The sequence below is a fragment of the Acipenser ruthenus genome, chromosome 6 (genome assembly GCF_902713425.1).
Source record: "Acipenser ruthenus chromosome 6, fAciRut3.2 maternal haplotype, whole genome shotgun sequence".
NCBI lineage: Eukaryota > Metazoa > Chordata > Actinopteri > Acipenseriformes > Acipenseridae > Acipenser > Acipenser ruthenus.
Window position 1 is genome coordinate 22,033,977 of NC_081194.1, and position 131,586 is coordinate 22,165,562.

The 131,586-nt window shown below is 37.2% G+C and overlaps 2 protein-coding genes across 7 annotated transcripts; one reads left to right on the forward strand and one right to left on the reverse strand.

Moving 5' to 3' along the window:
• Nucleotides 1-39,051: 39,051 nt before the first annotated feature.
• Nucleotides 39,052-46,119, forward strand: LOC131737265 (endothelin-1-like). The gene is made up of 5 exons (XM_059025231.1): nt 39,052-39,354; nt 41,335-41,503; nt 43,201-43,329; nt 43,591-43,704; nt 44,254-46,119. The coding sequence occupies exons 1-5, from the start codon at nt 39,294-39,296 to the stop codon at nt 44,288-44,290; spliced, it is 510 nt and encodes a 169-aa protein (XP_058881214.1). The 5' UTR covers nt 39,052-39,293; the 3' UTR covers nt 44,291-46,119.
• A 23,169-nt stretch (nt 46,120-69,288) lies between these two features.
• On the reverse strand, nt 69,289-121,199 carry adgrg6 (adhesion G protein-coupled receptor G6). 6 transcript variants are annotated; one of them, XM_059025236.1, is made up of 27 exons: nt 120,901-121,199; nt 119,294-119,391; nt 108,729-109,076; nt 105,348-105,953; nt 103,007-103,051; nt 101,638-101,706; nt 98,650-98,718; nt 91,934-92,022; nt 91,792-91,844; nt 91,623-91,676; nt 90,131-90,270; nt 89,325-89,439; nt 88,093-88,184; nt 87,342-87,543; nt 87,067-87,232; nt 86,630-86,770; nt 86,233-86,352; nt 84,726-84,771; nt 83,984-84,090; nt 81,436-81,563; nt 80,937-81,205; nt 80,482-80,584; nt 79,961-80,244; nt 78,000-78,101; nt 77,620-77,775; nt 76,757-76,805; nt 72,583-72,719 (listed from the first exon to the last, which is right to left on the reverse strand). In XM_059025236.1, the coding sequence occupies exons 2-26, from the start codon at nt 119,388-119,390 to the stop codon at nt 76,792-76,794; spliced, it is 3,615 nt and encodes a 1,204-aa protein (XP_058881219.1). In that variant the 5' UTR covers nt 119,391; nt 120,901-121,199; the 3' UTR covers nt 72,583-72,719; nt 76,757-76,791. The 6 variants fall into 6 exon arrangements, with proteins under 6 accessions (XP_058881215.1, XP_058881220.1, XP_058881216.1 ...); XM_059025232.1 differs by lacking the exon at nt 76,757-76,805 and having other exon boundaries at nt 69,289-72,719; XM_059025237.1 differs by lacking the exons at nt 76,757-76,805; nt 108,729-109,076 and having other exon boundaries at nt 69,289-72,719.
• Between the last annotated feature and the right edge of the window lie 10,387 nt (nt 121,200-131,586).

Genomic DNA, 131,586 nt, shown 5'->3' on the forward strand with positions numbered 1-131,586 from the left:
CAGTTCACAGAAACCTCAGTTTTAGGACTCAAGTTTATTATGTTGGAGAAAGGGTGTGTTTGTACATGAGCTTGTAAGTTAGCTATAGTTACCCAATATTTATTGTGGAAAAAAAACATGTTGTCTTTTCTTTATTTTACAACTATCTTCCGTTATTCCTGTTTGAACATCATGTTTTATTTTTATTTTTGCATTTATTTTCAGATGCATTACAGTTACTGACCAAGAAACAACCCTACAAAGAGAGCAAAGAGGAAGGAGCTCCCAGACAAAGAGATGTGGTCAAAGTACCCAATCAGGGTATTTGTGTACACAGGTAATTCATATCAGTTTTAGGCTTAGGTGTGTGTAAATTTGCATGTAGTAATTTAAATATATACTTGGCTTCAAGAGTTATGTGGCCCCCTTTCCTTTTAATAATGACTTTGAAAATGTCAATTTTTATGTTTTGTACTATGTTGTGTCTTTTTATTGTGAATTGCTCTGAAAAATATGTACTGTTTGGCCTATTTTAGTACTGTATCTAATGTAATGAAAGTATAGGAAGAATGCTGGAACAACTGTATTGAATGTCACCATGCTTTGGATATGTATCAAATGTGCAATACACTTTGCATTTTGTTCTCAGAAACAATGACATTTATTTCTGTAGATGTACTTGGCATAATTATTTTTGACACAGGGCTAAGCACATTGGTAAAAATTATGCCCTGCATTAAGGTTGTGTACCCTATTGTGATGATATTGGTAATTTGGAACATGAGTTTAACAGATGTAATTTCTTTTTTTCATTTTGCACATTTTTGTATTTATAGAAACATATAATAAGGCTCTAAAACATGCTGATCGGGCAAAGGAGACTGCATGTTGAGACTGATACAGAAAATGATTGCGGATGGAGGCAGGTTGGCAAACCCTTGAGATATCGGCAGTCAGACAATGAAGGCACCGATGGTAAGTTTATATGCTGTTATATGCACTGATAGCAGTCAGTCGTACAGCAGGGTTTTACCAAGCACCATTTAGCAATAAATAAACACATACATTTTTAATACCTTAATCCATTTACAGCAGTCGGTAATTTGTGTCTGGCTTTCATTGATTTGAAATTGACATCAAATAAGAACCAGCTAGAACTATTCAGCAAAATACTTACATTTATCATTACAAATAAATAAATAAAAAATTGTATTTGACAGATGAAGAACCTTCAGTCCAAAATAACTGAAGAGGCTGTGTGAGCCACCTGCTGTCTTGCCTATGCCACCTTCTTTTCAGGCAACAACACTTTCACAAGTTGATCAAGCAGTTTTGAGCAGTAAGTATGGTAGCCGCACATGTACTATCACATCATTATAGTTTCATATGAATTTGAATGTGGGATTAAATAATTTGTAATAATATATTAACCAAATGATCTACTGCTGAATGCTATCCTTGTCTTGTTAGATCTTTTTTTAATACATATTTACATAATTAACACTAGACACGCCAAGCCGGTCAATTTGACCGTTTTGAATTTTAAAATTTATAAGACTCTGCGTTCAGAAATGTATTGTGCATGCCCGTTAGTGACTTTTCCTAATTATGTGTATTAGATAATTACCATTTTATCCAGTTATTTCAATACATATTTATTTATCAAATATAGCCTATAATCCTGCCTGTCCTTTTCAATACAATCACCTGTTCTTTTCAATAAAATGAGTCCTTTGATCAAGTGGTGTCTACCTGTCTACATTCTTTGAGTGCTTGAAAAACACGCCTCTCTGAGTCATAGGTACCCCCCTGTGTATAGCATCTCGTCGGTGGCCTGTGGCTGTATTTTATAACATTTTGGACCTGGCAGCCATCAATGCGTATGTTTTGTACAAGGAATGTACCGAGGAAAACTGCAACAGGAATGACTTAATCTTGCAGTTAGCCATGGAGCTTCGGCAAGCACATATGGATCAGAAAAGGGCAGAGACACATTCCCCTTCTGGCAGTGCTGCAACCACACGCAAAAGGAAACCATGCCAGGTCGCAAACATCGCAACGACAACAAAACTTTGGATGTCTGCGCCTGTTGTGGAAGGGCAGTGTGCAGTAAATGCTCAGGGAGAGTGGAGAAGCGTGTATTGTGTGTGGACTGTATAAGTTAGAAAGCTGCCAGGTAGGTAGGATAAATAAATATGTTTATGTAAGTAGTTTATTGTTTTATAGTTATTTATGTTTTGAAGTAGTGCATTATATACTATTTTCGAAAAAAAATACCTTTTGATATTATTTTTTACAAACAAATAAAATGTTTCTACAATTTCGTATGCACAGAGACATGTTATAAAATAGTTACTAGTGAAATGTTTATTTTATTCTGTTTTCTTGTTTTTCTTGTTTTGTACTGCTCCTTTTGGGAAAAAAAAGTTTTGCTTTCCATTTACATATTGTGTTTCTGCTATGCAAATGTTTGATTTGATGTTTATAAGTAAAACTTATGAATTTTATACGATCCTCTGTCTTTCGTTATCATATTACAGCTGTTGAAAAAGCTACCGGTTAAATTGACCGGGTTGGTGCTTGTAGGTAGTTTGAAATTTCAGCGCTTCTAGTGTTAACCAGTATTGCTTCATAAAGTCCAATATAACCTGCTGAATAATGTTATATTAACATATTGAATTACACACCGCTTTGTAGTTTTCCAGATACTGAATGAAAAACTGGCATTGAAAAATGTGACATTTCAAAATCTAACATGAAATACTGTACTTCTATCATGGCATCCGGTAGACTTTTGCTATATAATTTGGTAGTTTCTTTGATTAAATGGTGTTAAATAAAATATCCAAATTATGTTCATGTATATTTTTAATTCCCAATCCTAAAATGATATGGACAACTTTTGGCCATAGCTGTAGATTTGATTGACATATGATATGTGCCATTAAGTTTTAATTATGTGCCCAGACCTGGTAGAAATGTGCTGCGTTGACCACATAAATACCACCATGACTGAAAAAAGTATGTGCTAGCTCATAAAATTCGCTCAAAGTATTTCTATTGCATTGTGCACATCATTTATCGTACAGGATACATTTTTATCCATTCAATCTTTTTTTTTTTTTCCCTCACATGAATTTAACTGAATCTCACCTGTTTCCATCACAGTTATCAAGTAATTTTTTTATACGCATGAGTTTTAGCGCATAAGCAAAGTTTAATGGAAACATAGCTACATTTACATAATTTCACAATTATCAGAACATAAGTGGAATGTCGCAACATTATAGTAACATCCATGATTGGTTACAGAATAATTGGGGTTATGTTGCCACAACATTGTATTTGGCTGTGCACACCGTTGTACTGAAGTTTCTGGGAGTCCACAAATTTACGTAATTTCACAACGTTGTCAAAACATGAGTGGAATGTTGTGACAACATAGTAACAACGTTAAATTGTTAGCTGGGAAGTTAATGACTGATAGTTAAGAAGAGTGTAAGACCCTGTGAAATGATCGGGTAAACAGAAAGGCCTCTAGGAAGACTAAAATCCTATAGAAAAGCTAGTCCAATGACAAGTAGTAAAAAAAGGCAAAGGGTGTACAACCTTTGAACTAGAATGATAGCACAAATATACAAAGCAACAATTGAGTAGTTTGTTCAGTATTATGTTTATAAATATGGGGAAGACAGAGACCGAGAGACCACTGTTTGCTGGAGTGATTGTGTCACCAGGTGAAGAATCACTTTTAACTTTTATTTCTTTTCCTGGTCACTTGCGTTATATTTACTGTATTTTTTTTCTTTATTTTTTTTTATATACTCACCTTTGATGTATAAACGTTTTTGTTTTTTTTTCAAAGCACTGAATGATTTAAAACACAAAGTAGAGAAAAAAATGAAGAAAAATCCCCAAAAAATGGTTGCATACAAGCAATAATCGCAATACAGTCAAACATGTATTACGAGACCACTCAAGAGACAGTCTAATAGTGGCCTCTTAACACAGGTGGTTTGTTAAGAGGGCCCATAACTTATGAATTTTCTGTTTGTCTCTGACATGCTTTCCTGTAATTATGTATGTCTTACATACACTGTAAAAGCCGGAAGATGTAATATGAACAAAAGGATGTAAGTAATTTAATAACATTCATTTAGATAATGCATTTACAAAACAAATTATTTTGTAACAGTAATGAATGCTTGCCTGTCTCAGGGCACACAAAATGTTTTAAATCCTTTGCAAATTTCAATGTCTGTGTCTGCCTTTCATGTACGTGTTGATTCATTGCATCCTGAAACCAACGGCAGCATAAGCATAAGATCTTGATTACCGCGCACATTGTTTTCATACTCTTATAAGTATGGCTTGAATTTTTCGCTGTTTATTTCCCTTTTAACTGTTTGCCTTAAGCCGCTCTGCGTCTTTCTGGTGCCGAATTTTCCAGCAATTTTTCTGGCACTTACTGTCTTTACAAGTTTAATAACTTGAATTCTGTCATCTGGGGACGACCTTTTGTGTCTCCACACTTTCTCTCTTCCTTTGCATGAGCGTGCTTTTTCACGCTCATGCTTTCCTGTAAAAAAATGCTTTCCCTCCCGCACAGTCTCTGGTGCACTCTGGAACTGTCACTCTTCTGCTAACAAAGCTGATTTCATCTCTGCCTTTGCCTCCCACCTCTCTCTCAATTTCCTTGCTTTCACTGAAACCTGGCTGTCCCCTTATAACACTGTAACTCATGCTGCCCTATCCTCTCTCTAAGTCCTGTCCCATACCCCGTGTCTTACTGGACGGGGAGGTGGGACTGGTCTTCTCCTCTCTCCCTCCTTACTCTTTTCTGTCCCCTCCGATCTCTCCTCACTCTCTGTTAATACCTTTGAATTTCATGCAGTCCAACTAACCTCTCCCTGTCAACTCCTGCTAATTGTACTGTATTGTCCCCCTGGACCTCTCGCTCACTTTCTAGATGAACTTGACTATCTACTCTCCTCCGTCCCCTCTCTGTCTACCCCAGCTGTCCTGTTAGGTGACTTCAACATCCATCTCTCCAACCCCAGTCACTCTGCTGGATTCCTCCCTCTCCTTCACTCCTTTGACTTCTGTCTCTCTCCATCCCGTCCTACCCACAAAGCTGGCCGTCAACTGGACCTCACCTTCTCTAGGGCCTGCTGCCCCTCCACCCTCTCTGTAACCCCCCTGGACCTCTCTGATCACTATTTCATCTCTTTTTCTCTGTCTCTCCCCTCTCTCCCTGCTCCTCCTACCCCCACTGTCACCTCTCGCCGTAACCTCCGCTCTCTCTCCCCCTCTTCCCTTGCCTCCACTGCTCTCTCTCACCTCCCTCCTATCGACTCCTTTTCACAACTCTCCGTAGACTCTGCTACCTCTACCCTCTTCTCCTTCCTCCCTCGACTCCCTTTGTCCCCTCACCTCCCGACCTGCTCGCCCCTCCCCTCCCCAACCCTAGCTCTCCTCTGCACTCCGCTCAGCAAGAATCACACTGCGATCTGCTGAAAAGAAATGGAAGAGAACCAAACTCCCTGCTGCCCTAGACCTTTACCGCACTCTCCTCTCCTCCTTCTCCTCTACTCTCCTCTGCTAAATGTACTTATTTCCAATCTGTAATCCAAGCCTCCACTAACAAACCACGTAAGCTATTCTCTACCTTCTCCTCCCTCCTAAACCCTCCCCCTCCTCCTCCCTCTCCCCTGATGACTTTGCCTCCTTCTTCTCTTCTAAAATCTCAGATATCCGCAAACTCTTTAACACCTCTCCCTCCCCCGCACCCCCTCCTGCTCCAACCCCTACACCCACTGCATCCCCTACTAACTCACCCTCCTTCTCCACCTTCTCGCCCCTCTCAGACTCTGACCTCTCCTCCCTGCTCCAGGGTCACAAACCCACCACGTGTGCCCTGGACCTACCCTCCCCACTCACCTCTTTCAAGCTGCTGCTCCTGCTCTACTTCCCTTCATCTCCTCCCTTCTCAACACCTCTCTCCTTACTGGTCTCTTTCCCTCTGCCTTCAAAAAAGCCTCTATCACTCCCCTCCTCAAAAAACCTACCCTTGACCCCACCTCCCTCCAGAGCTACCGTCCCGTCTCCCTCCTACCCTTCCTCTCCAAAACCCTCAAGTGGACTGTACACCGCCAGCTCTCTGCTTTCCTGTCCAACCACTCTCTGCTCGACCCTCTCTAATCTGGCTTCCGCTCTGCTCACTCCACTGAAACCACCCTCCTGTCTGTCACCAACTCACTAAAGTCTGCCCTAGCTGCCTCTCTCTCCTCTGTCCTAATTCTCCTCGACCTCTCTGCTTCCTTTGACACTGTTGATCACTCTATTCTACTATCATCTCTCGCTGACCTGGGGATCTCTGGCACTGCTCTGGCCTGGTTCTCCTCCTACCTCTCCAACCGCACTTACCAGGTAACCTGGTGTGGAGCAACCTCCACACCTCACCCTCTCTTAACAGGAGTCCCCCAAGGGTCAGTCTTGGGTCTTCTCCTGTTCTCTCTCTACACCCGCTCCCTGGGCCACCTCATCACATCCTATGGTTTCTCATACCATTTCTATGCTGATGATGCTCAGATTTTCTTCTCCTTCCCCATCTCTGACTCCACCATCCCCTCCCGTATCTCTACCTGTCTGTCTGCTATTTCCTCCTGGATGCACTCGCATCATCTCCAACTCAACCTCTCTAAATCTGACCTCCTTTTCTTTCCATCCTCCTCCCCCTCCTCTGATCTATCTCTGTTCCTCTGGAATCTACCACACTCTCTCCCTCTTCCTCCGCTAAGAACCTCGGAGTCACCTTGGACCCCTGCCTCTCTTATTCCCAGCACATCTCCACTCTGGCACGTACTTGCCGATTCTTCCTGAGCAACATCCGAAGAATCCGACCCTTCCTCACCAACTACGCCACCCAGCTCCTGGTCCAGGCCTTGGTACTCTCCCGCCTAGACTACTGCAACTCCCTCCTGGCTGGCCTCCCTGCGTCCGCCACCCGTCCGCTCCAGCTCATCCAGAACTCCGCTGCCCGCCTGGTGTTCTCTCTGCCTCGCTTCTCCCACGCAACTCCACTACTCCGCTCACTCCACTGGTTCCCGATCACTGCTCGCATCCAGTTCAAGACTCTTGTACTAGCCTACAGATGCCTTGACCAGACTGCACCCAGCTACCTCCAGACCCTCATCTCTCCCTACACCCCCACTCGACCTCTCCGCTCCACCTGCACTAGAAGACTGGCTCTACCTCCTGTACGCTCCCCTGCATCCAGAGCCCGCTCCTTCTCCACCCTCGCTCCGCAGTGGTGGAATGACCTTCCTACAGATGTCAGGACTGCCCAGTCCCTGACCACATTCCGGCGCCTCCTTAAGACTCACCTCTTCAGACAGCACCTGTAGAACTCCTCTGTTTTTCCCCTGGGACACTTATCACCCTTCCTTAAATGCGCTTTACTTGCTCTTATCTGCCCCCTATTTTACTGCATTTAATCCTGTACTTCAGAGTACTGTAATCTGCCAAGTGTTTAATCTGTAGTATTTTGTATTTAATCATATCCTGATGTAACTATCACTGACACTGTTATCTGCTGTATTATTGAATTGTATTTTGTCACACTTGTACTTGCTTGAACCAAAGTCATTGTATTTATCTTGCTCTTAATTGTATTATTACTTGTACTGTGATACTTGAAATATATTTCCTTACGATTGTAAGTTGCCCTGGATAAGGGCGTCTGCTAAGAAATAAATAATAATAATAATTGGATACGGATAAGATGAAATGGTTACCGTATTCCTTTGAATTTAGGATGTACCATTTAAAACCATATTTCTTATAACAATAGTGTTACAATATTGTAAGGGTGCTTAATACAGGTTTGAGTCCATTGCTGGGTAAGAGAATTGTGGTCGCTGGTTGCGTTAGACAGGTGGTCGCTTAATACATTAAATAAAAGCACAAATATCATTGGGAGGAATTTAAAGTGGTCACTTAGATCAGGTGGTCATATGAGCAGGTTTGACTACATTATTTTTGTTGTGTTTTATTTTTTTAACAATTTTTTTTTATTTTTTATATTTTTCTGCAGTGTCTTTCTGCATGCAAATTTTACCATTGTTTTTAAAATTAAACTCCCTATTTTTATTTTTAATAACAATACAATTTTTAAATTATTTACCTGTGTTGTCTCTCCTGTTCAGTGCCTCAGGTGTGGACCAAGAGTAAAGAACCTGAAAAGAAAAAGCAAAGGTTAATGGTAAATGTTAGTGATTATAGAATATTTTATATTGAACTTGAGGTGTCTGGGAAGCATCTATCCCCCACATACTCTAACGGGACCTGGTGCCCGTAGTTTCTCCACCAGGTGGCGTAGTCTGGCTCAAAGTGGTGACAATTGTGTTAATGGAAAACTTTTTACAGACAGAGAAATGTTTATCTGTAACAAACTAAGATATGTAGGCACTGGGATATTTTATAAAAAAAAAAAAAACATTTTCGTGAATGAATGTTGTGTTAGTGTGTGAGCTTTATGCTTTTAAGACACCGATGCACTTAAAATTCACTTATAAATCACAGATACATATTTGGATAATCAGATTACATGAGTAATAGAGGGTGTATTATTGATTTGGCTAAAAGGACAGTGGAAAGCAGCCAAAAAGTGATGTTGCATTCTGACTGCCACAGTGTTTTTGCTACTGTTAATCTTTACCCCGTCTGCTTTCTCTCAAAGAAAGAGAGCGAGAGAGAGAGTGCACATTACACTCTAACTCTAAAACATAATTTATATATAAAAGTAATTCTGTTGAAAACTATTTAAGGACAACTTAAACGTGTTATTGAAGTGTACTGGCAATTCTGTAATTATTATAAGTGAAGCCAGACCTGATTTTATTTTATTTTTTGTAGCAAGAATTGGATAGTAAGTTTTAAATTACAAATTGGAGAAAATTAAAGAAAAGAAAATGATTGTGAAAGAGGGAAAGCGTTAAGTACCTGTCAAATGCAGCGTGGCCGGTCTTTACTAAGTAACCACAGGATATAATTAATTTCCAATGCAGCTAACAACCAATAATCATCTCGTCTGATAAACTGACATTTTGTGCAGCCTGTCAAATACTGATACAGTTCAGTTACAAAACACCAACGTCACCAAATACACACAAAAAGTATTGATATTTCTCATCAGTTGACAATTCATGCCTTTTTTAGCTAATGACACAAACTGTTTCATTCCAGTTAATGATACAAAATGTATTTGTCCTGTAGTAAACTATATGCATTTGTTTAAATGTAAAGAACAACTAAACGTACAATATTAAAACACTGCTTTAATTCACCGTTAGTTTTCTTCATTCTTTTTCACACTCAATGTGCTGTCATAGGCAAACATGAAACTTGGTTTATGTCATGACCCGCTTTATATACAAATTATGCCTGCATGGCAATCATGATATAAAGCGACTTCAACTGTACAAGTAAGCAAGCCATATTTTCCCCAAAAGGAAACAGCTAATGATGCTTAATGACTGTATCTTTCAACTCCCATTCCAGCCTACAGTTGCAAAATCTGCACATCATTATTTTGTCTCCGTCAGCTGCATACATCCCCTCATGCTCAAATTCTTTGCAACATTGTTTAATTGTTATGTGCGGTTTAGGCATTTTAGGTATAAAGAGGTCACAGGGCCCCGATGATTGAGACATCCGCTTGGCAGAGGTTGCACACACTTTCCATGGATCAGTTCAGGAAGCAATTGACACGGCCTTGCAGCCTGTGATTCAAAACATAACCGAAACAGCTACTGTCCTCAGCGCTCTTAAACAGGAAGTTGCTGATATTGCTTCCTCTTTGAGACATTAATCAATGCAATGCTTGTATTGGTGCTATACAGGATAAAATGGCTGACCTTGAGGACAGAAATCGTTGCTGTAATGTCAGTGGGGCTTCCTGAAGGGGCTGAAGGCGATGATCCCATCCACTTTCTTCCAAATTGTTATCCGACCAGGAAACCTTCCAATGATCACCCTTTTCTGGAGTTATATAGAGCACATTGAGTATACGCAGGTGGCCCTCGGGATTCCAGTAAACCTGCACCGTGATATTTCAATGCCTTTGTTATACTGATCGACAATGACTTCTCCAGGCTGCTCAAAAATACACTCCGATCATTGTGCAGGGACAAAACCTTACTTATCACCACTGCGAAGAGGAGGGCCTTTGGAGAAGTGAGACCTCGGCTCCGCTCCCAGGGAGTGGACAACTATTTGGTGTATCCAGCTGTCTTGAAAGTCAATCATGGAGGGGAGCATCTGTCTTTCACTACTCCTGAAGTTACGACGGGGTCTATTGATCCCTCTGCGCGCAGGGCCATGCACTTCTGTGAGGGTCTGGAACCAACTCCCCAGTAATGTTGTTGAAGCTGACACCCTGGAATCCTTCAAGAAGCTGCTTGATGAGATTCTGGGATCAATAAGCTAGTAACAACCAAACGAGCAAGATGGGCTGAATGGCCTCCTCTCGTTTGTAAACTTTATTATGTTCTTATGTTCTTATGTTATCATCCTTTGAGAACGTCTGTATCGATTAACTAACTTTTCTCCGGATTGCTACTTTTCGTACCTTCACGGAATGTATGTGGAAAGGGAGGGGAGATTCTGCTATGTAACTATGCTGTTGAATAACGTAGAGGTGTGTATTGCGTTCTCTATGCACCAAATATCTTAGACGCAGTTTTTCGACCAGATGAAACATACATTGGCCACATTGGGAATATCCCTGTTGTATTGGCAGGAGATTTCAATCAACTATTCAATCCAGTGTTAGACACATCTCACCCTTCAGCTTATGGGAAGCTGGAAAATGCTAATGAACATAAATCGTAAGTCACATGGTTTGGCCACCATATTCGATTGAAAAAAACATTTTGCCTAAATGTAATAATTTGTCTTTTCAAAACGACTTATTGCAGAGTGCTGAAAGTTGGTATAGTTGTTGAGGGATAGTCCAAGATTAACTGGTGTTCGTAAGAATCTGACAGGTTGTGTGGTATGGCGGCCATGCTGCATGACGTCAAAATCGCACGGTACAGACATCATATTCACAAACTACAAAGATCTTCTTCTCCCAAACTGCTAGTCCGATGAAACAAACCCAATGGCACATATGATCGTAGTGTAGTTGTCTTTAAAGGGAAGTTGCTACAATAAAAAACATGGCAGCCACTTTGGATGAGTTTAAAAAACTTCCTCTCTGAAACCGCTAGTCCAATTGAACCAAAAATTGGCACACATGATTCTCGTGTTGTTGTCTTTAAAGATTGTTCAAGGGAAGTTGCTACAATAAAAAAACATGGCGGCCACATTGGTACTGTTACTGGTTCTGGTACTGGAAGCCGTAAAGTTGCTGGCAACTCTTATTCTTATTATTCTTTCTGCCAAAAGTTGCTTGAACACTGACGAAATTCAGTAGGATGGTAGATGCTAATTGAACATATGTCGTAGGTCACATGGTTTGGCCACCATATTGGATTGAAAAAAACAAACATTTTGCCTAAATGTAAAAATTCATCTTTCGAAAACCACTCTTTGCAGGGTGCTGAAAGTTGGTATAGTTGTCGAGGGATAGTCCAAGATTAACTGGTGTTCGTAAGAAGCTGATAGGTTGTGTGGTATGGCGGCCATGCTGCACGATGTCATACTCACATGGTACAGACGTCATATTCACAAACTACAAAGATCTTCTCCCAAACTGCTAGTCTGATTGAAAGAAAACCCAATGGCACACGTGATCATAGTGTGGTTGTCTTTAAAGGGTGTTCAAGGGAAGTTGCTACAATAAAAAACATGGCGGCCACGTTGGATGACATCATCAACATACAAAACTGGCTTACAAAAACTTTGTCTCTGAAACCACTAGTCCGATTGAACGAAAAATTGGCACACATGATCCTAGTGTGGTTGTCTTTAAACATTGTTCAAGGGAAGTTGCTACAATAAAAAACATGGCAGCCACATTGAATGGCATCATTACAAAACTGGCTAATAACTCCTTGTAGAGTGCAGATAGGGCCATGGTTACTATGGAACACATATAGTAACCCATGTATGCTTTATCAAAAAATGTGACCTTTGACCTCTCCTAAAGGTAAAATGTAAAACTGGCTTATAACTCCTAAGAGAGTGCAGAAAGGGTTACTGTGGATCACATACAGTAACCTATGTATGCATTCTGCACTTGTTGCTAAAGTATTTGACACTGGTACTGTTACTGGTACTGGAAGCCGTAAAGTTGCTGGCAACTCTAGCTATTATTATTATTATTATTATTATTATTATTATTATTATTATTATTATTATTATTATGGCATTTCACCCTAGGACAACTATCATTTAATCAATTAAAAAATATTCTTTCCTTGTTATTTTAGTATATATAGTTTTTTTGTATATTGTTGTAATATTCTTGTTTTTGTCTAGATATTGTGTTGTATTCCTGTATTAATGTGACATTTTTTTAACGGTACTGTCTCCCCCATTTCCCTATTCCCAAAGGGTGTGAATAGAAAATAAAAATTATTCACAAAAAAAAAAAATCATATCTGGGACACGGATGGAAGAATGCTACTAACCAAACTAATTTTGAGTGCCTTTATTCAATTCAGTCAGTAAAACATGGCTAGTTTTATTGGATATAATACTTACTGTATTAATGCTATGTATACTAACTTAAATGCTGATACAAAATTGTGGTTAGCTGATGTCTCTAAATCTCTTTAAAGGGTCTTGACCCTGTTCCAGACACGCAGGCAACAATATAGGTAAGGATGGCCTTGCACACACAATAAGATGAAGCTTGTGAAAAAACAACTCCATGTATGGAACTAGGCATACTGTTATGTTGCAGGAAAGGTGGGGGTGTATTAACTGCTGTAGCTTGTAAGTTATATATATGGAACAGCAAAATGGAATAATATAGGTGAAATTGGTATGTATATTGGGTAAAATTCCACTCACAGTTGAAATTAGTTCATAAGTCTCATTTGCTTGGGGCCAGAGCTTGGATTGTGTTTTTCTACTTGCATAGCAGAGTGTTCTTGAACACTCTATTGAGTGCATAGAAGCTACTTGCATAGCAGTGCCCTTGAACATTCATATTAACAGATAATAAGTATGTAACCATTAGAGGAGCCTGGGGTGCAGGCTGTGTGCTAGTGGCTATAGATATCAATTGAAAAAGGTACTCCTTTGTAGTTCTCCGTACTTTAGAGGGCTACCCAATCCATATGATAGCAGAAGGACAAACCTGCGCTCTGGTCACCCTGTCCACACTGGCCAGGTCCCCTGTTGTTGTTTCTCTGGCCCTTTGAGATGACACCGAAGATGACCGCGTCCCCAACGACAAACAGAAGAGGAGCCAGTCGGATGTATCGAATGGACTGTTGGTGCCATTCTGAGGGGGAGGATATGTGACAGGGGATACCATGTCACTGGTTCTTGAGTGCATATGTGCCTTTATGGAAGCATCTGGGACGCATAACAGGAGACACGCTGCTAAGCAGCTAATTGAGCAGCTAGGCTGGTCTGGTGCTGAGTTGATTGGCTGGGGGGCGTGCCCAGAGAGCCTGCATGCAGCTCAAAAAGTGTCTGCACCACAGCTCGAGGCTACTGCACGGCCATAGCCATACACCGACCCTAAGCGAAAGCTTGCTGTGTTGACATCGAGGAGGAGAGCGTCCGCTCCATGGAGAGAACTACTACACAATACCCTTCCACTGCAAGTTGCTCGTGAAGGCATTGCCCAGCCGAGGCCATTTGAAAAGGCTGTTTGAAGAGGCTGGAGTCCCTGTGAGAATGTCGGGACTCCGGGATCCCAGAAGTAGGTCAGTTTAGGGGTTGTTGATCCCAAACAGTATAGAGAGGGTATGTGTAGTGTAGATGGTTCCTGGAGCTGGACGTACCTTTTAGTGGGACTAGTGCCTTCCTTGTGTGGCAAACTTATTTTTAGCTTTGTTTTGTTTTGTTTTATTTATTAAATCTGACACTAGAGCTACCATTGCTGGTACCCTAGTGGCAGCACCTGTGTTTTAATTAAATCTGCGCACCTGTGCGGCGTGTCAACACCCAATGCTCTGTGTCCGCCTCAGTACTATTCAGTGACGACCCACGTATGTAACATTGCCCTGTTACACCTCCCCACTTATTAAAGTCAGGAATCGCTACTGAACCATTGGTATTGCTTAACATTTCAACAATGATGGCCGTGTGAAAGATTAACTTTATTGTACTGTACATCTAACATCACATAGTAGTTACCTTAAGTTTGATGATATAAAAACAACAGCTGAGAAGTGCATTTATATTTAAATCAGAAGTAAACTTTGATCTTCACATGTTGAAATTGCACTAACCTCAACGTCATTGTGTAAAATGCTTTTTGAAAATAACTAGAAATTAACAGGCATCGAAGCCAAACTTTTTTGAGCTACAAAAAAAGTCAAACTTAAAAAAATGTTGTCTAACTAAAATAGTTTTTTTTAACCACTATTACTGTACACAAACTAATTTACGGTAAACATGATACTTACAATTGCGATACCAATTATAACACTGACAGAAACATACCACGGCCAACTAAGTTACTAAAGACTCAACTTGCGCTTTCTAAACAGCTCCAACTTCTCAAGAAACAGGTGGAGACTCCATTGTGATTTATTTCCATTGTGTAATGACTTCTGTTGTGTTGTGGGCTGTTTGTGTTTGTGTTTACTGGTTTTGTTTTTGTGTTTTCTACTTTTGTTTTTGTGTTTCGTGCTTTGTTTTTTTGTATGTGTGTTTTTTTATTTGTATTTTTTTATTTGTTCGTGTTTTTCGATTTGTATTTGTGTTTTTCAATTTGTATTTGTTATGTAAGGGCCTCCTTACATAACCCTTATTCCCTATCCTATTCATAAGTAAACATTATAATTGTGTAGCTTTGAAAGATTTGTTTCTTTTTCACTGGTATATGTAAAGTGTGACAAATTATTCTACCAAACAGAACAGTTTCTGGAATTAGCCATCATACAGTGAGGATTTTTTTTTTAGATTTTTAGGTTTGTTTTTAGATTTGTTCTGTGGGGTTTCAGGATTATAAAACAATAGGAGGGAGACAAGCAAGATCAGATGGCATTCAGTGGTCAGTAGGGTGCACAGTACATAACCGTTCTGTTCAGTTCTGGTCACAAACCTCAAGTAAATTAGGAGCTTTAGGCTGCCAAATAAAAGGTAATATGATACAAAAAAAAACATATTATGGACACATTTGAAGGCCAAGTGACTGCAGAGGAGGTGACAAAAAATAAGAAATATGACAATGCAGGAAAGGAAAGGAAAAGCTATTGATACATGTGTGTTTAGATAAAACTGAGCATATGGTGGAACATCTGTTCCTGATTGCATCACTGGACCCAGGCTATGCATTTGGCAAAAGTATCTAGTGATCAAGCTACTACTGGAGTGGTAGAAAATTCCTCTCCTACTGCCACACTGAGGAGGTAGACAATTAAATATGTTATGTTTCATTTATATAAATAGTATGTATCTGTCTGATTGTCTATCTGTATTCATAAGATATAACATAGTTTATTGAAAATGTGCACCTAGGAATACTTGCAGCTTATAGTGAAGCACATAGACTTCAACCCTAGATATAGGCTATATTTGAGCCATTTGAAAAAAAAGGCATAATACCACAGTAATGACGTCAAAAAGTGATAGCCCTCTAGAGGAAAATATACTGGGCAGCAGTGTGGAGTAGTGGTTAGGGCTCTGGACTCTTGACCGGAGGGTTGTGGGTTCAATCCCCAGTGGGGGACACTGCTGTTGTACCCTTGAGCAAGGTACTTTACCTAGATTGCTCCAGTAAAAACCCAACTGTATAAATGGGTAATTGTATGTAAAATAATGTGCTATCTGTATAATGTGAAATAATGTATAATGTGATATCTTGTAACAATTGTAAGTCGCCCTGGATAAGGGCGTCTGCTAAGAAATAAATAATAATAATAATAATAATACTTGAACTGTGACCCATCACTTTCAATTCAAACACAAAATGTCTCGTTTTCAATCAGTTGACAACACCCACAGTACAGAAATGTTCATTAATGATCAACAAAATGAGAATACGTCAAAAAATAAATGATGTAAAGCTGGTACTTTTGTACCTCAGAGAAACTGGAGAGGAACAGGGAATTAAAACAAGGTAAACTCAATCATCCAAATAAAGCTGAAGCACTAATGGATAACGACATAGAACGTCTGTACAGCACTGAAACACTACGTTTAAAAAAACCCAACTGTACTGCTGAACCTCGTCTTCTTTAATATTAGCATCACAAGGGTATCCATGTATTATAACAAATAACAGATGGGCCTCTTCAATGAGTTACAGGAAAACAATTCCATCTTGAATTTCTGTGAGTTTATAAATTACTCGTCCTTCGTTCTCGTAATTTATGACGTCACAGAAACCCTAGATAGGGCAGCAGTGCGGAGTAGTGGTTAGGGCTCTGGACTCTTGACCGGAGGGTTGTGGGTTCAATCCCAGGTGGGGGACACTGCTGCTGTACCCTTGAGCATGGTACTTTACCTAGATTGCTCCAGTAAAAACCCAACTGTATAAATGGGTAATTGTATGTAAAAATAATGTGTAAAAAATAATGTAATTGTATGTAAAAATAATGTGATATCTTGTAAGAATTGTAAGTCGCCCTGGATCAGGGCGTCTGCTAAGAAATAAATAAATAATAGATGGAATTATTTTCCTGTAACTCACTGAAGTCCATCTATTATTCTCTCTCTCTCTCTCTCTCTCTCTCTCTCTGTCTCGGGCTGATGCCTGCCCCAGTAAATAGTATGTTTTAGTTTGGGTTTATAAATAAAATATAGTTTAGTTTGGTTTACAAATAGAATGTATTAAAATTGTTTAATTTGGTAAACAAAGTGTGTACTAAATATGGCAGGGCTGGGAGGTTAGATTTAACCTCTCTGCCTAATTGAAGTTTAATGTGCAGCAGGTGACCAGGTGTTCATTGACTAATTGACTATCAATTAGCCCTGGTCACCTGTCTTTAAAAAGGGGCTGGAAAGCTAGTCCTTTGTTGTTGTTGTTGTTGTTGTTGTTGTTGTTGTTGTTGTTGTTGTTGTTGTTGTTGTTGTTGTTGTTGTTGTTGTTGTTGTTGTTGTTGTTGTTGTTGTTGTTGTTGTTGTTCTTCTTCTTCTTCTTCTTCTTCTTCTTCTTCTTCTTCTTCTTCTTCTTCTTCTTCTTCTTCTTCTTCTTCTTCTCTTTGATTTGTTACCAGCATGAGGATTCATGACTGCACGGATCGCCAGGGAGAGTGAACCAGATGGACCAACCAAGAACGCCCATGTGTATACCGAGCTTGTGTGTGTTTATGGTAGGGATTCATTTAGGGGATTTTAATCCCACAACAGTTTAATTTAGTTTGTATAGGAAGGAGGTTCCTGGTGCAGAACATCCCCTTTAGTGGGAGCAGTGTATGGCCTGAGCTCGGCCACCTTTTGCTTTTACCCACTGTGTTTTGTTTTGTATTTTTGTATAATGTACATGTGTGTGTATTTTCTTCTGCACTTAGAGACACCATTGCTGCTAGCCTAGTGGCAATAGCAACTGCCTGTAACTTTGCAAATAATAAAACCTGGACATCTGATCAGCGTTTCAACTGCAAACCCTCTGTGTGTCTTTCGTTTCTCATCGGATACCCACAGAGTAACAGAACTCCCCTGTTATCAGTGTCAAATTAATATTAAAACTTCACAGGGAAAAATTTTATTATAGTTCACTGCTGTTTGAAATTCTTACATTTGACCTACAAGTTTCTCACACATTGTGGTTTGCTTGTTTTATATAAAATTTGGTGAATTAATGTGATCATTTTATGATTATAATATCAAATGAATAGTGCTGTATAAAAAAAGTTACACAATTCTGTAATGCTGTGCAGGTGGAAAAAACTGAGACACTGTAAAAATCTCACTAAATGGGAAGTTGCCTTCACTCTCCCAGTTCGTCGTTTTCTTGACTTAAAACATCTTACAGGTGCTTCAAAATTGCATTTCTGGGTCCTGTACTCTGCAACCTGCAGTTGTTTGTAATTATCCAGTTATGTCTACCTTTTTGTCCAAAGTAAGTAAAAGGTACCTGACTATGCTCAGTCTAAGAATGGGTTTTTATTTAATATAACTTCAGACATCTTACTTTCACTTGCTGTGCCACTTCTAACACAGTCACTTTAAATTCCCTGGCCCCCAACACTGCAAATCTGTACCAACCACACAGAGTGTTATTTCTACGTAATGTTCAAAAACAAGTCTACAACTTAAGACTTACCACAGGATGTGGTACCTTCTGTAAATACTCTGTGAAATACTATTTTAAGGTTTTGAAAAAAAAAAAGTTTTAATTGTGTTATACAAACTGCTTCTGGTTTTGTGCCTGGCATTCATTCTACCATTAGCTTATGCAATTAACTTTAATTGAGCATCCGTCCATAAATTGAAAAACACACATTCACATATTACTGGGTAAAAGAAAGTAAGGGCTTGATTTGATTAACATATCCTGTTGAGACAAGCCTCAGTTGGGTTTTTGAGCATTGTATTTCATTGTATAAAAGAGCAGTATACAAATATATCTAAACTTGGTGATGCAGCCAAGTCGCATGATGTAACACGCTTTTTCCTGAGCTCCCAGCAACAGTTCATAAATGTATTAATTATTGAAAATCAATGTCACAAGTGGCGGTTTTTAATGTCTGTATTTTTGTTGTGTTTTTATTAGTGAATCTGTTGTTTTTAAACTACTGCTAGTTCTCCTGTGCACTGTGACCTGACGTTTGGGTAAAGCACTTTCCCCACAGTTAACAGGAAGTCCCGCCTTACCTGTCAGTCCAGCCAATGATAGTCATGGGCTGACTATAAAAAGGGAGGAATAGGGACGAGAGAGGGGAGGAGTGTTTTGGGAAGAAGCACACAATGTGTCTGGAAGAATAGCGAGGAGACAGCAGCATGGAGAACACTCTTGGGAACAGTCTAAGGTTGACTGCAGGAACAAACATTCCCCAGTAGAGTCAAAGTAGTGGTCCCGGGAGACGGCCAAGGGTCTGAGGACGTTAAGAGAACATTATTTTATTTGCACTTTAATCATTTCCAGAACTGCTCTAACTTTTTTTTATATTTTTGTACTTTGCACTTACCTATGCTGAGCGATCTCTGTAATCCTGCCAGGACACGCTCAAGGTCTGCCAGCGTTCTACTTACTGTTGTCCCAAGGTTCGAGGTCCAGCATCCAGGTCCAGAGATACTTACCAGTCAGCGCAGAGGGTCGAGGTCCAGCGCCGGTCTCCAGCGTGCCACGTCGGGGTTCCAGGAACGGCGGCGAGAGAGAAAGGAGACACGCGGGGTTTAAAGATAGGCTAAGGGGAAGTAACCAGAACCCCTGGGTAGGAGGTGGTAATTCTACTTACCTGAGTGTACGTTTCCTGACGGCCATTTTCTTTGCCCTGCTCCTTTCCAGGTTCATTGAAGGTGTTGGCCGGTTGGCGGTTGGAGGTCCGGGCGGTGGGCGTGGTGAGGTCCGCAGCGGGTTCGGGCTGCGAGGGAAATGGACGTTGGGGAGAGGGGTCTCTTGGGACCCCCCGGAGCTATCGGAGACTGATTCCTTCTTTTTGGCTTATCTGCCATTTTGGACAATAATCTTTCTGGTCATCAAGGTCCTTGTCCTTGCCAAACCCAAGGTGGTGTAGTCATTACAAATTCTACAAGCAGGTTTACTACGGTTAGCCCTGGTCACCCCATCCGTGACACCAACTCACCTTTTTTGCTGTTTTTTAAATGACATGGTGGGTGTGCGGCAGATAATACACATTTTTGATATGATACTCTTGTCTTGCTTTGGCCAGCACCTCATTAATTACTAAGCATTGGATCACATATGACTTTTTCCTTTTATATATTTATACAGTACATATGCTAGAAGAAGAATAATGTCTGAGCAACAGCAAACAAAAAAGATTTCAAAACTTTTTATTTAGAAAAATGCTTAAAAAGTGCACTTTGTCCATAAAATATTTAAACAATAACACTTTTTCAATATAAATAAATAAATACTGCATTATAATAACTAATTAACAGCTATACAAGTAATATACTACATTGGACCAAATTCATAAATAGCAAAATTAAAAAGGGTAACACTAACAACAGCAAAATTAACTGAGGTATTATTCTAAGTGTAATACACTAGTCTACACTAAACAATTGAACAATTTACTATTATTATTATTTATTTCTTAGCAGACACCCTTATCCAGGGCAACTTACAGTCATAAACAAAAATACATTATACACATTAGTATATTTATAACCAGGACATATTTCACATAATGAACATCTTTTGAAAACTAGACAAGCAAAACTGGAATGTTCCTAGGCTCATCTACTTCAGAATCTTCACTATCGCTATCGTTGTGAAGAAGGTCATAATCCAGGAGATATTCTTCTCCTTCTGGCATTCATTCCATCAACATCTTCTATAAAAATGATTATATTTCTTTTGGATCAGTAAGCGTTCTGGGTCTTGCGAAACGATTTAGAAACCTCCCTGTTAAAGTATTGCGCTTTGGTGCCACGGTCTATGGTAATCTCAAGTAAGCACTGCAACCATAGATACTGAAATGCTGCACCACATCTAAAAACAGATGGAAAAGGTTATACAGTGGCTAAACGGTAACTTTTTAAAACAATATTTACATTCCTTTTTTTGTAATTAAGTTTTTATTAAGCAAACATACCAACAAAAAAGTAATCCACAATACAAAATAATCAAGAACATTATATGAACTAGATAGAACCCCTCCCAACCTCCCCCCACCCTGAACTCCCCTCCCCCTCCCCCCTCCATTGTCTGGAAAGCAGGTGTGGGAACAATATTTACATTCCTATGACTACTGGGACTTCTGCTGCTGAATATCCGCCAACATTTGTTCGACCGTTAGTTCATAGTCGTGATTTTTAGAGCAACACATGCAGCACTCATGTCATCTGTCAGCCTGTTGCGCATGTCTGATTTTATTTTAATAAAGCTGCTCACAAAAATATGATGAGCCAAAAACGGTTACAAGTGAGTGAAATTCCAAGAGTTTTCATTGCTTTGAAAGAATTTGGCAAATAATTCCAGACTTTCAATGTGTCATGTTCTGCACTTTCTGCTTTCTTCCCCCATCTGCTCTGTCACACTTAATCTGCTCTAATGTTACATGCAGATCAGTGAATTATTTTTCACACAAGTCCCAGCCATTCCAACTGGGAAAGATTCAGCTGGTCAAACATGGCTGTGTCATGACTGCCCATGAAAGACAGTATTGCCTCCATGTTGCGGAACTGAATGAACCTGGCTTCAAATGCTTCCCTTGAAGCCCCCACGATATTGGAAAAATGATGGTAAACCTCCTGCAGATTACTGGAACTGTCTGCAAAGTGTGCAGATTTCTGCACATGAGTTTTCTTTTTTTTTTTTTTTTTTTTAATTTAGTCGTCGCCAATTATTTTTACCCCGGTTTTCACCCCAATTTAGCATGCTCGATTATTATCTTTATCCCCGGCTCACCGCTCGCAACCCCCCCGCCGACTCGGGAAACGGAGGCTGGAACACGCGTCCTCCGAAACGTGCTCCTTCCAAGCCGTCATTTTTCGCACTGCAGATCCACAGCAACGCCACCAGACCTATAGTGCCGGAGGACAACACAGATCTGGCGGCTCCGCTGCAGAGCCACAGGCGCCCTATCAGCCACAGGGGTCGCTGATGCGCGGTGAGCCGTGGATTCCCCTGCCGACCTAAGTCCTCCCTTCCCGGGCAGCGCTCAGCCAATTGTGCGCCGCCCCCTAGGAACTCTCGGTCACGGTCAGCTGTGACATAGCCTGGATTCGAACCTGCGATCTCCAGGCTATAGGGCACATCCTGCGAGGAGCGCCTTTACTGGATGCGCCACTCGGGAGCCGCACATGAGTTTTCAGGTTTTGGAAGTATTTGAGCTGCCCACAGTCAATGTCTCTTTCAAACACCTCTGACTTTCTTTCGAAAGCCCTGATATCACCAAACATGCTTTCAGCTGTTTTACCAAAACACTGTAATTTTTGATTCAGGTGATTAAAGTTCAGGTCATGTTTGGTGAAAGTCTTTTGATGTTTATACTTCGCTTGGCACAATGCTGGTCTCCTCTCATCTCCCATCATTTCCACACCTCCCTGAGACCTCGCAATCTATTCTAAGCAATTCCCTTACATTCCCCATTCCTTGTCCTTTAGTACACTGCCACATTCTAATCTACACTCACATGCTGTTCTTGCTGGAGTCAGCTGGAGACTGCGACTGGAGAGCATGGAGTGGTAGAAGGCAGTGGGAGACTACTACGTTGTGGAACAGTGACAGACAAAGTGAGGCAGCAAGACAAAAATGCAGGTTCTTTCCACCCATCACTCCATTTTTGCTCACAGATTAGATTATATTTTATTGTCAATTTACAGATATAAAAAAGCAATAGTGCTAGTACTCCTCACAGGGACACATCAACTTTTGCATATGTCCCTCTTTATTTTGGACAATCTTTAATCCTTATTCAAGTAAGATCAATCAATCTTAATTTTATACAGCGCCATTCATAGTGGAACACCAGCACTTCACAGCATAGTAAAAGAATAGCAGTGCATCATACAATAAGTATATTATATTGCTTAACTACAGTAAAATACATAAATCACATTTCATCACGCAGTAAGTTTGAGAATTCTAATGCTAAACTAAAGTAAACTAATCACATTGCCTCATGCATTAGTGTTTAAGAATTGTAATGCTAAACTACAGTAAAAAAACACTCACAATGCCTCATACAATAAATATAAGAAGTTTGCTCATTTGGCACGCGGCATCAGTAACCCTGACAATAATTGTTTTGTTTTTTTGTTTCCAGTTGCACACAGTGGCAGCCATTACCAGCCATTTTTTGCTATATTTACTTACATAAAACATATCTACTACTTTTACATTTTGTAAAATAACTATTTAAAAGACTAGTAGCAGCTAATATACTTTGTATGGCATTTTTTTTTCTTTTAGAAAAAAAGATTGCTGTGGTGCCAAACTACCTTGAAAAAAAGGAGTATCCACAAATGTACTATACATATCAGAGGTATAATTTATTTGTTTTTTTGAGAATTTACAACCTGCTTTTTTCCACTGTATGAAGAGGGGTAACATATTCTGACACCACAGTACGACCCATCAGAATTTAAACCTGCATTTCCCCATAGTTTGAAGATTAAAATACTATTAAAAAAATAGAGTGCATCAAACAAAGAATACATAGTTTGAGATACGAGTATGTGACAGTGAAATCAAAACAGAGTGGGATCTTTGCATTAAGTTCAATGCAAAAATTCACGTGTTGCCACCAGTGACACCTGCAGAAAGACCTTGCAGTCTCACTGCACATTCTGACACATGTGAACAGTTGTACATCTTTTTAGAAAAGACCTAAACTGAAAGGGCTCAGGATGATGTCATTCCGACCTATCTTAGGCTTACATACCCCTGACTCTGACCACAAAGTGTGAAGTATGAATGATTGTGGTCATTTCCCCATTTAGTACAGGAGATAATGGCCAGCAAAAAGCCACAAGCATCACGCAAGTGATCCCTTCCTCCCCGCATGTCCCGCTGACACATCCATAGCTGACCACAATTACATTTGATCCTCCATGGGACAGACTTTTGGGGTTTTGATCAGTTTCCTGGTCCCAGAGAGCCTTAATAAAGCAGCTCAGCAGCATAAACAGCCAACCATGAACAGGCAGATAATAACGGCTATAGTTAGCACTGCTGAATCACTTGGGGGCGGGGCTGTCCTTGCAAATCAAACTGACTGGCTTTCCAAAGTGCCACTCAGCTCTGTTAGGTGGTGGGCAAAAGAAAAAGCAGATAGCTGCTCACTAGGTGTGCCAACAAATACGACTGGGTACGCGTGCCATTGGTTCGCCATCGCTGGGTTAGGGGCTTTAGTGACATATATTTTGATTGGTTTGTTATACCTGAAGTTTGTCACACAGATATTTCAGTACAAAAAAGAACATGTTACAGTCCCATAGCAAAGTCCAAACAGACAATGGTAAAAATACAAAAACAAGCGTTCATCTGTTACATTGTCAAAGTTGTACAAAAAAACAGAGTTCACTTTACAAGAAAAAGTGTCTGACTGGTTGGCCGAAATCCAAAGTCCACTTTCAATTCAAACATTGAAGGAAATCTGGAATATAGTTTGTTTTTTTTTTCTCGCCAAAGAAAATAAAAAAAAATTCCTTCACTTCAATAACTAAACTCCATTTAAAATATAGTAGACAGAGTTGCAAGTTAAATAAAACAAAAAAGGCAAAAAGGGCAGACTCAAAACAAACAAAAAAATACGGTCATGCACTTTCATTCCCAGCAAACCTGTATACTGCAGAACTCTAGGCACCATCGGAGAATCTGTGCAATACTCAGCACAGGCAAAAGAATCCGCCCTACAGTCAGGAAAAACGTAGCTGTCTGGGGTGAGAAATGTAAAGCTCACAACTGATTTGCACACTCTACGTCCGATCCGCAAATAAATCAATCTATTGACAGATACAATTGTCACAAACCCAAGCCGTAGGAGCTTGCTATCCAAAATCTATTTCATAATATTGTCACTACATTGCCCCTCAAGACTGAGCAAGATTTAGAAACCAAGATCATTGATGATGATTGGAAGTCAATCTTGCTGCGGGTGCATTCTTCCTCTATTTATGCTAGGTATGGACTGATTCAATTTAAAGTTCTGCTTCGGCTACACCTGTCCAAAGTTAAGCTGTCTAAGATCTAATCCAATTGGCCACACATGCAGACAAGCCCCTGCATCAATTATATATATGTTTTGGTCTTGTGCCAGGTTGATCTCTTTCTGGTCATTTTTAAAACCATCTCTCAGATATTTGGACTAAACTTCAATCCCTCCCCTCTGCCTGCACTCTTTGGAATTACACCCAAAGATATTGTCAAAATTACAAGAGGGGAGGTGCTGGGAAAGACGGACCTGTTAACATCATTTGTAATTGTAATTGTTCTTAAATAATGGATGTTATGTCTACCGTGTTTGAAAAATCAATAAACAGAATTGAGAAAAAAAAAATAGTCTTATAGTACTGGTACAAGAGTAGCTACTGTACAACTAGACTATTAGCGCCCCATGAGAGCTTTTAAAATTGGTAGCCTAACTAATTTGCATAATAATTGACCCAAAATCTAGACCAACTTAGGGAACAGTGCAGGTGCTCTGTGCAAAATCATTAACTAAAGTGTTCTGAACCAGACCACTGAAAAAAGAGCAGTATAAAATATTTCCAAGTCTTACAGTACAAGTGTTGCTGCTTTTAACTACATAGAAAAACAGGACATTTCCAGTCCTGGTCTGTCATGTAGGCTTTGAGAGAATAAGTAGTTGGTGTCAAAGTTATTATGTCCATGAATATGAAGAAAAACTAATTCAGTTGCGAATCATGGCAAATTGCAAAAAAGATGATTTTATAGATATCACAAGAATTCGGATTACACAAGCGTACAAAGAATCATGGTGAACAGTATCACTCCCCAAGAAACAGAATAGGTCAATTTCCTAATTCTATTAAAACTCGTAGTGCAAACTTCCCTTTAGTGGGGCTGCAGCATTCAGTTTTAGTGATGCTTGTAGGAAAACCTTGGCTAGGAACCAAAATGTCACTTAATCCAAGATATGATATACAGAAATGAGAGGTTATGAAGCGTTTTTGTGGGTGTCATTTTGGATCACCTGCCAGAATATATGAAATGATCACTTACTCATTCACTCCAAATTCAACCACATAAACATGTATACAACACTGTGATACAAAATGGTGCCCAAGAGTAATAAAAAAAGGATAGCATATGGGGTGAAGTTTCCTAGTCTCCCCTTTAAATCACTAAATCTTATCTTAATATTGACATGTAAAACCAAGGTCCTATAGTAAGTGACTCTGCAGCAGCTGTTGTTGATGCATAGTTCACCCCTTCTGTAAGTCGTTTTGGATAACAGCTGTCTGCTAAATTTTTTAATTAATAATAATATTGCTCTCCCTGTTGCTTTGTTCAATATGCAGGAAGTGGAGGAGAGAGGATGTGCGCAATTCTTGAGTTCTTTTATTTATTGTCCCTGATGCACTGCTTTATTTTTTTAATAGGACCCTATAATACATATCTGCTGTATCTTTCTAACAAGGCATCTTTCTCTCACTATCCTTTCATACTTCCATTATGGCTTGTGATTGCACTAACAGTATATTATTAACATCAAAGAGTGACATCTAGTGGTCAAAATATTTATGCTACAATAAGAACATTACTGGAGGCATTTTTTGATGGGTTTCAGAGGCAGATTTTAAAGTGTTTTAAGCAGATGAATTGTTTATTTGTAACCTGATGTGAAATGCACTTTCCATTCTCAGCTAGGAGTACCCTGTGTGACCAGAGCTTAATGAGCTTAAAAAAAAAGATACATGATGGTTGGTCAGAACTTGAACTGGTTAGAGAGTTAGCATTGGTCAGCCAAGGTACACTGGATGTGACCGCAGTGAAGTGAGACATTTTCTAATTGTTTGAGTTTAGGTGGGTTGAGTCTTAGCTGGATTTATATATATTTTTGTATTTATCCCATTAGTTTTCACAAAGTAAAATAAATAAACACATAAATAATAATAATAATATCTCCTGTCCTCGCCTATACCCACATAATAAAAACAAATTGCCTTAACATACTGTGTAACACTGAACATATTTAGTGCATCTTGTGGGCACATCAACACTATTTTCACAAAATGTACACGTATGGATTGTTAGTTATTTGTTGTGTTAATAATGTTTCTTCCTTCTGTTTTCTCTACCTAATTGATGTTGTTGTACAGATAACCGATCTCATTGCCAGGTAACAAACACCCCTAATTGGAGGGGTGGAGTTGCTCAGATTCCCTCCTCGGGGTTTAAATTCTGCATACAACCATCAATTTCTATTTACATTACAACAGGTTGTTTGGGATGGTGAGAACAAAGCAGTCATTGTGCTTAGAGAGAGATCAGTTTGTTGAGAATCATTCTGCCATTTGAAATTTAAGTTTGATACTGCACGCTCTGTTACATACTTGTGCAGATGTGTAGATCAGTCATCTCCTGTCCTCCAGTCATCCTGAAGTATATGCTCTTCTGCTGTCCTGGTATATGGCTATTGTACAGCACTGACTGGCCACAAATACAGTTGATCATGATTGAGGTGAAATTCCTGATAACTCTACCCCCTTATCTTGTTATATTGCGCAGATATTACTAAAAACATATGTTTATAAAATCAAATACAGTTTATTATTAATTACAGTGACATAACGTTATTCACCCAGAATTACCAGACACATTTAGTATACAATTATCTTAGGAATATTTATTTCTAACATGTATTTTGTGTGTTCTGATTGCAAAAAAAAGTATTTAATTTGGCAAACTTATTTCACGTAAGTACCAGTATTTCCTTAACGGCTAATACACTGATACAATACAATTCATTGTCTCTTCGATTTCTGTTTTGCAGTTTCTGCAGGACTTATCACATTCAATGCACATCATAGCAGCCAGGTGGTGACATATTTCTTCTTTTATTTAACAAGAAGCCATGAAAGAAACTTTCAGTGAGAACAGAAAATACAGAAAATAAATAAATAAATAAATAAATAAATACATTTGCTAACTGTATCTGTCCTCTTAAGCGAAATAGTTTATTTTATATGAATAAGAATAAGGTTCTTCAAAAGCACCAATCAGGGTAGGATATAAGAACATTTCCAAGGCATTGAATATCCCACGGAGCACAGTACAGTCCATTATTAAGAAATGGAGAGAATATGGCACAACTGTGAATCTGTCTAGAACAGGCCGTCCTCAAAAACTGAGTATTTGGGCGAGAAGGGCACTAGTCAGGGAGGCCACCAAGAGGCCAAGAGGCATACGGCAACAATAGCCCGGGTGCTTCACAAAACTGGCCTTTATGGGAGAGTGGCAAAAAGAAAGCCATGTTGAAAAAAACTCACATCAAATCTCGGCTAGAAGGCATGTGGCAGACTCTGAGACCAAGTGGAAGAAGATTCTATGGTCTGATGAGACCAAAATAGAGCTTTTTGGCCTCAACGCTACACGCTATGTTTGGCGCAAGCCTAACACCACACATCATCCTGAGAACACCAGCCCTACCGTGAAGCATGGTGGTGGCAGCATCATGCTATGGGGATGCTTCTCTGCGTCAGGGCCTGGAAAGCTCGTGAAGATAGAGGGCAAAATGGATGCAACAAAGTACAGGGAAATCCTGGAGGAAAACCTGCTGAAGTCTGCAAGAGACCTGGGACTTGGGAGAAGATTCATCTTCCAGCAGGACAATGACCCCAAACCTACAGCCAAAGCCACACTGGAGTGGTTTAAAAATAAAAAGGTAAATGTCCTGGAGTGGCCCAGTCAAAGACCGGACCTCAATCCAATTGAGAATATGTGGAAAGAGTTGAAAATTGCTGTTCACCAAAGGTCCCCATCCAACTTGACGGAGCTTGAGCAATTTTGCTAAGAAGAATGGGCAAAAATTGCAGTGTCCAGATGTGCAAAGCTGGTAGAGACTTATCCAAATAGACTCATGGCTGTAATTGCTGCCAAAGGTGCCTCTACCAAATATTGACTCAAGGGGGTGAATACTTATGCAATCAATTATTTTCTGTTTTGTATTTGTAATTAATTTAGAACAATTTGTAGATTTTATTTTTCACTTTGACATTATGGACTTTTTTTGTGTTGGTCAGTGGCAAAAACTCCTAATTAAATCCATTTTGATTCCATGTTTTAACACAATAAAATGTGGAAAAGTCCAAGGGGGGTGAATACTTTTGAGAGCCACTGTAGTTCCACTGGCAAATGCTTGGCTTACATGCAGTTTAGAAACTCAGCATTCTCTCTTCATTGTCGTGAGAATGTGATGTAGCAGCACATATCATGCACATTCCTCACGCTATATATAGCCAGTATGCGGCAAAAACATAATACAGCTAAAAAGGCATGCACACTGACTAAAAACTACAATTTTTTTTCATGGCAACAAGTTCAAAAGCCATACCATATCTTCACGAGACTTTAGCAATGAAGATCCCGTTTGTGACGTAACTTCACACAATTTCCGGCTATAACTAAAAAGATGCTGAAAGTAGCCCTGGCAAGCTTCCTTGACCAAATTTAAGTTACAATACAGCACAAGGGTTTTAGAGACCTCTTCATTTAGTATGTTTTTTTTTAAAAATTTTGTCCTCCCTTTCCTTCACCCCAAAAATTACTTATCTTCGTGTGAGATTTTTCCATTTTTTTAAATCAATTGTTTAACTTTAATTTTTAAATCAGTACAGTGAAAAAATAATATTTTAACCAATGTGACTTGTCCAGTGGTCTTCCAATAGCAAATAATACCTCAATACATTAAAAAAGCTTCTACTTACACGGAGCTGTTCTTCTGTTCAGGTACCTTGTACACAAAAGCGAAAATGGTTTGTGAACTGTTTATAAAAATCAAGAAGAATAAAACTAATTAGTAACTTTTTTATTTTTTAATTTTGATTTGAGTGCAAGTTCGTGCATTTAAGTTACGTTAGGTCCTAACATGTATTATCAAAATATATCTATATTTTTAAAACATTTTAATAATTACAAATATTGAGTTGTCTACATGTGTTAATACAGATCTTGCTGTTTGTTTAGTAACTTGTTCACAGTGTGTTCATAAAGTTTATTCTAAGTCTCCTTCCAAGAGAGCACTGTCCTGTGTTGTTGCTGTGAGATGCTGAGATCACGTTGCTGAAAGCAATCAGACTGCAAACAGTTGTTTGATTTCCTCAATTCGTCATTTAAACTGGAGACTAGTTGTAATAACTCTATTGCCGCTGACAGCAAACACTATTCTCGATAAATAGATAAATTGAACATATATGACAGTGAGGAAGCAGAGTCTACATTGACAGACAACATTCCAGGGCATTGTGACGGGGTACACCCCGCCCCTGTGTTTATTTGTGTTATTTTTGGTATTATTTAAATTATTTAAAATAGGTCCTTGTGCCTTCGATGTCACCATTTCTCTTATATTGTATAGATTTTGTCTGAAAAATGTCTGTTTTACAGCGCAGCAGTAACATTGCAAAACACTCGCATTCGAGGCTATCGCATTGAAGAGAGCAAGGTGAGGAGAAATACGGCGGATTGGAGAGAAAAGAAACGCAGGGAGAGAGAGTGTGAGAGCGAGGAGGAGAATGCCAGCGGGAAGACTACAGAGCCAAGATGGCGATGAGGAGCTGCAGGCTCAAAAGAAAGATGGGGGCAGGACACATCATTGACACATCATCGCTAGCAACCAAAACAACATCGCACAAATTTGTGACGCCCATGCCGACTCTCAAAATGGCGGCGCCCATGCAGAACCATGAGGGATGTCAGACTCACTGCATAGGCTTTGACGGTAGGACCAATTGGCAAGATTATTTGCATTATTTTAATGGTCTAGCTAGGCTAGCTGGCTGGGACAATGAAGAGAAAGCAAAACACTCAATTACCAATGTGAAAGGGGAAGCATTGCAAAGGCTGCCAGAGCTGGAACCGGGACTGCTTTCAGATTACCAAGCCATAGTCCAATGGCTTGGGAAATGTTTTGATCGAGGAACTGTAAGGCCATCCACCACTGAATAAAAAATGACATAAATACTGTAATTCATGGTTTTTCATGACATATCTTGTTTATACCATAGATGCTTACATTAATAACAGCATACTGTATATACACATTTACTTATGTAAGCGACTGAATAGACTTATGAGTACATTGGTTACTTTATCTAGTTACTTATCCTATTTTATTTTAATGCTGTATTGTGCGTTATATAATATAAATTATAGTTTACAATATACCGGTGTACATCAAGTCGTTTCCTTCACTTTTCTTACCTGGGGCACTGTTATGAATTTGCAAAGGAGAGTTGGCTTTTAACTTGACATGCTGTAATGGTTTCCATCTTGCAGCCATCAAAGAATGACCTTCTTTCCAACATCTTGCTGTGTGAATTTCACACAACATATCTAAAACCTCCCATGTACAGTTATGGCCAAATGTTTTACATCACCTAGAATTTTAGGATTGAGACATAATTAAAAAAACAAAAACTATATGAACATAATTTAGATATTTTATTTAACATTATTTAATCAAAGAAACTACAAAATGATATTGCAAAAGTTTACCGGAGAGAAAAGTTTATAGCTGTAGACTCTGGTTGAGTCTTGTTAATTGGCTTGGGGAAAACATGATGGGAAATCATTAGATCAGAGTTAAGTGTATTGTCACTCCAGTACAGTATAACTGCACCTGAAAGAATAGCAATACATTAATTCAGATCTGAGGTCCTGCCACTGGTATGCTGTGCTGGCTTTCCAGATACCCACTGAACAGTGTTCAGCATGTGGAAAGATTTCAATGAGACACGTTTCCTTTGACGTTTCCATTTGACATGTCTACAAGTTATCTGCCGGAGAGAGTTTATTATGTCCTCATTGGACAGGAGACATATAATTCACAACCTGGCAAAAAGAGAGGCCTACAATTGGATGGCCTTGGAAACTGAATTGCTCCATCAGTCTCCAAAAAGTCTCTGAAACTACATAGAATATTGTATTGGGCACTTTAAGGTACACAGTGAGAGAGGTCTTATTAAACCCCCTATGCATAGCCATTGGTTTCCTACATTATGGGTCAGTTATTAGTGATGCCTCTAGCTACCAAGGTATGTTTGTGTTTAGGAAGTGCCAATGAGTGAACTTAAAGGTGAGTCGAGTCTGTGGTCTTATTTTTGTCAGCATTGTGACCAGCTCCATCAACCTCTACCTCCTCTAAGGGGTGAGTAAGCACCACAATAACGAAAATATCTCAAACATATTTCAGGTTAAAATTACATTTCCAACAAATGTATGATGCTTTACATACAGTAGATGATGGGTGACATTCTGAAGAAAAAAAACTTCTGAAAAAAAAAAACTGCACAGGATTCTCTGCTTTGGATCAGACAAACTGAACCAACACCTCTAAACAACCTTAAGTGCCTAATCTGCTGACCTTAATTGGCGTAATTATCTGCACTTTATCTTACCTGCCTCCTGACCTTAATTTACTTAATTTTCTACAGCTGTTTTAGGTTCTCCTTCTAAAGTAGCCTTCAAAAGCCTTGTTGTTTATAAATACTATAGAAGAAAAAGAAAGAAAAAATGAAAAACACATAAATAATCAACTGGTGAAACACATATGTGGTGTGAAAATCTATTACACCCCTTATAAAAGTTTACCACTGCAGTATGCATCATTTTGCTGTTTTCCCATGGTTATATTACACATTTACAATCATTTACCTTGGTTTTCCATGTTTTTAACATGGTTTATGTGACCTTTAAGGGCTTTACAGTTCTAACCTGTGCTTTACCATGTTTTCACTATGCTTTATAACATGTTGCTTTTAGTAAGGTAAACATTATCCTCAAAGGAAGAATCACATTCTACAGTCCCCCACGCTCTATTTAAAGTTTAACAAGTATAACTAAAATTGAAACCCAAATCAATATATTACTAACTACACTGTTACACTATCTACACTTAGAATAACGCATAATCATCAGGTTTTAAAATCATAATTGTGAATCAAGTGAACGGCTGTGTTGATCACACATCTTTTAGGTAATACTTGTACTTAACATTTTTTCTGTCATCTAACCAGAATCCTCATAATTTCTTATCCTGTTAGGAAACAAAGCAGTAATTTTCTTTAAAAAGGGAAGACAGGAAAACAGAAAGGTCATACACCTCACAGTTATGTTATACAGATGTGATTCTAGCTCTTTACTGGTCGTTTGCTACGGAAACTATCCTTAACTTTTACAATCATAAAAGTTTCAACTATTAAATATAGCTTTTGTAAATCTACACACTCTTATCACACAAAAAAATAGTCATTGTGGCAAAGTGGTTAACAGTGTGCAGGTGCAGGTGATCAATAATCAGACAAACAACGATAATCCAGGTGCAATGAAGGTTTAATTGTATAATCCAAAGCCTCATGGCTAACAGCAGTAAACAATAACAATGTTAATGAAGCAATACAGCGCTGTGTATTGCTTATTCATAATCCGCGGGTTGGCCCCGAAATAATAACAGTCCCGTTTCAGTTCACCCACACGTAACACAAACACAAACGCCAATTCAACAGTGTGTGCTCTAGTGCTCGTGGTGAATTCAGTTCTTTTGTGACAACAAAGTGCAGTGATGTTGATCCGGGTTTAGTGCTGGCCTTTGGCGACAGCTCCGGATCGTGTTAGCCGTCCAAATAATAATGCAACAGTATATTAGAAACGACAAACAAAACATTCATGTATCACAACACAGGTTCTCATTTTGGTTGTTTGATTTAACCATTCACAAAGGAACAGATCACCTCACTACATCCCCTTTATATAGCGTCAACCATGACCTCTTGGTTAATGAGCGCACCCACTCCTCCAATCCGCAGATGCCACACCGTTAACCTTCTGGGTCAATGATTTAGTGTACTGTAGCTCAGTCCCCTCTTTAGATGGTGAACTTCTGCCTAACCCTGGGAATGAACTGTCGGGCCATCTAGTCCACGGTACTCTGTTCCCTTTACACAGCACCCTCACAGGTCGGGAAGGAGATTTAACACCAAGAATCATTCGATCTCTGTCATAGTCATATATACAGTTTCATAAAGGAAGGGCCAAAAACAATTATGACAGACGATGCTCCCCATCTGTCTGTTATTTTATTTTTTTGGCATGTGAAGTCTCTTCAGTACAATATAATTAACAGAAATGTATCTTTTTAAGGTATCTGTAAGTACAACAGCCAAAACAAAACACAGGGATGTTTTTCCTGTATTTTGTTTAGTTTTTTTTTTTTTTCTGGCTACATTAACCAAACTAATTTTAAAGGATAGAAGGATTAAAATCTGAGTCAAAACATAATTCATTGTCTCTATTGATGCTCTAACTAATTCTACTGGATTGCATAGCCTGTTCTACGTTCTTGATTAATTGCAGTTAGCTTAATTATTATTATTATTATTATTATTATTATTATTATTATTATTATTATTATTATTATTATTATTATTTATTTCTTAGCAGGCGCCCTTATCCAGGGTGACTTACAGTCGTAAACAAATACATTTCAAGAATCACAGTACAAGTATTAATACAATTAAGAGCAAGATAAAATACAATGACTTCAGTTCTAGTAAGTACAATTATATTACAAAATAGGAATCAATATCAGAGCAGATAACAGTGTCAGTGATAGTTACATCAGGATACGATTAAATGCAAAATACTACAGATTGAATGACACTTGTGGCAGATTACAGTACAGTACTCTGTAAAGTACAGGATTAAATGCAGTAAAATAGGGAGCAGATAAGTGCAGTAAAGCGCATTAAGGAAGAGTGATAAAGTGTCCAGAGGGAAAAGAGGAGTTCTACAGGTGCTGTCTGAAAAGGTGAGTCTTGAGGAGGCACTGGAAGGTGGTCAGGGACTGGACAGGCCTGACATCTGTAGGAAGGTCATTCCACTACTGCGGGGTGAGGGTGGAGAAGGAGCAGGCTCTGGAGGCAGGGGAGCGTAGAGGAGGTACAGCCAGTCTTCTAGTGCAGGAGGAGCGGAGAGGTTGAGTGGGGGTGTAGGGAGAAATGAGGGTCTGGAGGTAGCTGGGTGCAGTTTGGTCAAGGCTGCACGGCAGTCTGGTCAAAATTAATGTTTCACTATCAAAGCCCAAATGGGAGGAGCACGAGCATCCAGCACCGAGACGGGGGGAGCACGAGCGTCCAGACGGGGGAGCACGAGTGTCCAGCGCCCAGACGGGGGGAGCACGAGCATCCAGCACCCAGACGGGGGGAGCAGAAGCGTCCAGACGAGGGGGCACGAGCGTCCAGCACCCAGACGGGGGAGCAGGAGCGTCCAGACGGGGGAGCACGAGTGTCCAGCACCCAGACGGGGGGAGCATGAGCGTCCAGACGGGGGAACACGAGCGTCCAGCACCCAGACGAGGGAGCACGAGCATCCAGCACCCAGACTGGGGGAGCACGAGTGTCCAGTACCCAGATGATGCCTGCCACGACTAGGGCTGCCAAGCCTGCCCCGCCTAGGACTGCCGAGCCTGTACCACCTAGGGCTGTCGAGCCACCATCGCTACCGTCTGGGGATGCCTGCAAGTCACTGCTTGGGGATGCCTCCAAGTCATCGCCCAGGGATACCTGCAAGTCACTGCCCAGGGATGCCTGCACGACACCGTTCAGCGATGCCTTCATATCACCGCCCGGGGATGCCTGCAAATCACCGCCCAGGGATGCCTACATGACACCGCCAGGGGATGTCTGCACGACACCGAATGTGATGGGGTGCCCACCCCTTGTGTGTATTTTATTTATGTGATGTTGTTGTTGTTGTTATTGTTGTTATTATTATCATTATTGTATGTATTGTGTTTGTGTGCAGCCGGAAGAGAGCTGTCCGTTAATATATATTCAAGACCGGCGAAACATGTGGTTGGCAGGAACGGGGTTGAATCCCCTTCCTGCATAGCTAGTGGGAATGTGTTTAAAAAGAAATTGCAACAATAATAATTAAACAGCAACAATGCGAGTGAGACTTTAAGAAAGAGACTATTTGAATGTCTATGTTAAAAACACATTTTTATGTCCATAAAAACTCCTTAAAAATGTATTCTACATTATTTAAATGTATTGTTTAACATAAATGTTTTCATTGTTATACATAATGATACATGTACCAATATTTATCTTATGCTCAATACGGCCATTAGTTTTAAAAAACGAAACCATCTTGTGTGCTGAATCATTAAAACATGTCAACAGAAGTACAAAGTGTGGTCCTGTTGCTGGGGATTTACAAGCCATGCATTCAAGGTAATTGCCAATGTGGAATGTTACAGGGAGATGTGACCTGCAGGTTTGGCAGATTACTAGCCCTGACCTCTCACCTAATGCTCCTACAATGTTAAAGAGATGAATTGAGTTAAGACTTACATTTACAAATGAAAGAACACCCTCCATCACAGATACATTACAGCCATACTGATACAAAATGCTTGTTTACAGAGCCATACTCAAACATCCTAACGCTATTTATTGAAGAAAGAGGTTTTTGAAGAAAGTGGTTTCTCTAAAATGTGGCCACAAAATAAATTTTCTTGGATTGCTGGTAGAAAATAGCCAATAATGTACAAGAAACTGGCAAGACAGTGAGTTTTTCCATGCTTTTAAATGGTTATACCATGCATTTACCGTACTTCACTATGCTTAATTACACTTTGGATTACTTTTACCATAGCAAACAGGAAGCTGTGACTAAGAATGGTGGCTAACAAAATACCACAAAATATTTGGACAGCACTTGCAATGGATTTTTTCACTAGAAATCCAGGATATGGCCATGTGCTTTTATACATCCACTGGTAATTGTAAAGGGGTTTCCTTGATTTTTTTACTGTATGGTAACTGAGAAAACATATTGAAAGACACCATCTTATTTGGAAACTCTGTAATAGAGAATTGTTCATACATAGTGTGGTTTCATAGTGAGTGTATTTCTTCTTCTTCTTCTTCTTCTTCTTCTTCTTCTTCTTCTTCTTCTTCTTCTTCTTCTTCAATTCCAACCTGATAATTTTGTGATAACATTTGGTAAAAAACTTTTTTTTTTTTTTTGTAGGTTTGTACTGCTACTGTACCAGATAATAATTTGTTTCAATTGCCCATGCTTCCTAATTTCTTGGAATTATATTGCCAGTGGAAATCTCTATAAAGGAAAACAATATATTGTTCTTATAGAAGCATTTAATTACATCCTCTAAAGCTTCAGCAAAACTAAATATGAACTAATGTGAAATTAAAAAGAAGTGAACTCAATGAGAACTGATGGGGACTAAAAACAAAGATTTATATTTATTTATGTATTTATTTTATTTATGTCCAGCTATTCTTTTTGTGTCCAGGTATGCTTTGTGGGAAAAAATATGCCCCATATTGTCAACTGTAAAAACACATTTAAATAACCAAATATGGTCAAAGAACAAACAGCGTGCAAGAAGAACATATAACCTTTTGAAGATAAGAAGATAAATCACAGAGTCTATAAAATATGTTATAAATAATTTAGAAAAGGTGCTTATGGGTTCTAGGGGTCCACAGAACTATTAAGGTTTACAAATATGTTCTTGAGTATAGTATGTGAAAATATAAAACAATCTGTACACAGCTTAATTACATACATAAATAACAATTTACATTATAAGTGATATCTTAGCAAACCTTCAGTTCACATTTGCAAACATTTTTAAATAACAGCCCTTTTTAAAAAAGTGAAGGGCCTATTTGAATTGCTCATGCAAACATTATCTTAGGCTTCTTTAGACGTTTTGAAACTTGGGTTGAAGTTCAGGGCAGGTCAAGAATCGATACACATAATTGTGTCAAAGTATGATTCCCTAATTATAAACAATAATTACACAGTTAACAGAAGCCTCTTTTCAGCCCAAATTATTTGTAATTAACAGCGAATTAGAGCGATTGATAATGTAATTATCTCCAATTTTCGCTGTTTCCCAGTAACAACTGATAATAATGAGGTTTCGGTTAGGATTGATTATAGATCTTGGGTAATAGAATTAATTAATAATAAAATTGCTTGGTAATATCATATGAGAATCATAGTTACAGTATGATGTGACATGTTACCGCTATATTTAACTACATTTGCTATATTTCTTTAAATATTTATACAGGAATTTAAATATATCAACAAGCAAATTGCTGAAAATTATTGTTAGCATAGAAATGTCATCTTGTCAACTTTAAAAACACTTAATGGTGGTATATGTATTTCTCAATGTCTTCAATGAAAAAAAAAAATATGTCAGACAAAACAAATACTGAGGTGGTTTGTAGGCCCAGCATTCGCATTTCATTGTTATCACCACCACAAAAAAAAAGGTATTCTAGGTATTGATATGTCTCTGAATCCTCTATTTGAGGGTCTTCAATAGTGAGGTTGAAATTTCTCCCTAACAAACAAGATTTTGAAAGCATATCATTTAAAATGACACTTTCAACTTCTGTTCCTCTATGTACTGTATATCATTATAATGAAGAATCCTCTTTCATTTTTTGTACCTGTCCCTGTCTCACTATCTTTAAACACATATGAATCAAATGTGATGCATCATTACTGTACATCTGTTTTTTGAATTTTGTGAAAACTGCAACTGCAAAGTCATCTGTGCGTTTTCTGGTTTAATAATGATTTGCTGCTTTGAATGAGGCATAATTTTCTTTCCAATCCATAAAGAGCCAACAATCTTATATCAAAGAAAATGAACACATAACTGAGTCAGACCCTGGAAACAGGCATCTTACAAAGGATAAATCTTTTAAACCAGTAACATTAAGCATACACATTGTTTAGTCCAATAAAATAATACCAAGCTGAAGGTAAGCAAATCAAGTGCCTTTTGAGCCCAGAAACAGAAAAGTGTGGTGCATTAACATCTTGGGTCACTCTAAACCTCTAAACTGCAAAACAATTCCAGAGCCACAAGTAAGAATCGGCTAGGCAAAGATGATATTCATATTTGCTTTTTCATGACAGCTATCTGCTTGACATGTGACTCTAGTGGCTTGTGGGGATACTGCTTTGATATGAAGTCCTTCGATGTGAATGCATTACTGTGCACGCATGTCATTTGTACATGGGTGTTTAGAAGCACAGAGGTATTCAGTTGGGGGAGGATGAGGCTCTGTTGTGAGAGCCAGGATTATATAGTGGAGGGTGTGGTGCTGACTGAGGTATCAGAGGTACTAAGTCTATTCAGTCTGAGTGACAAGACAGCAGCCTATAAAATGCAGTGAAGCCTTCCTGTGCCTCATTCACTTATCAGTGCTACTGGATGTAACAGATTGTATCTTCAGGAGCCTTCTATTTTCTTAACAAGGACAGTAACACCTGCCTGCTTAATCACCTCAGATTTGTTTTCACAATGGATCTCTCCACCTTTTATGTCTTGACAGCCACACTGGTTTTAATGTTTGAAAAAGAAGGTAAATTATTATTATTATTATTATTATTATTATTATTATTATTATTATTATTATTATTATTATTATTATTATTATCATTATTATTGGATTCATGCTTTTAAATGATTAAATTATGTGTCACGATTTGCATAACACATCTTTCAGTATAGTTTTTTTGTGACTGACAATGGATTAGTGTAAAGCAATTATTTTAATATAATAAACATAAACCCTAAATACTCTGCTGGTTTAAAAAGTTAATTTATGTATCTATTTTATTAATGCTTTAATAATTACATTAATTCACATTGTTATGATAGTTCAAGTATTAGTGGCATATTATATGAAACAGTCAAAATGTCGCCGGAGAAAGATGCATATTCTTAACAGCCCAGGGAACTGAATGCTAAATTCAAACAGCCAACATGCGCTTTATCAGAGATGAAAGTGAGGAGAAGTAAAAAAAAGCTGGAAAGTGGCAGGAATCTGGGATCCACGGCCGTGCTGGATTTTTTGCTCAGGAACCCAAATTGAATGAAGTTTTTTTGTTTGTTGTTTTGTCAAGTCAGAACAGTAAAATAGGGTCTGTGAAACTTGATGCAAGTATCCAGTCAAATAAAGTTGAGGTAAAATATATATTTAGTTTCAAGTGAAATCTATTTTTTCTTACCTGTGCACAAGAGCTGAAATAAATGTTGTACAGCATGTCTTTTCTTTTAATGTTCTTATTCCTTTGTATCTCAAATGCAACTTGTTTACATCAGAAAGTCACTCCGTTTTAATTGTTAAAGGTCAAAAAAGAACTATGTTCACTTTCAATTGTTCTTGTTAATTTCTATTTTTGAGGCACCTTCCTTTCCTTACTGTTTTTGAGCTTTATTAATAATAATAATAATAATAATAATAATAATAATAATAATAATAATAATAATAATAATAAACACTGAACCCACAAAAGAAGCCACACAAAATACTTTCAGTGCGGCACACACAAGGCTAGAGCTCTTGTGCTTGATCTAATCATCCACTAGTTTGGGCTTATTTGCAATACTACGCATTTAATATTGTAATTGTTGATTTTAAGCACAACTTTGACATTTTCTGCTTCATTTTATGTTACCATGGAACAAAAATGTAAGAAAATATAGTGCTATAAAAACAAACACTAGCTTATGTCATGTAAGTTTAATAAAAACAAAACAAAACAAAAAACAAACAAAAAAAACATTTATACATACAAGCTATATTCTTATGTTGCTCAACACATATATACCACAGTATAGGGACTATATGAAACCTAAAACAGTCTATAACTGTACACACTGTAGCTGATGTCTCTGTTTTGCTATCATTCTACCCGGCTGTCTGATCTACAATAGTTATCATAAGCTTTTTATCCATGTTTTTGTCTGTCATCTGCAACCTTTGAAACTTCGTTTTAAGGCCAACCAGAATCTTTCTGGGTCACATTACATAACTTAGACATCTGAAATTGGTTAGCGGTGTGAGATATCTATGTATGTTGCATGGCAACAAGTTAAAGACATTTTGAACTATCAAGAAGAGTTATGTTTCACACTGCAATCAGAATGAGGAATATCAAACATCAAACACTTATACATTTCAACCTCACTGCCTTAAATCAAATAGGCTACAATTTCTTAAGAATGACATCAGTTAGCGGTTGACATATTATGGATAATTAGATGCAGAAAAGCAATATATATATAGTTTTTAGGGCATAATTCAATTGGAGTTATTGCTTTATAAAATGTGTACACTTTTCTTTTTTTTTTAATGGCTAAAATAAAAAAATAATAATAATATTGCAACATACGTAATTTTTAAAAAATGTTCTTAGCATCACATTACACATTAACTAAATAATCTTCATTCACTAAGTTGGTTTACATTTCTTTTTTTTTTAGGCAGTCATAAAGAGGTGGGAACAATGGTAAACTACAGCATGCTCTTGATGGCTTTTTTTGTTTGGCTTTTCAGCTTCTTCTGTGTCCATTGGGGTTGCTTTGTCCAATTCTGAGGGGGTCCCGTTGACTGTACTCACTCACAAAGCTCCTCATCGGGAGAAACGCTGTTCCTGTGAAAACCTAAAGGACAAGGAATGTGTATATTTCTGCCACATTGGCATTGTATGGGTCAATACTCCAGGGTAAGGATGAAGTCTGTTTGTTTCTTATTGAAGGCCCTATACACTTTTGTAGAAATGTAATAGGCAAAGGCTGACCATGCTACAAGAGCCATGCTAATTCATATCAGTGTTTATAATGCATATTAACTCATCTCACCCGCAGGGTTCAGTATGCAACAGCAGTGTGTCACATATAGACACGGCACTACTCTGTTACACAAGATAAATGTAGGTAGTGTATTACACAACAGTATATTATTTTAATAGAATCAATGAAGTGTAAAAACAGTAGTAGTAGAGTAAATGCTGCTTCATACAATAACGTTAACCATATAGTTTGTTTGATCAGTGGTTGTGTATTATTATTTATTACATGCTTTTCTATAGAAAGAGGTACTGAAAAATACAGCACTTTTTTTTACAAACAACAAAAAAGCTTCATTTTAAGTAATGTCAAATAGATCATCCCCTGTTTAGCTTTATTAGACCAAACAAGTTCCAACTGTTATTAGATACCATCAGTGAAAAGTATTTTTCAATGAGTGAAACTAGGCTGGAGATGATAAGTGCTGAATGTGGACCAGTTAGGGTCCTAGAGGATTGTTGAGCAGGACTGTGGTGGTAGTTGCCACCATGGTTCTGCCAGAAGCAAGTGTCTCTCCTGTATTTTCAGCTTTAAATATTTGGAAGGTTATACCCTTGTGATGCCCTCGATGGCATATATATAAGACGTACTTCAAGTAGTCTATAAAAGCACCTTCATTTGCATTGGCCTTAATTATATCAACTAAAGTAAGTATGGCATACTGTATGTAAATGACTAAAATCTAAACTTTGGAATGTATAGTGTGGTATGGTTGAGTAATAACAAATGTTATGACTGCCTTTGCTGTTAGACAATTAGAAGCAAAGGGACTCAAATATGAGCCAGGAGAATTTGGGGTTATGCAATTTGTGTAAATGAGAAACTTAACCCACTACAACGAGAAGAAATATATTATATAATAGATTTGCTAATAAGCTAATATATAGTACAACTTTACATATAGCAATCGCAACAGCTAATGAAGTAGAACTTTCTTGTTGGTTCTTGACTCATAACTCTTATCCCTCACTTCCATCTGCACCATGAAACCTGTCTGTACAACAGCTTTTTTTTTATCATTGCTATTTATAAATTAATTAACCCACCTCCAGTATTTCCCTGACATTATAATATATTCACAGCCTTCATGTTCAGCCTACATATTTTTTTTCTGCTGTCAGAGATTTAAAACCTGCCTCTCATGTCCTTCCTAGTGGACCCTCATTAGGTAGCTTCCACCATCAGTGTGAGGGGCTGACAGAGTCCCAATTGATCATCTGCTGCTGATAAAAATTAACTAATTAGATTTCAGATCACTTTCAAGTCAGTCCCAGGGGCAGGTGGAAACAGTTCACTGTAAGGGCTGAATAACCCCTATTTAGGTATGGTTCAGAATTTAGGATTTGGCTTTGTGTGAACATTACTCTATGGCCTGGATTAAATCCAAATTATGTTGGCATAAAGTAGAGCTACATAGCTCATGGTCAAAGTTTCAACTGTCAAAATCAGTAAAGTGACTTTCCTTACCAATCATCACAGGTCCAACTTATCCAATGGGACAGAATATCATCAGGAACAATAGTGCTATACTACCCTTAACTTCTGTTTCTTATTTTATTTTATTATTTTTCAGACAGGTTGTTCCATATGGTGTGGGGAATTCCCCAATACGTCTTAAAAGAGATGCAGCAAGATGTCTTTGTGATGGCAATAGTGATACAACATGTCTGCATTTTTGTGTGATGCCCAGCCTGGTGCAAGAGTAAGTGTTCTTATTAAAATATAATAAATATACCAATACCATGAATACACTGAAATTAAAGTGTTCGTTTCATCACTGCTTTTGCCACATTCATAGAAAATCCGGTGAGTGGAAACCCGCGATTGACACAACCACATTTCTGTCTCTAGGGCCTGAAGAGATATATACAGTACAGTTTCAAATGACTTTGGAAATAAATCAAAAGTTAATTTACATAAGAAAATGAAGTGAATATGTTAATTTTATCTGTGCTTCTTATAGGCAAAACACCTCCAAAGACTCTGGACAGAACAAGAACAACATTTTCCAAAGCAATACTACACATAACAAAAGAGAACACAACCCAAAATACAGGCATGTGCTTAAAAAACTCAGGTACGCCACTTTGATTTGATTTGATATTTTAGGGGTGTTTGATTTTATATTGCTCTTTTGATTCCAATCGAACTAGAGTACTGGATATCTACTGTTCATATGCACAGCTATTCAAATATTATATCAACATTACTTTTTAAATCTATGTTTGCAAATGTACCTTTTTAGACTTTTCAGATGTAACCATTTTTTGAATTTTGTCCAGCATACTAGACAATCATTTAAGTTGACCAAACAGTGTTTTTTATGATTTGTTTGGGTTTGACTAATTTTGATCAGGTTTGCTGTTTACTTTATGTACACAACATATGGTTAATTTAGCGCAACCGGTTATATCATGATATTACAGATACAGGCCCTGTGTTCTTCTCTTTAAAATGTGCTACATAATTTTACTAGGAATCTCAAACAGTGGTTAGGGGCTTTCTGATTCATGGAAGTGTAAATGAAGCCACATGCCGCTAGGACCTGGGGTTGGAATAGATCTCCAGTTATTTTATTTTGTTATTTTTTAATTTTGTCTTTTTTTTTGTTTGTTTTTTTTTGCAGTCATGTTCCCAAAATACCTATTTTTTTAAGAAGATAAAAAAGAGTGAAAATCAGCATAACCCTGAGAACGCAATGCTTACAGAAGAAGAACTTAAGAAGAACATGAAAGGATGGGATACTAAATCATGTTATTCATGGAAATATTGTACTGGTGGAGGAAGTGTCTTTTGCATTGCCCCATGGGGCATAGTACAATTACATTGCACATAACTACTGGCCACAAAGCATGCTTCTGAGAGTGTACTGAAAAAAATGACAGTGGAAGTGTGTATAGTGATAACACAATTGTTTTCAATCTGCATCCCAACACATTTAAATTTTGTATTTATCAATACAAATTTGAAAAGGCTTTTATTCTGGTTGGTTCAAGATGCACACCTTTACTGTATTGGTATCTAATAGAAGCAGTCGCTACCTGCATTTGTTGTGTATGCTTTCAAATAGATGTGGCAATATAGTTGTCATTTAAGAAAATTGTGTTTTATTAAGTGGCGTCAACATTAAGTACATAGACATACAGGTATGTTTTGCATGTCCTAAAAAGTGAATTGGATACCCACAAGTGAAGGAACCCAGCTCAAACGGAATTATTATTCATTTTAATATTTTTTTGAAAACTTGAACAATTATCCTAAAACTGGGGTTGGTTAACTCCAATTGATACATTATAGTTCTAGTATTTTGGGCATTGTAATGACCCAACCGCATCTTGATACATCTGTTACATATGCAACAAATACTGTATGTATTCCAAAAATGTTAGAATGCTTTTATTTATAGCGGAACGGTGTAGCTGGCATTACACAGCAAAAAACCTGAACATACATAGCAATATTTTTGTAAAATACATACGTATGTTAAAAATCACACTTCCACTAAAGTATAAAATATTTGGTAAAGGATAAGTGTTTTGCCTTAAATCAAATCAATATTCTTATACATTATTTTTTAGATGATATTGTTATGTACTGTTACCTTTAAAGAGGTTTCACTCAAATTGCATTTCTTACCTGAAATCTGCTCCACTGATTATCTATGCACTTTTTTCAATCTTGGCTCTAAATGCATGTACTACCCTGCTCACTGCCAATGTCTAAGAGCCCTGTGCTTCTCTTTCCCAGAATCCTACTGGACAATGCTATTGCAATGCAGTCGGGAATTCAAATCTAAATGCTTTATGTGCATAATACAATCAATACCCCAAACGAAGAACGAACACTGATATTACACTAGACGAAACAAGTCAGATTGACCTCTGTTTCAGAGCCCCTGCAGCACAGCAGTCAGGACATGCAGATAGCTGTAAAATGTAAAGGCAGTTAGTCTTACAAAGCCCCCATGTGACTTCCCCTTGTGAGACTGAACAGTGTTAGCAAAAGAGGAAAAGGAGGTTGTATATCAATATAGAAAATATTGTAAGAGTGTCAGTGCATAACAGCCCAGATGATACTGAAACCCTTTTATGCAGAATCCTCTCCAAGCCCTAACTGGAATTTCTAAATGAAAAACTGGAAAATTGGCATCATTGTGAAAATGAATGACTTGCTGTACATCAAGGAGCAGCCCAAAGCCTCTCTTCCTTTCTGTTTTCTTTTTCATATGGTTCTTTATAAACATGCTTTAGCACCAAGAGCAATACAGCTCTACATTGTTATATTTACGCAATTAAAAACTAAATATGTATATATTATGCTATATAAGCTGAATTGTGCTGTTTTTCTATGAAATATATTTAATAAAATATTTAAATATGTATTGAATGATGTAAAAACAAACAGAAAACAAATGAAAAAGCAAAAATCAAAGTTGTGGTAAAGCTCTATACAATGTTGTATTGTTTTGCTGGCTGATAATCAGACCACTGTCATTGTGGATAAACAACATTTTCAGCAGGCATTCGTTTTATAATAAAAACACGTACTTATGAGAAAAAGTGTTTGTATCTGATCTTCCTGCCTTTTTTAGGTTGAACGTTTTTGTTTGTCTGTTTGTTTTACTGTAGTTAAACCTTTTGTTCTTATTACCCAGCTAATAATTGCACGAGTTATGCACCTGACGTCACATAACCAAATAAAAGGGCAATTAAATTGTACTTATGTTATTATGTTAATCATCTTAATGATTCTAGGGCAGCAGTCCCCAACTTTTGCTAGCCCATGGGCAACAACAATGAACAAGTAACATGCAACATCATACTTTGCTCTGCCTATCAGCCTGAATAAACATGTATTTGTGACAAGCACAATATAGGAAACAAAATGGTTCTTATTTGTGTAAAGTAAAATATAGGGCCTACATTGACCAACATCCTGTTTTCCAAAAGTCTGTAAAATGTTAGACGTAGGATTATAAGTGACAAAAAATACAAAACAAACAGTTTCTGTAACTCACATTAAAAGTACAGTAGTTTGAATTGTGTTTGTAGAAAGCACATCTTGATTATAGACCAGATTTACAAAGTTTTTGCTCTAGTCTACGTACAGTTTAACTTTTCATATTAAGCTGAAACAAACAGTAAAAGGACCTCTGTGCTTTTGTTAATTAATCATGATTTATTGCTTATTCAGAATTATTTTGGGTGTTAAATTACATCACGCAGACTCTCACATCTCTATTCGTATTTCTTTACTGAAATTTTATCAATGTTCCAAAAACTTTAGAGCACTTTTTGCAAAACATTTTTAAACTAATAAATAAAGAATTACCAGAATGAACATTATCGTAATAATATGTTACTTAAAAAATAATAACACTATACGTTCACAATAAACTTTAGTTCTTACCTGTAAACAACAGTAACATTCAAGCAAGGTTCAAGCAACATCTGCATATTTGAAGTGACTGGAAGCTGAAAGTACTTTCATCTTTTTTAATTGAATTTATCATATTTTTTCCACCATTAAGAAATTAGTATTTGAATATTTATCTTATGCAATACATTGGGTCTTGTACTTTAAGGTTGACATGCATTAAAGGGTTAAAGTAGTAAAAGTATGGTCAACTGTAAAATGATGGTGCAAAACTGACTATACTAGTCATAGTAACTACTAGTAGCAGTGTGGAGTAGTGGTTAGGGCTCTGGACTCTTGACCGGAGGGTCATGGGTTCAATCCCAAGTGGGGACACTGCTGCTGTACCCTTGAGCAAGGTACTTTACCTAGATTGTTCTAGTAAAAACCCAACTGTATTAATGGCTAATTGTATGTAAAAATAATGTGATATCTTGTAACAATTGTAAGTTGCCCTGGATAAGGGTGTCAGCTAAGAAATAAATAATTAATATACTAGTACTGTAAATATATTTGCTTTAAAATATTTCAAAAATACCCTAGAACAGTGGTGCCCAAACCTGGGCTCACTGGCAACACGTTTTGATGTTGCCGCAGCATATATACATTTATTTATGTATTTATTTATTTTTTAACATGACAAGCTTTAATATCCAGGGGCAGGTTACACTATTTCGTGATCGTAAAAAGTCTCTTCGGGTTCACTGCGTTATATAGCTTGCTGCAATCCTTTCGTTTTGCTTCAAATAAATGCACTGTGTAAAAAATAAACAACATGTAGTAATGTTGTTATGCTGAAGAGATTTGTTTTTAACCTTTTGACCTTCAAATATACTGATATCCATAACCTCACTGCAGCTTTCAGATTCTGTTCTTTTTACTTTTCAGACGTTATAATGCAAACAAAAATAAAAATAAAAAATTGAAGTCTGTGAATGTGGGGTACGTGAGTTAACAGCATCTTTCAACAGACCTGAATGCAAAATGCAAAAGTGTTGCAGCTGGACATTTTTAGACAGGACAAAGCTTAGTAACAACTAATTTTGGAGAAAACGTGGAATATTTAATCAAAACCATTTTTACACAGAAAAAGTAAAAAATTCTGCCAAAAGTCTGAATATTCTCATCCTTGTTATTTATATTCAACCTGGTTGCAGAAGGACTACAGTTCTTAAACTTTGAAAATTGCATTTACATTCAGACATAAACCCAATAGCAACCTTATATGTGGATTAATATGTCAATGCAAACATTTCAACACAAATGAACTGGTCTCATCAATTTTGAAAATCAGGTCTAAAGAAGGCCAATACGTCTGTCTGCAATGCCCTTATTAATATTTTGACAAAAAAGAAAAAAGAATGCACTTCATATTACTACTTATTTTGCTGTACTAAATCTACAACTATGACAAAGAGGCCTAAAATATGGTAATTATAAAAAGTCCTCCCTATCCAGGAAGATAATTTAAAACAGTTGCTAAAGGGGAGCATTTTCTTTAGGCTTTTTGAAAACCAGAAGCAAGACTTTTTAACAGCAGGATTTTATTAAAAGCGCATACTGTATACTGCTTTAGTGGAGTGTATACTGCTTCATTGGAAACAGCAGGTCCAGCTTATGGACAAAAGTCCTTTAAAAGTTATCAGTTTGTAAAAACTGCCAGCAGTCTGTTTCAGGTTCAAACCCATAGAATGCTAAAACAGAAGTTTATTACACATTTCATTTAAATATAAGCTTGCTGTAGTTCTAGGGGCGAGGCTCAGCTCGCTATGCTAAAGCTATCGATTCCCTAACTTATATAGTCCAGGCTCACCTTCCACTACTTGCTCTGCAGGTCTTTCTCCTCCACCTCCTTTGCAACTCTATCTCCCTTCTAGGTGTTGGTGGTCCTCTATCACCCGACATAGTGACAAACATCGGAGGTCACACCTCAAACAAGGGCGACTCTTATCAGTCCAGAAGGCGCGATCCTGGGCCAAACAGTCACTCATCCAACACTGCATTCTACATCTTACACTGAGCTTTGAGCTTTGAATCACATTAAATTGTGTAAGGATGAAAAAATAACAAGGAACTTGCTCTGGTTGATGGGGCCCTCTCTGATGCATGCTTTGCGTTTTTTGTTTATTAATGCGTGTTCTATTTCTTATTCCAGATGTGTGTATTTCTGTGATTTATGAGTGTCCCAAGTCCTAAGGATCAAGCATTTATGGTTTTAGTAAAGTGGTATTTTGTATCAGTAAGACAATCCTATAAATACAGTTAATCCTATGGGGTTAATTGCAGTTTTTTTTTTTTTACTTATGCAAATTATTTAGGGAAATGTATTTATGCATGAAAGTAAATACTAAGACTGAATTGCATACAAATCATTTTCAGTTTTCTTAAACCAAATTCACATGTATAATCAAATTTTCCTAGAACGACATTAACATTTATGAAGCAGCGTTAGGGGATAAACAAAATTGTTATTAGTCCTCATTATTTAATTCACATCAAATCAGAAATGCTAATTACACATTTCAGGTATATAAAGGCTTAATTTCTTAGCGTATCCATACTGAAGAAATCATGGCCAGTAGTCGTGTGCAAAATTATACAATGTACAAAAAACTATATAGAGGGTATAAAGAACTTTCTTGAAACTGTGGAAGATGGCCAAAAGGAGTCCACAGCAATTCTGCAGCGCACAAATGCATGCAATACACTTGTAAGCAGATTCAATGCTGCCTTCCCTAAGAAGTGGCCAGGTACAGCAGCTAATTAAAAGAAACTGTGGAAGAGTCTGAAAGTAGACACGCAATGCCAACAGCATTCGTCTGGAGAGCCTGCACAAACTCTACCAGAGGTTTACAGCCTAATAAAGTCAATGGTACCAAATCTGCTTGCAACAGTGGAAGATTTATATTTCATATTTGTTTAGAGTGCACTTACCTGGATGGAGCTTTTTAATGTAGTGCACAGGTGCACGAGAAGTACGGGACTCCTAGCCTACTTGCACGTCATATTTACGCATTTAGCTATACCGGTAAAGCAGTTTCCTGTCATGGATGAGACACTGAAATGGACACAGCAGATAGACAAAATAGTTGTTAGATGTAATGGAAGTGTATTGGGGAATGTATGGGGAGCAAGTATGATTTATAGAGCACTGATTAGGCCTATACTGGGATTATGGATGTATGATGTATGAGGAGGCGGTCAGTAAGGATTTGGAAAAACTGGATGTGGTACAAACTATGGCTCTTAGAGTATGTAGTGGAGCACAATGTTCATCTCCGGTTGCAGTGTTACAAATAGTTACTGGGGAAATGCCAATCTATTTAAGAAGGAAAATACTGAGAGTTTGGTACTGGGTTACGGCAATGAATGGAGGAGATGGAAATCCTGAGCCTTGTTGGGAATATGAGGTAATGAAGAGAACAAGGAATGTGTGTGATAAAACTATTGGGGTGAGAATTAAAAAAGATATTGAGGATCAGGAAACATTGAGATGCTGTTTAGGAAGGGTGAGATTGAAAAGAGTACATTCTAATATTAGTCCATGGTGTTTTAAAATTCCTCTGATTGATTTATCTTTGTTGAAGGTCAGAAGTCTATTTTGTAAACGGGCATCGAGATGGGTAAATAATGATTGGGAGAATTATTGTTTTTTAAGTTAAGTTTTTAAGTGAATTAAGTTTTTTACAGATGGGTAAAAAAATACAGATAATGGCAAGGTTGCAGCAGCTTATTATATACCAGAATTTGAGGTGTCAAATGATGTGTCAATTATGACAGCAGAATTGATAGGGTTTATATTGGCAATGCAATGGATTGTAGATGTGGTTAAGGTGAATAGATTCCTTAATCGGGTTTACAGGCAATTCAAAATGGAGGGGAGGGTGATAGAAGAGATTTAGTGCAGGAAATAATGTACTTATTTACGGAATGCTGTTATTTAGGTGTTGTATGTAATTTTAGTATGGATTCAGGCTCATATAGGAATAGATGAGAATGAGAGGGTGGATAAGCTAAAATAGCAGTGAAGAAAGATAAAGTGTATATGGATATGCAGTATGGCTTAAATGAATATTATAAAATAATTGAGAAACATAATTTATGTATGGCAGAATATATGGGATAAAGGAAAAAAAAGGTAATACGTTTTATAAGGCTTAAAGTAAGGTTAAAATTAGGGAAGGATGGTATGAGTGGAATAGAAAGGAGGAGGTAGCATTAATATGACTTCTGCTACTGCTTCATCTTTCGATCTTTTACTTTCGCCAGTGAGTTCAAATTTATCGTCAAATATTATAATGGTCCGCTTTTATACGAGATGTCTTTAAGATCTTCTCACGTTAACAATAAATGACGTGCACTGGATTGCAAAAGCCTCATGCAAAGCTCCATGAAGCAAGAAAAGAGGTTCAAGTTGTATCTCCAGCTACCTCTGTGACTATGAAGGGGAGTTATTACATTTGTGTTGATGTATTTATTTAATTTAATTTAATTTAATTAATTTATTTATTTTTTAATTAGACATTGCTAGACTGAATTTGAAACTGTTTCAGTTAGCATGTGCTACTTCTTGTCTGTCGTTATTTTTATGTGGTGCATAATGTGTTTATAACTAAGTTGGCAATCTCCAGGCCATTAAACACTCTCCCGCAGGCAATCAAAGACTAAAACCATATTAAATTGGCATTTCAGCATACTTAATTATGCATTTGTTGAACTTGTATTTGTGCTGTGTTTTAATATGCAATCTGCTGTGATTGTGTAGGAGTGTGTTTTATATTGTAAAGCACTTTGAGATGTGCTATGTAAATTGTGCTATATAAAATAAAGATTATTATTATTATTATTATTATTATTATTATTATTATTATTATTATTATTATTATTATTATAAAAGTACTCTTCAAACTCATCGAATTCCTTTTTCTGTTAGTGTCAAACAAAGACGAGGTGACAGCAGAAATCAGGATAAGGGCTCACTGTTTTAAATCCTTGAAGAAGAATGAGAAGCCACACAGTTTAATAATTGGGTGTAATGTTCAGGGTTCCAGTTCTTGTAGCTTGCAAATCTGTTTTGTATAGAATAACAATGAATACAAGATTGTACAGTTTCATGACATTATCATTAAAAAAATCTACTATGAGTATTTGTAAATATTTGCATGCTATTCATTTAAATAGCTAACGCCCGGTACACAAATGTGTGCATATATACATACTTGATCAAGAACGTGCACTACATTATATAAATGTATAAATTCTAAATTAATACAAAATAGTTTTTGCTTACATTAAGTGAATAATACTAACTGTGTGTACAATCGGATGGACTCGTTGGAGCCTGCAAACCTTTGGAGACCAAAACTTTGACTCAGGGCTGTTTTTTCTAGCTTGAGCTTTAAAGCCTTGATCTCATTTGACAACTCCTAATTTTTAGAAATGGATAAATCAAGGGCTGATGGCTCGGGCTTCGAACAATAATCGTGACACTGTAGAAGTACAGTCCATTTCTTTTTCTGGGCTCTGTACTGGCTTTTCTCTTCGGTCCCACACACCGAGCCTTGGGCCAGCAAGAAATACTGATTCCAGTCAAACAGAACTGGAACAGTGCCTTGATGCAGCCTCCGATGGCCTTCTGGTGTTGTTTCAATTAGGTTTTTCTTAACAAAATGCCGACTGCAAACTTTGGTGTGTTTAGTGGCTGAATTTCTTTCTTCAAATATTTGTAATCCACATTTTTCTCATCTCTTCATGCACGGGAAATGCATGCATGAGAACTGATGAATTGTACCGTGCTGAAGCAGAGCATAGCGGAACACAGCAGTGATCACTACCATTTCCCTCTCATTGCTGATAATTAAAGGTTTTCACAGTTGTGCCTGAGAAGCAGATTTGGAATGACTCGAGTCAGTGACTCATTCGACTTGAGTCATTGTCATCAAATGACTCGACTCGAGTCCCTGTAAGAAAAGACTTGACTCAACTCGAGTCTCTGCTTAAAAGTCTTCACTCGGGTGCTGGCTCAAAAGTCTCCACTTGACTCGAGTCCTAGGCTTTATGATAAAATAAATTACACAATCAGTTTTCTTCGCTTTCAATTCGAAGATGACTGCCAATGATACTTTTGGGATATGCCTCCTCTGTCCCGCCTCACCGAGCTAAGTCAGTCTCTTTTGCCTTTCACAGACAGGTAGGTAAGGTAGGTGAGTATAACCCTAACCTTTTCCAGTTGTGATCGACTCTTTAGAGTTCTGAGTTTTTTGTGAGTTCCCTTGCAATTAATTGCTGGAAGTAGGCTTCCCACTTCCCCGGAATCAGAAACTCAGCAACTAAAGGCTGAGCTAACGCTTTTTGCAGCTAAAAAAAAAAGAGAAGGGAGAACACGACCCTCCAGTGAGTCCAGCCTCGCTGTGCAGCCGCTGTCGACTGGAGGGCTCTGGGCGACCTCGGTACGCCCACTCGGTGTGCGTGGCCTATGGCCCCTACAGGTTGTCAATTACTATTGTTTTTTACTACTTAACAGTAAAAAAAAAAAAAAAAACCACTCCAGCATGCTGTCGAGTGTCTCTGTCTGCCTTGCAGTTTAAAAATAAAATAAATAAACGACAACCGCCTCAGCCCTTTTGTTGAGCAGACCGCTTGCATTACCACTTACCCATAAAGCGGTGTGTTTGTGTGTACAAAAACTAAAACAAAAAAAGAACAACAGATGTGTTTTCTTTCTTTTTCTATCTGTTATTCTCCCTTCTCCAGGTCCATGACAGTACTACCCCACTGCAAGCTACGCGCTGGACCGATTGAGGGCTCCATGCGGTCCAGACGCCATCTTGGGTGCTCCACTCCACTGCCATGGCGTTCGACGCCTCAAGGCTTTTCAAGCCCCACTCTTCGGCACCCTCAGTGCCCTTGGTGCCCCGACGCTCCACAACCTCAGTGCCTCTGTGCTTCGGCATCCTCGGTACCTCGAGAGCTACATGCCTCTGTGTTTTGACGCCTCAAGGTTTTTAGAATCCTGTGCAGCGTGTGTTCACTGCCGCACTAGCCTATGACCTCGGTACCTTGGTGCTTCAACACCCTCGGTACCTCGAGGATGATACACCCCAGCGCTTCGTGTCTGGCAAACACAAGAAGCCTCTTAACAGCCTACTTGGATGCAATGCTGTGCTCTGTAACCCTCCCCAAGCCGCTCAGTCCTGGGAACATTGTTACAAATCTCAGGCTTCCAAGGGAAAGCCCTAGGCAGAAGCCTAGCGAGCTTGGTGGTGGCACGCAGACTGCTCAGGCTGTCCCCTCTACGTTGAAAGTGTACCTAGCAGCCATATCTGCTTGCCATGTTCCCATCGACACAGTATCCCTGGGTGCTCATATACTGGCGACCCATTTTCTAAAGGGTGCTTGGCGGTTACATCCTCCTATAAAGGACGTCCTCCCCAAATGGAGTCTAGACGTGGTATTGGAAGCTCTCACTAAGGCCACATTTGAGCCCATAGAGCTGAAATACCTCTCTATGAAGACAGCCTTTCTGTTCGCTATCAGCTCCACTAAGCGGGTCAGTGAGCTACAGGTAATGTCTGTGCACAGTTCCTGTATGTGCGTTTGGGACGATGGAAACAAGGTATCGTTGCGCATGAACTCTGTTTTCCTCCCTAAGGTGATTACAGCGTTTCACTTGAACCAATCAGTGGAACTAGAGGCTTTACATCCCCTTCCTTCGCGGAGGAGTCGGATAGGAGATTAAATTCCCTCTGCCCAGTTCAGGCATTGAGATGCTATGTGAATAGAACAAGAGCGCTGCGTCAGTCTGACCAGCTCTTTGTTTGCCATGGCGAACGGACCCGAGATCAAGCCCTCTCTAAGGAGTGACTGTCCCATTGGATTGTGAACACGGTTTCGACTGTGATTACTAATAACCCTCGTGGAAGGGTGGCCTTAGCAGCTTTGCATACAAAGTTGGAATTCCTGCCTACGTACCTGCCAAAATGAATCAGCTCTAGACGTGTTTGATTAATTTAATACATCAGGATTAGCATCCTGGATAGATTTTTTAGAGTTAGTTTGGTTAAAAAACGTTTTGCTTTTTTAATATTTTCAGAAAAACAAAAATGGGCAGATCAGACAACAGCAGCATGATTTTGGGAATAGGCAAAATCAACATTGCCAGACAAACAGAGGTTGAGGACAGAACTATTGTTTTCATTGAATTTTTAAGAAGTGGTCTATGGATTTTGTCATAGTGGGTGAACAGACCCACTATTTTATTTTGCCCTTCACGATTTGGATACATGGATAATATTTATTGGTCCTTGTTCTGTTGTTTGACCCTCTTACAGTAACAGTGGCCAAACTTTGACCAAACTTTGACCAATTTTACTTGGCTGAGGACCTTACAAGTAGGCGACTTGGCACTGGACTGACAACTCAACAGGATCTGAGTTGGGTGGGACTGTTGGGTTTGATCTTGGAACTGCGAGACTTGGAGCCTTTTCATCTGGAATACACTAGTGTTTTCTTGTACCCTGGTATCCTAAACTGTCTGACTAACTACTATTTGAGAATCAGTACAATTCATTGTTGATGTGGTGTTTTGCCATATTTTCTATGTGTTCTACTGTAAGCAAAATAAAACTTGTTATTTTGTATAGCCTTGGTGTTCCTTCCTCTGTATTGACAGGGTCTGACATCGGACCGGAAAGGAAAAATTGTAATGTCGAACCTGGTCCGACATAGGACCGCAAAGGGTTAAATCTCACTGTTAATTTTAATTAACATTCAAATATCCGTGGGAACATCGAACACAAAATGATGTAATGGATCACAGACATAAAAAAGCTTCAGTCCCAGGCAGTAAAGTACAGAAGCATTAGCAAGTGCATAATATAACATTCACTGAGGTTAATGGGACAGTGGTTTTGTTAGTTTCCCAGAAAGTCCAGCAGCTAGTATATGCAATAACAGCAGAATTATATAGTAAAACAAAAACAATGTATTTTTTTCCAAAACCTGTTAGTAGATTCCTTCTTTGGAACAGACCAGTAGTAGCATTGCATTCAATAGAACAAAAAAATGTAGTGGGAATAACTTTTCTGTCCTTCTTTTTTTTGTAGCGACAGAAACAGTATGGACTTAAACTATTTTTGCCAGCTGCAGACATCCACATTTGAATTTCCTTCAGCCTCCTGCATTGTACACGTTTACCTTTACCCGCCTTTTTATCTAAAATTCCAACCCCCAAATGAAAAAGGAAAGTTTCTAAAATGTAATGAATTAATGTGTAAATTTTAGCCTGATTCATACATTTGATCCTGCAGACTGATGCTTCTGACGTAGTAGGACTAGGGACGGACCTCTACCAGGAGGCAGAGTATGTGGGAAATTTGGTATTGTACATTAGCAGGAAGCTGCTTGCATGAGAGACTCAGAGACTAGGTATGCTGTAATCGAGAAAGAAATGCCTAGCCATCTAAGGCTGGGGTGATGCCTAATTTCTCACTATTGATATATCGTAATCCAAAAAAGCAGATGCATGATTTATCGACATTACGAAAGGGTAAAAACATTGCTAGTAAAGCTTTAAAAACTATTATGCATATTAAATTGCTTACATCTGTTTATGCATTGTGACAGAAATACAATGATTCTTGGTTGTAAATCTCCCTCCCAACCTGTGAGGGTGCTAAGCAGCGAGAACAGAGTTCTTTGGACGGGCTGGTCTGACCGGTCTTTCCTAGGGTCGGGAAGTCGGACAGTCTGGATGAAGGCGAGACTCTGTTGCAAGAACGCATTGACCCGGAAGGGAAACGACGTGGCAGCCGCAGATTGGAGAGGCGGTTGCACTTGTTTACCAAGGGGTCATGTGTGACAGCATAAAAGGGTGCGGAGAATCGCAACCTGTTCCTTAGTATTGGTTTTGTATTTTAACCTAGAAGGACTTTGAGAGATCCCAGAGAACGTAACAGTTTAGTGAGTGTTTTGTTTGTTTTTGTGTCTGTTAGTAATTGTCTTGTTTGTGAATCACCAGACAGCTAACATATTTCCGGAGCTGTCACCTTGGGCCAGCACAAAGCTGGAACAACACTTCACCACTGTCACGAAATAAACTGTATCACCCACCACAAGCACTACTGCACGCACCCAGGACTGGTGACCGTGTTTGTATTATTGTGGGGTGGATATTATTGTTTAGTATTTGGGACTGCAATCCCCTTGTTATTTACCCTGTGCAGTACACTTTGGTGTGTATTACCGGGGGATTATTGTTTGGTCGCCAGACCTGGAAAACAAAATAAAACTCCTTTCCAAACAGGATTATAATCTCTGTCTGTTTCATTTACGCACTGCATCCCTCCTGCACCTGTACCCAATCAACCAGTTTGCCACAGCATATAGTAATTAATATGCATATATATATATATATATATATATATATATATATATATATATATATATATATATATATATATATATATATATATATTGTAAGACAGCAGGGAGGGGGGTGTGCAGGCACCTTTTTTGTTAGTTTGCTTTATTGTTTGATTGTTTTATTATTTTTGATTTGTTAATTGTTTTATTATTAATCATCCCCTGCACCTGGTGCTTATTATTAAATTAGAGCCAGGTGCAGGGTATAAAAAGAGAAGAGACAGTTTGTTCAAGGCTGCTAAGGAGAAAGAGGCAGAAGGGGTGCTCTGCTTCCAGGGCAAAATGTAAGTTTATAGTACGGAGTGTTTTGATGTTTATAGCAGGTAAACGGCTTAGCCGTCCAGTGGTTCAGTTCAGGTTCCCGTGTGTTTAGTCAGTGCTCAAAAAGGAGCTTGGTGTTTATTTTGTGTTTTGTTTGTTTTATTAAAAGTGCGCGTAAGCGCTGAACCTCTAATTTCTGTGTGTTGGGTCAGTTTTTAAAGGGGCTAGAACCGTGAGCTGGTGCGAATCTTTTTACAATATATATACTGTATATATAATATATATTGTGAAAGATTTCACTTGTTTTCACTTGCCAACACACTTTACAAGGTTCGTTGCCCCTTTAAAACACTTGACACAGGAAATGAAAGTTCAGCGCTGGTGCGCACTTTTATTTTTCAAATCAAAATAAACAAACAAAAATCTAGCTCTGTTTGAGCACTAACTAAAACATACATGAACGCCCTTCCTAGCACGGGATGGATATGACGGATACCCCGTTTACCCATAACAAACAAAACACACGCTTTACAAAGCTAAACACAGCACAGTACTTATAATGTGACTGCTCGGACACAGAATACTCCTTTCCATGTCCTTCTACTCAGCAGCCCCGCCTAGACTGACTGCTGCCTTTTTATTTCTGTCAGCTGGCTTCAATTTACAATAATTGCCAGCTGAAATTAATTAACAAATAATAAAACAATTAACACATACTGGTTTTTAGCAGGGAGGATTTTTAACCCCCTCCCTGCTGTGTTACTATATATATATATATATATATATATATATATATATAACCTTGTTCATGTTGATTTGTACCAGTTGGGGGTCAAAGGAAAATCCAAAAAAAAAAAAATTGTTTGAATCCATAACAAGGTCAAAGTAACAACCAATCAAGAGAAAAAAAAAAAAAAAACTAATTAAAAAAAAAGTTCTCACTGTCCACTGCAGTTTAATAACATGAGTGTTGTCCGTGGCTTATATTTTATGTTTTAATTTAAGCGATGACTGGCACTTGCTTACAGTCTGCCCAGCATTAGTGAATACCAGCTCACTAGGGACTAACGTTGCTGGGAATGCTTAATACTTCTGACCAAAGATACAACTTTTGGAACGATCTTGGTTGTTTTTCTTCATTTTTTACTCTGGGGTAGTTCAAATTACAGAGTATATCGCTCCAGAACGAAGGTTCACATAGCATAGCTCTCGCAGGGAGCTCACACAGGGTAGTGCTGCGTGAGCAGCTCGTAATTTAGAGTTAGGGTTAGGTATTGGGTTAGGGTTAAGTTTTATGGCTGGAGTTGGTCTTTGTACATTTAGTTAGTTTACTGAGTAAATGATCTGTAAAATTTATATTTTCTTTTTTATCTTTCTGTCACTTTATTAAGGGAGATAGTTGTTACAGGGGGTATGTTAATAGAGCGCTTTTTAAATCAAGGTGATATTAGCACATAATCTTGCACTGAGATGGTCTAATTATGTATTAATCCATTCATAATTTGTATTAGAATTATTAACATTAAGGCTATATAAACATGTCCCATTAAGAACTTAACTCGGTAACAACTGTGAGAGCTACGCTGTGTGAGTCTGCGTTCTGCAGCAATACCCCTCGTATAAATGCTTATTTTGTTTAAAGTTTTGTAGGGTGCCATCTCATTAAATGGTCACACAGATTAGTTGTGTTACCAGATTATCCCAAACATTACTTTCTTTACTTTACTTTCTTACTTTAGAAAATAATTGGCCAACACTAGAAGGCATTGTATTTGTAGCTCGGTCGATACAGTATTTGTAATTCTAGCACAACGCTCTTAACTTGCTCTGTTACTTTGAAGGCTCCTGCACAGATCCAGTCCAATCAGTAAACACTCATAGGGAGTGAGGCAGGGTGGAGAAGGTGAGCTCACATGCAGATTCAGTGAGTCAGATAAATCGATGCATCACCTAAGCCTTATAGCTGTCATAAAAGAACAAAATGAACTGAAAGTAAGCTTATATGCACATCTCTTCCTCTGGGTGGGCCTGTCTGCACACATGCAGTTTTTTTCAAATGTCCCAAACAAACGGCGACCTTGCAGGGGCCCCAATTCTGCTGGGGGCCCTACGCTATAGAGTAATTTGCGTATAGGTTAATCCGGCCCTTTGTTCTGGTGTACTATTTAAAAGCTCTTGCATACATTGATGTAGCTAAATCTACATTATTTAGTGGCCTTTCTGTAACCTTTCCGTGAATTCATGTTTTTTCCGCAACTCGCCCGTGAAATTTACAAAAAATCACTGTACCAAAATGGTATCCTTAGTCATTGTACAGTAAGAGGAATTCACCAATCATGAAGCCGGTATTTCTTGTTTGACCCTGTTGCCATAGTAACCAAATGCATGGCATTCATGCCGGACCGTGTACAGCTACTGTAACGCTGCTTCTACTTGATAAAAGTATGAAATAAACAGGGGAGGTGAAGAGTATAGTAATGTAAAATACTCTAATGAAAATAAAATCCATATTTTTCACTCTCCAAATTCACCAGTTGAAGCCTATCCTCACATTTGACCAGCCTTTATGGCGGAAGGCCCAGTTAATCATTGCCTATTATTATTATTATTTATTTATTAGCAGACACCCTTATCCAGGGCAACTTACAATTGTTACAAGATATCACATTATATTTTACATACAAAGACATTATTTTTTTACACATTATTTTTACATACAATTACCCATTTATACAGTTTTTTTTACTGGAGCACCTTGCTGAAAGGTACAGCAGCAGTGTCCCCCACCTGGGATTGAACCTACAACCCTCCGGTCAAGAGTCCAGAGCCCTAACCACTACTCCACACTGCTGCCAATGAACCACATCACAGTGACTTGCACTCTCTTATCCTGCGTCTTGGTGGGTTCCACACACATTAGTTTTCTTGGTTGCATAGGCAATGTGATGTCAGCATCAGGTCTCGAACAACTGCTTGAAGTTGTGTATTCTCAAAACACTGTGGGGCACATGCTCAGTGGAAAGGCGCCAGCAAGAGCAGTTAGGGGACATTTTCTTGTGGACACTGCTCTGAATGCAATTGTTACAGCACAAGCATTTAATGTCCCCCTTCCTGAAGTCCACATGGCTGAGAACATAGAGCAGACATGGAAGAACCTGAGCTGGTAGATAGCCACAGGGAAACAGAGCCAAGTGAAACGCAGGCTGATATTCCAGAAGACCTCCAGAACACAATCCAACTGTATGACAAACTTATTGCTGGCTAAGTTTCTGCAGATGCAGTCTGTTCAGATAATGTGCTTGAAAGAGTCCATGAAAAACTGGAGGAACAAAAAACTGTAATGGCTAGTCACCCAACCGCACGTCTATGGCTGCAGTATATGGAAATGGTTGGTCTGCTCCACCAGTTTATCAAAGCAGAACGGACGGGGAACTGGAGTCTTCATCTACAGTCACTCCAAGAAATGCTGCCATATTTTGCTGCTGTGGGTCATAACTTATGCCAAACAGTGTACATTTACTTCCAGCAAATGCTTCAGCTTAAGACACAGCATCTAGACATTTATGCTTTCTTTAACACTGGGCACCATGTTATTCAGTGTAGTGATCGCTACTGGGCGGGGCTGTCATCAGACCTGGTAATAGAACAGCTGTTAATGAGAAGCATGAAGACAACAAGTGGACTGACACCTGGTATTGGTCAACACATGACAGAATGATGTCTAACAACAAATGCAGAAAAAAAATTAAAAAGAGCCACAATTAGTCCTCTACTAAAATTGTAATATATTTAATTGAATAATATTTATTAGATTTACATAGTGAGACAACCTCTAAAATGCAAAAGATAAACCATATATGAAATTATTGTCCAAGCTTAGTGTCCAAGCTGAAAATTAAAAGGGATAAAACAATTGTTACTATAAAAAAGCAAGTACCTTGTTATAGGAAGGAACATTTAAAATCTTGCTAGAGTCATACCATTATCAATATTTTATAGGAGGCTGTGTGGTCCAGTGGTTAAAGAAAAGGGCTTGTAACCAGAAAGTCCCTGGTTCAAATCCCACCTCAACCACTGACTCATTGTGTGACCCTGAGCAAGTCACTTAACCTCCTTGTGCTCCATCTTTCGGGTGAGACGTAGTTGTAAGTGACTCTGCAGCTGATGCATAGTTCACACACCCTAGTCTCTGTAAGTCGTCTTGGATAAAGGTGTCTGCTAAAAATAATAATAATAAATAATAATAATTTAACTCTGAAAACATGCACGATATATAAAAAAAAAAAAACCTAATGCTATATCTGGGACTTCAAAGATAATTAATTTACATTTCAAAATATGTATTTTCAAAGAGTGTGTTATGGTTAAAAAAAAAAAAAAAGTATTATGCTAAACTACCTCATTTTTCCCAATAGAATGCTTTTATTGTAATATTTTAATAAGAGTACAACTTAACAAAATTGTTCAAACATGTCAGTATTTATATTTTGTATGTACTTTTACATTTTTTAGTAAACATTATCATCACAATCCTCACTGGATGAATAATAAAACTACATATCACTGTTTAGTGTACCTCTACAGCAGGGCTACTCAACCCTGGTCCTGGAGGGCAGCAGTCCCTCCTGGTTTTTGTTCCAGCTGTACCCTAAATTACTTAATTGGAGCAATGAAGTGCTTATTAGAAGCTTAATTGGTCCAATTGATCAATTTAGGGTACAGTTAGAACAAAAACCAGGAGGGACCGTGGCCCTCCAGGACCAGGGTTGAATAGACCTGATCTACAGGGTCTTGGGTCTTCATAGTCTGCTTTCTTTAACTTCAAAGCCCTCAAACCCTAACACTGTTGACCTTATTGCTACAGGCATCCTCTTTCCTTCTACTTGTTGTGCTAAATGACAATATAGGTCAGTAGGTATTTAAGGCTAGTCGTTATCACCTACAGCAGGGGTCTCCAACCCTGGTCCTGGAGAGCCCCTATCCAGCAGGTTTTATAGGTGTCTTTAGGCATCAGTGGCTAAAGATCTGGAACACCTGTTAATCTTGACTAATTAAGCCAATAATTGGTTCAGTTAAGTAACTGAGAGATTGGTTGAAACAAAAACCAGCAGCCACAGTAGCTCTCCAGAACCAGGGTTGGAGACCCCTGGCCTACAGGCATACAGTTTGGGAGAACAATGAGAAGCTTTTGAAGTATTTTGTGAAACCCCCTTATCACTATCAGTTTGTATATAAATTCTAGGAGAGACAAAAATGACAAGCTTATTATAAAGGTGTTTGAATTGCATAATCAGATCATGATCCCCCCCCCACAACGTTGCTGATGTTTAATGAAACAAATAACTATTGTGGGAACAGAAAACATGCAGTGTTCTAGGAGGGTGTGAAAGTTAAGAAATTATATCAGTTTTATTCCCCAGCTGATTCATGATCAATGGGAATTCATACAGTTGATTTCAATGAGTGCTACTTTTTTTTGGCATTGTTTATGAATAAATGTAAAAGTCAAAGTCAGTCACATCTCTTGTTACATTTGTGTCCAAAATATTGCTGATATAGTATCAAATATGTGCCAGAAAAGCTGTGGTTGCCATTTTGGTGATTTTCTCATGCATGCAATCATTGCTGTCAAAGAGCTAGTCAGTAAAGGCAGTTAAAATTCCACAAGCATATGGAACTTATTATATTATAAATGATTATATTTCTTTTAGTTGTTTTGCTTTTTGGATTGTGGTTTAAGGATGTAGTGATCCATAACAATAGGGCAGCAGTGTGGATTAGTGGTTAGGGCTCTGGACTCTTGAGCGGAGGGTTGTGGGTTGTGGGTTGTGGGTTGTGGGTTGTGGGTTCAATCCCCAGTGGGGGACACTGCTGTTGTACCCTTGAGCAAGGTACTTTACCTAGATTGCTCCAGTAAAAACCCAACTATATAAATGGGTAATTGTATGTAAAAATAATGTGATATCTGTATAATGTGAAATAATGTATAATGTGATATCTTGTAACAATTGTAAGTCACCCTGGATAAGGGCGTCTGCTAAGAAATAAATAATAATAATAATAATAATAACAATATGGTAAAGCATGGTATACACAGATTCTAAAAACATGCTAAAATGAACACTAGTTTGCTTTCGCAAATATCCTATATTAATTCAAAACATGTTATTTTAGTAAAACACAGTATATAAATGTATGAAAGATACATGGGGGGGTGCTATATTACTATTCAAATATACTAGGCAAACATTTAAAAGGCATTCACAAGCAGTCATATTACTATTGCATATTTATAAAAGTGGAAACAGAAGTACTAAAAACAAATGAAAACACAAGACAAGTAAGGAGTGATAAAAAGATTTCTGAAGTACTCGTGTTTACCACCGTTCCCGATTTCCTGATATTGTGACACTAAAGCGCTGTTTTTACATGGTTTGTTTTGAACATGCTTTTATAAATGTGCTGTTCAGCAGTTCAAACCATTGACACTCTCATAGCATTGTGTAAAATGCATGTTGCAAAGTCTGTGCCGCACTACATCAGCCACCTTTTTATTTTCATTATGTTTAGTTTGCACCTGAACTAATGGGTTTCAGTTGTTCAATGCAAGATGAAAAGCCTGACAAACTGGGCCTTGATTATCATTGCTTAATTAACAAAATAGAGTGTCACAGTATTTTACGGGAATGCTTAATAACACACACACACACACATATTGGCGCTTTTATAGTTGTATAAAAGGTATGTAAAATAGCAAAGGATATTTTGTCTCACTGTGTTGTTTAAGAAAGGGCTGTAGCACTGTTATATTAAGAGCTACCAGATGTTATCTGCTTGTTTACTCCTGGAAACCTAAGACACTGAAAGACGAGCCATATTACAAATAATTGAGGTGAAATCCAAGATACAAGATGTCACCGCACTTCCCACAAAGAGGAGGCATGCTGCACAGCCTCTTTTTGCTTTTTTGAAAACATGTAAACAGTAATTGGGGCTACTACTGACTTTTTGTCTACTCTAGTTTATGTATTTGCAAAAACTGGACCCTTCAACATTCTAACATGTAAAAGATGTAGTAATGAAAATCAATTAGGTGCCATTAGAAATACAAAACTAAAATCTAACACTAGTGAATGATGGAGTTTATAATGTCAAATATTTTATACTGGAATGTGGTTAGAGAGAGAGAGAGAGAGAGAGAGAGAGAGAGAGAGAGAGAGAGAGAGAGAGAGAGAGAGAGAGAGAGAGAGAGAGAGAGAGAGAGAGAGAGAGAGAGAGAGAGAATATATAAATCTTCTCTTTTGTGGACTTCCATTTGCTATTGGTCTAAAATGTTCCGTTTTGGAAGAAACACACATTCTTGTCATATACTAAGACAGCTCTATTTAAGTCTTAGTTTTGCATCAGGCAAGTGAAATGGTCCCCACCCTTTCAATGCCTTATTTCCTATTATTAAATGTCATGCTTGCACCCAGTAAAAGACTACTTGGAAATAAAGAAAGCAAATTGATAAACATATTTAATTTTGTATAGAATCAAAAAATACATGCTTGCTATATCATATTCTTCTTGCACATCTGAGTCCTATGTAGCCAATGGTAGTGCATGACAGGTAAATGCAATACAGTGGTTATTCTAGAGTATCATTTTTTTCATCTTTCATTTATTTAAATGTCTTATAAACAGTGCACAAACCATGATTGCTTTGGTGTACGAGGTACCTCAACTGAATAATGGCTCCATGTCATAGGAAGTCCACTGCAGGGATATATGAGGAAAACAGTTGTATTCATTGGCAACAAAAACTAGTGCTGCATAAAATCACGAGAAACACAAACAGAAAAACTTGAAATAGATAGATATAGATATATATACAGTATATATTAACATATCCATTTTCTAATAGCAATAGAACACTCATAAGAGGGCTTTACCGTCTGATAAGGCCCTTCTCGTTATGTTAAATGCCCTCTTCTTCGGGTTCTTTTGCTTAATTGAGTGATCGCAGCTGAGCTTCTCATAATTGCAGTATATGGTTTCTACAGTAAACATAATGTACTTGAACTCAATATGGACAATATGTAAATAGGTACCTTCATTGCCTTTCAGCAAGTAAGGAAGCTAGAGAATATGATAAGAAATAATGCTGTAGTTAAACACAATCTGACAGTAAAATAGACTACAAACCGGCAAAGCATTGAATCTTTTCTGTATTTCAGCAGTGCAGTAAGAAAAAGTTCACCTCCAATAAGCGTGTATTGGTATATATAGAGGCTGTGTCGTCCAGTGGTTAAAGAAAAGGGCTTGTAACCAGGAGGTCCCCGGTTCAAATCCCACCTCAGCCACTGACTCATTGTGTGACCCTGAGCAAGTCACTTCACCTCCTTGTGCTCCGTCTTTCGGGTGAGACGTAGTTGTAAGTGACTCTGCAGCTGATGCATAGTTCACACACCCTAGTCTCTGTAAGTCGCCTTGGATAAAGGCGTCTGCTAAATAAACAAATAATAATAATAATATAATTAAGGCATTTGTCATATGTAGCTATATGTTGCTTTTACATGTAGCTGTAATATGATTTACACACATGAAAATGTATGTACCGCTGCTTCAATAAATACACATATATTATAAGTAGTTCTGGGCTTTGTGCTGAGTAATGAGTATAAATGAGCATCTGTAATGAGTGCAGTACAAACTCATTTTTAGGGCACTTCCACTTTTTTCCACTTCTGGTGGTAATATTATACAAAACAATAACAAATCACATACTGGCCATATTGGACATCAAAATAATTTTTAAGCACTGTCTGTCCACTTTCTGAGTGTCAGTGTATGTTCTTACAACATTTCCGCTTCTATCCATGCACATTTACAATTACAATCCACATGAAAATGGGGCCAAACTCCTATTAAATACTAGTAAAATAGTGATGTATCTTCTATTATTAAGAAAAAGGAAGCTACCAAAATGTTGGTTTCTATTGTAGATTTGATCACAAATCTAACATTTGTAAATTAGTAGAAGTGGGCAACCTGGAAATAGTTTTTAAAAAGGCTAGCTGCAGCGTGCTTACAGTTTAACAAGGGAGTGGTGATACAGTGGTGTGGAGGGTATTCTCGTGAAGATCAGAGCATTGATCTGCAGTGAATACATTGATATAGCTGACAGTGCTGTAAATAGGGCCATTTTCAAGCATTTTGTCATACAGACCATGGCTCAGTCAAAATCATGTAGCTCCTCCCAGGTAGAAGATATTTGAAATCTGATTTTTTTTTATTTGAAATCCTCATACAATTTTGCAACTGTAATGTCCCGCTATGTTTTCTGTAGCTAACTTAGAAAGGGGTTGAAACTGGCAGTGTTTAAAAATAGTATTTATTATTATAAATTATTTGGGGGCACAACTTATATAACATGAAATACATTCCACAACAAAAGACATTATATAATTGGAAACAGCTATGTAAGGTCTTTCTGTAGATATATTGGGTTTTAATTTCTGATTTAAGGTTGCTAAACTACAAGCGCTAAAACCAAAGTGGTCATGATCATGCCCATATATGGTCATTCTAATTAGGCAGGAAAGGGTTAACTCTTTTCTCCTAAAAAAAAAAAATCTGTTTCATGGTAATAGTTGTTTAATTATTATTATTTTTATTGTATAAACCAATAAAGGCTGAATATATTTAGTATACTGCATTTGAAAACTTCCCAGTGTTCCCCCATCATTCATTATTGTTACATGTCTGCCTTTTCTATGAAAGCATTCTCAACATTGACTTTTATTTTTGACCTTCTGTACTTTTAGACACCTTAGTCATTTGAAAAGATTACAATCCAGTCCCTTATGTCTTTTGTATTTCTGCGAAGTACTTGCATTGGGCTTCCCAGATAAATTTGTGTGTTCTCTGGCCAGGATATGTGCAGTGATTTGCGAGTGCAAAACCCCCATAATGCTGCTGTAAATCGTGTTTAGCAGCAGTAAAGTCTGATTTTACCAGCCACTAAAAATGCGGTGTATGTAAAGAATGGTGTTCACCTGCTGTTCTGCACCCGCCCAAATTTGCACTTTGCCATCATTAATCCATTAAAATTACATTGAAATGCATTCAAATAAAGAAAAGAGCATGGCATTGGGTGGCATCTGGATACTAAGTGGGCACAAACATTATAATGTGATGTAAGGATTTTGCCTTGCACTTAGGCAATTGCTGACCCTTCAAAAACTTTACACCTTTTCTTACAAGGTGCAAACCATTGTAGAAGAGTAATTAAGAGCTGTGTAAAAGCACACACCTGCAGAGACCTGTCACTGGCTTCAGGGTGGCTACTGTGGTTCACTTCCTGATGCGGCGACACTTGGCTCTTGTTGAGGAGAGGCAGGAACAGAGGGCAGCAGTGTGGAGTAGTGGTTAGGGCTCTGGACTCTTGACCGGAGGGTTGTGGGTTCAATCCCCAGTGGGGGACACTGCTGTTGTACCCTTGAGCAAGGTACTTTACCTAGATTGCTCCAGTAAAAACCCAACTGTATAAATGGGTAATTGTATGTAAAATAATGTGATATCTGTATAATGTAATATAATGTATAATGTGATATCTTGTAACAGTTGTAAGTCGCCCTGGATAAGGGCGCCTGCTAAGAAATAAATAATAAAATAATAATAGCATGTTCAGAGGAGAAGGGCAAGACGAAGAAGACCCTGCATATTCAATCCCAGGGTCACTTTGTTTGGGATGCAGGAAGATGTGGTGCTAAAAGCGTTATCGTCTCACTCCACAGGTCATCCTTGACCTCATAGCTGAATTGAGGGATGAGCTAGACCCCAGCGTCAATCTAGGGACCGCTATCCCTGCACATGTGACAGTGCTGTGTTCTCTGCACTATTTAGCCTCTGGTTCCTTTCAGACAATTATTTGAATTGTGCCTATACACAACCCCCAAAAAGTATAACTGTGTTGCTTTAAAAATTGTTGTTAAGTTTTTACTGATGCATGAGGTGCTAATTGTGGTACATTTCCAACACTAGATTTAAAGCATGTAAGGTACCAAAGCAACAGTTAATTTTTCAATCAAGTAACTGGATAAATAACTGTGTAAAATGTGCTGTTTAGATAGAGTTAAATGTGTTTAACAATGGTAGCATTACAGTATATGCTCCTAACAGTGTACTACTAGACTTAACAGAAATAAAAAAAAGTTACTTCATGCTTCAAACTGCAGCATATCCTTCTGGATTGTGTGTGTGCATAACTATCAACATTGTTTTCTCAGAGTATAACATGGAAGCCTCTCCAGCAAAGACATGTGTAATACGTCCAACCATACTTCTGATACCCCCTAATGTATAGGATGAGTTAGCATGTATAACATCAACATGAATAATACTGTATATTGGGCACAAATAACTTTTTATGATACTTACTACATTGGCTACACAGTTTTTCTCACTCATTCGTTTTTATTTAATGAAAGGCAGAAATATTCCATTCAACTGGTTTTCCCATAGTTTTGGATCAATAGTTCTGTATTAATAAAAATGCTGGTTAAATACCAGTTCTTGAAAAAAAAAAAAAAAAATTCATTTTAGGAATTTTAGTAAAAGCCCAGGTGAGTATATAAATCACAGTACAGTTTAGTATGCTCATTGAGAACCAGATTACAATATTTTAGAAATATCAAACATTACAGAAAAAAATAAAGATCTAAATAAGCACAAAACAGATACAATCCTACACTACTGAACTCCGTAAAATCTGGCATGATATACATTTTAACTGTTGGAATAGCTATTGCATCTTTCAATTAGGGATATTCATTTATTAGGGATATTCATTAAGAATTATACATACGCAGCCTGATCATTACAGTTACTGTAGTTCACAGCAGAATTGTCTATCCACAGTGTACAGTTTATACAAGGATCTTTTATAAATAAATATAAATTATGAAATATGTTCAAGAATGGTTTGGCTTAAATCTTTTATTTAAAATAATAACTTTAAAAATGTCATTCAAAGAATAAAACACATACAACTGGCACTGACATCATTCCTTCCAAAATGTTACATGTTGTCTTGTTTTTCTGTTAACCCTTAAAATGCTTTTTTTAATGAATGAAATATAGCTTGATATTTATAAAAATGTTCTAGACTGATATTAAATCATTTACCAACAGTCTAGAACAGTTTAATTAATATTTTATTTGTATTCATAAAAAGCATTGTTTAAAGAACTCATGAGCTAAAGCTTTGTGCTTAGGGTCTACAGTTCCTTGTATGATTGCCGAGAAACAGACATTAATCTAGAATACCGTATTCCTTAAAATTTAAGAAACACCAATTTCTGTGTCTTAAATTCGAGTATAGTGACGTGTGTATTAAAATCGCCAACAAAAGATGTGAATACTCGAGCACACAAACAGCAACATGACTGGCTGCTGAGAAAAGACTAACAAAGACATCACTGCCTGATCTCAAATCATCCATGACATACAGGCAGCCATTTTCAAAGAAGCGTCATTAGCTTCCTAAGGAATTCGAAGAGAAGCTTTTACAATTTCAGCATTTCTAACAAACAGTACTAGCTTGGACAGATCGGAAATGCTGATCAGACCCCCTGTATTTTTCGACATGCCAAGCAATACCACAGTTCACAAAAAGGGAGAAAAAGGTGTGTAATCACGACTGGAAATGAGCAGCATATAACTAATGCTCTGTGTGACAGCAGAAGGCTGCAAACTGCCACTATATGTCGCTTTCTTTTATGCGTAACTGAGGTTGTATCTTTGTAAATGCAGCTTTATTTAATGTTTTATTTTTTTCCTCAAATTAAGGGTGGGAAATTTCGGCTGCGTCTTAAATTTGAAGGAATACTGCATTCTGGTTATGTTTCTAATGAAGTCAATACCAAACCTCTTGACACATTTTTACAAATTTATACTAAAAGCAGGACAAAGAAGTAAACTGAAATTCGATATCAAATATTAATTCAGCAGTACTGAGTGTTCACTGGATGGCAGAAGCAGGGAAATCAGTGTCTGACTATATTGAACATGACTCGTATTCTAAGGGTTACATAAAAAAAAAAAGTTTCCTTTTTTTTTTTTACTCATGTCGCCCAAGAGAATTTACATTTATACAATGTAGGACGGATACTAAAAACAATACAAAAGTAAAAGACACTAGAAAAGCTTTCACATATTTCAGACATTTGACAATAACGAATAAATAAATATGAACAACTGTAGCTATTTTAATAGCAAAGCGTTACAAAGCAGGCAGACACCGATGCACAGATATTTCCAAACATTACTACATGGTAGTAAAACCACTTTAACTTAGAATGCCCTGTACAGTTGAAGCTAAAATGATATTAACCTGCATAAGGTTATTTCTAGGCATTTCATAAAATACATTTTACACATTTTTTCTCACTCACCCCCACAAATAATAATTCTGAAAGTGTTGGGAAAGCATATTCTTTCCAAAGCAAATTAATACATAAAGCAAGTTACTAACAAGCAAACTTCACAATTTGAAATAATAATAATAATAATAATAATAATAATAATAATAATAATAATAATAATACAAGTCTTAAGCATCAATTTACTGTACTATCCTAATGTACCTGGGCAAAATGTTTTTACTTCATCTAGTAGACTTCCTAAACCTAGTGAAGTATTTGTAAATATGGTCACAGGCTTGACTTGGGCATAGGGTTACAATGCTACCAGAAGATCATTTATATATATGCACATTTCTAAAACACAAATTCATGTGATATGATAATCTGGCACAGGTTCATTTTTTATGCTTATCTCAACTATTCCTCAAAACATTAAAATACATTTTAAAAATAAAGCATAAAAATGCATGTTGTTATGGAAAACCCTGCAATAGAGAAAATGTACACTGGGACAAAATGTACTGCCAAAATATAAAGGTATATCCCTTTACATAACCTGATACATTGAAATATAAAACAGTTTGTTAGAAAGTAAAATGCTATTGCTGTTTAAACATGGTGGACCAAACACTGGCACTTAGTTTTGTTATTCCTCATTATCTCAAAAGTAAATATAACCATTTAAAACCAGGTTGTATTTCCAGCAAATCGGAACCAAATAACCGTAGTGCCAGAAAATGGTTGTAATCTACACAATTTGTTGCAATTTAAACTGTCACAGTGGATACATTCCTTTTTTGTAGGAAGGAATTTGTAAATAAATAAAGCCACGGAGAACAATAGATTAAATAAATGAAAAAGGATGAATCACAAAAACGAAATACATTTTAAAAATCCTTTTACGAAAAACAAAATTCCTTTTTAGCAATCAGACAAAAAAGTTCACAAACAAAACCGCTGAAGAGATCAAATGAAAGCCGCTTCCTTTAAAAAGAGTGCAATAACAACACGTCCGTGTCGATTGCAGTTCTGTCGTTTTGAATCAATCTGAACCTTTTTTTTTTACCAATTTCCAAATATTTTTCTCTTTTGTTTCTCAGTTTTTACAAGAGTACTGAGCTCCCGGTTTCTAAGGGAACATTAACCAGGGCAGCTAGGAAGGCAGCAGTTAGAGGAAACATTTCATACATCAAATACCAGTTACCTGTATATGAAATACACCTACTGGGAAACAGAAAATAATACTTATTTAAAATGCAACAAAACCAAAAAAAAAAAAAACACAACATGCTACTGTATATTCATGCTACTTACACACTATTTAGTAATGTATGATTTGTTTCCCTTTCTTTTCATTTACATTTTTAAATTTACATTAAGCTGCTACATCTGTTTTGTAAGAGTTACTAGAACTTGGTGCTGTGGCTGAAGCTGTCTGACATGCTTATGTTCTTGTAGAAGTTATCAGATCGCACAGAGCAGTATCCTTTAACCTTGTCAATGACCTGATGTACAGGAATGATGGATGTCTGGTCCCCTTCTGACTGACCAGATTTTATGCTAGTCTGGTCGCCATAAACGTTACCTGGCAATAAACAAACAAACAAAAAATCATTCTGAGATTGTGAGCATGTTTACACTGGAACTACAAATAAGATATGAACCTAGAATAAATCTCGATCGTTGAACATCAGTATTTGTAGTGGAATTGTCACATAATGCTTAATATAGCCTTGGACTATTGTTGAGCAATTCCTTAAATAAATAGAGGTAGATGTAGAAATGTGCTGAACATAAATCCAGTGGAACATCACATATCTGACCGTCCTGATCAATTATCCGCCTTGTTAAATAAATAAATAAATATTAAGAGTAGGCTATGAGAGTAATGGCATTGGCAGCAAATGCAGCTTCCGTGATTGAAACAGAAAGAAAGTGTTATAGCAATCAGCCTTTTGGTGTGTTCCCCTTTAAGAGAGGCGGGCTGTGTGCGTGTGTCAGTCAGCTGCGTGTAGCAGTGATGTTTCGATACACCAGTCGAGAAAACTTTTTTTTGTGCAATGTGTTTATATGATGGAGTGCACGCTTGCAGATATTGGCAGTGTGTTGTTGTAGCTTTTAAATGCATTTGAATTAAACAGAGCAAGCTTCATAAATGCAATGCTTACCGGCCGTTTGTTTAACATAGCCAAAGCAATATTCAAACTGAGCTGCTTATCGGCTGTTGGCAATATCAAGAAAGAGCGCAAAGTACCGTGACAGAGATATTAAGAAAGCAGAACCAGGGAGGCAGGGACTTCTAGAGTTAAGAAAGAAGCCATCAGTTGCAGGTTACTGTACATTTACCGTTTGTTTTGTATTTTTTTTTAAAGCTTTGCATGGAGATGGCTTATAGCAAACCGCATAGCAACACTGTGTATTTGTAGCCTAATTAATCTTGTTTACGTTTGCTTACTTTTAAAGCAAAAAATGTCCCCATGTTTAAAGCAGTTTGCATGTTGTTTTTGTTCACTAACCTATTTATGGATGTGTAAATGCTTTTTCTATAGATGTTCGCATATCCGACTTTTTCACATATCCGCCTATACCCCAGTCCACAGAGGGTCGGATATTTCATTTATACCGAACACATCAATCAAACTACAAAGAGTTTAAAAAACAACAATACAAATTTCACATTTTCTGCATCGTTCCACCTAACCACGGGGATGATATGTTTTGTTTTCTATACCTGTTAAGACTTAAAACCTAAAATAGATCTATGAAAGCAAATTAAAGCAGGTGTTGTTAAAGGTAATATCCCTAGAATTATCTGAGAAAATGTTAAATTAAACACACAACACACACAGTACATAGTTGGATAAAACATTTTCTTGTCTGGTTTAGTTACATGAGAAGCAACTTTCACCTTTTATTTTATGTGCCTAAAGTAAAAAAAAGTCACCCAATCAACGGAAAAAACTAAAGCAACTTTGAAAAGTGTTGTGATTATTTAGTAATGTTGCTTCTATCACTTCTTATTTTCCCTAAAACTAACTGGGTCCACTATTCTGTGGGTTTTATGACCTGAAACTTAACTCCGAAGAGGAACCCACAATACAAAATTAAAGTATCTTGGACATTAATGCCAGATATCCCCTCCCTTATTCTGCTGGCTGACTCTCTGGCTCCTGAGTTCATGTACAGCAGTCTGTGGGGGTCAGACTTGTTTCATACAGTGGGTTTCATGGGTAACTGATACTGCACTGCACCAAGGGTTACCGGTCAGTTACCATGGAAATGATTTTTTATATTTTTTTTAAATCATGCATCAACTATATCTGTGAAAAATCCCCCAAAGAACCGCTACCTAAATGTAACAGAAAAGCAAGTCTTCCTTTGGCTAGAAAACAGAAAGTATATTATCATGACCAAGATTTAGACACATATTATTTTCCCCATCAGGTTCTTACAGTATGTAAAAAATCAAGCAGCCTAAATAGTTTTTGAAGTTGAAATTTCATGCTGTGGTTTCATTTAACTTTGCATTTGTACTAGGGCTGTCAAGCGATAACAAAAATGAATTGCAATTAATCTGTTAATCTTAGTTAATCTTGGTTTTAATCGCATATTTAATTGATACAATTACTGCATCCATCTAATTTGTTTGTTTTATTACTGATTATATTATTATTATTATTATTATTATTATTAATATTATTATTATTATTATTATTGCCTCTTCTTTATAGTTTTATATTTATTTACACAGAATTATACAGAAGAATTCCAACATTTTCTATTAAATTGTTTAAACAACTGCTAAATCACAATGCAGTCAGTTTATTACTCACCTTAATTCATTTAAAATTGGTATAATTTCTTATCAGTTTCCTTATATATATATATATATGATTCATTATTTACTGTAAAAACCTTTGTATAAGTCTATTTCCTAGGTTATTTTAGGGGGTCCTGAAAAGGGGGGAGTGACTTATACACCGGTGTGACCTATAGGCTTTTTCCTGAAATTGTTGTCTCAAAAAGGGGAGGAGGGGGCGACTTATACACTGTTTTTTACGGTACAATAATAATTATGTATTTAATAAAAGAAAAGTACCTGTAATAGGAGTCGAATTTCACTCCTGAGAGGAATATTCTGTCTGTGTCTATTGATTTGAATACTTGTAAAGTACGGTAACATTAGTTCTTTACAAGCTGCACCAATTGCTAACCAAAAGAAAACATTGTTGTATTCTGGCATTTATTGATTCCACCCCCCACCTCTTTTTTTACATAGGCATTTTCACACTTAAAAATAAATCCTATGAACAACATTACAATTTAAATAGCCTTTTTTTTTAAATACAGATTCTTTTTTTAGTTTCTTTCATAATTTAATTGTCAATCAACAGAAACAAATATGCACTAGATTTGTTAATACAGTACTCACATGATACCCCTACAAAGAGACAGGGGATATTAAATAAATCCAAACCAGAAATCAGAAATTTTTCAGGGAGAACACTGTGATTTAAACTGTATTTCTGATGATGTATAAAATATCACCATGGTAACCCATCTAAAATGTAGTGACAAAAAAAAGAAGGAAAACAAACTCAAAGCAATATATTTCCCTTTTACCATAAGCACCTCCCCGAATGCACTGTGCCCCAAATACCGGCATGCAAAATAGGCTGAGAAGTTGATTTCTCACGCAAGTTTTCAGTGGGGGCCAGTGGTGGAATACTGACATTGTGGAATATTAATGTTGTTAAACACTGATATCCAGTGAAAGGAGTCAGGCTTTATTATTATGTAACAATGGTGGAATAATTTTCTTTCTTTGAAAAATACTTAAGAAATACTCATTTATCTGCAATAGTAATGTGTATCCTCTCCTTCTCATTACCAATTGCTGTAAATCTATTTAACATTATTAGGAAGTGCCAGAGACCTGGTCCCTTCATTTGGCACACTATTATAAAGTGCAACGATGAGATTCTAGCCATGCTAGTCAAGGTAACTCATACTGGATTAGTCAGTATAATTCAATTCATGTATATATTATTTTTTAAATATCATTATTAGTAGATAACTGATTTTTAACTTGCAGTGCTATGTGCAATTACAAATGAAAAAAGTGTTATACAAGCTAAAAAGCCTCTGTGCAGCACTGGCCCCATCAGCTCCATATTCACATCAATAAAGCAAGCAGAAAGCACATTTCATTAAAGCATCATTAATATGGGACAGTATGAGTGGACGTAACATTCAGACCCATCAAACTAAGCCAGCCTAAATAAAAAAATCAGCAGCGCAGCTAAAACTACAGGCACTGACTTTCAAATATTTTAATATATACAGATCGGCCATTTAGTGGCTGCTCTCTGAACACAGTTTGGATACAAAGTGTGCACATTACCAATACTGCAAAATGCAATACAAGATAATGCATATTTATTCACTTAAATAGTTATGCACATTTTAACACTTCTAGGATTAAACCTATGGCACCAAGTCCATTTCTCTTGAATGGTCAAAATGTTACATACAGTAGGAGCAGAGAGTATACCTTCAACCTTGGAAAATGGCAATTGCATGATGTAAACAAGCATGGAGCAAATGGGCTATTTGGTTTACCTTAAAAAGATTCCACTTCTGATTATTGGTAGCACTTAGATGACATTATCTATACCACAAATATAAATAAATGCATCAGGTAAAGAATATCCATTGAATTAACATTTTGTGATAAAGATAAATACATTTATAGAGACAGTTCTGTGAAACTACAATTAAAACTACAGACACAAAACAGAACAAAACAAAAATATTCTCAAGGCACTGAACATAAAAATATTCTCAAGGCACTGAACATAAAGGAAATGTCTCCCGGATTATGGTGACACTGCTAAATGACAGGGACTACCAAATAAACATGTGAGTGCAGGAAACACCAGTGGTAAGTAATACAAGCAGCAACATAACTGTGTTCTTTAAAATTTCTGCCATGAATACCTAAGTTTGGACTCTCATAGCTGTTAAAGTAAGAAATTGGTTCATTCTAAGATTTTCCAGCCCTAAATTGATTATCTAGTCAAGTAGATTCACTAATGCTAGAATTAACCATGTTATCCTAGCTCTATGCTTCTAAAAATAGTAAAAATAGTCCAAATCAGTGAAGGTGAGTACTGCTGGGATTGGTACTATTGATGAAGCACTATGACGTAAATAAAAACATGATACAAGCAAGCTCTTGTTAAACCAGTAACATGTATAGATTCTAACCTGTAACACGCTGACAATTAAACAGTAAGACTGGACTGCATAATGAGGAATTAGTATTACAAAAAAATTGTCAAATGGACCATATGTCCAAAGCTAATGGCATCCCCCTAGTGAAAAAGGCAAATGAAGGCAAAAGATGCAGTGAGGACATTTTGAATGACAGACATGTGGACAAGTAGTTTCTGACATAATTCTGGCTCTACAGTATGTTTTACCTGTGTTATTGTTTCGTTTTGCAAATGGATTTAGAATGGTTTTGGATTTGGACGTCCAGTTGGTGGAGCTGTTTCCAATGGAGCTAGATGATAAGGATTTTCCTAGGTTATCAGAGCTGACTTTCTTTGTATTGTTGGTGGCTGTCTTACTCCAATCTGTAATGGTAAAAAAGTATTTTATTTTCATCTCAGGTACCAGCTAATATAATACACAGTTTTATCATAATGTATAGTTCTATTTTTGAAGAACTATATAATAACTATACAACAGTTTACTTTATAGTTGTATGAATAGTTTCATATAATTAAGGTAAGAATGCTTGGGAAACCATATGGGAAAAGCTGCCAAATTTAGTCTTGCATATTTGTAATATTTTTACCTGAATTATCTGCCAGACGGAATCTGCCACAACAAAGGTATCTTCTCCACTGCTTCTGAACATTTTCTTTCAAAGCACAGTGAAATATAAATATAAATAAACCTGCAGTCAAGTAAAAAAATAATATGGAATTTATTTTAAGTTAGCATAGACATATCCGTCAAACATCCTTTTCTAAGAGGAAAAAAACAGTTTAGCTTGTAAGCCTGTATGCACTGTTAATGAAATGGATTGTGGAGTGGAAAGGGGGGGGGGGGGGGGGCGTCGTGGAGCTTCGCATTTCCGCTTAGTGAAAAACTGTGAAATTTGCATCACAACTGAAAATAAGTAAGCCACAGATGCTTAAATGCAGTGGTAGTCCTGACAGTAAAATACTGTACTGTAATGTCATTTTAATTCAAAGGCCATTTCACGTAACACCGCACAGCAGTTAAACTAGGCACCCTCACAAGACGATCACTCCTCAAGTATACTGTATTAAAATAGGATTCTGCAGTCTTGAGTAAATATAATCGTGATCACATAACAAGTTGCTTGCCCACGAGGACTTGTTTTGATTGTTTTGATGTATTGTCCTCCGTGATTGAGCACCATTGACATTTGTACTGTATTTAAACTGCTGATGCGGGGAGGTGCTTTTGCTAACTGTAATGTGACATGGCCGAGGGCAGTGTAAATTATCAGGCTGGAGTCTTGGTTTTATTTTTCTTACAGTGCGGTGGGGAAACAACCGCTAATAAAACAAAACAAACAAAATAAAGCTTGCTCTCAGTTGAAGCACTAACTAAACAATACTTTGTGTGCTTCGTGTCTGACGTCAGGACGGATAAGCTGTTTACCCAACTGAAAAAATACACATCAAAACAGTTCATACGTTCCCCTCGAAACTACACATATACTGTAACTACTTTACTTATTTACACAGCATTGCACCGGAACAAACAGATCTCTTACTCAGTCTTTGGTTTTGATTTCTTTCTCTTACTTATGCAATGAACGCACACTTCCACTTCCTTACTCGTCTATACCCCCATCACAAAGCTATCGGCTAAGCCCTTTTTATCAAGGTGTCATTAACTTTAACAAGCAGTTAAACAATTGGCCATTATCCTTAATTCATTACGGAAACAAGCGACTATGGATTCTCAGGAGCCATGCATACATGCGGGAGCTCATGACATCTAGTGGTCAACCCATTACACTGCAGGGAACAAAGCTCTTCTCATTCTCAAACTAACATACTGATTCTGCAGCACTTCACCACAGTAATCACATCAGTCTGCTTTTAAGAATCAACCGCTTACAAGAATCAAATCATCCGGTACGGATGTGATTCTTATAAACGGAGTGCACTGTAACCTGGTACGCTAGAGGGTAACCAGCTACCCACCCTGCTGCACCACTGCCCCACCCATACCAAGTTTATCTTTAAGCAAGTAGTAACCAACATTGAAAACACTATAAGAAACCAGAAAAAGGAACCACACAAATGTGTGCCAGTCTCTTCTACTCCCTACTGTAGGTAGAAGGTTTAGTACTGTATACATAAATGGATTTTTGGGGTGTATTGATCGCTACGATTACAAGTACAACACCAAACAGAAAATAATAAGTACCATACATTTTTTTGTAGTTTCTTACTGATTTAACACAATCTTTTGATAGTATTATCAAAATTCACCTACCTAAAATTCAGAATGAAAAAATAAATAAATATTATATTTAAAATGATATAGTTATATACAGTAGTTTACATTAACCTGCATAAACTGAATAAATCCCATCTAGAAGTAAATACAAATAAAGTGTTAAATGTTAAAAGTGACCCCAAGTATAAAGTCATCTATTGTATTTTCCAACCATATTTAATTAAACTTTTAAATATGTGAGCTTAAAATGCTATTTTAGGGTTGACCCTTAACCTTAAGATTCCCAGTTTCTGGCCCAGGGTGCTAACTCACCTTGTAATGAGTTGAAAATTGCAAAGAGGTACATAAAGGCGAGGTTCACAGGGCCCCATGCAAAAAAGGCGAAGCCCCAGGTCATGCCCAGTAGAAAGGTCAAACTGACGACACTGCGTAGGTTACGGAGAATCTCTTCCCTCAAAGTGCGGTTACTTCTCTTCCCATTCCTCCCACAAATCTGAACCATCACCACAATAAACATGGCGACATTCATGAGGAGAACGATTCCAAAGTAACACACACAGGTTACGTAGAAAACAACTTTGTCTTTAATCCAGCAGCTGAAAGACACAGACACAGGGTTAATTACAAAACACGTTTTACTCACTTTCTGTAGGTTTGCCAGTTGGCTTACCATTGCAAAATAACAAAAGCACATGCTGTAAGCAGTGGCTAGAAATACTTAATTGTTTTCCTTTGTGTTTCTGGTTCTCATTTAGGGTAAGGCTAATATTATGAACAATGTCTAATACAAATATTTAAAAAAAAAGGCTTTACATCTGAATCACATAACTTACAATTCAGAGGATCCTTCTCCATTTTCCCCTTTTCCATAATATTGTTTGCCATAAAAGTTTCTGTCAATGGCAACAACAACAGCTACTGTAACAGCAGGAAGACCTGAAAGAAAACCAAGCTTTTATTGAAAAAAACAGGCTTGCTACAATTTTATTGCACTACCTCTACAACTACTTTCAGAAGCGGACAGTACTTGTCCCTGATTATAAATTAACTGAACTACCTGAGGACGGACAGATATGTTTTCAGTCCACTATCCAGATAAAAAAAAAATAAGCCAAGGTATTAGAAAATGTAACACATACAAAACAGAGTAAACTAGTATTCAGAATGGCAGAATGTGGTCCTTTACAATTACATGTGGTCGTATAACAGCTTTATGCTTCTTTGGAGAAATCTAGCGACATTCTGTACGTTCATTCTGTTTTCATTCTAAAATATATTTTTAACTTACCCCATCCAACAATGCAGAATTTGAGGATGTACCTCCTAATGTAAGTGTTGAAGACTTTAACTAGCGCAATGTACATATGAACCGCCTCCAGACCCATCCAGGTAAAAGAAGATAAGAGGAAGAAATGGAGAAAGACTGCAACTGCAATGCAGAGACCCTCAATTTTAAATGTGGCCAGCCAGCCATCTAGCAGGAAAACCATGTTGAGGAGGAGTAGAGCAGTGCTTAGATTCATTAGGATTTTGGACGGGTAGTCTCGACGTAATTTTCTAAAAATCAAGTAAAATATGTATTTTAGTTTTCATATCATTGACAGCAGCAGAACTAAAAATGCCAGAATTCTGATCTTAACTGACATGGGCATTAAAAATATACACAGAGACACAAATAAAAATAAATCTAGTTATTTTAGCTAAAACTGATATTTAATAATAGTACACAGGTCAACCAAACCAAATTATGCTGGACCTCAGAACTAACATATGTAAGAAACACTTACTCAAAAGCTATGTAGGTAAGAAGCGTGGCTGCAGAAAATATTGCAGAAATGCCACATCCAATGTATGTGATGAGGGTCAGAATCTTTGTGTTCTTTGCATCAATCTGAGCTGCAGCTCCTGAAATGTCCTTAAAAACAAAGAGAAAGTTTACTAATTCCCTGATAATATTATACTAGTGAAATACTTGCTGTCTCAGAGGCTGAACAAAAAATATATATTATTGCGCAGCTTCATTATGTTGTGCTCCCAGTTATTAGAACTAAATGTACACTAGAAATTAGTGTGAACAAAAACAAAGCATCCCTGGTAGCATAATCAAAAGGGCATGTCACTTCAGATTGAATGGTTGTGAAAAAAATTGTATCACTGATATAGCCAGGTTAAAAAACATTTTGACACTGAAACAGTTCATGTTCCTTGGACACCACCTGTAATAAAATTTAATTGAGAGAATCACAGAACAGTACTAACTTGATCTAGCATGTGGCCTATACCATTGACACAATGTGACAGTTCATTTTTACTGGTAAACACTGGTAATGAAACTTAAGTAAGAAAATCAAAGAACACATCTGTGTACCAAACATTAGGACAACACAGCCACACTAGGTCAGAAAGCAATTTCATTGACAGCAACACATTCAAATTAAGTTACTACCTCAAATGCATGATGTGAGAAATCTGAGAAAACCCAGCAGAGCTAAACCAAGTGTGTGTTAAGTGCTGCAAGATCCAGGACTTGCTTCAACGAGTAAGTATGCTAGAAATGGAACTGCACAAAATAACAGAGCAACAGGAGATTGAGGAGCTGGCACACCTGAAATTCTTGGAAGCTAGCACCCCTAACAGACATAGTCAAACACAACCACCAGAAATAAATCCGTCAAACAAATTTGGCCCAAAAGTAACAACTAAAGCTAAGGTTTACAATTTTAAAAAGGCAAATTATGAAGGAATAAAACAGACTAACAGAAGTAGATTAGAGTAAAATAGAGAAAACATCCACAGAAAAAGGATGGCTATATATAAAATATAGTACTAGAGGTGAAAAACAATTACATCCCAAAAGTAAACAATTCAAAATCTAAAACAGAATGGCCAAAATGGTTTAATAGATCAATTAAAAAAGATATTCTGAGAAAAAAGGCACTTTACAGAGCGTTTAAAAGGGACCAAGAACAAAGTACACAGAAAGAGTACTTGGAACTGCAAACACAAGTCAGAAAGGAAGTTAGAAAGGCCAAGAGAGAGATAGAAATGAGCATTGCCAAGGGGGCTGTGACAGAATGGCTACGTGGTGACATCAGGCCAGATGCAGGAAGAAAACACACAGGCAGTACTGGAGGGCAAAAGACGCAGTGTGCGCCGTTTATTTAAATAACAAAAATAAAATATGGGAGATACTGAAATTGAAGAAGGAATCTATAAAAAAAAGATCTAAGCGTTTATGTTGACTCAGAAATGTCTTCATCTAGACAATGTGGGGAAGCTATAAAAAAGGCCAACAAAATGCTTGGATATATAGTGAAAAGTGTTGAATTTAAATCAACGGAAGCAATATTAAAACTTTACAATGCATTAGTAAGACCTCATCTAGAATAGTGTGTTCAGTTCTGGTCACCTCGCTACAAAAAGGATTTTGCTGCTCTAGAAAGAGTGCAAAGAAGAGCAACCAGAATTATTCTGGATTTAAAAGGCATGTCATATGCAGACACACTAAAAGAATTGAATCTATTCAGTCTTGAACAAAGAAGACTACGTGATGATCTGATTCAAGCATTCAAAATTCTAAAAGGTATTGACAATGTCGACCCAAGGGACTTTTTCGACCTGAAAAAACAAACAAGGACCAGGGGTCACAAATGAAGATTAGATAAAGGGGCACTCAGAACAGAAAATAGGATGCACTTTTTTACACAGAGTATTGTGGGAGTCTGGAACCAACTCCCCAGTAATGTTGTTGAAGCTGACACCCTGGCATCCTTCAAGAGGCTGCTTGATGAGATTCTGGGATCAATAAGCTACTAACAACCAAACGAGCAAGATGGGCCTCCTAGTTTGTAAACTTTCTTATGTTCTTAAAGATTTATGTGATAGAAGGCTTTGACGCGATTTCACATTTGCTAAAAAAAGTGTCAGTAAAAAGGGTTATTTTTTCTTGTACGACACCCACGAAGACCTAGAGAATCACAAAATACACCTGTGCACGAGTATGACAACAGTATTTCGACACGTTAGGTCTTCATAATCTGGAAACCAACAGTTCGAGTTGACGAACTCATACAAGCTCCCATTGCCACTAAAGACATTATTGAAAACATGTTTACCCTTCTTTGAAATTGGACTGGCATTATTTTACTTTTATACGTAACCTCTTAAAAGACTACAGTGTAATACAATGTTAAAAACATAACACCATGAAGTAAAGAAAATGCAAGCATGGTAAAGTCCCAAAAATGATGGTTTAGAGTAGATTTCAGTTCACATTCCTCTTTATCAAAGCATCAAATCCATGTGCCTATGCATATCTTCAATGTTTGCTCTTACCATTAACACCCCAAAGTGAGTGAGGTGATTGCATAAGCACACTGTTTTGCTTCCGTTTGATTCAGAGCTCACAGTGCAACCATCTGCATTCCACCCACCACTGCCATCTTGAGGACCAAAAGAAAAAATAGTTGTATTTCAAAAGCCAGTCACAGTTTAATATCAGCATGCATTTAAATAGAAACAGCAATTCACTTTAAATAAATACTTGCTAATCCTATAAGTCAGAAAAAACAAGTACAGTAATTAATATAAATCTACCAATATTTAACTTGCAAAGACTGATTCACTTGAAAAGTCAGATCTGAAGAGCAACTATTCATACAAAATCCAGAAATTCCAAAATAAATGCAGTTATATTACATATAATTTAACCAATGTAAGCTCACAAGAAGAATTGATGCTGTTTTGAAGGCAAAGGGTGGTCACACCAAATATTGATTTGATGTAGATTTTTCTTCTGTTCACTCACTTAGCATTTTGTTAATTGATAAATATAAACTATTAACATGTCTATTTTTGAAAGCATTCTTCCTTTACAGCATTTTTTCACACCTGCCTAAAACTTTTGCACAGTACTGTATATATATATATAGTGACAGGAACAGCTTAAAACACATTTATTTATCTGACAATTAAATTATGGAGCTAAGAAGATGTACAATGAACAACACAGATCATCTCCAATGACAGATCTGTTTCACATTCATAAGACCACCATTTGTACACAAATTATACTTACTTTGTAGAGCAAAATCCCAGAAAACGCATACAGGGTTTGGCTTGGTCTGAAAACAACAAAACATATTGAGTCTTAACTGAAAGAAAAGTACATCAGCTATATCTGTAATGTTGTGATTTTGGCTGTGTTCAAATAAAACTGAATGGAACATGTCTCAGTTGTATACTTTCTTTTAACAGTATAGGTTTGCATTTATGTATTCATTCTTAAAGCAGGAATACCCATTAAGACTGAAGCCTCACACAAGTGCCCTGGCAAGAAAACCCACAGCAGTTGTAACAAACCAACATATTTTAAAACACAAATCACGCATATAAACTTAAATATGAAGTAATATTTGGGTTTATGCAGTGAACAGCAGCACAAAACAATACAGTAAACACATATAATTCCAGGCATATATATGTATGTGCGTGTGTACTGTATTAATAAAGCCTTTAACCTGAGGAAGAAAACACAGATAAGCCAAGAGAGCTGTTTAACTGGTAGCATTCAGTAGCCAGGAAGCTTGTTACTGGTTTAGGTGGGGTATTTGGTTGTTCATTCAGTTTGTAACTGTGGGAACGCAACTTTGAGGTTCTATCTGCATTTAAAAATTATATAATTTAAATTAATTTCACATTTCAAATTTAAATCTAAAGAGAAACTGCAAATTGGCCACCATTTGACCATTTTACAACCTTGCTGATTTTCCATATACAATGATTTCTTTTTGTAGTTTATACTTTTACTGTTGATAGCATCATTTTTTGTTTTTTTATGGGTATTTTGCTGCTGACAAATGGTTAAGTTAAATATAAAAATGAAGGGAGGAAAGAGTCCTTAAAATGTAAAATGTGCTGATTGGAACAGCATAACCTTTTACATTCCTGCATTCCTTTTTACATGTCCAGTCAACATTGGTTTTACAGTAACACTCTTGCATTTTAGCAGTCTCAATCAAACTGAACTGGGTCGTGTTACCTTTTACACCAGTGTGCAGTTGCAATCGATTTAACTGGGCCCTAAGCATAGCCATATGTATCTGCAAGTACATAGCTGAACAGTGCCTATCTTGCATTTAGATAAAAGGGTGTTTAAAACATTTTTTGAATAGTGGCTTAAGTTTTGTTGAATTTTCTTTCAGTCATATGCACATAACTCCAATTTGCAATTGTGTAAGTCTTTGCCATGTCATAAAGTTAAACGCCTGATAAATACCCTTTATGAATACATCCCATTGTTACATTGGGCAAAACCTAAAATAACTGCCAGGAAACAGTTTTGTATTAGAGACAAGGGCACTGAACTAACACATGGTGTACTGTATTTTACACCTGTTTAAAGTTTGTGTAACAAATTGTCCCAGAGATGTGACCAATTCATTTTCTGCATGATAGTTAAGTACCACTGTGTTTAAATGAAAAACACCAGGCAGACATATTAAATAAATATCTAGATCAATTACTAAGAATGATATACATCGTTATACATTTTAAATGTGTAAGTCATGTATTAATGTATGTACCTGGTAGTGTGTATGTTGGATTTGTATCTTGACAGGGTCCTGAAGGTTGCTTATTGAAGCATTTCCAACACTGCTAGCCACCACATAACTGCTTAAAGAAAGTCCATTATTTTTCTGATCCTGTAATAATTCATTATAAAAAGGAAAAAACAAAATGATTAAATAATGTCTCATAAAGTGATTCTATGCTCCAATGTAAGTGTTGAAAATCATATTATATATTAATACCTGTGAGTAATGGTATAAATTAAAACAAGCGAAAAAAAAGTTTCTGGATTTATCATGATTTCTTCATTAAACCGGAGTTACTGTAATAGTAAAATAACAGTGGCATATACAATATCACTATATATTGCATTTATTTCCCAGTACAATATATAAGACACCAGAAGCTTACCTGGAACAATCCTGTTTTGCTATAGAACGTAAATTGTATCCGTGAAACAGTATCAATTTCTGTTTCACTTAAATTGTTCAGCAAAGTTGATGGCAGAATCACTGAAGCCAATGCACTGCCCTGATCTGATTCAAAACTGACCTGTTGAAAAACCCATGGAAAAAAACTGGTATATTATGAAACACTGAATAATCGCAAACCTGTTCATAATTATTTATCCTGTCTAGCACAATCAGTGCTGTCTATTATGCTTATTTTCAACTCATTTTTTCTGCTTTACCTTTGGGATAATACTGTCACACCAACCACAATAATTTGTGCAACAGTCCAAAATTAACAATAAATAATAGAGATATGTTGCCCGGTTGCATTTACAGTGCAGCCCTGGTGGGTGCATTATTACATTTTTTAAGCAGAGTTATGGCACATGATTTTACCTGGATATCTGAAGCATTGGTTTGAAGTGCTGCATTGAAAGATGTTCCATTGAAAATGCTAGAGTTTAGTGCAGCAATTCCTAAGGCTAGATTCTTGGAGGTGATGCTCAGTGATGGGCCAGTGAAAATTATTTTCCGTGCCAGATCATCCACCGTTTTCAGTGCCCTATAAAATGAACAATATGACTTACATGTCTAATATGGTTTACTTACAGTATGTAACAACTGGATCACACGAGGGAAAAAAATAAGTATATCTTGAAGCTTCTACTTACAAAGGTGAAGAGGCTGCTAAAGCTGTATCAGAGCTAGTTAAGACCTTGGAAAAGACTGCCACAACTTTTGAAGCCAGTGAGGCATTAATTTTGGCCACACTGATGATCTGGTTTAGCTTTGTGACAATTTTTGTTACTTCTTCTGTTGTCAGTTCACGGTCTGTTATATCTGCAAGCTGGGTGGCTACATCTGCAGCATTTTCTGTGAAAAAAAAAGCTTGAGGAAGTTAAATAAAGCAGAAAAAACAGAGATTTTTTTAAATATATAAGATTATCTTTATTACATTCCTCTACATTGGTTTGTCGTTCTACAGCAAACAATAATGTCTAATGAAAAGAACCCCCTTCATATGTTGTTAAATCACTGACACCGATTAGAACACAGACAGCGGTCAGTTAATATAGATCATAAACTGCAGACTGATGTGTTTGTCCTTCTTTTCCTAACTTCCCAATAAAGTACCACAGGAGGCTTGCACTTCTACGATTAGCCTCAAACTAGACTACTAATGAACTATGCATATAGGTATCTACTGAACCAATTTCAACTTAGTCGGGAATAGGCAGCCTAACTGCTAATATATTGTAGTTTATAGTAAATTTTCAAATGCATAAAAAATATGTGGATTTTTATTAGATTTGTCAATATACTCTCATAGTGTACATGTATTAGCAGTGTTAAACAAAATAAAACAAATATTTTGAAGTACAAGTGAAATAACACCCTGCTAGATAACAGTATTGTGCTTACCTGCAGATACTGCAATGCTATCAATGTCCCCTGTGCAGTTGCTAAGATCCACTGAGCCCCAATAAGAAGTATAATTCTGCAAATTTAACATGCTAAACAAAAAGGAAAGTTACTACACATAAAGGTATGATAATGTTATTTTATACCATATGACGGTTATCTAACTAAACGTGCTGGAAATGTTACAGAACCTTTGGTCGACTTTTAATTTATAGCGATTTGCAGATCATAAAACATTAAGAACTGTTTTAAGGAATAATTTTAAAGGACTGTTTTAAAAACGTTTTTTGTTAATGTTAAATAAGGTTTTGAATAGACTAATAAACCATTTCTAAAACAGTTGTAAAAGGTTTAATGCATTTCAAACTTTAATTAATCACATTTAGCTTTAAAAAAGTTCTAAAAATAGTTCTCTGCCATGCACATTAATTCATTAATAAGGTCTCAAATGCGCAGTTTTGAAATAATCACGTTAATAACCAAACAGCTGCTTCCCCTATTGACTGATATGCGTTCAGCCAGTTACAGATTCATGCTTTGATTCAGAAGACACTCTTAGTGTAAAATGACCAAAATGACTTCCTGAACGGCATTGCTTGCAAACAGATTTCTTTATTATTTGTTTATTTAGCAGATGCCTTTATCCAAGGCGACTTACAGAGACTAGGGTGTGTGAACTATGCATCAGCTGCAGAGTCACTTACAATTACGTCTCACCCGAAAGACGGAGCACAAGGAGATTAAGTGACTTGCTCAGGGTCACACGAGGCAGTGGTTAAGATGGGATTTGAACCAGGGACCTTCTGGTTACAAGGCTGTTTCTTTAACCACTGGACCACACTGCCTCCTGCCTCTTTAACCTAGAGTAGCATGTCATGTTATAGCAATGTCATGTTATAAAATGAAAATATATGTTTGTTATAACACGTGTTTCTTTCAAAACTGCACATCTGAGACCTATTTGCATATGGATAATGGAAGTGCAAAATGGGTAAGATTTCTGGAATGGTTTTGTTAACTAAAACAACCCTTTTTTTTAATAGGGCCCATTGTGCCAAGGTTCTCAATTTTTTCGATCAAAGAGCACTGACAGTGACTGGAGAAGAGTTTCTTGTGACAGAAAACAAAGAAAGCAAACCCTTAAATGGCATGCTCATTGTCCCTTTAAATAGAGTCCAAGCATAACCGCTGTTCATTGTGTAAAAAAAGAAATCATAACCTGCATGACTCACCATGTTCTTGATGCCTTCAAAGCTTTGTTTGGAAAGCATGGCAGGAATCGGGTAACTGTTGGTCTACTTTCAGGCCACTTATAATAAAACAGATTTTCTTCTGTATTGCAGTTTTCTGAAATGTACAAAACAAATAAATGTAGCCACTACAAATATACATTTCATGATTACAAAAAAAATCTTTTGAAAACATCTTGCAAAAAAAACATACAGATTTTTTTAAATTTATTTTTTGCCAGAGAATACTATGAATACAGCATTGAAATCTTAAGCATTATTAACAGACATACACAGCCTGGCCACTTTATTAGGACCTGGCGACGTGATTAGATTTGGCATCGCCATGTGTAAGGCACCTTCTCCTGTTATACCCGGGGTTCCTTGATTAAGGCCAAGCAAATGTTGTAATTTATTTAATCATTGTTTCAAATCAAGTATCATCCACCGTGCCAGAATTGTACATTAATGGTTTTAGGAGCATCATTTATGGCCACCGCAGTCATTGGATCTCAATCCAATTGAGCATTTGGGATGAAGTTGAACTTCCAGTACATTGTGAATTCGTTGCCATGTTGTGTCAAGGCTGTGATCAGGACAATGGTGATCCAACACAATATCAGCTACAAGTCTTAATAAAGAGGTCAGGCAGCGTACGTAGGTTTTACTTTTTAATCCATTTGATGTGTTCCTATTCTGCATTGTTTATTCATAAAGTGAAAGAAACAAAATTGGGATCTAATAGGGATGTTAATCAATGAAAACATTAACAGTGATTAAGTACAAATATAGTGAAATACTATACATACCAACTGGGTGCACAGCCACAGTGTCTAACAATAACCCGCCTCCTATTGACTGGCTATTTACCAGCCTGCTTTGAATGCTTTCCTCTAGCAGAAGAATATCATTTGCATATTTGTGAACAAGCAATGCTTGACAGATGTATCTAAAATACAAAATTTACAAGATCATGCTTTATTTTTAACAAATGCTGTTCATTTGGTGTTAACTGTTAATATATGTTAACCTATTTATAAACTCATGAAAATATATCATACAATAAAGCTGAATCTCATGTGATAGCTCCAGTAACACAAAGCCTACGACTTTATTGAATAACCATTAATAAATATTGGTAAGCTAGTTGTTAACAGTTAATATAGTAAATTAAAAAGTGCCCCTTAAAATAAAGTGTTACCATACTGTAATTGGGAATAATACTAAATAAATAAATAAATACATAAATAAATACAAATGGTTAGTCTTGTTATTGTCCTAAGAGAGATTTTAGATTCATAAGAATTACAGAAAAATAATATCCACTACCTTTGGAATAACTGAAGGATAAATAGCTGTAGAAAGGGCTTGCATTTCTGTAAATTACAGTGAAAAACTGCTTAATAGAATCACTGGTTAATTGGATCAACTGCATAAACTGAGATATTCCTTTAACCTAAACCAGTACCAGATGTCGATGTTTTAAAATGAAAATACATATATGTTTTATTATATGTGGGTTTTTGAGATCTATTTAGCTAACGGAAGTGCAAAACATGGCAAATGTATGAAATGATTTTGTTAGCTCTAATTGCTTTAAGAGATTTTCACTGTCTCCCATTCTTCCCACTCCCTCAAGTGCAGTAAGTATTCATATCCACAAGAGGACTCCCCAATACAAGGCATGGAATGGTTAACATTACTGTGATACACCACAGCACAGTCATAGTGTAAATGTATTGTTTACTGTTTTTATTGCACTGAAGATAAAGATGTGCAGGTGTTGTGCAAATGGGCTGTTCCTGATATTTATACTGCAAAATAGTGAAGCTGTATCTGCCAGTTATAACTCAATCTTTCAATCACAATAGTGTTAAAGGGTGATTCCGGTACTGTCGGTAAGTTTCTATTCATGAAACTGTTCTTGACTATTGTTGTGTTCTTTAAAAACAGTATATGCATTAATGTTTATCCATGTTTATTAAAAGTAGTTTCAAATTCCATCTTAATGGCTTTTTCTTATATATTGTCCTTACTATTTTATGGTGTTGTCCGGCATATCCTAGATGCTGGAACTGAACAACCTTCCTCATTCCATTTACAGTAAATCTGCTAGCCCCATCTACTCTACATATACTGTGTGTGTGTGTGTGTATATATATATATATATATATATATATATATATATATATATATATATATATATATATACTCACTTATTCCTTACTCTTTAATCAAAACAAACATTTAAAAAAAATTCCTGACCAGAACATTAGATATCAGAGATCAATTCAATATTACCTTTCTGTTGCACTTCTTACATGTTTGGTGCGCACACCATTGCTTAGCTGAACACTAGGAAACAAGAAAAGAAATGTTAGTATGAAATCTCAATAAATAACATCATCATACTTACATACAGCATATTAATCAGGAGATAATAAGTCCTATCTATTGTAAGGTCTCTTACCTGACATTAGCTACATAAACAGGGTAAGTCCAGTTTTGAAATGTTTGGTTGAGCTGTAAAAAGTAAGAGATATGTTATGAATAAAACACCCAGTCATTTTGTATAGTAAGTGTTCAAGGACAAAGTGTATAAATGATTATACCCAAGCTGATACAAACTGCTCCACGGCCAAAGCAGCTGTGTGGTCCTGATTCTCATACACAACAAAGGAAATTCTGTAGAAAACTCCTTCTGTTAAAAAATACAAATATATACAGTATATTGGAACATACTCAGTGACCATAATACAGCTCAGGACATTTTACTGAGCTTTTAATGACATACTATTTTATTTAAAATATCATAGCAAAAGATGGACTAAGCACAGTGTTGGGGAAGTTAAGAACATAAGAAAGAACATAAGAAAGTTTACAAACGAGAGGAGGCCATTCAGCCCATCTTGCTCGTTTGGTTGTTAGTAGCTTATTGATCCCAGAATCTCATCAAGCAGCTTCTTGAAGGATCCCAGGGTGTCAGCTTCAACAAGTTAACCTGTCACAGTCAAAAGTTACTTGAACAAAATTGTAACTAGCAACAGTAACGTACTGCATTACTCAGGCACAGTTGACATGTTACAGAAATATTTTTTCGGTTTGGTCAGGCTGCAGCTTGAAATATTATTTTCTAGAAATATATATATTTGAGATGATTGAACAAGAAGTTCATGTGACATTTTTGGGTTGACTTGCATTGCTGAAGTGCTTTCTGATTTCCACTTTATGCATTAGCCATAGTCCTTTAAAAAAATAAAAATAAATAAAAGTAACTATGTTATTTTTTCACATAACATTTAATGAGTTATCAAATGTGTTACCTGTCTGAAAAAGGAACCATTACAGTTACTGAAAAATGCAATCACATTACAGTGATGTGCTACATGTAATGTGTTATTCCCCAACACTGACTAAGCATGATTCCTTCTAGAAAAATGGCAAATGAAGTACATAGAGTGTAAATAAGAAACAAAATTATGTTTGCATTATACTGTTTGGTGTCAATGACATGAAAACAATGCTAAATATACATACATTTCAGATGACCAGACATAAATTCATCTTAGCTATGTCACAATCACCACTAGGCCTCATGATAGATACTAATTATTGTTAGTAGTTCACTACCATAACATTGTTATTTTGTCACTCTTAGGAGACTGCAGTATTGTAAGCACAGTAAAATAATATTTATTGCAGCAAAAATAAAGAAATGGAAAAAAAGTTAAATATTCTAACAAGCATACACTTTCTTAGTAATAAAGGATAATTGTTATGAGGTGGAGCATACACAAATTAATTCAGTGGGGCTTTCATTTCCCAATAAAATATTGTACATGAAGTACAACACAAGTCCCCATCTAAACAAACCAGTATCCATTATTAAAACACTGTACATGTCCAGGATTATGTGACTCACACATTCAAGTCATGTGCTCTTCTGTTCTATTAATTAGATCTAAGGAGGCTTACATAAGGCTCCTAAAACCTCTTAAATAGAACGGAAGAACATTTTAATTATGCCCAATTATCTGCATGAAGAAAAATAACCTACACAGAATTCTAGGACTGAAATTAGTTTAATATATAATGATATTATTAATCCATGAGTGATATATTTTAATAAGCAGTCTCCTTTGAGTTTGCTGAGAAGGAAACTTAATTTTAAAGGAGTGATAACAAAGGCTTCATAATTAATGTTCTTCCAAAAAGGGACCAGTGATAATGTAACCACTGCTTTAAAAAAGTTCACCTGCTCTGAATAAAATTGTTTGACTGAAACGTAAACGTGGATATTTTAAAGATATTGTACTAGAGTTTTTTTTTTTTTTTTCCTTTTTGAAAATGTATTTTATAATATTAGTTATCACTCTTAGAAAAAAAGGACAAATAAATAATATAAAGGATACAAGTACAGTAAGTCACTCAGTTTCCACTGTATTTTAGTGCTGACATATGGTATTCTCTTTTCTCTTGTGAAGAAACATTGATGGTGTGTAACATACTGAGCGGGTTTTGTTGAAAACCTTTTGTTAAATACAGTGCCAATGAACAGGATATGTATCTCTCCAATTCTAATTTGGAAGTTGATATATAACCTGCATATTAATTTTATGTCTGCTATAAGAAAATGTAAAATGCTCCTTTATCATAGGTAAAGGGTACATACATGATGAGTAGGTACCATCTGATACATGTGCTAAAGAGCTGTTTAAGAAAGTCAAAGATTAATATCAGAGTAGTCTGCCCCTTCACCTACTGATTTTGAAACCATTAGACCCTTCCCCATTAACACTGAATCCACTGGTAGTGTGTTGGTTTTCGAGTTGGATACAAAAGTATTATAAGATGCCGATTTATCAATTCTGCCTTTACTTGATTGAGAGAATAGATACAAATGTGAAGCATGAAAGCTAGTTATTTTTTTTCTGTTGTTGAAAGGAGTGATATGTACATTAAAGGAGCAGATATATTGAGAGATGTAATGGATTTGGAAGACATCCCCACCAGTGTACTAAGTGAAAGATTTTCAATAGCTATTGCACTTGGAATGTTTTCTGCAAAATGATTATTGATTGTGTAAGACTGTGTTGAGTTCGATACAATTAAATTAGATGGTGTAGGTGTTCCTGATATAAAAGTGGCTTGATGGTTCCAACATTAGTATTTCAGATTGAATCTCTGATGGGGACAAATGTTTCAGGAATTTCATTGAACTGTTGTGTGGGCATTTGTGAAGGCGGTATTACTGGATTGCTTGGAACTACCCTGTAACGACTATCTGCCTGGTCATTGTTACTAGTAAATGAAAAAGGTGTGTAAACTGGTTCTTTCCTGGAGCAGGAAATGTCCTTGTTAGGTGGAAGGCATGTGTTGTTTATGAAATATAATGACAAGGATTGAGGATTGACAGGTTCTGTTGCTTCAGCAGTTGTTGTTGTCACAGTTGCTGCTTCTTGGTAACCAGATATCATTTCAGGCAGGCTTAACATATTCCTAATGTATTTACTGAGCAGAACCAGTCTGGTAGGGCGAATGCTGACCCAGGGTGACTGTAGATATGTATCCCCAGAAACTGGTGGCACGGATGGCACTGTTTGTTGGGCACTTGACAAGTTCAGATGTACTGTTTGTTTACCAGTCACACTTAGTGGTAGCAACACATTGTCCACTATCGTCTGTTGAAGCAAACTACTAAAAAGATTTATTTCAGTAATGCTGCTGTATGTCACCAGGGAACCCTGCAGTGGCACATCAGATGGAAAACAGGAGAATGATTGACTTTGTGAATCTTCCATGCTGGTAACGTTCATCAAATTGTTATTTTCTTTTGTTATGTTATATTGCGCCGTATTGCCACAGCGGTTCGGAGGAACTGTGTTTTTAATTTCCTGTACAAAGAAGGATGAATCCATTTCATATGAAAAAAGTCAGAAGAGGCATCTGTGTCATTAAACATACCTCCTCTAATGTCAACATCATAAACTGCAGGCTCTGAGCCTGAGGAATAGTCTAGAGACTCAGTCTGGTTGAGAGTGTTGTTTTCACCAGTACTTGCAGAGCCCAGTAAGCAGCATTCTGCTTATTTTTGAGAGTGAAGTCTGAAGAGGTTCCACTCGGTCACTTTGGTCACTTGCATTGTTTTTAGGTTGTCTCAGAAAAGTTTCTTCAGGAAAGTCCTCTGTTGTATCATTAGATACATTTTTTGTACCTTGATGAACATGTTCTGTCACTGTCACATTGTGCTTTGCAGAAACAGCAGGCATGTTTTGTGTCATTACAACTTCTGGTTTGGTCATATAAATCACTGGTCTTTCTTGACTGTGAGTGACAGGATCTTGTTTCTTCCTCACTGTCCAAATTAAAGGCGTTGAAATTATGCCTAACGCAGTTTTAGAATTTCTAGCACCAGGGATTACATGTGGTCTTCAATGCTCTGGAGTGGAGTCGGTCATCTCTCTTTCCATGCTGGTGGCATGCATCATAGCTGATGTTTTTTATATTCTTGTGTGCCTGCTACATGGAAGTTGATAATTGTGAACAGGGATGCTGTTAATTCAAACTATTTGTTTAATATACTGAAAGGCAAAAATAGTAAAATATTTTGTAAAAGCGTAATGAAAAGGAAAGATCGATTAATCTGACATAACTATTAGTGTGCACAATTCTGTACCATACATTAACTATGTAAACAACTTATTAGGGTTAGACAAATGTCATTTATAATTTTAAAAGGTATGATTCCAAATGTAATATCCTACCAATCAGACATATTTAGAGACTCATTCACAAACTATTTTCTTCCCAGTTATTCATTGTCTTTATTGGTCAGATTAAGCAGCTGTCAAAATGAAGTATTTTTTAACAGGATTTGTTATTCATTCCTTATTCATTATAGTTTTTTTTTTCATTATAGCTTTCTCTATGCCTTTTTCAGTGGGGATTAAATACAAGATTGGAATACATTTAAATGAAAGCCAGCACAGGACAGAATATGTACTCTGATGAAGGCATTAGTCAAAACATTTGTCAACTTATAATTTTTACATTAGAACATTTATGGATTAATTACATACAGCGTCTCAAGATCCACTCTTCATAAAAAGTATATGTAAGATACTGTTCTGGTAGTTAAATATTTAGATCATAGTCTTTAAGTTTACAATTTAAGTATATAGAACTAGCTATTAAAGTTAGTGCAAAACATTATATATTAAAAGGGAGTGTGATTTTCTGATCGATTGGAAATTGTTTTAGTTTGGGCTGCATTGATTCGATTGTATTTGACAAGACCTTTAGACAGTCTGTTTCATTTAAATTGAGTCTCCTTTTCCAATGTGGCACAAGAACATAACACACTCAACTTTAGTAACTAAAACTATTAGTGAAGCTCCTTCTACAAATTCTAACCTTTAATGTAGTTTATTTCAATCAGAACAGACTGCTGTGTAAAAAAAGAATGTGCTACAAACCCAAAGATGACCATATTCTTAGAAACAAGTTAACTAAACAGAACCAGCTACCCGGCGACACAGACCTGCATACAGCACTAGAAGAAATAAGCGCCAACGCAAGGTTAACACTGAAGAAACACTCAGGAGTAGATGTACTAAGATGGGCCCATCGCAGCGCAAACATACTGCAATTTGCATTTTCATTGCGACAATTCACAAAGTATGCATTTTGTTGTATGTACTAAGAGAAAATATGTTAATGAAGAGAACCGCAATATACTAATTTAAATATTTGTTGCATCCTCTTAGCGAGATCTCTAGCATTGCAAGAGTCGTGCATCACTTTTTCGAATAAAGAAAGGCAGTTTAATCCCATCAGATTCTACAGTGTGTTTCTAGTAGCAATGTCTCCTTGGTGCAATCACAGTGGCCATGTTTAGGGGATAGTGTTTTTCGGCAGAAGCAGGAAGGATAACTGATACCAGGCAAGTACTGCAGTTCAAAAGAATCGGCTGGCTGATGTTTTTATTTGCAAAACAAATAATAAAATAAAATATTTAAACAAAAAACACACGCGCTCACAGAGCAAAATAAAAAGGGTTAACAAAACAAATCTCGAACACAAAATAACGCGATCAGGCTGGGCAATAGCCTTCACTGATCCTTTGTCTTTTAAATCAAGTTACTCTCTGCTCGCTCTCTCCTCTCTACCCCACCCCACCCCGAGCTGGAGCGCTGCAGGCTTTTTTTTTTATCATGGCCGAGGGGTTTAACTAGCTTGTAATTAATTATTCTATTACCCCTCGGCCACAATCTGCACGAGTTTTCTAATTATTTTGTTACAAAATAATAATCAAAACGGATACACCGTCATCTAAACATAATAATTATAATAAATAAACAATACAAAATAAACACAGGGGCGGAGGGGAACCCCGCTCTAAAATAAAATAAACAAAACAATGTACAGGGCACAATAGTTTTTTCATAACAAATTGGGGAGGATGATTAACCAACTGACAAAAGTCCTTATGAAAAATGCTAACGAAGAACTCACCACTTTGAAGAAAAAACAGTGAAACAAATCTACAATAACTGAATAGATTCGTCCATGTTAGTGGTAATAATTGATAACAACATTTTTTTTGCTTATCAGAATATTCTATGTAACTGAGGCTGCTATATTAGTAAGATGCAGTAAACCTATTAGTATTACTTGAATAAAATAAACATTAAAGAACGTTCCACCTGCTCCAGATTTATTCTGTTCTTTTCACAAGTTTAAACAAACATGCAGAAACGTTTTGAAAGTTAAGTAGCTGAAAGAGACAATAACAATGCCCACATGCATGGACAAAACCCACATTTAAAAGAGAGCTACATACAGGACCAGCACCACAAGAAATACGCAGTAACACTGAAGAAATTCAGTTAATGTGTACAGTGCAAAAAACAAACTAACAACTACAGTAACTTACAACATTAGTGAAGTTCCTTCTACAAATTCTAACCTTTATTTTTATTTATTTATTTCTTAGCAGACGCCCTTATCCAGAGCGACTTACAATTGTTACAAGATATCACATTATTTTTACATACAATTACCCATTTATACAGTTGGGTTTTTACTGGAGCAATTTAGGTAAAGTACCTTGCTCAAGGGTACAGCAGCAGTGTCCCCTACCAGGGATTGAACCCACAACCCTCCGGTCAAGAGTCCAGGGCCCTAACCACTACCACTACACACAAAACAGAACCCACTTTGTTATCCATACTGGTTTAGAGTTCATGGTTAAATTAATATCCATAAGGTAATAAATAAACAGCTTTGACAGAAGCATTGAAGGGGAAACAAACAAAGGAATTCTTACCAGTGACGGTTGGATTAGTATCAATCATGTTAGTGGTGGTGACAATGGATGTTGTAGAAGTTAATGTTTCTGGTAAAAGTAATTGAAAAGAGTTAGATAATGAATTAACTGGATGTAAAATGAAACAGGTTGAAAAAGCACAAATGGGGCAAAGATTTGTTAAACAGGGCAGTTACATAATATAAACAAATATTTACCCTAATTAACATTGCAAATGTAATTCATTAAGATTACATTTAAGTAACCAGGCAATATTTAAGCAATACAGTTATAGTTATATGGCTGTGTCACAAAGACGGCTGGAGTGGGTGGAGCTGAGCGAATGGTTTCGCTCAACATTTAATAAACCCAACAGAAAATAAAAGGTTTGAAACAAAAACACAGGACACGGCACTCGTTGCCAAAACAAAAAGACAAACAAAACGAACTATACAGACAAAACACGGTGAGCAGATTTAACTACTTATTACTTTTTACAATTATTACCTCAGTCTCCTATCCCGTTCTCCACCCACCGAACACACAACCCAGAGTGAGTCAAACGTGCATCTATATATACTGTTGTGCTGGGATTCAATTACTAATTAATTATTCACTTGAATCCCAGCACGTGAATTAATTCTGTGCAACCCCGTGCTCACATAGTATACTTTAAATGCACGTGCAGTGATGTGCAATCCCATGCCTAAATACAAATATACAATTTAAATCACACGTGAAACACAGACCCGTTTATATCCCGTGTACCAATCTCTATACACCAACATTAACACACGCAACATACAACACATAACACACAAATGCTCACAGGGGCAGGGCACATTGCCACAGGCTGTCACTGTTTATAAAAACTGGTACACACAGCGCTTCAGATAGGCTGTGTACTGGGTTTTTTACGCATCGAAAAAAGTTGAATTCTGTATGATATTCGTTTCCGTACTTCATTGGTTTCGGGCATCTCAATGGTCAATTGTGAATATACTGCATGCAGTAGCTAGACAGTGAATCAAAGAAATGCCAAGACAGCTAATTATAGCCTGCCTGGGAATTGCTAGAAACACATAACCAATAAAAAAAAAAAAAAACGCATGGTTGAATCTACTCACTTGCAATGCATTTTTGTGATTGATGAATAGGCGACTGGATTCTTGATTCTTAGGATTTCTCGAAGCTCTCTTAGTCCCCCTCAACCTAACCTACCAATTAACCTATCTGTCAACTGAATTTTTGGAAGGTGAATCCTTTGGAGAGAGTCTGGATGTATTATATTGCAATAGCAAGATGATCAATCAGAAATACAATATTATCTTTTCTTTATTTTATCTTAGTGCAGTATCTGTACAGTTTAAATATATATATACTGTGTGCATGCAGGCCTTTTGTTAGGTACTGTATAATCCATCTGCAGTGTTGGAATAATAAAAAAAAGCTGTTTCTGTGTTTATTTGCTTCACAACTATATTATTTGTGGTCAATAAAGCAAATACGAATAATTGTTGTTTTGTTTTAATTGTAAGACCAAGTTTTTGTACAGTAGTTCAAAGTGACAAACAGTTAAAATGTAAAGATGTAGTTAATGCAGAGTGGAAGCCCTGCAGGTGTAAATAGTGTGGCAGGGGTTAAAATGTGCAGAATGTGGCTGGAGCTTAATTGATTAATTGAGGCTCAATTAAGCCCAGCCACATGCTACACAAGGAGAGATAACTCCTTTGTGTGAACCTGTTTTGGCCCATGTGCCTTTTTCTTTGTATATTTGATAAATAAAAGTGACTCAAGCTTTCTGTGTCTGTCTTTATCCTGCTGGTAACCAGCCTTGTCAGTGTCACAATACCCCAGCAATTAGCATTAAAGTAAGTACAGCATTTATTGAAAGTACTCATGACTTTAAAGTAATGTTTTACTCACCCAAAATACAGTTTACTCCCATAGTGTCTAAATTGGAGAGTAAATTGCTCAATGAACCTAACCCTAATCTGGAGTGCTGGGTACACACATCATTACCTGAGGACAATATGATATTCACAAATTCAAGTGGAACTGAATGTTTGACATCAGTGCCTCATCCACAAGATAGTAATAAATCCTATCATGTCATATTAGTCTGTATAATCTAAATCTGCAATGCATTTACCAAGAATATCTATATCTTTACATTTCAATAGTGTTTGTTGGCCAGCTTTGTCTTTCTTAATAAAAAATCATGATGTGTCATTTAAACAAAACAAAACAAAACAAAACAAATCACAAGGTGCACACTCCCCCAATTAATGTACGGGAAATAAGTGGGTCTATTCAATTGTTAGCAAACAGCAGCACATCTAAATACTGCCACTGTATTGTTTATTGAATATAGCGGCCTTTGTGTACAAAGGGTATAAAAACAGCAAAAACTGCATGCAAGTTTCATTCATATAGTGTAAAGTGAAAGGTAGGGTCTTAAAGATTTGAAGAACACGTATTTAGATCTGTCAATGTTAAGATCAACTCAATATACCCCAGGAAGCTAAATAATGCTGTTTGTTTAGTAACTGCATACAAATTAATCAGGAAAATCAAAAAAAGACCTTGTATGAGAAAAAGCATAACCGTGATTGACGCTGTGATGCAATAACTGAATACAACTAGACTTTTTAAAATGATGATACTGCTATTAGTAGGCGTGTTGGTGCTAACAGTGAGTGAAGTGCCAGTGGTCACTGTAGCAGGTAACATGGATGGGAAAAGAATAATGGGAGAAGAAAGAGGTCAACCAAGTGACAAGTATTGGTAAATGAACACAGAAATATCTGCAGGATTATAAACAAGTGTTCCATGCAAAGTCTGAAATATTACATATGTAAATATGTCAATAGGAAACAAATTGTGTTAAATTGTCACTTCTTGATTAACTGATAGGGACATTTGTTCTTTGTTGCACAACTTCAAATGCATTCCTGCAGATAATAATTAAACAGCAAAACTTATAATTATTTGATTTTTGCTTCCTACCTGGACAACCGAGTCCGGATGATGAACAGCTAGCTGTTGGCACTGGAGCCGATGAAGTTAAAGAGGTACCTTGAAAAAAAACGTAACATTTTAATTTTATTGGTAGTTCTGCTCTTTCATTATCAGCTTCTTGGTGTGATGTAGTACACTTTGTTCTTACGCCTGAGCTCTTTTTTTTCAAAAGTTTCCACCTCACAGACACTTAGGAACCAAAAATGCCATTAGCTTACAATGGAAAATGTACCACCTAAATTAGGCTATACTGTTTGTTGTGTATCAGATAACATTTTTATTAAACTAACATTCTGAAATGCCAAACTCTTTTCCTAATTTCTTATCAGGTCGGTAATTATGCCAACATAACATCATTGTAGCACAATATAAAATTGTAGTAGCATTAGTATTTCAGGGAATTACAAAGGGAGTGTCTTAGTTGAAACAGGTGGCAATCATTTTGCATTTTCTTTGGACTGTTTTCAGTTTACTATGAATGTAATCAGATTGGATTATACGGACGTGCACAGGCTCTTACTGGAGAAAGATCAGGTCTGGATATGAATCAGGAAGGTCATTGTAACACAATCAACTTTCAAAATGTGTTGCAAGAAAAATTGTCAGCCATGTGGAACAAATTGTGACAGTTTAATTTTATGTCTGCTGCTTTAAAACACTTTCCAAAAAATGGCCATGCCCATCCCCACTTTTGTTTTTTTATCACCACAAATATTTCTTCCAGTGCAATCCAGCAATCTGTTTTTATTTGTCGTCTTGATTTAATAAATAACTGTTTAATTGATGCACTGTACAGAACTTTAATCATTTTAGAAATGGGATGGGAAAGATTCAGTTTTTACTGTGAACTTAATCTGACAAACCATAGAGGAAAAGCTCAAGTGGGCCGAAAGCAAACAAATCTGTGAATGGCTCAAACTTTTATGCAGTGGGTGTCTTTAAAGAGTAAGTAGCGGGGTTCCGAAAAATATAGCATTCCACGTCCCCACGTGTTGCTACAACTGTTTAAATAACATACCTGTAATTTCTCTTTTCATTGTTCACATCCTGACAACTTTTTACACTTGTAACTTTAAAGTATGTTCAAAGCTTTTTTTCAATATGGTTGCTGTAGTGCACTGGAGTTTGAGATCTGTCCTCTAAATCCTGATTTAAAAAAAAAAAAAAAAGCTCTGGCTTTGCAGTTCTGTATCATATAATGGATCGTTATTGCTGTGTTTTCCATGCCCATGCTCTAAACTAAACATTAGTGCAGATTCCAGAAAATTAATATCATCTTTTTTGCAGTTTTATCAGCCTGCCTGGCAACACATGCATAGTAGTTTTATTAAACAAGCAGTGTTAGCAGCAAACTCACCACTAGATGGGGTAGCTGTTGTTAATTTGCAACTTGGGTAACAAACTGTAAGAGAAGATTAATAATTAGCTTTTTAAAACATTAGTCACAGGCAGTGAATGGAATCACAAATTGCAAAAGCCTCATTAAGAAGGGTTAAAATATAAATGTACCATCACTATTTTAGTCAAACCAGCTTAACATGACTGCTATTTGTCACCCTCTGTTTTTATCAAGGAAGGGTACTGTACTCATTGTCTTTATGTTCAGTCCCTTTGAAGTAATATTAAAAGGTTTGACTGTATTTTATTTTAAGGCATTATAACATTTTGTAAGGGGTCTTAATGGTAATCTAGAGATAAATTCAGCACAATCTGTAACATGGTTCTAAAACAGATGAATTGGAGGGGGGAGACTAGTTCCTGCACACTATACATGTTCACTAATGTAGGCTTATCCTACATTACCCTTATAAACCCTTGCTTTGCCTGTCAGACTGAGGTCCAAAGAGGTCCACATTTTGACTAGATGCACTGAATTTCAGAATGTCCTTATATGGTGGGTGTTTTCTTAGCAATACAAAGTGTATTTACCCCTGGGGGTGTAAATTAATTTACCCCAAACTGCAAAGCTACATATTATTTGCTTGAAGTAATTCCTGAAGAGGTCACTGAAGCAAAGCAAGCTCTATTGGATGGGATATAATTCTGTGTCCTTGATTTTTCTGTGCTTGCACTGGCACCAAATTATAAATTAATTGAATTTTAAGTGCTGATAGCAGCTTGCTCTTTACTTTAGCATTAGCACCATTGTTTCAAAAAGGGAAAACGCACCCAATAAAGTTAACAAACTATATAAATAACACAGACACTTGATTTATGGGCTTGTGCGTAGTCCTAAATTGTTTCTTTTTCACTTAAGAATTATAATGGGTGTTTTCATAAAAAAAACAATGTGAATTTGGAGTAATGCGCTCGCCACATAAAGCCTCATATGTTCAATTCAACTGCACTGGACTGCATTACGATCTGCATTATTTTGCATTTCAAAACTGCAATAAAAAAAAGGTTAAGGACAAGCAGTTGTGATGGCGTGTACGCTCCGAACAGGAATTTGGAGGTTTTAGGACCCTGGGGATAGGGAATGTGAACGCCATCTTGGTGGAGGAATCTGAATGCCATCTTGGTAAAGGTGCTTAATTAATGACCCAGGCAGTAATGAGTGCCTTTAAAAACCCTGCTGGTGTGCTGGTTAAGAGAAGGAGAGCAGGGAGAGTGCTAGATGTATGCTGGGAAAAAGGTAATGCAGTTGTAAAAGCTTAAAGGAAGAAAGAAAAACTGTGGTTTCATTTGAGGGGTAAACAGGAGTAGCCTGTCCCCTTTTAGTTAGTATTGGTTGACTGGACTGGGTCAACCTCAGTTTAGTTAGGACCTGAAAAAGGGTTAGGTTTTGATTGGTTTATTTCTGTTTTTTGTTTGTAAATAATAAAGACACGTCACAACGTTTTCAGTGCACCTACTGTCTCACGTGTCCTATTTAAAGAAGAAGACGGTGTTTGAGGGCAGTCGTCCTAATAAGTAAAATAAAAGGGGCACTTTGTCACACAGTATGTTATCACAGGGCTGTTTAATCAGTTTTTTTTTCTAATAATTCAGAGTGCCCAATTATCCCCCCCCCCCCCCCCAATTTAGAATGTCCAATTACAGTCCTCTGATCCCACAACCAAGCCAATTAGCTTTTTAGACCCAGAAACTCGAAAGCAGATGATGCAAACTAGCCCTGCAGGTGTCCCCTTGAGCTCACCAGGTGCCTGGCCAGTAGGGTCTGCTGTAGCACAATGAGGAGAAACAATTCCTGCTGGTTTTGCCTCCTTAATCCATGAGTGTCAGAGCCAATGCCAGTGTATGTAATTTTTGGCGTTCAGTTTGCTTAAGTCTTATTGTTCACAATAATTTATAATTAAATAATAAGGCTCTGGTAAAATAAATAAATAAATAAATAAAAACCAACAACTCTGCTTGGTAAACAACAACATTTGTTACCGGTTAACATAATAAGAAAATAAACTGTAAATCAGTTTGGTCACAATCTAGAAATCGATATCTAGAGCAACCAACTTCTGTAAGTCTGGATGGTGCAGCTAGTTTGTGATCAGTTTCAAAACTGGTTTAACGTCCAGAGCTCTTGTTATGAGTAAAACTAGATGTAGCAGTTTTTCAGGATGCCTGATGTTTTAACTACAAGGGTTGTGCAACTGCACACCAGTGATCACACCTAAACAAGTTGTACTTCAAAATTGTGTAGGTGTGGACCAGCTTTACAATCTTTTTTTTTTTTTTTTGCTGGTAATGTGTACACTTACCACAGCTCAGGTTTTCATCTGTCGTTAAATAAGAAGCTGCGATATTCCAGAAATCACTTTTCCAATCTATGACGTCACCTTTTTCATCACAGGTAAGAGCTAAAAGCACGTCTGTACTCATGGCTGATTTCCAAAGACGGAAGTTGTAAATGTCTCCAGTAAAAGAATCATGGTTTCTGTGACTAGTGCCAAGTGAAAACACCCCATTGCTAGGAATCACTTTATATTTAGATGCTGGGCATTCAACATCTTCATAATTATTTCCAGTAGATATAGCTATATAACCTGTTGTGCCATCCCATGTGAGACAAAACAGCTGCATATCCTTGGAGAATAACACAATGTCTGGTACTGCATCACTCAGGTCACAATTAGCGCCAAGCACAGTTAAGGCAATGGTTGACTCTGACTTTCCAAAAGTAAGCACTTCTGTGGAGGAAGCATCTTTATATGAAAAGAGAGTCCAGTTTTCTTTGCTGTTGATAGATTTGGTTGCTTCAAAGCAGACAGTAAACTGTTCAAGATTTGGAATGGTTACACTTGTTGCAGTTGACACATATTCTTTTTTATTAAGCGTTAACTTCTGATTCCTCAGGGACACTGCAACTGTACAAACACAAAATGAAGAAGTTAGATCATTATAAATATGTGATTTACTGCATCTTAGAGGTGCACATATACTCTGCCATGTAATTGCCTTAAGTTGTAAGGTATTCATTGAATGGAAAACAATGTGTTAAACAAAGTGCTGCCTCGGTTGCCCTAGTTTACACACTTATTGTAGACCAATCATGTAATACCTTCTGACAATAAACATCTTAAAGGAAAATACTGCATTTGCAATAATAAATTGTAGAAACACAACTGCAAAACTTGATAACCCACAAGGTAAATCACTAACAAATTCAACAGGGAATTGGGATTTATTTAAAAAAATAATAATACAATACCTGCGATTTCTGGATATCTTCATTTTTTTTAACCAGTAAACTCTACAACGCACCACTACCAGTATGCATTGTTTAACAATTGTAATAATCTGAACAGTTTTACCACAAATTGGTTAATAGTCTTCAATTTTGGGAACTCATTTGTTTAAAGACTGTGTGTGATTTGCATTCAACTGACTGACATGAATATACTTAAATGTAAATATCTCCTTGACATTTAAACATTAAACAATACCATTGGGATTGAAAGAGAACTGGAAACACTGGACTAACAACTGTATCACTTCAGAGCATGTTACCTCCTGTAGGTTTAGGAAATATAAGCAGAATAAATTACATTCAGAATGAGCTTAGAGATGATGCATTATGAATAAGGAAGCTGGTAAACAGACGATACTCAAAGAGAGTACTGCAAATCATATGTACATGCATAAGGATGGACCCACAAATAAATAGTAATGGATAACATGTGGTGTACCACAGCTCTTGTTCACTAAAACAGTAGCTTTGTAAAAGCTGACATTTGCCCAGCTAGTTGGAATACAAGCTTCACTTCTACCTTCACTCTAACTGAAATGATAATATTCATATACTGCAGCAGTCTGTTTCACATTCTCTACAGTTTGGGAATTCTCGTCAGTCCTCTTAGTTTGTTTTATAAACCTTCCACATTGTCAGGGAGTCTCCATGGCAATATCAAAAGGAAAAGTATAGAGTACAGTATTCAATCAATCCTATGTTAAAGACCTCCTGTATTAACTGGGTTTCCTGTTTAATTGTGTTGTTGAATTTCTTTCTGTTGAAAACGAAAAATACTGAACAGACCTATAACAGTCAAGTAGGAATTTGAAGAAGAGATGGTACTTTCAACCTTGATATAGTTCATTAAAATTGCTGAATTATTATCTGTATTAGATTTTCTTCTTTTCGGAAATGAGAAAAGATAGATAAACACAGTAGCAGTCTGGTTTACTGCAACACTCATGAGAAGAACAGGGGACTATGTATACCAGTCAAAATATCCTTGCTTTAATATTTTCGTACAAACTGAATCTTCTGTGTAAGCAACCTTGTTTTTAACCCTCCGTCAGCAGCCAAATAATTGAGCTCACATGGAAGGTGGAAAGGGGTGCAAATACAACATAAATAAATGCGGTTAACTTATAGTTTAAAAAATAAGAATGACACAAAACAGGTTGAAATTATTATTGAAACTGTTCTGTATTGAATAAACTCTGCTTTGAAATGCTAAGCATTTTTTAATTATATATATATATTTTTTAATTTTTTTAAAGTGCTACCGACGGTAAATGCCTGAACATTGTATTTTGCCATTCAGAGATTCAAACAGCACAGTGGTGACAGACAGATTAGTATTACATGACTCAATGGCTGCGTTGCAAAACCAAAAGGTGTTACTCCATCTCAGCCCTTGCTTCAGCTGCTAAGCCTTATTTTAGTTACACAGTATGCTGGTATCTCTGACCAAGAGATCATGTGTTAGGGAAAATTAATTATAGAACATGCCAAAATACAGAAATTTCATATCAAACCCATAAGTTCCCAAAAGCAGTTATTCCACAGAATATGTATGTCATTGTGCATTTTTTTCTTCAGTATGAAATGTGCTTATTCACAGTAATTACCAGGAAGATGACACATTTGGACTGAACTCAAATTCAGACATATGGACTGAACTCAAATTCAGACTTTGGCAGCATCAACAATGCTAGTCTTTGGTGGTTCTTCTGTCAGTGTTACAGATGAAAAAAGCAATTCAAGATGTTGACCATGTAAGAGTTCCCATATTTCTCAAAAATGGAGTAGCATTTTTTTCTCAGAAAATAACACAAATAAAACAAAAAAACACACAAACTTATGTTTTTGCAATGAATTGACCATTATATTTAAGATGGTTAACATTGAAATATTCTCAAAACCACTGTATGTCCATGCAAATGATTCTTATAAAGCTTTCATTATTTTTACTAGGTAAACTTCATCCACACTAATTCAAAAGCTTAGTAAGAAAGGTTATTCTTCAGACATGTTCAGACTTGCAGTTTGCATTGTACTTAATTAGAACTACTCCTAAACAGGTTCCTAAACCTAGTTAATGTCTGAATTCTGGGGAAAATATTTTGCAACACCCAATTACACAAAAGACCTATATTTAAAAGACACACCTACTCTCATGCTACTTGCCCAACATGCTCAAATACCATGCCTGGATTCACTTTTAATTTAATTGCCTGGCATACATGTTACTGACGATTATTAACCTGGGACCCTGCCTTATAGTTTGACTGTGGTAACAACTGTAACAAAAAAAGCCAATAAAAAAATAAACAAAAACATAAAGTAACAACAAAGAATAAAAAAAAAGAAATAATAAGAAGGAAACGAAAAGGTTACCCCTTTCTCAACATACCTTGCTTGTAGCTGATTTTGAAGCCTTTCTTTTGGACGCTAAAGTCTGTTGTAAAGGACACGTTCATTACATTTCCAGTGGAGTTCAGTGTTAAACCATTGGCTGTTATACCACAAAACCTGACATCATCTTTTCCACTGCTTACAGTGACATGGTCATAGATACACTGAGGTGCTTCTTCTATTTCAAAGTCAAGAAATGTTATCTGTATGATATATCCTGCTGGGGCCTGAAGGGTCCACTTGCAAGCCTGGCTGTTGGGATACTCGCTTGGGTAGCACGGTGAAGTAAAGACTCCGTTTGAAGAGGTGAGAACTTTCCTGCAGTCAACCCGACAACCCAGTACAGCTAAACCAAAACAGGGACATGTCAATTTTAAACTGATATTGAATTAGGATAAGGGAGAGAACAGGGACCTAGAGTTGGAGATTTCAGCACAAAGCCATGCAGTCAGTAGAGCTTAAGTTTACAGGACAGACACAGAAAGAGAGTAAAAGCTTTATATATATATATATATATATATATATATATATATATATATATATATATATATATATATATATATATACACACACACACAAACACAGTAGAAAGAATCAACAACTAGAGCCTTTCAAGCATTTTATGTGTCAGTAAAGTGTATTGTGAGGAAAATCCTTGTTTTTAATTAGCTTAACATTGGAACACTGTGTTTCATATACTTTCATGTACAGTAACTAGAGCTGTGCAAATACTTGGATTTTCAGCCCAAACTGTAACCTAAAATAACTCTCAGTTGAAGAAACAACAACTTTTGGCTTTGTTGTACTGGTATACACGTTCTGCTTTATTCAAAAACTGGAGGTTTAATCAGTGAAAATAAATAAAACAAGATTTAGAGGAAGAACAACTGACAACTCTATCTGACTGACAGACACAAATCCTTTAATAAAACAAATACTTCAAAATGACTGGTTATAATCAGTGAACGATAATGAGAAACCATCATCAACAGCTGATTACTAACATGTATTTACATACTGTATAAAGACCAGCACATCATTAAGACCTCTCCCTACAAGTACTGTTTAATTTGAAGAAAACAAAGTCTCTATAGTGATCTACATTAGTATCATGTAAGTAAAAGCAAAACATTTAATGTCATATTATGATTTTATGGTACAGTTGTTTAACTGGATTTGGTTTCATATCAATACCATGTAACATAAATCAAACTGAAGCTAATGCACTACCTTGTACTAGTTGTAATGTTGCAGTATCAACAGTGAAGCTGTCCAGTTCCAAATTGTTAAGACGTAATATACAAAGATTCTACTAAGCATTGGAGAAATGGAATAACTTCTTGTAACAAAATATCTATGAAAAGTTAGAATTTCGGTAAGCAGTTCTAAGGATATAGACTAGGAGAGGCAGAACAGGTCATTTGTTAACAAAAACAAAAGGTGGCAGGATTTTAAATAAGAATGGCCCAACTAAATGGATAGATGATTTCTATAATGAAACAAAAATTAAGTCTGACAAATGGTTGCTAGGTGGTACAACAAATGTGGCTGCAGAAAAATGCAGGGTGTTTTTTTGTTATGGCAAAATAGAAGAAATTTGCATTTGTTATGGAGAAGAAAGTTGCCTTTTGTGTAGTGTCAGAGAAAGAATGATCAGCAAAGTGTTGTGGTGGAGTTTAAACAGAACTATGATGCCAGTTACAGTGCCGTGAAAAAGTATTTGCCCTGTTTGATTTTCTGCATTTTTGCACATTTTTCACATTGTATTTGGACAGATTTCTTTGTGGGTTGTAGTAGTATATAGAGGGAGTCTGAGAGAAAAAATGACACCAAAGTTTGGTGCTTCTTTCATTTGTTTGGTGTGCAAGGTAATCAAACATGCAATCTTCAGGTGAGAAAAAGTTACTGCCCCCCCCCCCCTAGATAACTCAACCCAATTAAAGGGATAATTAGGGTCAGCTGTTTGAGTACTTTATATATATATAAAAATCTGAATAACTTTGGCCCTTACCATCAGAGTGAAGTTGTCAGCACACAGGTTCTAGAGGCACATCATGCCACGAACAAAAGAAATTCCTGAAGACCTCCGGAAAAAAGTTGTTGATGTCTATCAGTCTAAGGCTTTGGGGCTCCACCAGTCAGAGCCATATTGTCCAAATGGAGAAAGTTTGGGACAGTAGTGAATCTTCCCAGGAGTGGCCGTCCTGCCAAAATCTCTCCAAGAGCAAGGCGTAAAATCATCCAGGAAGTCACAAAGAACCCTAGAACAACATCCAGGGATCTGCAGGCCTCTCTCGCCTCGGCTAATGTCAGTGTTCATGACTCCACCATCAGAAAGACACTGGGCAAAAATGGGATTCATGGCAGAGTAGCAAGGCGGAAACCATTGCTCACGAAGAAGAACATGAATGCTCGTCTCAAGTTTGCCAAAAAGCACCTGAATGATCCTCAAGAGTTCTGGAACAATGTTCTATGGACAGATGAGTCAAAAGTGGAACTTTTTGGCCGACATGGGCCCTGTTATGTCTGGCGAAAACCAAACACTGCATTCCACAGTAAGAACCTCATACCAACGGTCAAGCATGGTGGTGGTAGTGTCATGGTTTGGGGATGCTTTGCTGCATCAGGACCTGGAAGCCTTGCCATCATTGAAGGAACCATGAATTCTGCTCTGTATCAGAGAATTCTACAGGAGAATGTCAGGCCATCCGTCTGTGAGCTGAAGCTGAAGCGCAGCTGGGTCATGCAGCAAGACAATGATCCAAAACACACAAGCAAGTCTACATCAGAATGGTTGAAGAACAAGAAATGTAAAGTTTTGGAATGGCCTAGTTAAAGTCCAGACCTAAACCCCATTGAGATGTTGTGGCAGGACCTGAAACGAGCAGTTCATGCTCGAAAACCCACAAAAGTTGAAGCAGTTCTGCATGGAGGAGTGGGCCAAAACTCCTCCATGGCGCTGTGAGAGACTAATCAATAACTTCAGGAAGCCTTTGGTTGCAGTTATTGCTGCTAAAGGTGTCGTAACCAGTTATTGAGTCTAAGGGGGCGATTACTTTTTCACACAGGGGCATTGCGTGTTGCATAACTTTCTTTAATAAATAAATTAAATATGTATCACATTTTTGTGTTATTTGTTCACTCAGTGTCCCTTTTATCTAATATTAGGTTTTGGTTGAAAATGGGCCTATCGACTTTTTTTTCTTTCTTGAAGGACAATTAGAACAAATATTTGTGAAAATTCTCTGGCCACTGACAGGCACAAAAATTGTCCTTCGTCTAAACAAATGATAAATCGGGAAGTCGGTAAAACGTTACATTAGGTGTCTATAATTACATTGTAATTGCTGTGCATACAAAAGTATAGTAAATAAACCACAACACACACATTCATTGTTATAACAAAGGACATTAGCAACTGCCTAACATTTTTATTTTGTAATAAAAAAATTCAGTAGCATTGTACAGTAACTAGGGCTGCCAGTTCAGTTCGGTGAAGTAAGCGAATATCTTCGAACTTCTGGTGTTCCAGTATTGCAGACATTTTCTAACTCTGCCCCTTGTGCTCACTTTTGGTTTGCATTCATCATCATTTTTTTTATTTTTTTTATAAAGCAATCCTTTCTTTTTTAGTGGTTCACATAGCACCACTGTAGGCAGCCTTCTATAATATAATACATTCTAGAGTCTTTCTTTTTTTTTATGAAGCACAGATACAACATCTATATTCATTGTGAATATAACTAAATAAAAATAAAACTCTGAATATAACTAAATAAAAATTAAAAGATATAAAAAATATATAAAAGATATTTGGCCTAAAAAAGAACATTTAAAGAAAAAAATATGAAAGCTCAGATATTCTCATGGTACTCATGGGAACTAATCAGTTCCTGGCAAAACAGTATAAAAAAATAAAATAAAAATAAAAGATTTTAAACAGAACTGTTTTCCTGGTTGCAGCTGAAGTGTGCCAGTAGAAACAAGCTGCCTGGTATCACTCACAAATACATAATGTACAGTACCTTACATTTATTTAGATATTGAGGGTAGTGTCCACGCTGTGATTTGGTCTTTTCCTCGGCTTGTTATTTCAGTTGGGATTATTATAATAGCACTGAGATATGTGTACTACACTAGGCATAATGAGTTAATGTCTCATTACATTTTAAAACCTCCATCAATGTTTTCTTCAGGTTCCAGTGGAAACACAAATGGAAACTTGGCAACACAGGGATCTTAGGGTCATTCAACATGATCCACTCTCTGTACGTTCTATTTTAGTTGTGTACAGTCAGCACTCACACATCCGACCCTATAAAATGTTGACTTCAGTGACAGTTAAACGAGTCTGATGCATATCTGATTATTTCATCTGATTTGACGTGTATGTAGGTGAGCACATTGTAACCTGCCCCCCACCACCCAAACAACCCCCCGCTATGCACACACACACACACACACACATTTCATAAGGAAAGAAAAAATCTGACTTGGGTTTGAGGAACTGTACAGGGAGACGTTGATTATTTCATTGAAATTTCTTAGCGCACGAGTTGGGGGAATAACACAGCAGTAAAAGACAAAAACCTGTCAGTTTTTTCAGAGAACACAAAAAAGATATAATGTCAAAAACACTGAAAGGAAATGGACTGTGTAGCTGAAAGGACTGTGTTTTAAAATAAGTAGGCTTCCATTTAGATGTACTGTAGTTGGTTTTGTTGGTACAGTACTATATTTTCAACAGAAGTAGTATTTTAATTCAGAAAGATATGATTCTAAAAATATCACTTGCCAAAAGAGATGACTGGGCACGTGAACTGTAATACAGTACATACTTTTAAATCTGGTAGGTATTGTAGCAGTATGTAAAATTCCCCAGTAACGAAAATGTTACCCATGCACAGAACTGTTTAGGTCGGTTTAGGTGTGTCCTCGGCTCATCACACACCAGCGACCCCTGTAGTCTGGCCAGGGCGCCTGCAGGCTTGCCTGTAAGCTGCCCAGAGCTGCATTGTCCTCCGACGCTGTAGTTGGGCCTGCAGTGTGTAAAAGAAGCAGTTGGCTGACGGCACACGCTTTGGAGGACAGCGTGTGTTCGTCTTCGCTGCTACCGAGTCAGCGCGGGGGGTGTAAGCAGTGAGCTGAGCCGAAAGAAAATAATTGGCTATTGGGGAGAAAATGATAAAAACAATTGGCGACTACTAAAATTAAAACAAACAAAAAAAAAGCAACTAAAGATCACAGATTTAAAAAAAAATGCATCACAGTATCTACAACTGTTTAATGTTTAACTTTTACATTAGCGTGCCTTGTCTCGTTCGCTTTGTTTTTGGAGGAAGCGCTGTGTAACTGCAGTGCACAATAAAGACTGACTGATTTGCCATGCCAGAAAAAAAGAAAACGCAGGCTGTGACGGTTATACAAGACAATTGTAAAATTGAAGAAATGGACTTTGTATCAGAAAACTGGTGATGGAGTCAGAAATCGCGTGTGACGGGTAAGTGCATTAATTTGTTACATATATATAATGTGGATTGATTTTATTCTTAATACAAGGGCGGTAAAACGCGACTGACGTGTATCTGAGTGTTGTATATCCAAGTGCTGACTGTTGTAACAATTTACAGGAATACAATTGAATGATTTTGCATTATGATTACGGTTGTGAAATACAGATGCAGTACTACTCACTATTTAAAGAATAAGCACAAGTTGAGAGGTGTTGGTAAAAAAAAAAAACAATAATAATAATAACAATAATAATAATAATAATAATAATAATAATAATAATAATAATAATAATACTATGTAACACCATTTTTGTTCCTGGGTAGTAAGTGTTATTTCCTAATTGCTTATGCCTCAAAAGTATAGAAAATGGCTATTATTCCCCACAAACTTTGCTTTTGTGACCAGGACAGTGATATTTTGAAATTTACCTATTTCCAATGAGAAAACGGGCGAATTTGTGTCTTTTCGTTCACATAAAGTCAGAAAAAAACAACATATGAATCCAAATTAACATGTATTTATATTAAAGTAATACAAAAATGACTACAAAAGATTTAGAAGTGAGTAGTTTTTCGAGATTTACGATTATACTGTAAATCACTTTCACGAATCAGCCCCCAAATGTAGTCTCCCATCATGTTCTCGTTATACTGTCCTTGGTAGCGGCGTTCGAAGTCCAGTATATCCTGGTGGAAGGGCTCGCCTTGCTCCTCCGAGTACGCTCCCATGTTCTCCTTGAATTTATCAAGATGAGCATCAAGGATATGGACTCGTAGTTCTTCACCAGAGTCTCAACCAGCTCCACATAGTTTTCAGCCTTATGATTGCCCAGGAAGCCCCGAACCACTGCGACAAAGCTGTTCCAAGGCGCTTTCTCCTTACTAGTGAGCTTCTTGGGGAATTCATTGCACTCCAGGATCTTCTTTATCTGTGGTCCAACGAAGACACCGGCTTTGACCTTTGCCTCAGACAGCTTAGGGAAGAAGTCTTGAAGGTACTTGAAGGCTGCCGACTCCTTATCTAGAGCTCTGACAAATTGTTTCATAAGGCCCAATTTGATGTGCAGTGGTGGCATCAGCACCTTCCGGGGGTCCACCAGTGGCTCCCACTTGACGTTGTTCCTCCCCACAGAGAACTCGGTCCGCTGTGGCCAGTCCCGCCTGTGGTAGTGCGCCTTGATGTCCCTGCTGTCCCAAAGGCAAAGATAGCAGGGAAACTTGGTAAAACTGCCTTGGAGACCCATCAGGAATGCCACCATTTTGAAGTCTCCTATGACCTTGATGCCATCTCAGAAAAATGCAGATATGTATCCACTTAGGCAGCTGGAACTAAACTGAACTGGTGGGCTTAAGGGCCCTGTATTTATACTACTATTTATATTACTGGAAAGTTCTAGAAAGTTCTAGAAGTTACTCCAAGTTTACTCAGCACTGAATCTATCTGGAATGTTCTGGAAAATAGGTAAATTTCAAAATATCACTGTCCTGGTCACGAAAGCAAAGTTTGTGGGGAATAATAGCCATTTTCTATACTTTTGAGGCATAAGCAATTAGGAAATTACACTTACTACCCAGGTAACAAAAAAAATAAATAAATATGTTACACGGTGTAATAACTGTAACTGATATGTACAGATGTTAACCATTCATTTTTTTTTCCTACCAGACAATGACAAAGGGCAAATAGGAGAAGAATGGCACTCAAGTCATAAAGGACAATGCAATGGACTGCAATGGGGAAACGGTAAATGTGTCGGTGAGAGTCACACAAATGCAGAAAAAAATTCTGTAAGATATTTGACCCTGTAGACCATTGACCTTTTATCCACCCTTCTTGACAGCCTGCCAACAATTTATACACCTTAGCTGGCGAGTGGCAATATGGCAAACCTACTTACCATTATTACGTAACTGGTAATAAACACAGTATGGATGGGTTGGCCGACAAAAAGCTACCTTTTTAAACACTGGTGAACTGAAGGAGGGGCTCAATACAATCTGTTCAATTCATGTACTTGCTTTATGGGCTGAGTTGGGTAAGTAATGTTTACTGTAATGATATTTCTTTTGTCAATAACGAGGTAGTATTTTTAATCTGAGTAATAATATTGAAGTTATTTTCCGCAAAAAAGAAACAAGTCGTCTTGTTACTCGATGCGCCAGACTGCTCTAATGTTGGTGCCTCAGCACCAATGACGCGATCTCTTCAGGGATGTCTCATGACAACAATAAGCCATGGGTCTTTCTGAGCCTTGTCAGAGGCAATCAAATCTAGGATAAAAAAGGTGTATCCATACATGCCAATTTTGATGATACACAGGAAACATGGCTACCACCACGTATTTGGAAGTTTAATAGGACAAGATGGAGAGGAGGCTTACTTGACTGTATGTAACGCTTCTTTATTTGTTTGCTTGTAATGCAAAAAGTCAGGAAATATACAGTGTATATGCACTATATATGCTAAAAATAATATGTATTTGTACTATAAAAATTGTAGAAACCTGTTTGACACATTTAATAAATGAATTACCAAACGTATACTGTACCGATAGTTAAAAAGTAAACAATAGTCACAACAACTGTTTCACAGGACAAGACAAGAGAAATATAACAAGTAATATAACAAGTAATATAAAGTGCTACTTTTTTATTAAGTAATACATAAGCACGTGACATTATTTTAGTGAGTAGCGAGTAATAAGTTACTTTTTCAGTAACGTGACCAACTCTGTTTATGGGTTACTGTATAACCTCCAGAGATATCATTTTTCAATGGAAAATAAATATACATTATGCCCTACAATTAGAAAACAAACTTGTGTATTTTATCAATTTAACAGCACTTTTTGAAGTTGTATATAATCTTCTATTCTCGAATAGAAATTAGACAAACTAACCAAAATATTGCTTCACTTGGTTTCTGATAAGTTTTACATGATGATCTTTTCTTTTGGACTGAAAACTGGACTTGTTTAATTGGCAATGATGGATTTTGAGCAAATTTTGTGAAAAGACATATTTGTACTCAACTAAGCATCTGTCATGGTTAAAATATATGTACAATACTAAAAGGGTATATTACACATTATTTGACAAACATTTTGTCTTCATCGATGTCTTCATTTGGTTTAAAACTTTGGATGATTCAAACTTTAAAACTGATAAAACACAACAACAACAACAACAACAACAACAACATAGTTCCTAAACTGATACATAATCACTGTTTTTTTTTTTTATAAACAGCTGATGGATGAACAATGCATAATTTCCACAATGTATGGCATAACTAAAATGTCCCAGATATGATGATATAAATGGCCACATGCGAGAATGTGGTTAGATGCACTTGCGCAAGGCGTAACAGTTGATGCTTTATTTAACTATAAATTGATGAATAATACTCTTTGTATGCATTGTTGGTTACTGTAACTAGAGAAGTGTATCTCAAAGGTAGAAAGGCCAAATAAAATGATTACTTTACATTTTGTTGTTTGTAATTGCAAAGGCCCTCATCCTACTGTCACTGATTGGCTATAAATCTTAACAAATGTTTCTCATTGGCTGAGACACTTGCCTTTCGGACATTTAGATTCTACACCTGTTTACACCAAAACTCTGATAGAATGCATACAAACTTCATTGCACAATTGAATTGGAATCACCTAAATGAACCAGGGCCCAAAGCTACCTTTTTAACACGACTGAAATGTACACCCCTTTTTATTTCAAGTACCTACTCAGTTTTCCAAAACAGTTTTGGAGTGTTTGACTGGGTTAGGCATGCCACTTTTATAGAAGGAGTACAGTAGATGATGCTCAATAATAAAAACATTTGAAATACTATGACTAGCATACTTAAAGACCAGTGACTGGTCAATCAATGTTGCATTTTGACTGACTGTGCTACAAAATGCAGTATGTGCTGACTAGGAAAGCCTTGAAAGGTAAGTTTACAGTCTTGTCTGCTACTTTCATTTGATATACAAGGCCAAGAAGAATAACATATTTATCCCTATCAAGTCCTTGAGATAAGGTTTTACGTGGTAAGGAAAATAATTCTATTAATTATTTGTCCCTAAACATGACAAATGTGCAGTTATTGGATTCAAGTGACTTTTTCTATTATCTCAAGCTATAATTTGTAGCTATTGACAGAATTCTGGTGCAAGGTTCCATTTTCCCATTCCAGAAAATGCTACCCCACTAACTCAGATATCCAAGCCTACAAGAACGCCAATGTACACACTTCACTATAGGAGCCTGAATGGATATATCACCCAAGCCTTACAATTTGACAATAACAAAACCAAGTATACACAGGTTCAGGATGGCGGTTTTAATCTTTGTAATTTGACACTGAGGAAAACATGTTGCTGAGATTGTCTTTAATTTGTACAGCAATCCTAATAATTCATAGAGATGAACAGTCATTACTCTTGATATGGTGACATATTTGAACAGTACGCCTTTATTGTTAATATTAGCTCTATTTTCCCTAGGGGATATAGTACATTCAGAAATGCAATAATAGTTCTATTAACCATTTTTCATTCCTTCATCCTGAATTTCTAGAAGGTCATTTGGCTTTGTTACATCCACTGACAACTATTAAATATTGTTCTGTGAACACTGAGTCAACTGAAATAATTAGCACATCTTCCTGTCTTCATAAAATACCCTCATATTACTGTATCCGGACAGAAAATATCTAGAAACAAGGTTCACTATGTCTTTTCCTGCAATACTCTAACTTCATGACACAAAGGCAATTAAAATGAGAAGATAAGCAAATATGCATGAGCAGATGAGCAAATAAGCGTTGATGCAGGTGAAAGAAAACAAATGTTAGAGAAAAAGAAAGAAAACATGAATGCTACAATCATAAGTATTTAAAAAAAAAAATCAGAAATAACAAAAAAAGCATTATAGGTAAATAATGTTTAAAATATTTATATAAAAAAAGCTATTTATATAATTACTTTTATAAATTGTTTGTGTTGTTGTTTTTGTTGCTTATAGAAATACCATACAATAATGTGCTTACCTGTATGCTGTACACACATTAACAAAACCAGTAGATAGAAAACATTTTGAAACTTCCATCTCAAATGACTGCACCATAAACCACTGGTGTGGGACATCCTAAAATCACAAATGTACAGTAAATCAGTTTTGAAGTTCAGGCAATAAGAGACAACTGAATTGTAGTAAGATAACATATTTTGACCTTGTACAGAATCTACAGAATCTATACTACCTTGCCAACTTGTATTCCAATTATATGTCTATGTTAAGAAAATAACAGTTTAAGAAAACTTTAAAAAGGCTTTGTACTTTTGTTTACAAAATCATACATTCTGCTGCCAAAACACTGTCCGATTAAGATGTAATGGTTGAACAGAATAAAAAAAAACCCACTAATGATTTAAATCACCCGATTAAGTCAAATTGAGACATTCAAGTGAAGTGTTTACTGCTTAATTGTAGACTAAACTATGGTCCTCGATTACATACACGCACACACACATATATATAGTACTAAGAAAATTAGTGTTTTCTTATTTTAATACACTTTACAAACTCCTTGACATGAATACAAATATTGAGAAGTGATAATGTATTTAATTACAATTTACTTCAAGACACGTGCAAAAATCAAGACACATGTTCCATTTAATGTCACACTGTCCTGAAATGAGTTTTACAAAGGTACCCTCTTGGTCCAATTCGCAATGTCATGCCCAACCAGTGTTTCCTAAACTCACTAAAAAGACTCCCGTTTACGGAAACATCTCTATACAAGAGGTCCTATATATTTCTGAAAATAGTCAGTTGAAATATAAAGCACCACTTTAAATCAAGAATGAATGTGGGCAACCACGTAGCGTACACACAATGTAATTAAAGTACAGTTGCTGCTCATCTAAATTAACATTACAGATTCTAAATGAGAAGCATCCGATTACCAGAAAACGTGGGAATGCCCCTCAAAAAACTTTAAAAACTAATTTTAACTGTGGGCTAAATAACATACAGTACTACACATAACACATACATACACTTAAGAGAAAATTAAATAGGCCTACACATATATGAAGCAGTTTAGAAACCAATTATTTAAGACACACGCCAAATATACAACTATGGCCAAAAGTTTAGCATCACCTAGAATTTTAAGATATATATATATATATATATATATATATATATATATATATATATATATATATATATATATATATATATAATTTACATATATTACTTAACATCGTGTAACCAAAGAAATTACAAAATTATATCGTTAAAGTACTGGAAGCCATAATATTATTAGTACAGTATTTTATGCTAGATTTCGAAATATCGCATTTTTTCAATTGTTGTCAGTTTTTCTTTAAGTGTGGTAAACTACAAAGCGGTATGTAATTCAATACGTTAATGTAACATTATTTATGAAACAAAATTAGTTAATTCTAGGGTGATGCAAAACTTTTGACAATAGCTGTACTTTGTTTAGCTGATGTGTACGTTTACTTAATTATAAGAAAAAAAAAGGAAGACAGATTATCACATGAAGAACATACAAACAATAAAATCAAAGAAAAATAATAAAAAAGATAAAAATCAAAAGAAAACAAAAGGATTTGAACTTACTTTCTCTATTGTTGCACTGCACGCTGTCTTTTGAGAAACATTCTTTCAGTTCTCTGCCAAGCCCAAGCAGATTTTTCAGCCTTCAAAAACGCTGGAAACTTTTTAAGTGTCGACTACAGAAACTACGTTTTTAAAACTTTGTGGGATTTCTTTCTTGTAAACCAAGTCTTTCAGTGGGCATGAAGCCAGCCCGTGGAAAAAAAAAACCCGTGATAAATGAGCACACCTTTATTCTTTTTTGTTGCGGACCTGCTCTTCTGATTCACTTGGATGCTTGAAACTGGTACAGAACGTAATTACAATACAATCGTCTCTTCAGTTACACAGCTGAAGGCAGTACTCCTTCTGGAGCCCCACCCTACAATAACATCAGAAGAAATCCCAGGAGGGTAGTAAATGACATCAGATTCCAAGAAAATAAATGCTGAAAAATGAAGAACTTTCATTATTAGTAGCAGTATTATTAGTAGTATTCGTAGTAGTAGTAGTAGTTTTATTTTTAAAGATGTATTATAAAATGCTGTATTGAGAAAACAAAACAAAACAGTTTTCCATTGAGGCTTGCGTTTGACATTGATTTGTATGTACAAAATAGCAAAAAGGGAGGCATAAAAATACATATCAATATTAAACAGTATCTATTTTTTTAATTTCAAGATTATTCATAGTAGTATATTACAACATAATTTTTTCTTGTTATGTAAAAAAACCCCACTAAAAACTAAAATCTCAATTTCACTGAAGTTTAGAAACCCCACACAACCATCTTAAATTGAAAAGTAAAATATATAATTAATTGGTATCCGTTTTCCACATTATTAAAGTTACTATTACTAAGAAGACTGAGAAGATGAAGAAGGAATTAATTGCACATATTTCTAATTAATATGTTTTCCGTTATTCAAAACATTATTTAAATAAATGAATTAAAGCTTATACATAAGTCCCATTATTGACCACTGAGGCAAAATATCAAGATTGACTATGTGGTGTTTCCCTTGTTTTACTTACTGTAAAGTACCTGCTATATAAGCATTCATTATTTAGTTTAAACACAATACTTGAAGCTACAGTTAAAACAAAAACTATATATATATATACAATTTGCCAAGCATAGTAAATACACAAGAAAAAAATGACAAATTCAGAAAAAATCCCCTCATTGTGACCAGTTTTACCTAAAAGCCACCAACGGTGAGACAGTTCAGAAGATCTCCCTTTATTGGTTGTTGTGGATTCAACTGTGTTTTTAAAGGTTGGTAACATTTACAATTTTGGGTAAATCTGTTGAAAACACCCTCCTGCCAGACCTCAAAACTACAGCACCCATGCGTTTGTAGGATTGGCAACACAGCTTTAAAATGTTCCATTACCTTGTAGATTGTCCAAGCTTTTGTTCAGTATGCCTAGCTTTTAACTTAGTAATGAGAGGCATGATTTGGTTTAGATACAGATACAGTATTAGGACACCAAGTGAAAACCGACCATTAAACTTGCTGCAATGTTGTTTGATAATTATGGCTTCAGCTGTGTCAAAGTGAAATTAAAGCCTTTGAAACATAAAGATTGTTAGGAATGTCAAATAACTTGTCATAATGTTATTATAGTGAGGATGTAATTCAGTAGGATACAGTAGTACTAAAAAGTTATGAAATTAACCAAGTTTTGACAAGCAGTCTTTGTTAATGTCTGTTGTATTATGTGCACATGACAATCACGGCCAAGTTTCCTGGCACCACTGGAATGAGTAAAACATAATTGAATATAATTAAAATGTGGCATACACATCAATCCCCATTAAAACTTACTTAAGACTGTGAGTCAAGTAATGTTTGGGTGTGTCAAATTAGATAATACGCCTAAAAAAAAAACCTATTGCTGACTTTTATACATGCTTGGCACCAAAAAAAGACATTGTATGTATTAAAAAAGCAATCAAAATAATAATTATACTTTCAGTTTTAGATAATATTTAACTGATAATAGTACTAACTGGACAGAATAACTTGAGTTTTAATGTACCAGCTTAGACAACAAAATACAATGTAGTCATAGCTACTCTACAGTATGCAGTGCAAATAAAACAAAAAAATCACCCACTATGATGCACCAAGTTTTCTTTCTGTTAATGTATGTAGGTAACACACAGTACATTCTCTGACATGGTTTTGAATACATGCTATCGGCATGAAAACGTAGATCACCATGCTCTACATCCAAAGCAAGTTAATATGAAAATGTAAGTATGGTATGCGACTGGCTCCTCAATATACTATACAATCAAATTATCATTTGCTTGATAATGTGTGGTAAAGAATATTGTAGTTCTCTAGTTCTAGGTAAAATATGTCACCAGTGGTGTTGCAACCACCAAAGTGCTGCAAGCAGTTAGCTGGTGAGCATGGCATATTGTTCTCTAACAAAAAACTGCTGTTTTTCCTTTCAAGCAATGTAGTTAACAAAATAATGTAATACATCTTACCTGTTTACCAAAATAGGTCTCAAATGCGCAGTTTTGAAATATATAACACATATTATAGCACTGTGACAGTAGAATCAGGAATGAGACTCAGTCAGGAAGCTGCAGTTAAAGCACTAATGTGCATGTTTATTAACAAAGAAACAGGAAAAATCACAGGAACAAATACACAGGGTACAGGGACCACCATAAAGGGGTTAAACACACCTTTGCCATTCAGGCTGGGCCATGCCCTTCACTGAATTAACCTCCAACTCCTCCAACAAACAAAGGCTTTGGCCTCCCTTGTATACCCTGTGGCCAGGACTTGATGGTCAATTATTCAATCAACCCAGCTACATTCCACCCATGGATTTGGAAGGGATGGAATTAACCCCATCAAAATAAAAATAAATTCAAAATAAAAAATCTTTATTTACACACAATATTTTCACGCGGGACTTTCGCCCTGCCACAAGCACACATGTATTTTCATTTTAAAACATGATATCTGCTACTATAGGTTAATGGCAACTTCAGAGTAAGAAACCTAGTGCATTCACTGCCGTTGATATTTCAGGTTTTTTTGGGCATGTAAGTTAGACAGCAAAACAAAGAGGGAAGCACTGCATACAATTTTTTTTAGCATTCAATCTTTTTTATTACTAAATAAACCTAATGCATGGTAAATAATATACAGAAAAAACAGATACGGAAAAGTACCAATCAGGTTACAGGTCATCAATTAAATTATGTTGATAGATTTGTAGAAATAGATTAACAATGTTAACCTTTCCACTAGACTATGGACACAGCTGCCACTTTCACTGTCAGACAGTAGTTTACAGATTCAATGATACCAAACACTCCATTTACTACAAAACACCTTTGGATTTTTTAATATCTCTGTCATCAGCATTGAAAAGGATAATCTAACAAACATAACACTGCATTAAAGGCTGGCATTGTCCCCTGTTGGTAACTATAGTTCTTCCTGAGGGGCCTTTAGTGTCCTACTATGAGCCGGGGTCAGCAGTCCATATTTGTTCCCTTTCAATTCAAAGACAACCAACAACAATACTTTTGGGATATGCCTGCCACAGGTCAGGCATTTACTGAGCATTTTATGTCAGAGCTGCCGATAGGCCCCTCCGGGGAGTGACGTCCTCGGTCCCGCACACCGAGGGATTAAATAGTCACTCTGTGGAGAGCACATTCTCTTTTGCTTCTCATAATCAGGTTGGTAAGGTAGTTATAACTAACCTCTCCAGTTGCATGATGGATTCTTGTAAAAGAGCTCTCACTTCGAGTTTTTCTGCAAATTCCCCTGCAATTTATTGCTGGAAGTCAGCTTGTCACTTCCCCGGAATCAGAAACTCGGCTTCTGAGGACTGAGCTGAAATGCTGCTCAACTGCGCGCCGTTTAAAAAATATATATATATATTTCTTTACTTTCAACAGCCTACATCACTTGCCAGCTGTAGTCTGCTTTCTTAACCTGCAGCATCTGCTGTCTGTGTTTTTTTTTCCTTTGCTTTTTGCAACTAAAAAATATATATACAAACAGCGAGAGAAAACAGAGGCGCTTTCCTCCACTGGGACCCGGCTCTGCCGCACCCGCTGTTTGAGTCGACGCTGCTGGGCTGACTTGGCCCACCCACTCAGTGTGTGCGGCACGTTGAAATGTCCAAGTTCCACCCTTGCATGTCCTGTGGAGGGATGCTTCCCCTTCAGGACCAACACCTCCTGTGTGTCAGGTGCTTGGGGATGCAGCATGCCTCCTCTGCCCTAGGAGATGAAACGTTCTGCTTAATCTGTGCAGCGTCCCAGCCTCTGACCCTGCGCAGGAGGCTCACAGAGTTTACAGGAGTGGCTTCCTCAGCTAGCTCAGCTGAGCCCTCTGCAGTGTTGAGAGCCCCGTCCTCCCCCTTCCTCCACCTGCCTTTGAGCCCATCACAGATCATACCCTATGAACAGGCTTCAGCCCACCGAGCTCACAGCTGCTTGTTGTAGGTAGCCCAAGGATATCTCGGACCTGAAGAGCCAGATGGCTCAGGTCCTAGTCCTGGTGCCGGAGCTGGACTACCTGCAATACATAATTGTAAGTCTGTTATTCCCGGAGTCTTGGGTCCGAAAGCAAGGGGCTTTTTGCACACTTTATATTTATACCCCCGGAGGTCCCCTTTCACCCTTAGAAGGGAAGGGGCTTCCGGTAGTCATGTTTGTAGTTCTGCTGCGATATTTTGCCCTGGCTACACTCTCCCCTTCCTTCGGAAAGGATGGCTCGTCCTTTACTCCCAACCGACAATCACTTCCCACACCCCCCTTTTTTTACTGGACCCTAACCTAAAAAAGTCCTTGGCCCTATGCTGAAGAAGATTCATACGGTTTAGAGGTCTCCGTACCCTTTGTGACCGGCGTAAGTCTAGTGGGCAGTCTGTTAGGCATTCCCGGGTCTGGACAGTCTGCTGGGCTTCCTCGGGTCTGGTCCAGGTCTGCTGAGCTCCCTCGGGTCTGGTCCAGGTCCACTGGGCCCCCTAGTATCTGGACAGGGTCTGTTGGGCTCCCTCAGGTCTGGTCCAGGTCTGCTGAGCTTCCTCGGGTCTGGTCCAGGTCTGCTGAGCTCCCTTGGGTCTGGTCCAGGTCCTTTGGGCTCCTTTGGATCTGGTCAGGGTCTGCTGGGCTCCCTCGGTTCTTGTCAGGGTCTGCTGTGACTGGGCTGTGGTGGTCTGTGTTGTGTGTGTCAGTGTAGTGTGTGTTCCACTATTATACCCCTCCCACCGAACACACGCTTTCCCACCTACCACCTTTTGTGAACCCAAGTACTGGCAGGGCCTTTCTCTTTGATTAACATGGGCCCGATCTAAAGGCCTTCCCCTTGGTCCCCAACCCGCCACCTGCGGTCTCTCCTGGAAGTCTTCCTCATCTCTGGTAGAGCCGTTGTATTCTGACCCTGAGTACCTCCTTTCTGTGAGTGTCAACCTCTGGATGGCATAAGTTATCACCCACTCTCTCCCTGCTTGTACTTGGGCCAGGACGGCTCCTAACCCCTCCTCTGTCTGGAGCAGGAATAGCAAGCTATAATCCACGTAGCCCAGGATGGGTGCGGTTGTCAGCCTCACCTTCAAGTCTGCGATGGCCTGGTCACATTCTGTGGTCCAGATGAAGGGAGGTGTCTTTATTACTGAAAACAGTCCTTTCTTTTTTCTTGAGAGTGGTCACTGTTAACTGGAACAATGGCACCGCCATCTTGGAATAGCACTTGATGAATCTGCGGTAATAGCTTGCAAAATCAAAAAATTTCAATACCTCCTTCCAGTCACTAGGGGTCTTCCACTCCCTCACTTCTTGTATTTTCTTGGGATCTGTTGCAATGCCCTGGGCACAGACCACATGCCCCAAGTACTTGACTTGTTCCCTCGACAACTGGCACTTTCTGGGCTTCAGCTTCAATCAGTGATGTCGAAGTCAATCGAAAACCAAATCAAGGCACTCCAGGTGAACCTCAAATGTGCTGGAAAACACAATTACATCATCAAGGTATATTAATACCATGGTGAAGTTCAGGTCTCCCAACACATGCATCATGAGGCGCTGAAATGTTGCGGGGGCATTCTGCATCCCAAAGGGCATCCTGTTGCACTCAAACAGTCCCATAGGAGTAGTAAAGGCAGTCTTCTGCTTGTCTTGCTCTGCGACTTCCACCTGCCAGAGTCTCCTCTATGCATGGCAACGGGAAAGCATCACGGACTGCCTGCACATTCAGCTGCCTGTTGTCCATAGATCTCCTCATGGAGCTATCCTTCTTCCATGCCACCATTATCGGGGATGCGTAGGGGCTCTGGCTGGGTCTGATTGTTCTTGTCTCCTCCATCTCCTGTAGGTGTCACTGGACCTCCTGATACTGGGCTGGGGGAATCCTCTGATATGGCTAGCTGGTGGGAATGTTGTCAATCAGAGGTATGACATACTTCACAGTGGAAGTGCAGCCCAGGTCCAGATCATCAGTGGAGAAGACATCTGCATTCCTTAACAGCTCCCGTAGTTTCGTCATCTGTACCTGGTTCAGCACAGCTGCTTGGCTGAGATCCACATCTGGGACGGTGCTTCTCTGTTGTTGCCCCTCCTTGTCATGTTGGGTTGACTTGTTGCTAGTGTTCTCCAGGTCCAGCTCCTGGGTCCTCAGGGACTGATCAAGTAGACTGTGGCTGATATTCTGTACGCAGACAAAAGTCTTCCCACGGGCTTCCTCCACAGTCAGGCCAGCTGGCAGAGTCTCTTGGCCAGATGACTCGACCAGAACAGTGCACTTTGATTATATTCTCATTCGTTGGGCCCACCAGGCCATGAATGATCTGTCATGGGCTTGTCTTCTGGTACTATTTCACGCTGTTTACAGCAGCTTGTTGGGAGCCAATTTCCATGGTTCTGCCCTTCGCCTGCCCCATGGTGTCAGGGCCTACCCGTTTAAAGGTGCCATAGTATTGGGAGAATTTGGGCCTGGTGTGGTAAAGCGTGGTGGTTGACGGCATCCCCGGGCCAGATGGCCCACTTGTCCACATCGGTGGCACAGATACGGCTCCTTTACATTCCTGGCCCTAGCACTTGGATCCTCCCACTGGCTCGCCGTCCTGGGTTGTGTGTTACTGGTGACTGCTTGCTGGGTCACCAAAGCTTCCAGCTGACCCAACCTCTCTATAACTTGCCTCTGCTGTTGGGCTAGCTTTTGTACCATCCCCGTGAGTCCCTGCACTACCTCCTGCAGTCCATGGGGGGCGGTGTCCATTTGGGATGACTTGCAGCGGCCACTCTGACTTTTTGCCCCACCACTCGTAGTCTGTGGTAAGCTATTTGCCAACCCTGGTCTCTCGCTCCTTCTCTGCATTGTGCTCCCTGGCTATCTGGTGCAGCTCGTCTTGCAGTTGACGGAAGGTAAGGTAGCAGGGCTGCATGGGCGCCAGTCTAGTCTGCACTTCCCGCTCATATATCTCCCGCATGAGCTGCTGCTTCAGCTTGTAGTCCCTGTCTGTAAATGGCTGCCCCCCGTTCAACTTGTCTTCAACTGTCTTCAACAATGGCTCAAGTTCAATGGCATAAAGGCAGGCAGACTCTTTAGGCCACTGGTGCCGCTCATAGAAGTCAGCCATGGGGTCTAGAGACAGATAGCAGTTGCTATATTCAGAACCTCACGTTTATTTCTTACTTGCTTATTGTGATGTATTCTACCCCTACACTTCTGCTCATCAAGTTGAAAATCAATCCGGGTTTGTCCAAAAAGTTTTGAGTGTAACAGTGGCTTGCAAGTGACTTTGAGAACGCTCATGTTTTTGTGCTGACGTCAATAGACATTCTAGATTGCTGTAGCCAATGCTGTTCCATTCTGTAGTGAACAAAATACAGTTCCAGTGGTACACTTTTTTTAATTGACAGCTTTAATTGGTAAGCCACAGATACCTTTCATAATTTTAATTTTGGAAGTGGTGAGTATATCCCTTCCCTTCCTGTATCATTTCAGGTATTTGTGGTGTATACCTCAATTTTTTGAGAGAAAGTTCTTCTTGAAAATCGATTTGTAACCAAATTGACTACAATGTCTCTGTTGTCTTATGACATTTTTTTTTTAATTTGTAAAAAGCAATTCGAAATATTACTTTGAAGTTCTCAATATAGTTCTCAATAATGGTCTCTATAATAAGCAATATCACACGAAATTCAGCTATTCTTACACCCTACACTAGCATTATTATGTCCCGCCTCTGCTCACTCATGGTCGGACCTTTGACTCTCCCATTGGTTAAACCTACTAAAGACCTTCAAATGTTTATGTCCCACCTCAGCTCACTTATGATTGAACTGCCGCAGAGAAAATGCAGATCTTCTATTGGCTGATTTTATTTTATATACAAAAATAAAATTCTACACAATTAAATTGTAAAAAAAATAAAATAATCTGCGATCAACTGTTTAGTTGATTAATCGGTCCGATTAATCTATTTAATCAGAGCAGCCCTAATATACATATAAATGGCAAATATGGACTGCCCTTTGAATCACATATCAGAAAATAATTGCCTGCGAGGGGTAATCATTTTCTGATCTATGGCGAAAGTGGCAGTCGATATTTGCTTTATGCAACCTTTCGTAATTCGTGATTAAGAAAGAAACAAAACAAAGGTTAAGTGAGGCAGGAGCTTTGCCGTCAGCCGAGACAGGCAGGAAGCAAACAAGACAGTCAGGAGCGTTATTGGGAGGGAAATACATATTGAAAATGGTGGTAGGAAGCAAAACATTCGAAATAAAAAAATGTACACTAGAGGGAAGGTGTCCTTTTTTCTCTTAATTGATGAAGATACTGTATGTTGAATTGAATTCGCTTCATTGTTTTTTCATAATGATGTTATTATTATTATTTGTTTATTTAGCGGACGCCTTTATCCAAGGCGACTTACAGAGACTAGGGTGTGTAAACTATGCATCAGCTGCAGAGTCACTTACAATTACGTCTCACCTGAAAGACAGAGCACAAGGAGGTGAAGTGACTTGCTCAGGGTCGCACAGTGAGTCAGTGGCTGAGGTGGGATTTGCCACATTTTCCCACACAGCCTCCTAGAGTTATAATAATAAATATATAAGCTTAACAGCAGATACCTGGTGAGTGCTTGACTACGACATTCTGTATATTTACTTGAGCCTATAGCACACCGTCAATACAAGAACATTGCTCTTTTAGCGTGCTCCAATTTTTTCAAATATATATTTTTAATGAACCTGTAGAAGTAACTATCTCTGCACAGATGAAGCAGGAGAGTACAGTGTGTGTTTTCTCTGTGAGGGAGCCTGTCAAGAACGTTCTGGAGACAGTGTGACGATGTAATCAAGTTCAATATTGCCCAACACGTGCAATATAGACTGCTTTTTAAGGCAATATTGATTCTTACAGACGGTCATGAGACCAATTGGATAAAAATCCAAGGTTTCATTAATACTGTATATACAAGGCCGTAGCAAGCTATGAGGCACCCGTGACAATGATTTATTTAGACCCTATTACACATTGTTTTGCCGCAAAATAAAATTAATTTCATCCCTCGTTGTGTGCAAATAGCGCTCAGAAATAAAACCCGAAAACCAGAAACCCTAAATATCCATTCTGATGTATTTAGAAGCATTTGACTTTTGCATTTGAAATAAGTGGGATACTTCAAGGTTTATTTCAAACAGTGCGTGTTTGACACTAGCAGTTGAGTTGAGGGTTGTGTCGAGTTCATTGGGCTGTGGTTTGTAAGGAACCTCACAGCTGGTTAAATGCATTTTCATGAGTATAAGTCAGAACACAGCCAAACAGCTGGTCAGCCAAAAAGCTCGAGCTTCAACTCTCCTTGGTTATGTTTACAACTCACACAGATAAACTCTCTCAGTCTTGTCAACCTGCTTAAGCTCATTTTATTGATGAATGTGAAATTATAATTAATATCATACAAAAATTAAAGTATGCAAGCACTCTTGTCTTTTTGGTATTTGGATAATGACGTCCCTGTTAAAATTCATGTTTAATAGATAAGGATTTAAAACTAAGTATAGTATATACATAAAAATATGATGTCATTGCTACATTTCTTACTTTCTTTTATATTGAATTTAAATGTTACAAAGAAAAAGCTGCTTATTTGCACTGTACGATACCGCACAGGTCCTGCAGATTTAAAACATCAAGCTCTCAAAATTATCTACTAGTATGTTATTCAGAAAAAAAACCCTGTTAACTAAACTTTTGTATTTAATTAAACATATAATAATGTCTTCATATCTTTTTTTCTTCCATTATAAAAACTTTAGTGGAGGGAGGGCATGGTCAAGTGCCTCAGTGATTTTTAATGGCTGGCTACGGCCCTCATTCTATAGAGCTATAGAGCGAGAGCGAGAGCGAGAGCGAGAGAGAGAGAGAGAGAGAGAGAGAGGGTTAATAATAAATATACTTTGACCTAACAATTTCTAGCATTTCCGTCCTCGTACATGGAATTTGCATTGGGTACATCATCCGATAATGTTCAGATACTGCAGTCTGTAGCATTCACCCTGTCTTTCAGAGGTATAAATGATTTCCATTACATGACAGTAGGTGTTAAAACTTCTCTGGGGTCTTTACATCAACTTTATTTTATTTATACTGTTCTTGAGATCCCCAACCAGAATATTTTCGTCTCAACCAGAGCCAGTTGCTGCTCCTC

Bases quoted from the DNA above. Each gene is read 5' to 3' on its own strand.
- LOC131737265 (XM_059025231.1), top strand. From the start codon at position 39,294: ATGGATCTCTCCACCTTTTATGTCTTGACAGCCACACTGGTTTTAATG. The intron at 41,504-43,200 runs GTAAGGATGAAG...ATTATTTTTCAG, and splicing joins GTATGGGTCAATACTCCAGG to ACAGGTTGTTCCATATGGTG. The intron at 43,330-43,590 runs GTAAGTGTTCTT...TGCTTCTTATAG, and splicing joins ATGCCCAGCCTGGTGCAAGA to GCAAAACACCTCCAAAGACT.
- adgrg6 (XM_059025232.1), bottom strand. From the start codon at position 119,390: ATGTCCCACACCAGTGGTTTATGGTGCAGTCATTTGAGATGGAAGTTT. The intron at 98,719-101,637 runs GTAGGAAGCAAA...TACTTTTACCAG, and splicing joins ATCCGGACTCGGTTGTCCAG to AAACATTAACTTCTACAACA. The intron at 92,023-98,649 runs GTAAGAATTCCT...ATTTTTTAACAG, and splicing joins TACTAATCCAACCGTCACTG to AAGGAGTTTTCTACAGAATT.